The following is a 144179-nucleotide window of genomic DNA, read 5'->3' on the forward strand; positions in this document are numbered from 1 at the left end:
AATCTGCTAAGTGGTTTTAAGGAATGTTCACTTGCTGAGTCCCATAGAGTAGATGCGTAATCAATAACAGATTGAATATGAGCAATGAAGAATAACTTCCTGGTGTGGCAGTTCAGAAAGTGTTTAATTCTAGATAAGAGATACACTTTCTTTGACACCACTTTACTAATTGGCCAGATCTTACAGTTGATGTCGGATTGTCTATGGACAATCTCTACTCAATTGAGGTGTGTGTGTGTGTGTGTGTGTGTGTGTGTGTGTGTGTGTGTGTGTGTGTGTGGGTCTATCTGTCTCTCTCTCTGTCTCTCTCTCTGTCTCTGTCTCTGTCTCTCTCTCTCTCTCTTGTGAAGTGTTTTAATTCTTACGAGAGAGAGAGAGGGAGAGAGAAATGTTCTTCATGATTGTTAATATTCGCAAGGAAAGCATATTCTTCAGCAATGTCTTACAGTTTTCACTTTAATGTCGCAACACACGCAACATTCGTAATAAATTCGCGAGAGAGAGAGAGAGAGAGAGAGAGAGAGAGAGAGAGAGAGAGAGAGAGAGAGAGAGAGGGAGAGAGAGAGAAACACACATCAACTGTAAGATTTTGCCAATATTGACCAGCACATAATTTTTCTTTTGAAATCCTGTTCAGGGTTCGACACTAGCGGGGGCGGGGGGCGGAACGCCCCAGAGTTTTGTGTTCCGCCCCAAACATTGCCGAAGCTTGGGGCCCACTCCGCCCCAGGATAAATTCCAACTGACAATGACAAACCGAAAATTCCAATGCCAGAGCCAATCACTAAAAATCGCCAGTCAAAGTCGTCACTGAAATTTGCGTTACGATCAATGCCGCAGTCAAGAAAAACTTGAAACCCATTGAAATCGTCGAAGGACAATGCCGCAAGGGAAATAGCTCCCAGATTGTGCTCTTTAGCATGAGAGATAAGTATCGCCTTCAAATGCCAAACGCAAAATGTGGCGACACATCCCTGGTGTAAAAAGACATGGAAATGAAGATGAAGAACAGGGTGGAGAGAAACGAAAAAAGGAGACCGATGCAGCCAAAAGCGTGAAGCGCTGTCGTAATTTCAATGTCAAATGGTTGAAAGAATTTCCCTGGCTTCAGTACGATGAAGAAAAACAGACAATGCATTGGCGCACGTGAATACTGAGAGTGGGCCCCAGATTTTTGTTTTCCGCCCCAGCAATTTCCATTTCTGGGGCCAGTGTGGCCCCAGGCCAAATAAGTTAGTGTCGACCCCTGCTGTTGGTTCATGCTAGCATTGATCACCGTCACCCGTTCGGCAAAATGTATCCTCTAATGCTGCTCTTACACTGTGCTGAATTGCCCTTGCGATTAGAATTCGCCAATAATTCGTAATGATCGGGACATTGTCGCAAGGCATTCGTAAATGTTCTCAACCATTCGCCACCATTCGTCTATTGTTGCGAACATTAGCAACATGAGCAATATTCGCAAGGAAAGCGTATTCTTCATTTTGTTGCAACGTACTCGTAAGTATTTGCAAGCCATTCGTAATCATCACAATGTATTCCAAGCGATCGCAAGGCATTCGCAACCATTCGTTAGGTCTTGTCCATGCAAACATCTTGCAAATGGTTGTACTGTACGTTTCCCACGTACCATGCGAATTGCGTAATCGCTTTATTCATAAAGTGTTTGCAAGCACTCACAACATTCGTAATACATTCGCAAGACATTCAGATATGGATTCTTATGCATTCGCAATGATTGGTAGAGATTCGCAAGCACTCGCAACCATTTATAAGACATTCACAAGGATGTGTAAGGCTTCAAATATTCAATTTTTGTCCTGTCGATTCGTCTCTTTTTTTTGCCGAATACGTCAACATTTTCATAATCGCAAGGATATTCGGTACAGTGTAAGATTAATTAAGGGAAGCCACATGGATAATTATTTTCAACATCTGCTCTATAAATCTCGTAGTGCACTGTGGTTGGTTACAATAACAGTATTGTCAATGACTACAAGAGATTAGAACGTTTGACAAGGCACACTTTTTCTGCGGGCGAATGTATGACTGTGTAGACAGGTCGAGTTAGATCTACTTGTTTGTGTGTGCCGGGATTGCCATGCCTTGCAGGCTTCTCTCCAGAGTTGCACATTTCGGGGGTATTGACGGTTCAATTGCCGACCATGCATTTTACGATCTGATGACCCTCTGCACTGTTTTATCAATTAGCCACTAACAGTATGAGTTACAGTTATGCTTAATGTATTCGTAAGCATACAGTTTCACTTTTATATTCAGTTAATTATTGGTAGCGAGACATCTACCACACTCTCAATAATGGAACAACCCCAAGCAACTGAGTGACGTCCCCTGTTGTCAAAGTAACACGATCGTTCGCTCATTAGCAAAAAATAAAGTTGGCATGTTATTTCTCGTACTGTATCTGCATTCATCTGGGAGGCTGGTGCTATGATTGCATGGTAAGAATGTTTTGAAGGCTTCGCAGTTTCTATGTACATCGGTGTTGTCCTGAAATATGCAAATACCATTCATTTCAGTACTGAACTGACGCTGTCGTCTGATACAAGTACGTAGGTATGGCATTCCGTTTGTCAAATAAATATTTGGATACTTTTTCATGTTTTTTTTCACCAGTTTTAGCTGAATAATCATTATTTAGAAGTTCATGTGCTAAATAAGTAATTGTTTATAAACAATGTAAAAAAAAATTCTAAATAATTTTTTGTTTACGTAAACCATTCATTGTTTACCTAAACAATTCATTGTTTACGTAAATAATTCATTGTTTACGTAAACCATTCATTGTTTACCTAAACAATTCATTTTACACAAATAATCACTTATTTCACAAAATAATATTTTTTGGGTGGATAAAGTGAGCAGTTGCAAAATAAATCATTGTTTACCTATATAATGAATTATTTAGCAGATTCGCTAAATAATAAAAACTGCTTTCCCTAAACAATTCATTGTTTAAGGAAAGCAGTTTTCATTATTTAGGGGAATCAAGAATTGACTTCTAAGCTTCATTTTTTTTCTTTGTGTAATATACTATAATTCAGTACTGTAAGGTATCTCCAAACATTATTTATGAGAAAATGTTCGTAAATTTGTTTATTTAATAATTATTTGACAAATGGAATGCCATATGTTTGAGATCAGTTATTTTCGTACAGCAATTTCGGCTTGTAAAATAAACAAAATAATATCCAAACAACAGCTATTTTAAGATAAGAGTGTGTGGAAAGACCTTGTATTCAATTATAGTAATCACTGAAAGACATAAAACTTAGTTTAGAAGCGAATCCTAGAAACCCCTAAATAATGGAAAATGTGTTGGCTGAACAATTCATTGTTTACGTAAATAATTCATTGTTTACGTAAATAATGATTTATTTAGCAACATTGCTGATTGTTTATAAACAATGTAATATTAGTCTAAATAATATATTGTTTACGTATTGTTTGGACTTATATTACATTGTTTATAAACAATCAGCAATGTTGCTAAATAAATCAATATTTACGTAAACAATGAATTATTTACGTAAACAATTAATTGTTTAGGCAAATAATGAATGGTTTACGTAAACAAAAATTTATTTAGAATTGTTTTACATTGTTTATAAACAATTACTTATTTAGCACATGAGCTTCTAAATAATGATTATTTAGCTAAAACTGGTGAAAAAAACATGAACAAGTATCCAAATAATTATTTGACAAACGGAATGCCATAGATAAGCTACATGCCACTAACACAGCGGCTGAGAAGAATCTTCGCCAGTCGAAAGAAGAGGCCCAGACTCACTGTGGCACAGACGCATGAAATCTGTCAGTAAAAACACTTCTGCTTTTAGCCGCTGGACATTTAGGGTCAAGCATTATTTGGTAATGTGGAGAAGATAAGCTACATGTCACTAACACGGAGGATGAAAAGAATGTTCTCAAATCAAAAGAAAGGGCACAGGCGGATGAATACGCTCGGTGGAAAAGTTAGCCAAGAGTGCGCTAACAGTTTTAAGCGCATTGCCATTAGCCAATCAACTGTTTCACATCAGTCATTTGACACCAGTACTTACTGACAATTGTTTTTGTCTTGTGTGTAATCTGGAGTAGTTTCATCACTTTCATAAAGAAAGTTATGTCTCAATGATCATTGATGTATGTGAACAATAGGAGGACTATCGACTACATTGTTCCAGTACTTACTATTGAGTGTGTAGCCTGATGCCACCGCTCCTGCAACACTGGCTTCCATCATGTCCTGAGGGAACGACGCTTCCACGTCCATGGGCTGAGCCAGTTGTGTTGGCACGGTAGAGTGATGATAGTCATGGTGCTGCACCGTGCCTCGTGGAGTGTTGTGGTCAGAAGCCCGAGAGAGGTCGACTGGAGGCTGTGTAAAGTCCTCAGCACTGTTGGTGGGGCTGGCGATACCATCGGGAGGGTGTGGCACAGTGTGTGGAATGGTGTCGTGAGAAAAGGGGTCCTCCTCTCCGGGAGTTTCCATTTTGTCACCAGTGTCGGTGACAGACAAGCGAGGTTTGCTGCAACATTAAACATGATGTTTTGGATAGGCCTCTATTGAATAGAAGTGATGCTGATGGGTTTTAATTTGAACATTATTTCGTATACAAGAAATAGTCTCTTGTCAGTGTTGTGAACAAAATCTCGAGAGAAAAGAAAACCTGTTTCCCAGGAAATCCAAGAAAACAATGATAATACAAAAATCAAACTGACGAGGTGATATATGATTGAGGTGCATACACTGTTTAATAATGTTCGAAACGTTAGCGTTTTATGTTTGTTACCGAGTTCTGTATTGTGGCAATACGATTTGTTTCAATGCAGGAGGGTTTATTGTGAAGGAAACGATTATTTGCTCACCACTAACAGCCATTGAACTCGGGTATCAGGAACGGTTCTGATGTATGCAAGTCACTGAGTAAAGAATGCGTGAACAACGTAAAGAAAAAGAATAAACATGTAAAAGGACACAGACATAAAATCAGGCCATGCAGCAGTCACTAGAGGTTATTCTCCAACCTTTTCTGCATTACACAAGGCTGAGGAAAAAGTAGGTCAGTCTTTTGTTGACAATGCAGTAATTTCATAAACGTTGAGCAGGTTGTGAAAATAGTTCGGACAATGAAGGGCCTAGGCCGTTTTCCAACGCATACTTTTTAATTCTTCCCTGCTGCATTTTCATTTTCATTTCACACTAATTGGCAAGACTGAATCATTTGGTGTGTCTAAAGGTAAAACAAGGTTGTGAGAAAGTGAGCAGATGGAGTTCCAGATTGTATAAATATATAAACAACAGACTGCATGACAATGTCATCCTAAAAATATGGGTGGGTATGACGTAGGTTCTTCACTATCAATCGGACTGTGGCACTATGTAACACCTTGCGAATTGTAGAAACATTTCCTGCAGCAATACACACCCGAGTGAAGTTATTAGAAATGTGTTGACAGACACAGTTTTTAGAAATATCAAATAAAAAATGTTTAGAAATAAATTGCATAGCCATTGCATATATATATATTTTACAGCACTACCACAGTACAGTCTTACTTCTTATTGCGCGCAGTGAAAGACGATGAAGATTGTCATTGCCTCAAAGTCACACTTACCGCTTTTATGGTGCAAACACAGACATCTTGACAGAGGAGAAAATGATGTTGATGGGTGAAGATGGGCGACCTATCACTGTGATGCAGGGATCAGGAAACGACACCGTACACAAACATGGCGTCGTGTGTTTCTGTAAGCCTGGCGTATGAATACTGGGTGAAGATTCTGAGGAACAAACACTAGTGTTGTTGCCTAAAGATCGACCCTCATTTATTTCCAATGTCATAGCCGCGCATTTTTAGTCAAATGAAAAGAAACATTTCGGATTTTGTTTAGATTTGCGTAAGAAAACCACAAGCACTATTTTCTACTCGAACAAAGACTGGCAGCTTTACTTTCGGGGGATTCCCCTTGGCCTTGCCAATGTTGGGGTGGGAGGGAGGAAATGTGTCGGTGGTGGTTATTGGGTAATTGCACTGACATTGTTTGATCTTTTTTTAATTCCAAGATTTCCTTACTTCACATTATTATTTGTATTGTTTCTACGTCTTAAAAGCCTGGAACAAGTGTCAAACTAACTAAGTTTTACGCTGATTTAATTATGAGTAGAATGTGTGCCATTGGAAATTTCCGATTGAATCATGTGTCGGCTTTGGCATGGAACATTGATTTGCCTACACCAGAGACATAGATAGTATGTCTATGCCTACACTCTCCTTCAATTGATAGAAGCTGGTCATACATTATCTGCTGGTGTGTTCTCATTGGCTATGTGGTAGTGTGATATGAGAACTGTGGAAAGAATAATGAACACTTTAATAAATATCTAAAATCTATGCTGTAAACAATTCTTTTTATTTAAAAAGATAAAGATTCAACATTGTCGTGTACGTGCTTATATTGTGAAATACACTGTATTCCAGAACTGTGGTACCAGCCCTGTATGATGAAGAATGCATGTGACATTTGCAGTGTTCCAGAGTTGTTCCAGCCGTGTAAAAAGAAGTATACGTATATTTTATGTAAAGGATAAAGAATAATGAGTAATTTTTTCACTTGATGTTTTATAAAACCGTGGTTTGTATTTTCCAAACTACAAAATATGTCTAATGAATACCAACACGGCAATACATGATTCACACACACACACACACACACACACACACACACACACACACACACACACCCACCCACCCACACACACACACACACACACCGGCACACACACACGCACTCACTCACGCGCCCCCTCCCACACACACACACACACTCACACACACACACACACACACACACACACACTCACTCACTCGCCCCCTCCCACACACACACCATCGCCTCAGACATCACAACCTTTTTGTCAATTTTCTAACGAAATAACATTGCAGTATTTGTTGATCTGTTTATTCAGTGATTAATCAGAATATACAAATAATTTTAACATCGCAATGGAATAAAATCCTTGTGAATAACGACCATCTCTTTAAACCAGTTAACCATGAAAGAAATATATTATTGAAATGAAACACGGTGACAACCTCCATCGCCACATCCACAAACATCACAACCTTTTTATCAATCTACTAACGGAAGCGCATTGTTTGTATTTGTGTGCAGAGATTTATCCGAGAATACAAATTCATATAACATGTTCAGTTTAAGAACAATACCCTTGTGAATACAGGAAAGAAACAGGCCATCTACTCTTTCAAGAAATTAACTATGAAATAGATAACCGAATGATTACATAGAACTGTAAAACTCCAATGACTCTGTGCAAAGCCTCGAGTCATTCACAATGTGAACACGTGCAACAAGATAACAAAAACAACGCTTCTGAAAATGTACAAATTAAAGGCCAGCCTAAATATAGTAAAAGATGATGATGTTTAAAAAGTAAATAAAAGTAAAATATTTACCTTGCACAAACAGAGAATTCAATAAACAAAACACCAATATTGTCACGTGGTTTATGTATAATAAGCGCTTGTAGACTAAATGCGAGAACAGTCTACTCAACAACAAAACATCTTCCCCGAAACAAACAAATCAAAACAAAGCTGAATGAACAACATATAAGGACAAGGGGAGTAACCCCAGCAATTCTTATCACTTGTTCACGTGTAAATGTCTCCCCTTATTTGAACCACACACCAGAGTGTGCAGTTGTAACTCTTCGTTTGACCTTGACTTTGGTCACTTTTATCAGAGGCAAAATTGAAAACACACAAGGTTTTACAGAAACAATATAAAAACAATGAAATGTGATATACTGCAAAAACCTTCACCAGGTCAGATGTGTCAATGTAAGGTGGGAAAAGAAATGTGTGTACCCAGTCAATAAACATTGTGAAACGGAGGCAAAAAACGAAAGTAAACAGAGTAATCGTCCACCCTGCCTCCTCCCCCCTCCCTCTAACTTCCAACAATGCGTATGGAACTTCATAAAATATACACATGATACAGCTAATAATAATTGCACAGCATCCGCATCCGCCTAGGTTTTTTGGAGGAAAAGCTCAAACACACACACACACACACACACACACACACACACACACATACAATGTCATACACACATACAAACACATACACACACACACACACACACACACACACACGCGCGCGCGCAGGGTGATCAGTCTGTCTGCACGCACTATGTGTCAACAAACATAAAGCAGGCTGTCGTGAATTCAGCGTCTTTTCAAACAGTCCTGGGTTTATTGTGGTCACAAGTTTCCTGTTGAGATCCCTCCTCACTGTGCTGATAGTTGTAGTGACGGCTGCCGGAGAACACTGTCAGGATGACTGGGAGACATGAACCGCTGGAGCAGCTGCACGATTTCTTTGTGACCCTTCCTTTGTGCTGCATTCAGTGCAGTATACAACACACTCCCATTTCCTTGTTCATATCGGCGTTGTGCTGCAAGACGTATTGCACTATGTCTTGGTGACCGTGTGTACAGGCCTGCAACAGGAGGAGATGAACGACGTCACGATGACCATCCTTACGGGCCCAGTGCAGGGGTGTCAGACAAGTTGACAGAAGCTGAGCGATGTCTGTTATACCCAACATGCAGACCCATTGTAATGGGGACCAGCAGCCATCACCTGCTGCGTTGACATCGATGTCGTCCTGTTGCAGAAGTAGACGTACAGTCGCTGTGCGACCAGCTGCACACGCCCAGTGTAGAGCAGTCATACCTTTGTTGTCTTTAATGTTGATGTTAACCTGTGCCGGTGGTTCATACAGCACGGTGGAAGGGTTTTTACCTTCGTCATCACTCACGCTGACAGTGTCCTTGCATCCAAGCAGCAAACGTACGACGTCTGTATTACCACGCTGGCATGCACCGTGTAGAGCAGTCCCACCATCTTCGTTCTGAACGTTGACATCAGCCCCGTGGTTGAGGAGGAGTCGCACGATGTCTGAGTTATTCCCTCTGCATGCATAGTGTAGCGGCGTGTCGTTGTCAGTGTTTGTCACGTTGACGTCTGCTTTGTTGGCAACGAGTAGTCTCACAATGTCTGTGTTGCCCTGTGTGCATGCCAGGTGCAGGGGTGTGTCACCTTCTCCTGATGTTGTATTGATGTCAGCCCTGAACTGTAACAATAGTTGTGCGATGTCTTTCTGTCCTTTGTCACAAGCTAGGTGCAGAGGCGTCCAGCCGATAGAAGTCTTCGCATCAACATGTGCATTGTGCAGGATAAGAAGCTCAGCGATGTCTGTGTCACCCTGTTTACATACTGTGTGTAGAGGAGTAATTCCTTTACGGTCCACAGCATTCACAAGGCCTCCTCTCTCAACAAGTAGTTGCATTGTCTCCAGGCATTGTCCACGACAGGCATAGTGCAGTGGACTTTCTCCCGACTTGGCCGTGGCGTTAAGGTTCGTGTCCAGGTCCGCTAGAAGAGAAACGATATCAGCATGACCGTGTTTAGACGCAATGTGCAGCGGAGTCAAGCCATTCTCGTCTTTGCTGTCAACTGTGGCATGGTAACAGAGACATTCTTTGACAGTTGTGACGTCACCTACTTGGCAAGCAGCAATCATGGAACGTTCTCCTTTCTGCTGACATGCTGTGTCCTGGTTGTGTTGGTCAAGTAGTTGTTTTGCCAGCTGTGGCGGTGTCTTCCTTGCCTCGTTTTTCACCGTCAGTGAGGCTCCACTACTGACCGCCATTTTGATCGCCTCCAGGTGTCCTGCGTCTGCCGCCAGGTGGAGCAAGGTGTTTCCCTCTCTGTCTTGTTCGTCCACCTGTTGGTCTGTCAGGAGTCGATATGTCAGGTAGACATGTCGACGTGGGAAAGAGATGTGAATGATGTCACCCTTCAATTTAGCAGTGAGAAGGTGCTTTGGAATAAGGACACCAAGGTACCGGAAATGGCTTGCCCTAAGGCCCGATGGAATCTTGTCACAGACTGAGCGTAATTCCGCTGTGTGTCGTTGGTCTGTGGATGGCACAGGAAGGCGCATGTTCTCTGTGTAAGAATTGTCCGTAATCTTACTCAAAAGTTTACGAAACATGTGTGAACTACTGCTGATCTGGAGAGCTTTCAGCAGGGCAGTCCCGAAGGCTGCAGACTGGACGTGATCAGACATGATGTTGCTGTCCGTGTTCTGTTCTTTGGTCATCCTGATGCACCATTCAGACAGACGGTCAGACGGTCCCCACACTGACCAGTAAAGCAGAGGCAAGTTGTGGTCAGGATCCAGTGCACCAATGACAGCTTGCAGGCAGTTGTTCTCTCTGCAGAACGCCTCAAATCCACACAGAAACGGTGGGCTGTGAAGACAGGGATGCTGAATCATCTCAGGCAGACGTCCTCTAATCATTTCCTCGTACATTCTTCGCATTATCAGAGGGTCTTTCTCAACTGGGTGTTCTGTTCGCACAAACTGCACGAGATGCATGGTGTCACACACTTGTACTAGTACTGACTTCAGGTAAGTTTCAGCAAAGACCAGTCCCACAGCATCATAGACTTCTCTAGTGATGAACCCTCTTCCTCTGTGTGTCAGAATGAACCCTTTCAGGAGACTGGCATACTCCTCTAGCTGAACGTCCGAGTAGTCGCTGAAACCAAGACGTTGCAATAGCGGCTGCGCTTCACACGTGCTATCCGCCACGAAGTCTTGACCTTGCATTGTCAGGGCTAAAAGAGCTCCCAGTATCAGCCCATTGTTGGGGTCACGGAGCACGCGCTCCAAGAGGTCTGCGTAAGGCTCAACTGAAAGAAGAGGATCTTGACCTAGTTCTACAAGCTCCACGCTGTTCAGCAGAGGACGGACAGAGGCACGATCATACTGCTGAAGCTCAAGCAGCACGGGGGGATAGACAACAAAGACAAGCTTGGTGGTCAGACTATTGATGCTGTACAAACTGTGCTTATAGAACCTGTGGTACTGTTCCCTGTCAAGGCGGACATCCCCAAAGGCACAGTCAAAGATCACAAGACTCCCCCTCTCTACATGCCCCTTCTTATCCCAGTCACTGACACAGCTGAGATCATACACTGTGTAGCCCTTCTTACGGTAGTGACGGCGTAGAGCGGAGAGAAAAGACTGTCTGGTAAGACCTGGGTGTGCTGACAGTAACAGCAGACGTTCCCCTGTAGTCAGGATGTGCAGCGCCCTTCTGAAGCTGTCTGTGGTGACGATGTTGTCAACTGTCTCGTCGTCTAAACTGCTCAGAGCTCCATGGTCCAAGGCACCTTGTAACATTAAAGAGTACAGCAAATAACTTCTTGTGTGAAATGTATTTCTAGTGCACACGAAAAGATTACCATCAGGGTTACCATCTTGTTCAAAGCAGTTAAATTAATTAAAAATGATGTTTTTGTAACTCAGTCCGACAGGTGCGGGAAATCAAATTTCGTTTGTAAAACATCTACGCACTCATAGACCCATATTTCTAGGATAATGCTTTCATCTTCTTGATCGATTTTGTTAAGAGAGATAATTATAGCCTTTTACTTCCGTTAAGTAAATCAGGTATTTACTATTCACAAATGTTTTAAAGTCTGCAAACATAGAGATAAAAAAACCATATAATTATGTTGATCCACTTGCTGTCACCAGTTTTCAGTGAAACAGATGCGATATAACCGTACTGTGTTTGATGTTAGATGATGACATATGTCCTCAGTTACCTGTCAGGGCCAGCAAAGGGTTACGTTGTTCTGCAGCATTGACAGCGTTGATCACGTAAGTGATGCGAGGTCCTTGCTGATACACGTGATGCTCGTTGATCTGGTTGTGAACCCGGTTGTCATGGTGAACCCGGTTGTCATGGTGAACCTGGTTGTGAAAGTCCTTGATCTCGATGTGGTTGGAAATGGTATTAGCGATGTTGGTGGGGCCCTCTGAGTGATTGTGGATTTCCAGCTGTTGTTGATCTGAAAAGCAGAGCGTTAATGAGACACGAATGCGAACACTGAAATGTGCTGTACCTTGCGGCAGTGCAGGAGTTCAACAACCAGGATACTGGGCTTCTCGTTTCGAAATGTGACGGCAATTCATTAGTCTTTGACCAAGTTAGTGTTGTACACAGAGAGAGAGAGAGAGAGAGAGAGAGAGAGAGAGAGAGAGAGAGAGAGAGAGAGAGAGAGAGAGGGAGAGAGAGAGAGAGAGAGAGAGAGTTACACCAAGTATAAGGAGCACACACTCAAACAAAAGCAAAAAATACTCGTCAACTGTAAGATTTGACCGGTCTTGAACACGACATGACTCTTTCCCTTCTCAAACTCTATTGCTATGATCAACGTCGCCAGTCTCTCCAAGTGTATTTTCGCAGGTATAGTTGTAGTCTGGAATAGGTTGATAATTTGGTAATAAATCACAAAATAAAACTTTATATGAACATTTTATGTGAAGAAAATAAAGTATCAATATCGTACACGAACAATTAGAGGGCCACCCAGATAGTTGCTGTACTTACTGGAGTTGAATGAGTAGCCTGGTGCCACCGCTCCTGCAACACTGGCTTCCATCATGTCCTGAGGGAACGACGCTTCCACGTCCATGGGCTGAGCCAGTTGTGTTGGCACGGTAGAGGGATGATAGTCATGGTGCTGCACCGTGCCTCGTGGAGTGTTGTGGTCAGAAGCCTGAGAGAGGTCGACTGGAGGCTGTGTAAAGTCCTCAGCACTGTTGGTAGGGCTGGCGATATCATCGGGAGGGTGTGACACAGTGTGTGGAATGGTGTCATGAGAAGAGGGTTCCTCCTCTCCGGTAGTTTCCATTGCATCACCAGTGTCGGTGACAGACAAGCGAGGTTTACTGTAACAGTGAACATGACTTCATGTAGGACTCCCAAAACTGTAAATCCGTGCGTCCTATAAGCCGAAGGGGTACCGGCGACGCACTACATCTTCTTCTTCTTCTTCAGCGTTCCAGAATTTTCTGGTTACGTGTGAGCTCGTTTGCCCATTTGGGTTCCCCACACTATGCTCTGAGAGCATAGTCAGCTTCACTCCGCTTTCGTTGAGTAGGCATGCTGAGTATTTTCGTGTTTCCATAACCCACCGAACTCTGACATGGATTACAGGATCTTTTCCGTGCGCACTTGGTCTTGTGCTTGCGTGTACACACGAAGGGGGTTAAGTCACTAGCAGGTCTGCACATAAGTTGACCTGGGAGATCGGAAAAATCTCCACTCTTAATCCACCAGGCGGCAGCGACCGGGATTCGAACTCACGACCTCCCGATTAGGAGCCCGACGTCTTACCACCACGCCACTGCGCCCGTCGCACTACATCTAAACCATGGTTTCCAACGGACCCTCTACTTGGAAGGTCCCCTTAATTTTATTTTACAGGGTCCCAAGACCAGGAAAAGTTTTGAAAGTCCTGTGTCTGTGATTATAATTGATCGGTCAGATATCCCATTTAAATAACCGACCGTCATTTATCTGATTCTTAGCATGTCATAATATTCAAAAGTCTATATCATAAAGTCAGTCCTGTAGATTTCTCTAATATTGTTGACACTTGTTTCAACATAGACAAAACATGAGCAAAATATGAGTAAAGTCGATTTTTGGACAATCGCTATCGTATGTTTTTAAAACGTCAAGGGTCTACCTGAAATGTTCAACTTACATTGGCTAAGGTCAGCACCGCGAGTACCTAAAGTTTACGTAAAGCCTGTTTACAGTTTACTCAAGTTACTTCACTTTCAATCGTAATTATTGTACAGGTCCTGATACAATTGACACACCTGTCCCACTCAGTGTATTCAACGCACCATAACAGTGGACACATGTGTGTATACATACTTTCGGTGAAATTCGGGGTCTCGCTGAATTGGGGGTGGTTGATGTAGATAATGTGGAGTTTTAATGTGTTTATTTTGAAGTATATATCACACAAAATGAGAAAAGAGCTCGCCCTTCTACATTTCTGACATGATTTCGACCTCTTCCATGTTCTAACATGCGCTAGAATGACAAACGAAGACCAATCATTCTAAATCAAACACAGTTTGAAAATAAAATAAACGAGGTTTCTGTTGAAAATTGGTGGCAAGAAAAAGAACCCATTGTGTACTATGTTTTACTGGAGAGCATTTATGTCAACGTGACCGTCTAACACTTTTAGGCAGACGCTGAGACAAGTTGTGCACATTTATTTTGTATACCCCCCGCGGGTTAGGGGGAGTCCCATATTGGTTGGGACGAGAAAGAATTTACCCGATGCTACCCAGCATGTCGTAAGAGGCGACTAACGGTTCTGTTTCTCCTTTTACCCTTGTTAAGTGTTTCTTGTATAGAATATAGTCAATGTATGTAAAGATTTTAGTGAAGCAGTATGTAAGAAATGTTAAGTCCTTTGTACTGGAAACTTGCATTCTCCCAGTAAGGTCATATATTGTACTACGTTGCAAGCCCCTTGGAGCAATTTTTTGATTAGTGCTTTTGTGAACAAAATACAATTAACAAGTGGCTCTATCCCATCTCCCCCCTTTCCCCTATCCCATCTCCCCCCTTTCCCTGTCGCGATATAACCTTGAATGGTTGAAAACGACGTTAAACACCAAATAAATTATTTTGCATTGCTTTCTAAGGTTTCTGTGCAATTGAGCTGTGAACACACATTTGATAATAAAATCCCATTCAGGTGGCAGGCAATTAGTTCAAGCCACAGCCTGTCCAAAAGAAAGGGAAATAACCGAACTTGTGTTCTAAAAAAAAAATCCCGCTTCTGTTACCTGTAAGCAAAAGAATATCTTGCGACAAACTAAAGGGCGGAGATAAGGAAGGTTAGGGAGGGGTTGAAATAAAAACTATTCCTGTGACTCAGTCTCAAGGAAGGGGGGGGAAGGGGAGGGAAGGGAAGGGGAGGGGAAGTTAAGTTCGGCCCCTGTGCAACCACCCACCCCCCCCCCCCCCCCACACACACATGACCACCCGACCTTCTCCCTCCGCAAATATTATTATGTGTGTTCACATAGCGTAACATGCTTCGCCCAGCCTGTGATTCTAGTCATCGGAACTCACCACGCAGGTTTCGACAGTTCGAAGCTCCCCGTGAATGGTGCGCGTCACAAAGACAATCTCCGGTTGGAAGGGTAAAACCACAGGCACTAGACACAATCACGAGAGAGAGAAGCCAGTGCTCTTTGTGCAGAATGGGAATGGTTTTGCTGAACTGATTTCGTAGCTGATACGTATGTCGATGTGCTAAATTAATTCAAAACAAAAATTCCAACTATGCACCAGAAACAGCTATGTGGTTGATTGTTGGTATGAGTGCAAGTGTCAGGAAGCTTTTGCACCTGGACAGATGTGTGGCGTCTTACATGGGTCTTGACACTGAAGGAATATGTGTGTTCAAGGGGTGATTGTTGGTATGAGTGCAAGTGTCAGGAAGCTCTTGCCCCTGGACAGATGTGTGGTGTCTTACATGGGTCTTGACACTGAAGGAATATGTGTGTTCAAGGGGTGATTGTTGGTATGAGTGCAAGTGTCAGGAAGCTCTTGCCCCTGGACAGATGTGTGGTGTCTTACATGGGTCTTGACACTGAAGGAATATGTGTGTTCAAGGGGTGATTGTTAGTATGAGTGCAAGTGTCAGGAAGCTCTTGCACCTGGACAGATGTGTGGCGTCTTACATGGGTCTTGACACGCGAAGGACGCTACATATAATTATTTGGAACATCCAATCAACCTGTTCATGTGTATTGGTCACTTTCTTTACACCCCCGGTATAGGGGTGTGTATAGGATTCGCTCCATGTGTTTGTTTGTTTGTTTGGGTGTGTGTTTGTGTTCGCATATAGATCTCAAGAATGAACGGACCGATCGTCACTAAACTTGGTGAACAGGTTCTATACATTCCTGAGACGGTCCTTACAAAAATTGGGACCAGTCAAACACACGGTTAGGGATTTATTGGTGGATTAAGATTCTACAAGGACTTATAGAGGGACATCTTAACGGTCAAAGGGAAATAACCTTCTCAGTTGGTGGCAGTGAGAATGGTTATTTCCCTTTGACCAACGGGGGTGTTTTTTCCTACCTCGGAGGAATTTCTTGTTTCTTTCGTCTTTTCTTCAAAAGAATCCCCACAAAAATAGTTTGCCAACGTTCCATTTCTTCCCCATATTTGTTCTTCAATAGGAAAAACATTTATTACAACTTTATATACAAGTAACAAAAGAAAAAAAGTGGACGGAAAGGGGAAGATCTAGGCAGATCGCAGTGTTTGTGTGATTGTGTTCTCCAAATAAACTTAGCACAACATATTCATGCAACATATTCCTCCCCCTAACTAAAACATTCGTTACCATGTCATTTTATTCAAACTTGCTATGCCATTAAAGGCACTTCACTTGGCTTTCTCCCACAGTTTTCGTATCAATGATTTATTTCACTGGGGTCACGTGACCGCTGCTCATATAAGGATACCCCGCAAATCCACATCACATAAATATAAGGTACCAATTAAAAAATCAACGAACATTCAGCATTTATATGCACAACTTGGCAACTTACGTGAAGAAAGTCAAATCAACTATCTATCCAGAACAGGTTGTATTGTTAAGTTTTCTTGCGTAGTTCTTGCGTAGTGGCTTTTCTATTGTTGCAGGTGTCGATCTATTTATTTTTTGATTTTTAAACGAAGACTGCTAACACCCAATTTAAAGCAAATTAATTAGATACAAATAAATGTCATCTTCCACCGCCACTGAGAAGCGCTATTCAGTTGACTTCCTAGTGTTGAATGACTTGTAGTGCAATGACAGCAACAAGAAAGCAAGACAATTAGACTAATGTTGATTGATTACAATAACAGCAACAACAACAATGACAACAACAAAAACAACAACAACAACAACAACAACAACAACAACAAAGCACGACAATTAATGTAGATTGATTATAACAATAACAGCAACAACAACGACGACGACGAAAACAACACCAATAACAACGACACCAACAATGAGAAAGCACGACAATAACGTATCATGTAGATTGATTCAACAACAACAACAACAACAACAACAACAACAACAACAACAACAACAAAGCACAACTTATGTATCATGATTGAACAACAACAACAACAACAACAACAACAACAACAACAATAATAATAATAACAACAACAACAACAATAATAATAACAACAAAGCACGACAATTAATGTAGATTGATTCTAAGTTTGCATTGAACAAAGGCGAAAAAGCTTATCCCAACTCTCAACTATTACATTTTGAACTTTAAAATTGATACTCACTTTTACGGCATTGGTACAGGTTGACTGAACCAGCCTTGTCAGTGGTTTTTCACCAACTTGCAAGCTTCAGCACATCCCGAGACAACTCCAACTGGCAACATGGCGACTGTCCCAGTCGGGTGCGAGTCTGCCTGCACGGCGTAGTGATACTGATGACGTCATGGCTTTCATCTAGGGTTGTTAGCAGCAATCATCAACGCACATGCTTCGGTTTGTTTTGTGCATCCACAGATCCGGACTCGTGAAAATTTGATGGACTTAGATGCTTTCTGTCGCGTCCGAAATAAAGTAGAAAAAACAAAATATCATGAGACTGTTTGATAACGCGTAAGCGAAGGGCAGCTTACCCCGGAGGGTATTCCCCTTTCAACTGAACCATGTCCTTGAGATAAAAACTCATAATTTGAAGGCATTGTGCGTGGTTTTGAACATATATCTGTGTTATATTACATTGCCAAAAAGGGTTTTTGTGTTTGGTATCTACTAAAACAACACTGTGAATCCTGGTTTGAACGGGAAGCTAAATCAAAATCAGTCACGGAAGACAAGGAAGAAAAATGCACCCTTCAGGTTATTTGAGAAGGGTAGGAAGGTACTTATGTAAATATAATCGTTGTCAGCGGGTATTGCCGTTTCTAGATATATATCACTGTGGTGGAAACACGGTGGTATTGTTCTTCGGGTAGACTTGGCATGCTGTGGACAGTGTCATCTGATCATCCCGATCTCTAAGACCGAGGCCCTTGCACGGCGCTGACAGTATTTGGCTCATGTTGTCGTGTAGTCAAAGTAATGAGCAGGGTTCATCTGCATGGACGGAAAGGCGGCCGTGAACAAAACACGTTGAGGTTTTTCGCAGATGTTTTTGAAGCTACGGCTTTGAAAATGTACACACGTCAAGTGAAATTTCAAGGTCACACTTCATGGGGTCGAGTTCGGGTCATGGAATGAAAATGGTCAATTTCTTCAACTTTTTTGAAGCTACAGCTTTGAAACTTTACACACTTTTAGTGTTTAATGACATACACACATGACCCCAGTGTGGCATACCCTCCCTCGTCAAATGCCAAGGTCGTCAAACAAATAAAACCTATCATTTTCTTCATTTATTGATGCTAAATCTTTGAAAATTCATCGTCCTCCAGCGTTTGATGACTCAAAACATAAGTCGGGTTGATCCTGGCATATTTCAATAGCGCAAAGGGATCAAATTTGGGTCGATCACAATGAAAGTATTTTTTGAACGCTTAATACGATATTTTAAGCAGGTAACTTGGGTCTGATGCATATTACTATTGACGATGGTGAGTCATATGGACATGTGCTTTTTTTGTTAGTTGCACGATGTAAGGCTTCTGTATCAGCGGGTGTGGGATTGGGTGGTGTTGTGTGGGGTGGAGATTGGGTAAGCTTTTGCATGTGACATGAGCAGGGTTCTAAAGCTGTTGTGCCAGCCCTGTATGATGACGAAGAATGCATGTGACAGCTTCCAAAGCTGTTGTATGAGGACGAATGCAAGTGACATGTACAGGGATCCAGAGCTGTTGTACCAGCCCTGTATGATGAAGAATGCACGTGACGTGTGCAGGATCCCAGAGCTGTTGTACCAGCCCTGTATGATGAAGAATGCATGTGACATGTGCAGGGTTCCATAGCTGTTGTACCAGCCCTGTGTGATGAAGAATGCAAGTGACATGTGCAGGGTTCCATAGCTGTTGTACCAGCCCTGTATGATGATGGATGCAAGTGACATGTGCAGGGTTCCATAGCTGTTGTACCAGCCCTGTGTGATGAAGAATGCAAGTGACATGTGCAGGATCCCAGAGCTGTTGTACCAGCCCTGTATGATGAAGAATACATGTGACATGTGAGGTTTCCAGAGCGAATGTTCCGGCCCTGTATGGTTATGAAGAATGATTGTCACATGTGCAGGGTTCCAGAGCTGTTGTACCAGCCCTGTATGATGAAGAATGCATGTGACATGTGCAGGGTTCCTGTGCTGTTGTACCAGCCCCGTATGACGAAGAATGCATGTGACAAGTGCAGGGTTCCTGAGCTGTTGTACCAACCTGTATGACGAAGAATGCATGTGACATGTGCGAGGTTCCAGAGCTGTTGTACCAACCTGTATGATGAAGAAAACATGTGACATGTGCAGGTTTCCAGAGCGAATGTTCCAGCCCTGTATGGTTATGAAGAATGCATGTGACATGTGCAGGCTTTCAAAGCTGTTGTACCAGCCCTGTATGATGAAGAATGCATGTGACATGTGCAGGGTTCCATAGCTGTTGTACCAGCCCTGTATGATGAAGAATGCATGTGACATGTGCAGGGTTCCATAGCTGTTGTACCAGCCCTGTATGATGAAGAATGCATGTGACATGTGCAGGGTTCCATAGCTGTTGTACCAGCCCTGTATGATGAAGAATGCATGTGACATGTGCAGGGTTCCATAGCTGCTGTACCAGCCCTGTATGATGATGAATGCATGTGACATGTGCAGGGTTCCATAGCTGTTGTACCAGCCCTGTATGATGAAGAATGCATGTGACATGTGCAGGGTTCCATAGCTGTTGTACCAGCCCTGTATGATGAAGAATGCATGTGACATGTGCAGGGTTCCACAGCTGTTGTACCAGCCCTGTATGATGAAGAATGCATGTGACATGTGGAAGGTTCCATAGCTGTTGTACCAGCCCTGTATGATGATGGATGCATGTGACATGTGCAGGGTTCCATAGCTGTTGTACCAGCCCTGTATGAAGAAGTATGCACGTGACATGTGGAGGGTTTCATAGCTGCTGTACCAGCCCTGTATGATGATGGATGCATGCGACATGTGCAGGGTTCCATAGCTGTTGTACCAGCCCTGTATGATGAAGAATGCATGTGACATGTGCAGGATTCCATAGCTGTTGTACCAGCCCTGTATGATGAAGAATGCACGTGACGTGTGCAGGATCCCAGAGCTGTTGTACCAGCCCTGTATGATGAATAATGCATGTGACATGTGCAGGGTTCCATAGCTGCTGTACCAGCCCTGTATGATGATGAATGCATGTGACATGTGCAGGGTTCCACAGCTGTTGTACCAGCCCTGTATGATGAAGAATGCATGTGACATGTGCAGGGTTCCATAGCTGCTGTACCAGCCCTGTATGATGAAGAATGCATGTGACATGTGCAGGGTTCCATAGCTGTTGTACCAGCCCTGTATGATGATGGATGCATGTGACATGTGCAGGGTTCCATAGCTGTTGTACCAGCCCTGTATGATGATGGATGCATGTGACATGTGCAGGGTTCCATAGCTGTTGTACCAGCCCTGTATGATGAAGAATGCATGTGACATGTGCAGGGTTCCAGAGCTGTTGTACCAGCCCTGTATGATGAAGAATGCATGTGACATGTGCAGGGTTCCATAGCTGTTGTACCAGCCCTGTATGATGAAGAATGCATGTGACATGTGCAGGGTTCCATAGCTGTTGTTCCAGCCCTGTATGATGAAGAATGCATGTGACATGTACAGGGTTCCATAGCTGTTGTACCAGCCCTGTATGATGAAGAATGCATGTGACATGTACAGGGTTCCATAGCTGTTGTACCAGCCCTGTATGATGAAGAATGCATGTGACATGTGCAGGGTTCCATAGCTGTTGTACCAGCCCTGTATGATGAAGAATGCATGTGACATGTGCAGGGTTCCATAGCTGTTGTACCAGCCCTGTATGATGAAGAATGCATGTGACATGTGCAGGGTTCCATAGCTGTTGTACCAGCCCTGTATGATGAAGAATGCATGTGACATGTGCAGGGTTCCAGAGCTGTTGTACCAGCCCTGTATGATGAAGAATGCATGTGACATGTGCAAGGTTCCATAGCTGTTGTACCAGCCCTGTATGATGAAGAATGCATGTGACATGTGCAGGGTTCCATAGCTGTTGTACCAGCCCTGTATGATGAAGAATGCATGTGACATGTGCAGGGTTCCATAGCTGTTGTACCAGCCCTGTATGATGATGGATGCAAGTGACATGTGCATGATTCCATAGCCGTTGTACCAGCCCTGTTTTATGAGTACAAGTATCTGTAAAGAATAATGAATACTGAGTAATTCTTTCACTTCATGTTTTTTTAAATCCGTGCTCTGTGTTCCCAAACTACAAAACAAATTTCTAATGGATACCAACACACCAACACGGCAATGGATGATTAACACAGACACACACACACACACACACACACACACACACACACACACACACACACACACACACACACACACACACACACACACACACACACCCATGACAAGTAATACATCACCACAGACATCACAACCTTTTTGTCAATCGACTAACGAAATAACATCGCAGTATTTGTTGATCTGTTTATTCAGTGATAATCAGAATATACAAATAATCTTAACATGTTCGCACTTGGAATCACATCCTTGTGAATACCGAGAAGCAACAGGCTTTCAACCAATTAACCATGAGAGAAATATCCAAATGACACACGATGACAACCTCCATCGCCACATCCACCAACATCACAACCTTTTTAATCTACTTCTTATATATTTTTTTTTACCCGAGAATACAAATAATTATAACATGTTCACTTTAAAAACAATACCCTTGTGAATACAGGAAAGAAACAGGCCATCTTCTGTGTCAAGAAATCAACTATAACATTAATAACCGAATGATGAACTAGAACTTTGAAAGCCCAATGACTCTGTGCAAAGCCTCGAGTCATTCACAATGTGAACACGTGCAACAAGATAACAACATCGCGTCTGAAGATGTACACATTAAACGTCAGCCTAAATTATACACACAACAACGTGGATAGATAGTCAAAGATGCTGATATTTGAAAAGTAAATAAAAGAAAATAGTTACCTGGATCAAACACAGAATTCAATAAACAATACATCGATATTTTAAGTGTATGAATGATAAGAGCTTGTAGAATAAATACAAAAATAGCCTACAACTAACCCGAAACAAACAAAACAAAATAAAACTGAATGAAAAACGTAGACCACAAGGGGAGTAACCACAGCAATTCTCATCACTTGTTCATAGGTGAATATCGTCCCTTATTTGAACACACTCCAGAGTGTGCTGTTGTGACTCTTCTTTTGACCTTGACATTGGTCCCTTTTATCAGAGGCAAAGTTGAAAACACACAAGGTTTTACAGAAACAAAATATAAAAACAATGAAATGTGATATATTACAAAAACATGTACCAGTCCCGATGTGTCGATGAAAGGCGGGAAAAGAAATGTGTGCACACAGCCAATACACATCGTGAAACAGGGGCAACACACGAAAACAGAAAGCCGAAAGTAAAAAGAGTAATCGCCCCCCCCCCCCTCACTTCCAACAATGCGTGTGGAACTTCATGAAATGTACACACGATACAGCTAATGCTATTTGCACAGCATCAATGGCCTGTAGTTTTGGGAGAAGCAGCCCCCCCCCCCCCACACACACACACACATACGCACACCCACACACACACACTACACACACACACACCCACACACTCACACACACACACACACACACACACGCACACACGTGCGCGCGCAGGGTGATCAGTCTGCCTGCACGCACTATGTGTCAAAAAAGATAAAGCAGACTGTCGGTGAATTCAGCGTCTCTTCAAACAGTCCTGGGTTTATTCTGGTCACAAGTTTCCTGTTCAGATCCCTCCTGACTGTGCTGATAGTTGTAGTGACGGCTGCCGGGGAACACTGTCAGGATGACTGGGAGACATGAACTGCTGGAGCAGCTGCACAATTTCTCTGCGACCGTGTTGTTGGGCTCTCTTCAGTACATTATACAACACACGTGCTTCCTTGTTCATATCGGCGTTGTGCTGCAAGACGTATTGAACGATATCGCGGTGGCCGTGTGCACAGGCCTGCAACAATAAGAGTGTCTCGCCGTCCCCGTCCGACATGTTCACGTTCGCACCGTGCTGCAGCAGGAGATGAGCGATGTCATTGTGGTTTTGCAGACAGGCATAGTACAGGGCTGTCATACCAAGTGCGTCAGAAATGTTCACGTCTGCACCGTGCTGCAGGAGGAGATGAACGACGTCACGATAACCACACACACAAGCCCAGGTCAGGGGTGTCAGACCAAGTGCACCAGACATGTTGACATCAGCGTTGTGTAGCAGAAGAAGCTGAGCGATGTCTGTTTTACCAAGTATGCTGGTCACTTGTAATGGGGACCAGCAGCCATCACTTGCTGCGTTGACGTCGATGTTGTCCTGTTGCAAAAGTAGACGTACGGTCTCTGTATGACCAGCTAGACACGCCATGTACAGAGCAGTCCCACCCTGTTTGTCCGTCATGTTGATGTTAACCTTTGCCGGTGGTTCACACAGCACGGTGGAAGGGCGTTTACCTTCGTCATCACTCACGCTGACAGTGTTCTTGCATCCAAGCAGCAAACGTACGACGTCTGTATTACCACGCTGGCATGCAATGTGTAGAGCAGTGAAACCATCTGTGTTCTGAACGTTGACATCAGCCCCGTGGTCGAGTAGGAGTCGCACGTTGTTTGCTTTATTCCCATAACATGCACAGTGTAGCGGTGTGTTGTTGTTAGTGTTTGTCACGTTGACGTCTGCTCTGTTGGCGACGAGTAGTCTCACAATGTCTGTGTTGCTCTGAAAGCATGCCACGTGCAGGGGAGTGTTACCTTTACATGATGTGTTGATGTCGGCCCCGGACTGTATCAGAAGCTGTGCGATGTCTGTGTGTCCTGCCTCACAAGCGAGGTGCAGAGGCGTCCAACCGACTGAATTCTTCACATCAACATGTGCATTGTACAGGATCAGAAGCTCAGCGATGTCTTTGTCACCCTCTGCACATACTGTGTGCAGAGGAATAATTTCGTTATGGTCCGTAGCATTCACACGGCTTCCTCTCTCAACGAGTAGTTGCACTGTATCCAGGCATTGTTCACGATATGCATAGTGCAGTGGAGTTAATCCCGACTTGGTCGTGGCGTTAAGTTTCGCATCCAGGACCGCCAGAAGAGAAGCAATATTAGCATGACATTTGTAAGATGCTATGTGCAGTGGAGTCAAGCCATTCTGGTCTTTGCTGTTAACTGTGGCATGGTAACAGAGACATTCTTTGACAGTTGTGACGTCACCTACTTTACATGCAGCAAACATGAAACGTGTCCATTTCTCTTGGCATTGTGTGTCGTAGTTGTGTTGCTCAAGTCGTTGTTTTGCCAGCTGTGGCGGTGTCTTCCCTGCCTCGTTTTTCACCGTCAGTGAGGCTCCACTATTGACCGCCATTTTGATCGCCTCCAGGTGTCCCGCTTCTGCCGCCAGGTGGAGCAAGGTGTTTCCCTCTCTGTCTTGTTCGTCCACCTGTTGGTCTGTCAGAAGTCGATATGTCAGGTAGACATGTCGACGTGGGAAAGAGATGTGAATGATGTCATCTTTCATTTTTGCAGTGATGAGGTGTTTTGGAATAAGGACACCAAGGTACCTGAAGTGACTAGTCCTGAGGCCCGATGAAATCTTGTCACAGACTGCGCGTAATTCCGCTGTGTGTTGTTGACCTGTGCATGGCAGTGGAAGGCGCATGTTCCGTGTGTAAGGTTTGTCAGCAATCTTACTCAAGAGTTGACGAAACATGTGTGAACTATTGCTGATCTGGAGAGCTTTCAGCAGGGCAGTCCCGAAGGCTGCAGACTGGACGTGATCAGACATGATGTTGCTGTCCGTGTTCTGTTCTTTGGTCATCCTGATGCACCATTCAGACAGACGGTCAGACGGTCCCCACACTGACCAGTAAAGCAGAGGCAAGTTGTGGTCAGGATCCAGTGCACCAATGACTGCTTGCAGGCAGTTGTTCTCTCTGCAGAACGCCTCAAATCCACACAGAAATTGTTCGCTGTGAAGACAGGGATGCTGAATCATCTCAGGCAGACGTCCTCTAATCATTTCCTCGTACATTCTTCGCATTATCAGAGGGTCTTTCTCAACTGGGTATTCTGTTTCCACAAACTGCACGAGATGCATGGTGTCACAAACTTGCACCAGTACTGACTTCAGGTAAGTGTTAGCAAAGGCCAGTCCAACAGCATCATAGACTTCTCTGGTGATGAACCCTCTTCCTCTGTGTGCCAGAAGGAAACCTTTCAGGAGACTGGCATACTCCTCTAGCTGAGCGTCCGAGTAGTCGCTGAAACCAAGACGTTCCAATGGCGGTTGTGCTTGACTCGTGTTGTCCGAGAAGAAGCCTTGACCTTGCATGGTCAGAGCAAAAAGGGCTGCCAGTATCAGTCCATGATTGGGGTCACGGAGCATGCGCACCAGGAGGTCTGCGTAGGGCTCAACTGAAAGAAGAGGATCTTGACCTAGTTCTACAAGCTCCACGCTGTTCAGCAGAGGACGGACAGAGGCACGATCAAACTGCTGAAGCTCAAGCAACACGGGGGGATAGACAACAAAGACAAGCTTGGTGGTCAGACTATTGATGCTGTACAAACTGTGCTTATAGAACCTGTGGTACTGTTCCTTGTCAAGGCGGACATCCCCAAAGGCACAGTCAAAGATCACAAGACTCCCCCTCTCTACAGGCCCCTTCTTATCCCAGTCACTGACACAGCTGAGATCATACACTGTGTAGCCCTTCTTACGGTACTGACGGCGTAGAGCGGAGAGAAAAGACTGTCTGGTAAGACCTGGGTGTGCTGACAGTAACAGCTGACGTTCCCCTGTTGTCAGGATGTCCAGCGCCCTTCTGAAGCTGTCTGTGGTGACCATGTTGTCAACTGCCTCGTTGTCTTCACTGGACAGTGCTCCATGTTCCGTTGCACCTTAAAAACACATTTCACAATGAAAGCCAGCTGTATTGATAGTGCAATTAGAAAACAAATCAGTAAAATGGGTAATGATGGAAAAAGAAAACAGGTAGAATAATCTGACTTTAGTCGTTTTAAAATTGTACATTCCTGCGGAGTAGTACTGCAAGTAGTTACAAGTTTGACTGGATGGAAAAAACGGGGGATAGTTAGGGAGGGTGTGGGGGTGTGGGGAGGGGGTGTTTTACCTCTTTTTCTCCTCACTTCAACATGTAAACAACCATGACAATCTTATGAACTTTGCACAATGCTCAACTACAAAACCATCTGTAGACAAAATAAGTTATATCATGCCCCACCGTACCTGTGACAGCTTGGAAGGGAATCTCTTGATCTCCAGTTATATAAGCGTGAGATATGGTGTAGGTAATGTGGGGTTGGTGCACATGCTGCTCGATGTGAACCCTGTTGTGATTGTGAACCGCGTTGTGGACCTGGTTGATCTTGAAGGTGTTAGAGCTGTTGATGGTCTCAGCAATGTTGGTCTGACACTTGGACTGCTTGTAAATGTGTACCGGTGCTTCGTCTGAAAGGAATTAGCGAATGCCAATGCATTATGTTGTTGTGCGTTTGAGTTTGTTTCTACTTGGATAATGATGACCATGCTAAATTCACATTACGGTTGAGCTGAAAACGAAAGTTTTCAAAGAACGAAAGGAAGACGATGATATGTAGATGTTTTCAGCAAACATGCTTGGCTATTTTTTCACCAATAACCAACCCATCGACAACACCACCATCACCACTAACAAGAACAGCGACATAAGCATCAGCGTGTGTTTTTTTCGGAATGTAAGCAATGCAGGTTGATGAAACATTTATGTCCTCTAGACGGATGTACTGAGAGGCATCATAAGGCGCCTAGTACCTCAGAGTGTACGGTAGAGTGTTGCAGTACTTACTGGAGTTGGTTGTGTAGCCTGGTGCCACCGCTCCTGCAACACTGGCTTCCACCATGTCCTGAGGGAACGACGCTTCCACGTCCATGGGCTGAGCCAGTTGTGTTGGCACGGTAGAGTGATGATAGTCATGGTGCTGCACCGTGCCTCGTGGAGTGTTGTGGTCAGAAGCCTGAGAGAGGTCGACTGGAGGCTGTGTAAAGTCCTCAGCACTGTTGGTAGGGCTGGCGATACCATCGGGAGGGTGTGGCACAGTGTGTGGAATGGTGTCGTGAGAAGAGGGCTCCTCCTCTCCGGGAGTTTTCATTTTGTCACCAGTGTCGGTGACAGACAAGCGAGATTTGCTGCAACATTAAATATGACTTTCCTAAATTGAACTCGGGTATCCAGAACGATTCTGATGTGTGCAAGTCCCTGAGTAAAGAATGGGTGAACAACGTAAAGAAAAAGAATAAACATGTAAAAGGACACAGACATAAAATCAGGCCATGCAGCAGTCACTAGAGGTTATTCTCCAACCTTTTCTGCATTACACAAGACTGAGGAAAAAGTAGGTCAGTCTCTTGCCGACAATGCAGTAATTTTATAAACGTTGACAAGTTTCTGAAAATAGTTCTGTCAATGAAGGGCCTGGGCCGTTTCAGTTCCAACGCATACTTTTTAATTCTTTCGTGGTGCATTTTCATTTTCATTCCAAACGAATTGGCAAGACTGAATCATTTGGCATCTCTAAAGGTAAAACAAGGTTGTGAGAAAGTGAGCAGATGGAGTTCCAGATTGTATATATAAATAAACAACAGACTGCATGACAATATGTCATCCTAAAAATATGGGTGGGTATGACGTAGGTTCTTCACTATCGATCGGACTGTGGCACTATGTAACACCTTGCGAATTGTAGAAATGTTTCCTGCAGCAATACACATCCGAGTGAAATTATTAGAAATGTGTTGACAGACACAGTTTTTAGCAATATCAAATGAAAAATGTTTGTAAATAAATTGCTCAGCCATTGCATATTCTAGCCCACAGCACTTCCACAGTACAGGCTTACTTCTTACTGCGCGCAGTGAAAGACGATGAAGATTGCTATTGCCTCAAAGTCAAACTTACCGCTTTCATGGTGCAAACACAGACATCTTGACAGAACAGAAAATGATGTTGATGGGTGAAGATGGGCGATCTATCACTGTGATGCAGGGATCAGGACACGGCACCGTACACAAAAAATGGCGTCGTTTGTTGTTGGTTACCTGGCGTAGGAATACTGGGTGAAGAATTTAAGGAACAAACACTCGTGTTGTTGCATAAAGATCGACCCTCACTATGATTTATGTCCTATGTCATAGCCGCGCATTTTAAGTCAAATGGTAAGAAACATCATTGAATGTTTGAGATTTGCATAAGAAAAACCCACGCACTATTTTTGTACTCGGATAAAGACTGTCAGCTTTACACTCAGGGGGATTCCCCTTTACCTTGACCTTGCCTTACTAGTGAGGTGGGGGTAGGAGGGAGGAGAGGTGCCCGAGGTGGCTGACGGGTAATTGCACCTAAGTTTTATTTAAATGTTTTATTCCACGGTGATATTTCACATGATTTTTTAAAAATATTGTTTTTACTTTTCCAGAGCTTGGTCAACGTGTTAAGCGAACCAAATTTGACACTGTTTTAATGATGAGTAGAATGTGCGACTTCCCGATTGAGTCATGTGTCGGCATTGGTCCGCAGCATTGATTTGCTTGCACTTTCCTTTTTGTTGATTGAAGAACTGGTAGCTGATGCTGCATCATCTGCTGGTGTATTCTTACTGGCTGTGTTGAAGTGTGATATGAGAATTAACTGTGTGTTTGGAAAGAATAATCACGGCTCCCCACGGACGCGCCATGCCCACCTAGAGGGTTCCGGGACCCCCACTTTGATTATTTAGAGGGTCCATGGACCCCCTCAGCGGAGTTGTAGAGGGTCCCAAGTCCAGGGGCCCCAAAGCCATCGTGTACTGATAATACATTGTGATCCCGCATAGCGTGATATGAAGTGTCTATTTTCGTGGTTATATTCCAGGAGAAATTGTTTAACAATATCGCACTTTATTGCATTCAACATACACATACACACACACACACACACACACACACGCACACACACACACGTGTGTGTGTGTGTGTGTGTGTGTGTGTGTGTGTGTTAGCAAGTCCTCGTTTGTGACCATATGCACGTATGTGTGTGTGTGTGTGTGTGATTTTGTTTTCCATTGCGTTTGCCAACGCTGAATCTATCTGAGCACAGCGTTCGTTCACCGCTCAATTTGCCCGACAAGCCTTTGCGTCAGCAAGATCAAAACCTTCGCCGCGCGGGCACAGCATTATCTGCATCGGCTTCAGCCTTCTTCTCGATGTTGTTTCCGCATAAAATGGGCATTTGTGCTGGGTAAGTAAGCTAACAACTAGTCTGAAAACAGTACATAGGGTACTCGCGATAACGGATATTTAGTGCGTCCCGGGACCCGCTCTTTTTAGGTTCAGTGCGTCCCGGGACCCCCTCAACAAATGTCTTCTACGTGTTTTCGGCATCTAGTGAATAAAGAACGCAGGAACGCGGACTTTGTGCAGCCCTAATAATGTCTAGCTAAGATCCATGCTGCAGGAAATTGTATAACTTTTAATTTTATTTAACAAAATCAAAAATTCAACATTGTCGTGGACATGATCATTTGTGACATGTGCAGGATTCCATAGCTGTTGTACCAGCCCTGTAGGGTGAGAAAGAATGCATGTGACATGTACAGGGAACGAGAGCTGTTGTTCCAGCCCAGCATGATGAAGAATGCATGTGACATACAATTATGCAGGGTTCAAGAGCTGTGGTACCAGCCCTGTGTTATGAGTACACGTATCTGTAAAGAATAATGAATACTGAGCAATTCTTTCACTTCATGTTTTTTAAATCCGTGTTCTGTTTTCCCAAACTACAAAAGATGTGTAAAGAATACCAACACGAAAATGGATGATTAACTTCACACACACACACACACACACACACACACACACACACACACACACACACACACACACACACACACACACCCATGACAAGTAATACATCACCACAGACATCACAACCTTTTTGTCAATCTACTAACGAAATAACATCGCAGTATTTGTTGATCTGTTTATTCAGTGATAATCGGAATATACAAATAATCTTAACATGTTCGCACTTGGAATCACATCCTTGTGAATACCGTGAAGCAACAGGCTTAACGTACCATCTCCTGTTTCAACCAGTTAACCATGAGAGAAATATCCAAATGACACACGATGACAACCTCCATCGCCACATCCACCAACATCACAACCTTTTCATCAATCTACTTTGTTTATATTTTTTTTTTACCCGAGAATACAAATAATTATAGCATGTTCGCTTTAAAAACAATACCCTTGTGAATACAGGAAAGAAACAGGCCATCTTCTCTGGCAAGAAATTAACTGTTTAACATTAATAACCGAATGATCAACAAGAACTTTGAAAGCCCAATGACTCTGTGCAAAGCCTCGAGTCATTCACGATGTGAACACGTGCAACAAGATAACAACATCGCGTCTGAAGATGTACACATTAAACGTCAGCCTAAGTTATACACACAACAACGTGGATAGATAGTCAAAGATGCTGATATTTGAAAATAAATAAAAGAAAATAGTTACCTTGATCAAACACAGAGTTCAATAAACAATACATCGATATTTTAAGTGTATGAATGATAAGAGCTTGTAGAATAAATGCGAAAACAGCCTACAACTAACCCGAAACAAACAAAACAAAATAAAACTGAATGAAAAACGTAGACCACAAGGGGAGTAACCACAGCAATTCTCATCACTTGTTCATAGGTAAATATCGTCCCTTATTTGAACACACTCCAGAGTGTGCAGTTGTGACTCTTCTTTTTACCTTGACATTGGTCCTTTTTATCAGAGGCAAAGTTGAAAACACACAAGGTTTTACAAAAACAAAATATAAAAACAATGAAAATGTGATATATTGCAAAAACCTGTACCAGTCCCGATGTGTCGATGAAAGGCGGGAAAAGAAATGTGTGCACCCAGCCAATACACATCGTGAAACAGGGGCAACAAACGAAAAAAGAAAGCCGAAAGTAAAAAGAGTAATCGCCCCCCCCCCCCCCCCCCCCCCCCATCACTTCCAACAATGCGCGTGGAACTTCATGAAATGTACACACGATACAGCTAATGCTATTTGCACAGCATCAATAGCCTGTCGTTTTGGGAGAAGCAACCTCCCACACACCCACACAAACACCCACACCCACCCACACACCCATACCTCCCCCCTCACACACCCACACCCACACCCACACCCACTGCGCGCGCAGGGTGATCAGTCTGCCTGCACACACTATGTGTTCATAAAAACATAAAGCAGGCTGTCGTGAATGTAGCGTCTTTTCAAACAGGCCTGGGTTTATTTTGGTCACAAGTTTCCTGTTGAGATCCCTTCTCACTGTGCTGATAGTTGTAGTGACGGCTGCTGGGGAACACTGTCAGGATGACTGGGAGACATGAACTGCTGGAGCAGCTGCACGATTTCTCTGTCACCGTGTTGTTGGGCTCTCTTCAGTGCATTATACAACACACGTGCTTCCTTGTTCATATCGGCGTTGTGCTGCAAAACGTATTGAACGACATAGTGGTGGCCGTGTGTACAGGCCTCCAACAGGAGTGTCTCGCCGTCCCTGTCCGAAATGTTCACGTTCGCACCGTGCTGCAGCAGGAGAGGAACGATCTTTTTGTGGTAATGCACACAGGCACAGAAAAGGGGTGTTCTACCAAGTGCGTCAGAAATGTTCACGTCTGCACCGTGCCGCAGGAGGAGGCGAACGACGTCACGATGACCATACATACAGGCCAAGGTCAGGGGTGTCAGATCAAGTGCATCAGACATGTTGACATCAGCGTTGTGGAGCAGAAGAAGCTGAGCGATGTCTGTTTTACCAAGGTGGCTGGCCACTCGTAATGGGGACCAGCAGCCATCACTTGCTGCGTTGACATCAATGTCGTCCTGTTGCAAAAGTAGACGTACGGTCTCTGTGCGATCAGATACACACGCCCAGTACAGAGCAGTCTTACCCTCTTTGTCCGTCATGTTGATGTCAACCTGTGCCGGTGGTTCACACAGCACGGTGGAAGGGCTTTTACCTTCGTCATCACTCACGCTGACAGTGTCCTTGCATCAAAGCAGCAAACGTACAATGTCTGTTTCAGCACATTGGCATGCAACGTGTAGAGCAGAGAAACCATGTTTGTTCTGAACGTTGAGATCAGCCCCGTGGTTGAGGAGGAGTCGGACGATGTCTGCGTTATTCCCTCGGCATGCAAAGTGTAGCGGTGTGTCGTTGTTAGTGTTTGTCACGTTGACGTCTGCTCTGTTGGCAACGAGAAGTCTCACAATGTCTGTGTTGCCCTGTGTGCATGCCAGGTGCAGCGGAGTGTTACCTTTTCTTGATGTTGTATTGATGTCAGACATGAACTGTAACAATAGTTGTGCGAAGTCTGTGTGTCCTTGGCGACAAGCGAGGTGCATAGTCTTCGCATCAACATGTGCATTGTGCAGGATCAGAAGCTCAGCGATTTCTTTGTCACCCTGTTTACATGCTGTGTGTAGAGGAGTAATTCCTTCACGGTCCACAGCATTCACAAGGCCTCCTCTCTCAACGAGTAGTTGCACTGTATCCAAGCATTGTCCACGACAGGCATAGTGCAGTGGAGTTAATCCCGACTTGGCCGTGGCGTTAAGGTTCGCATCCAGGTCCACTAGAAGAGAAGCGATATCAGCATGACAGTTTTTAGATGCAATGTGCAGTGGAGTCAAGCCATTCTTGTCTTTGCTGTCAACTGTGGCATGGTAACAGAGACATTCTTTGACAGTTGTGACGTCACCGACTGTACAAGCAGCAAACATGGAACGTGTACATTTCTCTTGGCATTGTGTGTCGTAGTTGTGTTGGTCAAGTCGTTGTTTTGCCAGCTGTGGCGGTGTCTTCCCTGCCTCGTTTTTCACCGTCAGTGAGGATCCACTACTGACCGCCAATTTGATCGCCTCTAGGTGTCCTGCTTTTGCTGCCAGGTGGAGCAAGGTGTTTCCCTCTCTGTCTTGTTCGTCCACCTGTTGGTCTGTCAGGAGTCGATATGTCAGGTAGACATGTTGACTTGGGAAAGAGATGTGAATGATGTCATCCTTGATGTTTGCATTGATGAGGTGTTTTGGAATAAGGACACCAAGGTACCTGAAGTGACTAGTCCTGAGGTTCGATGAAATCTTGTCACAGACTGCGCGTATTTCCGCTGTGTGCTGTTGACCTGTGCATGGCAGTGGAAGGCGCATGTTCCGTGTGTAATGTTTGTCAGCAATCTTACTCAAGAGTTGACAAAACATGTGTGAACTATTGCTGATCTGGAGAGCTTTCAGCAGGGCAGTCCCGAAGGCTGCAGACTGGACGTGATCAGGCATAATGTTGTTGTCCATGTTCTGTTCGTTGACCATCCTGAGGCACCATTCAGTCAGACGGTCAGACGGTCCCCACACTGACCAGTAAAGCAGAGGCAATTTGTGGTCAGGATCCAGTGCACCAATGACAGCTTGCAGGCAGTTGTTCTCTCTGCAGAACGCCTCAAATCCACACAGAAACTGTTCGCTGTGAAGACAGGGGTGCTGAATCAGCTCAGGTAGACGTCCTCTAATCAGTTCCTCGTACATTCTTTGCATCAGCTGACGGTCTTTCTCAACTGGGTGTTCTGTTCGCACAAACTGCACGAGATGCATGGTGTCACAAACTTGCACCAGTACTGACTTCAGGTAAGTTTCAGCAAAGGCAGTAATTTCATAAACGTTGAGCAGGTTTCTGAAAATAGTTCGGACAATGAAGGGCCTAGGCCGTTTTCCAACGCATACTTTTTAATTCTTCCCTGCTGCATTTTCATTTTCATTTCACACTAACTGGCAAGACTGAATCATTTGGCATCTCTAAAGGTAAAACAAGGTTGTGAGAAAGTGAGCAGATGGAGTTTCAGATTGTATATATATATATAAACAACAGACTGCATGACAATATGTCATCCTAAAAATATGGGTGGGTATGACGTAGGTTCTTCCCTATCGATCGGACTGTGGCACTATGTAACACCTTGCGAATTGTAGAAACATTTCCTGCAGCGATACACATCCGAGTGAAGTTATTAGAAATGTGTTGACAGACACAGTTTTTAGCAATATCAAATGAAAAATGTTTAGAAATAAATTGCTCAGCCATTGCATATTCTACAGCACTTCCACAGTACAGTCTTACTTCTTACTGCGCGCAGTGAAAGACGATGAAGATTGGCGTTGCCTCAAAGTCACACTTACCGCTTTTATGGTGCAAACACAGACATCTTGACAGAGGAGAAAATGATGTTGATGGGTGAAGATGGGCGACCTATCACTGTGATGCAGGGATCAGGAAACGACACTGTACACAAATAATGGCGTCGTGTGTGTCTGTAAGCCTGGCGTATGAATACTGGTTGAAGATTCTGAGGAACAAACACTAGTGTTGTTGCCTGAAGATCGACCCTCATTTATTTCCAATGTCATAGCCGCGCATTTTTAGACAAATGGAAAGAAACATTTCGGATTTTTTTTAGATTTGCGTAAGAAAAACCCAAGCACTATTTTCTACTTGAACAAAGACTGCGAGCTTTACTTTCGGGGGATTCCCCTTGGCCTTGACCTTGCCAATGTTGCGGTGGGAGGGAGGAAATGTGTCTGTGGTGGTTATTGGGTAATTGCACTGACATTGTTTGATCTTTTTTAATTCCAAGATTTCCTTACTTTACATTATTATTTGTATTGTTTCTACTTCTTAAAAGCCTGGAAAAAGTGTCAAACTAACTAAATTTTACGCTGATTTAATGATGAGTAGAATGTGTGCCATTGGAAATTCCCGATTGAATCATGTGTCGGCTTTGGTATTGAACATTGATTTTCCTACACTTTCCTTTAGTATATATACTAAGGCTAGCTGGTAGCTGGTCATACATTATCTGCTGGTGTGTTCTCATATCATTGGCTATGTGGCAGTGTGTTATAAGAACTGTGAAAAGAATAATGAACACTTAATGAATATCTAAAATCCATGCTGTATAGAATTATTTTCATTTTTATGTACAAAAATAAAGATTAAGCATTGTCGTGGACGTGCTTATAATGTCACATTTACTGGTTTCCAGAGCTGTTGTACCAGCCCTGTATGATGAAGAATGCAAGTGACATGTGCAGGGTTCCAGAGCTGTTGTACCAGCCCTGTATGATGAAGAATGCATGTGACATGTGCAGGAAAGGAGAGCTGTTGTACCAGCCCTGTATGATGAAGAATGCATGTGACATGTGCACGGTTCCATAGCTGTTGTACCAGCCCTGTATGATGAAGAATGCATGTGACATGTGGAGGGTTCCATAGCTCTTGTACCAGCCCTGTATGATGAAGAATGCATGTGACATGTGGAGGGTTCTATAGCTGTTGTACCAGCCCTGTATGATGAAGAATGCATGTGACATGTGGAGGGTTCCACAGCTGTTGTACCAGCCCTGTATGATGAAGAATGCATGTGACATGTGCAGGGTTCCATAGCTGTTGTACCAGCCCTGTATGATGAAGAATGCATGTGACATGTGGAGGGTTCCATAGCTGTTGTACCAGCCCTGTATGATGAAGAATGCATGTGACATGTGGAGGGTTCCATAGCTGTTGTACCAGCCCTGTATGATGAAGAATGCATGTGACATGTGCAGGGTTCCAGAGCTGTTGTACCAGCCCTGTATGATGAAGAATGCATGGGACATGTGGAGGGTTCCATAGCTGCTGTACCAGCCCTGTATGATGAAGAATGCATGTGACATGTGCAGGGTTCCATAGCTGCTGTACCGGCCCTGTATGATGAAGAATGCATGTGACATGTGCAGGGTTCCATAGCTGTTGTACCAGCCCTGTATGATGAAGAATGCATGTGACATGTGCAGGGTTCCATAGCTGTTGTACCAGCCCTGTATGATGAAGAATGCATGTGACATGTCCAGGGTTCCATAGCTGTTGTACCAGCCCTGTATGATGAAGAATGCATGTGACATGTGGAGGGTTCCATAGCTGTTGTACCAGCCCTGTATGATAAAGAATGCATGTGACATGTGGACGGTTCCATAGCTGTTGTACCAGCCCTGTATGATGATGGATGCATGGGACATGTGGAGGGTTCCATAGCTGTTGTACCAGCCCTGTATGATGAAGAATGCATGTGACATGTGCAGGGTTCCATAGCTGTTGTACCAGCCCTGTATGATGAAGAATGCATGTGACATGTGGAGGGTTCCATAGCTGTTGTACCAGCCCTGTATGATGAAGAATGCATGTGACATGTGGAGGGTTCCATAGCTGTTGTACCAGCCCTGTATGATAAAGAATGCATGTGACATGTGCAGGGTTCCATAGCTGTTGTACCAGCCCTGTATGATAAAGAATGCATGTGACATGTGGAGGGTTCCATAGCTGTTGTACCAGCCCTGTATGATGATGGATGCATGTGACATGTGGAGAGTTCCATAGCTGTTGTACCAGCCCTGTATGATGAAGAATGCATGTGACATGTGGAGGGTTCCATAGCTGTTGTACCAGCCCTGTATGATAAAGAATGCATGTGACATGTGGAGGGTTCCATAGCTGTTGTACCAGCCCTGTATGATGAAGAATGCATGTGACATGTGGAGGGTTCCATAGCTGTTGTACCAGCCCTGTATGATGAAGAATGCATGTGACATGTGCAGGGTTCCATAGCTGTTGTACCAGCCCTGTATGATGAAGAATGCATGTGACATGTGCAGGATTCCATAGCTGTTGTACCAGCCCTGTATGATGAAGAATGCATGTAACGTGAGCAGGAGTCCAGAGCTGTTGTACCAGCCCTGTATGATGAAGAATGCATGTGACATGTGGAGGGTTCCAGAGCTGTTGTACCAGCCCTGTATGATGAAGAATGCATGTGACATGTGGAGGGTTCCATAGCTGTTGTACCAGCCCTGTATGATGAAGAATGCATGTGACATGTGCATGGTTCCATAGCCGTTGTACCAGCCCTGTATTATGAGTACAAGTATCTGTAAAGAATAATGAATACTGAGTAATTCTTTCACTTCATGTTTTTTTAAATCCGTGCTCTGTGTTCCCAAACTACAACAAAATGTCTAATGAATACTAACACGGCAATGGATGATTAACACACACACACACACACACACACACACACACACACACACACACACACACACACACACACACACACACACATGACAAGTAATACATCACCACAGACATCACAACCTTTTTGTCAATCTACTAACGAAATAATATCGCAGTATTTATTGATCTGTTGATTCAGTGATAATCGGAATATACAAATAATCTTAACATGTTCGCACTAATTGGAATCACATCCTTGTGAATACCGAGAAGCAACAGACTTAACGTACCATCTTCTGTTTCAACCAATTAACCACGAGAGAAATATCCAAATGACACACGATGACAACCTTCATCGCCACATCCATCAACATCACAACCTTTTTATCAATTGTGGGGAGGTTCACTAGCTCTTCTCTCAACTCAACAGACTGGATGGCGGGATTTCATCGTTTTATTTAAAACCCCACGTAGAACAACACGCAATGACAGTGAACTGATCAACTCTTTGCCGACATCAACACAAGTTGAACAGGCTACATGTGGAGCACAGTCTTTTGACTACATGATCAGTCTGATTGGGCAAAATGCCTCTTTTTCCTGGAGCTATCACGATACTCTGAAGCAAGGCTAGGTCTATCGCAGCGAGTGGTCAGCGGTCAGCGAAGTCGAGACACGAACTGAATACCTATGCTGGTACCGGAGGCTATTTATACTGTCTGCGCCGACTGCACAGAAAGCCGCACTCGAATATTCCCAGAACGGCTGTCTGGAACCGTATGCTAGCCAAATTTGTGTTTGTTTAGAAACTTTGACAGCTGATAACTTTACAAAGAACGCACACATTCGAAATCGGTTTGTTGCTATAAAACCAGCGTGAGAAATACTGTTAAACCATGTTATAAAATATAACTTTGGAAGTCCAGATCAAAAAGTAATTATGATTAATTAGCCAGAATGACTGACCGATCAACGATCAAAACCCAGCAAAATAAAGATTGCTCAAATACACCCCTCCCTGTACCAAATACAATTCGCTCCATTACAAAATGAACCCCTGAACTTTCCATACATGTATCATACTTGGGATAAAGTGGAACTTATGACAAGTTATGTGACGTAAAAGTTGATGCAGAAACACAGTTGCCAAAATGACGCGTGTGACGTCACGCGGTGAGACACCGGTCAAAACTGAGGAAACTTTGATTTGCTTGATCCAAACATTTATTAATGCACTCTAACTCAAAAAGTATCTTAAGGGAATAAGCAATGAAGTGCACTAAGTTAGATTTATGGAAAAGTTACAATTATGGAGATAATAGGGAAATTCCAGACGTCACCTACTGGGCGCTAACATTCAGATAGCGTGGGACGTTTGGGTCGGAGCTGATCGAACATTAGAGCAATTTAAGGAACAACAGGGCCTTAAAAAGTACTTAAGCACGAACATACAGCAACATAATGTCTATATCCATGCATTATTGACATCTAAAAGTAATATTTAGCCTTAGATTGCATAAAATACCACGTGCACTCAATCAATCTAAAAATAGATTTTATGCAAATAAAGATGGCCACCGCTCAGATGTAAACAAGCGGTGTAGAGCAAAAGTTTGTGTCGTCTGCAAAGGCGCAGAAAGTTCGTTAATGCACTTGCTGTAAAGGCAAAAGTCTAGGGTACTTGGCTGTAAGGGCACTAAAAGTGCACATTGTCACACATACCCCCGAGTTCTTTCACAATGTCCTCATTGTTCGAATACCTCAAGGCACAGTAAAAAAATAGTAATGTTCACATACTAATATACCCCCGAGTTCTTTCAGAATGCCCTCATTGTCCACATATCTCTAGGCACAGTCAAAAAAATAGTAATATTAACGTACTAATTCAAGCGGTTAGGGTGCTTGCCAGCAGTAGAGCGGGTGGATCTGCGACAAGGGGTCACGGGAGCTTGGAGATTCTGGGGAACAGGGGGATCGGGACGATGACGACGGGGAGGTGGGGTTGGACGGTCTGGGACAGGTTGGGGCCGGGGAGCTCTAACCGCTGGAACAAGTACCCACATGTCACTGTCACTTTCACTGTCTGAATCAGTGTCGTATCGAAGCCTTATAACGGGCTCTTCTGGCGGAGGTGGTGCTGGTTCTTCCTCTTCCTCCTCTGCTGGTGGCGCAGCCAAGATGTTAGCTGGCAATAGGTCAGCCCGATTCACTGTCTTCTCAGGCCCACCAAGGTATGGCCTGACTGTGAATACAGGAGATGGGGCGAAGGGCTGACCTGTTACCACGTGGAGATCGGGTTTCCAGTAATCCTGGATCTTGGATCGCCCGAGCTTCCGGTTCTTGAGGTAACAAAAGTCACCCACAGCCAGCGGGGCAACTTTCACAGCAGGTAGTCTGCTCTCTCTGCTGGCTGCGGCTTCTGTGAGATTGAAGTCGGCCCTTCGGTGTGCAGCTTGGAGTCGCTCGCGATGCTGTCGAACCCAGTCGGTTGGTCCTTCTGCTGTCTGCGCCGTCGTTCCTAGGAGGTTGTCGACAGGCAGTCTTGGCTCCTGGCCGAAGAGCAGGAAGTAGGGGCTGAAGCCGGTGCTAGCGTGTGGCGTGCAGTTGTACGCCTGCACCACTTCCTGAAGATGCTGAGGCCAGCGGGACTTCCTCTCAGCAGACAGGGTACGCAGCAGGTCGTGGAGCGTGCGGTTGAACCTCTCACACTGGCCGTTTCCTTGGGGGTGGTAAGGAGTGGTTCGGGACTTGCGGATGTCGTAGAGCTCGCACAGTTCCCCGACTAGAGCCGACTCAAAGTCGCGGCCCTGGTCGCTGTGGATGCGCTCCGGTACACCATAGCGCTGGAACCACTCCTTCACCAAGGTCTGCACCACTGTTGCTGCCGTCTGGTCCCTGGTGGTAGCTGCCACGGTGAACTTGGTGAACACGTCAGTCATGATCAAGACGTTGTCACGACCATCTGTGGCCATTTCCAACTTCGTGAAGTCTATCGCCAAGATCTGTAGGGGGCGACTGGCCAGCAGATGTCCGGTTCTGGGCGCAGGCTTCGGGCGTCGGTTGAGCAGGCAGCGTTGACAGCTCTTGATGTAGTGCTCAACGTCGGCCGTCATGCCTGGCCAGTAGACACGGGCTCGCATCAGCGTTAGGGTCCTCTCGACTGCTTGGTGACCCATATTGTCGTGCAGGTGGCGAAGGACGTCTGGCCGCAGGGTTGAGGGTAGGACGACTTGAGTGAGTTCGCCGGCCAGCTGGTCTTGTACAGTTCTGTATAGTACGCCATCCTTGATGGACAGGCGGCCATGTTGCTTGGTTAGCGTTACAACGCTCTTCTCCCGGCATCTAGATTTTGCCGGCCATGCAACGAGTACTGCACCAATGACTGGATCATCTTTCTGCAGCGTAGTGAGGTCAAGGGGAGGGAATTGGGGAAAGAGAGGGGTGACATTGCTGGTAGAGTTGTCAGCAAAGGGAGTTGGAGGGGGGAGGATGGTTGCTGTATCTGTCTCTTGGCGCTCACACCAAACCTCTTGGAGAGTAGCAACCTCCGCAGGGACCGGGGTAGATTTGGGAGGGGGAAGGTGGTGGGGCATGCGGGAGAGGGCATCAGCTCTGTTCTCACGGCCTGGCTTGTATCGCACTGTGAAGTTGAACATGCCGAGCTGTGCAGCCCAGCGCTGTTCAAGTGCGCCCAAGTTTGAAGTCTGGAAGTGGGCCAGGGGGTTGTTGTCGGTGAACACCTCGAAGGTGGAGCCAAGGAGGTAACCGCGGAACTTCTCTGTCACCGCCCATTTGAGTGCCAGCATCTCGAGTTTGAAGCTGCTGTAGTTGGCCTCATTCATCTCGGTGGGGCGTAGACGTCGACTGGCATAGGCGATCACTCTGGCTGTCCCATCTGTCTGCTTCTGGCTGAGAATAGCCCCTAAACCTTCGTGGCTGGCATCAGTTTCCAATACGAAAGGTTTAGAGAAGTCAGCAAACGCCAGGGTGTCAGCGCAGGTGAGTGCGTCCTTGAGTTGCCGAAACGCGGTTGAATGTTCATCTTTCCAGAGATGGGAAATGGGGGACGGCCTTTTGCTCTTCCCCGTGCTGTTGGAGTTGGCCAGCTGATGGAGGGGCCCTGCGACTCTGGCGTAGTTCTTGACGAACCGTCGGTAGTAGCCCGCAAACCCTAGGAAAGAACGGAGCTCCTTGGTGTTCTTGGGTTGCGGCCACTTCCGGACGGCCTCTGTCTTCTCTTCCTGGCAGCTGACGCCCTGGGCAGATATGGTGTGGCCCAGATATGTGACTTCCTTGCGCAGCAGCTGACATTTCTCCAGGTTGAGTTTCAGCCCGGTCTGGCTTAGCTTGGAGAGGACCTTCTCTAGATGCTGCAGGTGTCCCTCGAACGTCTTGGAGTAGATCAGGAGATCGTCGAGGTACACCAGCAGGAATTCAAAGAGAAAGTCTGACATCACGCCATTCATCAGCCGCTGAAAGGTTGCAGGGGCACCGGTGAGTCCGAATGGCATTCTTGTGAACTCGTAGAGTCCAAACGGTGTTGTGAAGGCCGTTTTGTGCTGGTCCTCTGGTGCCATGGCGATCTGATGGTAGCCGCTGGCCAGGTCAAGGGTAGAGAAGAACTTCCCGCCAACTAGAGAGTCAAAGCTTTCTTGGATGCGGGGAAGGGGGTACGAGTCTTTCGTCGTCTTAGAGTTGAGGCGCCTGTAGTCGACACACAGCCGGATCTGTCCATTCTTCTTCCTCACAACCACCACAGGGGCGGCGTAAGGACTGTGGCTGTGGACGACTACACCTTTCGCCAGCAGCTCGTTGATGTGCTGCCGCACTTCCTGGAAGTCTCGAGGGGGAATGGGGCGATAGGCCTGGGACTGGGGGGAGTGGTCTGTCATGGGGAGACGGTGAAGCTGAGCTGCTGTGTAGCCCATGTCCATGTCGTCCATGGCAACAGCTTCAGGGAACCGGGAGAGAAGTTCCAGCACTTTTCTGTTCTGCTGGGCCGTTCCTTGTAAGGGCTGCAGCATCTCCTGGAGTTTGGGGTTAATGTGGGACGTGGAAGGGGAAGGAGGGTTGTGGTCGACAACTACCTCCTGCGATGACACATGTAGGTGTATGTCACTGTCTGTTTGCACGGTGTCGACCGCATGCAGGGAGGCAATTGGCGTTTTGTTTGTCAACACCACCTGTTCTCCGGTTAGGTTGGCAATTCTCACGTAGGTGCTGCCCTCGCCGAGAAGAGTTGGCACCAGGAGGAGACCTGAGGGTAGTGGGTGGTGACAGGGCTCTGCCACCAAAGTTCTCTTCCCCACACCGCTCACTCGTATGGTTGTCAGGGAAAGTGCTGGCACAATCTGCTTCCCGGCCACTCTTGCTAGTCCTGTCAGAGTCTTGGTCTGTGCTTTGATCTCCCTGACAGTGGTTTGAAGAAGGGAGGAGAGACCATCAGTGGGGTCCAGTGCTGGTACTACCTGCTGTAGTACGTTCATTCCCAGCAGCACCGGGATCTCTTCCTGACGAGCTGCTGTCGAGGGGCAGGCAGAGTCCTTGACGACGAGGAAGGCGGCACTGCAGTCCCGGCCGAACACCTTCACCTTGCCATCCAGCAGCCCGACATATGGGATGTCAAGCCCATTGGCCGCCTTGAGGCGCAACCAATGCAGCTGCTGGAGTGGCCTCCCTTGAAGATGCCGCCGGTACCATGCCTCTGTGACGGTGGACACTTCGCTTCCTGTGTCGATGAGCGCTTCCACCGTCCTTCCTTCTACCTCCATCGTCGTTGTCGGACACTTGCCCCTTATAGCCGGCGTCGTCGCCCCCGCTGTGTGGCTTCTGACAGCAGGAGCTAAGCGTTTCCCCCTCTCTGCTGGTTCTGGCCGCGCTGATGTCCTCGCTGTTGCTGGTTGGGGCAGTTGCGGGCGATGTGGTTTGGTTGTCCACAACTGTAGCACACAAATGCTCGTCTCCCCTGTCCCTCAATCTTGGCCTTACTTGCCATGTCTTCCACCTTGCCCATCATCGTTTGCATGGCTGCAGTGAGGGCGGCGACAGTCTCCTTCAGAGCCTTCACGTCAGCAGACTCTGTCGTCGCCTGCTGTCTCACTACGGCCTCTTCTGGTTCCTCTTCCCGTGTCCAGCGGATTGCCTCCTCCCGGACAGCGGCAAGGGTAGTTTCTGGAGCCTTGCGAACCATGGTCCGCAGTTCCCGACGCAGGGTGTCGCCATTCAGCCCCGTGATAAAACGGTCGCGGGCCATGCTGGGGCTGATCTCGTCGGCACCCTTCGCTTTGATGAGGGCCTGCAGACCATGGAGGGCGTGAGAGTAGGCGAGTATGGACTCGCCCGTTCTTTGGGTGCGGCCGTGGAAGGTCAGGGTCAGCTGGGTCAGAGGTCGCCTGTCCCCGAAGATCTTCTCCAGGATGTCGAAGACCTGTTCAGGCGTCTTCCTGGCATCAGCAGGCTGGGCCAGGACCTCCTTCCTCGCCAACGTATCTAGGTGTTTCAGCAGCCACTCCACCGCTATCGGATCGGGGATGTCGTAGGCCGCCAAGATGCGACGGGCTTCCTCCATGAAGTCCTCCACGGGGCCATCTGCGGGGTCTCCGGCATAGCGTGGCAGCTTGGGAGGACTGAGCCACTGCGCCTTGATGGCCTGGTCCGCAACAACTCCATCTCCTTCATCTGCCATTGCGTGCTGTTCTGTTGTCTGTATCCTGTCGGCGACGCCAAATTGTGTGGGGAGATTCACTCTCTCTCTCAACTCAACAGACTGGATGGCGGGATTTCATCGTTTTATTTAAAACCCCACGTAGAACAACACGCAATGACAGTGAACTGATCAACTCTTTGCCGACATCAACACAAGTTGAACAGGCTACATGTGGAGCACAGTCTTTTGACTACATGATCAGTCTGATTGGGCAAAATGCCTCTTTTTCCTGGAGCTATCACGATACTCTGAAGCAAGGCTAGGTCTATCGCAGCGAGTGGTCAGCGGTCAGCGAAGTCGAGACACGAACTGAATACCTATGCTGGTACCGGAGGCTATTTATACTGTCTGCGCCGACTGCACAGAAAGCCGCACTCGAATATTCCCAGAACGGCTGTCTGGAACCGTATGCTAGCCAAATTTGTGTTTGTTTAGAAACTTTGACAGCTGATAACTTTACAAAGAACGCACACATTCGAAATCGGTTTGTTGCTATAAAACCAGCGTGAGAAATACTGTTAAACCATGTTATAAAATATAACTTTGGAAGTCCAGATCAAAAAGTAATTATGATTAATTAGCCAGAATGACTGACCGATCAACGATCAAAACCCAGCAAAATAAAGATTGCTCAACTCGATCACTTCCTGCACCAAATACAATTCGCTCCATTACAAAATGAACCCCTGAACTTTCCATACATGTATCATACTTGGGATAAAGTGGAACTTATGACAAGTTATGTGACGTAAAAGTTGATGCAGAAACACAGTTGCCAAAATGACGCGTGTGACGTCACGCGGTGAGACACCGGTCAAAACTGAGGAAACTTTGATTTGCTTGATCCAAACATTTATTAATGCACTCTAACTCAAAAAGTATCTTAAGGGAATAAGCAATGAAGTGCACTAAGTTAGATTTATGGAAAAGTTACAATTATGGAGATAATAGGGAAATTCCAGACGTCACCTACTGGGCGCTAACATTCAGATAGCGTGGGACGTTTGGGTCGGAGCTGATCGAACATTAGAGCAATTTAAGGAACAACAGGGCCTTAAAAAGTACTTAAGCACGAACATACAGCAACATAATGTCTATATCCATGCATTATTGACATCTAAAAGTAATATTTAGCCTTAGATTGCATAAAATACCACGTGCACTCAATCAATCTAAAAATAGATTTTATGCAAATAAAGATGGCCACCGCTCAGATGTAAACAAGCGGTGTAGAGCAAAAGTTTGTGTCGTCTGCAAAGGCGCAGAAAGTTCGTTAATGCACTTGCTGTAAAGGCAAAAGTCTAGGGTACTTGGCTGTAAGGGCACTAAAAGTGCACATTGTCACACAATCTACTTTGTTTATATATTTTTTTTACCCGAGAATACAAAAAAGTATAACATGTTCGCTTTAAAAACAATACCCTTGTGAATACAGGAAAGAAACAGGCCATCTTCTGTGTCAAGAAATTAACTATAACATTAATAACCGAATGATCAACTAGAACTTTGAAAGCCCAATGACTATGCAAAGCCTCGAGTCATTCACGATGTGAACACGTGCAACAAGATAACAACATCGCGTCAGAAAATGTACACATTAAACGTCAGCCTAAGTTATACACACAACAACGTGGATAGATAGTAAAAGATGCTGATATTTGAAAAGTAAATAAGGGGAGTAACCACAGCAATTCTCATCACTTGTTCATAGGTGAATATCGTCCCTTATTTGAACACACTCCAGAGTGTGCTGTTGTGACTCTTCTTTTGACCTTGACATTAGTCCTTTTTATCAGAGGCAAAGTTGAAAACACACAAGGTTTTACAAAAACAAAATATAAAAACAATGAAAATGTGATATATTGCAAAAACCTGTATCAGTCCCGATGTGTCGATGAAAGGCGGGAAAAGAAATGTGTGCACCCAGTCAATACACATCGTGAAACAGGGGCAACAAACGAAAAAAGAAAGCCGAAAGTAAAAAAATAGTAATCGCCCCCCCCCCATCATCACGTCCAACAATGCGTGTGGAACTTCATGAAATATACACACGATACAGCTAATGCTATTTGCACAGCATAGCCTGTAGTTTTGGGAGAAGCAGCCCCCCCCCCACACACACACCCACACCCACCCACACACACACACACCCAAACACCCATACCCATACCCACACCCACCCACACACACACACACCCACACACACACACACACACACATACACACACACGTGCGCGGCGCAGGGTGATCAGTCTGCCTGCCCACACTATATGTCAAAAAACACAACGCAGGCTGTAGTGAATTTAGCGTCTTGGGTTTATTGTGGTCACAAGTTTCCTGTTGAGATCCCTCCTCACTGTGCTGATAGTTGTAGTGACGGCTGCTGGGGAACACTGTCAGGATGACTGGGAGACAGGTACTGCTGGAGCAGCTGCACGATTTCTGTGTGACCGTGACTTTGTGCTGTTTGCAGTGCATCATACAACACACATGCTTCCTTGTTCATATCGGCGTTGTGCTGCAAGACGTATTGAACGATGTCCTGGTGGCCGTGTGTGCAGGCCATCAACAGGACTGTCTCGCCTTCCATGTCAGAAATGTTCACGTTCGCACCGTGCTGTAGCAGGAGACGAACGATCTTATGGTGGTTTTCCACACAGGCAGTGTTCAGGGCTGTCACACCACATACGCCAGAAATGTTCACGTCTGCACCGTGCCGCAGGAGGAGATGGACGACGTCAAGATGACCACACATACAGGCAAAGTGCAGGGGTGTCTTACCACCTGAGTCAGACATGTTGACATCAGCGTCGTGGAGCAGAAGAAGCTGAGCGATGTCTGTTAAACCCAATATGCAGACCATTAGTAATGGGGAGAGACAGTCATCACATGCTGCGTTGACATCGATGTCGTCCTGTTGCAGAAGTAGACGTACAGTCGCTGTGCGACCAGCTGCACACGCCCTGTACAGAGCAGTCTTACCCTTGTTGTCCTTCATGTTGATGTCAACCTTTGCCGATGGTTCACACATCACGGTGGAAGGGCTTTTACCTTCGTCATCACTCACGCTGACAGCGTCCTTGCATCAAAGCAGCAAACGTACAATGTCTGTTTCAGCACATTGGCATGCAACGTGTAGAGCAGAGAAACCATCTTTGTTCTGATTGTTGACATCGGCCCCGTGGTTGAGGAGGAGTCGGACGATGTCTGTGTTATTCCCTCTGCATGCAAAGCGTAGCGGTGTGTCGTTGTCAGTGTTTGTCACGTTGACGTCTGCTCTGTTGGCAACGAGAAGTCTCACAATGTCTGTGTTGCCCTGTGTGCATGCCAGGTGCAGCGGAGTGTTACCTTTTCTTGATGTTGTATTGATGTCAGACATGAACTGTAACAATAGTTGTGCGAAGTCTGTGTGTCCTTGGCGACAAGCGAGGTGCATAGTCTTCGCATCAACATGTGCATTGTGCAGGATCAGAAGCTCAGCGATTTCTTTGTCACCCTGTTTACATGCTGTGTGTAGAGGAGTAATTCCTTCACGGTCCACAGCATTCACACGGCTTCCTCTCTCAACGAGTAGTTGCACTGTATCCAGGCATTGTTCACGATATGCATAGTGCAGTGGAGTTAATCCCGACTTGGTCGTGGCGTTAAGTTTCGCATCCAGGTCCACTAGAAGAGAAGCGATATCAGCATGACAGTTTTTAGATGCAATGTGCAGTGGAGTCAAGCCGTTCTCGTCTTTGCTGTCAACGGTGACATGGTAACAGAGACATTCTTTGACAGTTGTGACGTCACCTACTTTACAAGCAGCAAACATGGAACGTGTACATTTCTCTTGGCATTGTGTGTCGTAGTTGTGTTGGTCAAGTCGTTGTTTTGCCAGCTGTGGCGGTGTCTTCCCTGCCTCGTTTTTCACCGTCAGTGAGGATCCACTACTGACCGCCAATTTGATCGCCTCTAGGTGTCCTGCTTCTGCTGCCAGGTGGAGCAAGGTGTTTCCCTCTCTGTCTTGTTCGTCCACCTGTTGGTCTGTCAGGAGTCGATATGTCAGGTAGACATGTTGACTTGGGAAAGAGATGTGAATGATGTCATCCTTGATGTTTGCATTGATGAGGTGTTTTGGAATAAGGACACCAAGGTACCTGAAGTGACTAGTCCTGAGGTTCGATGAAATCTTGTCACAGACTGCGCGTATTTCCGCTGTGTGCTGTTGACCTGTGCATGGCAGTGGAAGGCGCATGTTCCGTGTGTAATGTTTGTCAGCAATCTTACTCAAGAGTTGACAAAACATATGTGAACTATTGCTGATCTGGAGAGCTTTCAGCAGGGCAGTCCCGAAGGCTGCAGACTGGACGTGATCAGGCATAATGTTGTTGTCCATGTTCTGTTTGTTGACCATCCTGAGGCACCATTCAGTCAGACGGTCAGACGGTCCCCACACTGACCAGTAAAGCAGAGGCAATTTGTGGTCAGGATCCAGTGCACCAATGACAGCTTGCAGGCAGTTGTTCTCTCTGCAGAACGCCTCAAATCCACACAGAAACTGTTCGCTGTGAAGACAGGGGTGCTGAATCATCTCAGGTAGACGTCCTCTAACCATTTCCTCGTACATTCTTCGCATTAGCAGAGGGTCTTTCTCAACTGGGTGTTCTGTTCGCACAAACTGCACGAGGTGCATGGTGTCACAAACTTGCACCAGTACTGACTTCAGGTAAGTGTCAGCAAAGGCCAGTCCAACAGCATCATAGACTTCTCTGGTGATGAACCCTCTTCCTCTGTGTGCCAGAAGGAACCCTTTCAGGAGACTGGCATACTCCTGTAGCTGAGCGTCCGAGTAGTCGCTGAAACCAAGACGTTGCAATAGCGGCTGCGCTTCACACGTGATATCCGCCACGAAGTCTTGACCTTGCATTGTCAGGGCTAAAAGAGCTCCCAGTATCAGCCCATTGTTGGGGTCACGGAGCACGCGCACCAAGAGATCTGCGTAAGGCTCAACTGAAAGAAGAGGATCTTGACCTAGTTCTACAAGCTCCACGCTGTTCAGCAGAGGACGGACAGAGGCACGATCAAACTGCTGAAGCTCAAGCAGCACGGGGGGATAGACAACAAAGACAAGCTTGGTGGTCAGACTATTGATGCTGTGCAAACTGTGCTTATAGAACCTGTGATACTGTTCCCTGTCAAGGCGGACATCCCCAAAAGCACAGTCAAAGATCACAAGACTCCCCCTCTCTACAGGCCCCTTCTTATCCCAGTCACTGACACAGCTGAGATCAGACACTGTGTAGCCCTGCTTACGGTAGTGACGGCGTAGAGCGGAGAGAAAAGTCTTTCTGGTAAGACCTGGGTGTGCTGACAGTAACAGCAGACGTTCCCCTGTTGTCAGGATGTCCAGCGCCCTTCTGAAGCTGTCTGTGATGACCATGTTGTCAACTGTCTCGTCGTCTTCACTGGACAGTGCTCCATGTTCCGTTGCACCTTAAAAACACATTTCACAATGAAAGCCAGCTGCATTGATAGTGCAATTAGAAAACACATCAGTAAAATGGGTGATGATGGAAAGAGAAAACAGGTAGAATAATCTGACTTTAGTCGTTTTAAAATTGTATATTAATGCGGATTTGTACTTCAAGTAGTTACAAGTTTGACTGGATGGGAAAAAACGGGGGATAGGGAGGGAAGGGGGTTGGTTTGAGTAGGTCGAATATGTTTTACCTCTTTTTCTCCTAACTTCAACATGTAAACAACCATGAACGTTGCACAATGCTCAACTATAAAACCATCTGTAGACAAAATGAGTTCTATCATACCCCACCGTACCTGTGACAGCTTGGAAGGGAATCTCTTGATCTCCAGTTATATAAGCGCGAGATATGTTGTAGGTAATGTGGGGTTGGTGCACATGCTGCTCGTTGTGAACCCGGTTGTGGTTGTGGACCTCGTTGTGGACCTTGTTGTGGCTGTGGACTTCGTTGTGGACCAGGTTGTGGTTGTGGACCTGGTTGTGGACCTGGTTGTGGACCTGGTCGATCTTGAAGGTGTTCGAGCTGTTGATGGTCTCAGCAATGTTGGTCTGACACTTGGACTGCTTGTAAATGTGTACCGGTGCTTCGTCTGAAAGAAATTAGCGAATGCCAATGCATTATGTTGTTGTACGTTTGAGTTTGTTTCTACTTGGATAATGATGACCATGCTAAATTAACATTACGGTTGAGCTGAAAACGACAGTTTCCAAAGAACGAAAGGAAGACGATGATATGTAGATGTTTTCAGCAAACATGCTTGGCTATTTTCTCACCAATAACCAACCCATCTACAACACCATCACCACTAACAAGAACAGCGACATAAGCATCAACGTGGTGTTTTTTCGGAAAGTAAACAATGCAGGTTGATGAAACATTTATGTCTTCTAGACGGATGTATTGAGAGGCATCATAGGGCGCCTAGTACCTCAGAGTGTACGGTAGAGTGTTGCAGTACTTACTGGAGTTGGTTGTGTAGCCTGGTGCCACCGCTCCTGCAACACTGGCTTCCATCATGTTCTGAGGGAACGACGCTTCCATGTCCATGGGCTGAGCCAGTTGTTTTGGCACGGTAGAGTGATGATAGCCATGGTGCTGCACCGTGCCTCGTGGAGTGTTGTGGTCAGAAGCCTGAGAGAGGTCGACTGGAGGCTGTGTAAAGTCCCCAGCACTGTTGGTAGGGCTGGCGATACCATCGGGAGGGTGTGGCACAGTGTGTGGAATGGTGTCGTGAGAAGAGGGTTCCTCCTCTCCAGGAGTTTCCATTTTGTCACCAGTGTCGGTGACAGACAAGCGAGGTTTGCTGCAACATTAAACATGACGTTTTGGATAGGCCTCTATTGAATAAAAGTGATGGGTTTTAATTTGAACATTATTCTGTATACAAGAGATAGTCTCTTATCAGTCTTGTGAGCAAAATCTCGAGAGAAAAGAAAACCTGTTGCCCAGGAAATCCAAGAAAACATTGATAATACAAAAATCAAACTGATGAGGTGATGATATGATTGAGGTGCACACACTGGTTAATCATGTTCGAAACGTTAGCGTTTTATGTTTTTTATTGAGTTCTGTATTGTGGCAATACGATTTGTTTCAATGCAGGAGGGTTTATTGTGAAGGAAACGATTATTTGCTCACCACTAACAGCCATTGAACTCGGGTATCATGAACGATTCTGATGTATGCAAGTCACTGAGTAAAGAATGCGAACAACGTAAAGAAAAAGAATAAACATGTAAAAGGACACAGACATAAAATCAGGCCATGCAGCAGTCACTGGAGGTTATTCTCCAACCTTTTCTGCATTACACAAGGCTGAGGAAAAAGTAGGTCAGTCTTTTGTTGACAATGCAGTAATTTCATAAACGTTGAACAGGTTGTGAAAATAGTTCGGACAATGAAGGGCCTAGGCCGTTTTCCAACGCATACTTTTTAATTCTTCCCCGCTGCATTTTCATTTTCATTTCACACTAACTGGCAAGACTGAATCATTTGGTGTGTCTAAAGGTAAAACAAGGTTGTGAGAAAGTGAGCAGATGGAGTTCCAGATCGATTGTATATATATAAATAAACAACAGACTGCATGACAATGTCATCATGCCTAAAATATGGGTGGGTATGACGTAGGTTCTTCCCTATTGATCGGACTGTGGCACTATGTAACACCTTGCGAATTGTAGAAACAGTTCCTGCAGCGATACACATCCGAGTGAAGTTATTAGAAATGTGTTGACAGACACAGTTTTTAGCAATATCAAATGAAAAATGTTTATTTATTTATTTATTTACGAGAATTTATATCGCGCACGTATCTCACCACACAAGGCGACTCAAGGCGCATGTCTACCTTTTAATGCCGTGTGAGATGGAATTTTGTAGGGCCTACACAATATATCACGCATTCACATCGGCCAGTATAGAAATAAATTGCTCAGCCATTGCATATTCTACAGCACTTCCATTGTACAGTCTTACTTCAAGTCTTACTGCGCGCAGTGAAAGACGATGAAGATTGTCATTGCCTGAAAGTCAAACTTACCGCTTTCATGGTGCAAACACAGACATCTTGACAAAGGAGAAAAGGATGTTGATGGGTGAAGATGGGCGATCTATCACTGTGATGCAGGGATCAGGAAACGACACCGTTCATAAACATGGCGTCGTGTGTTTCTGCAAGCCTGGCGTATGAATACTGGGTGAAGATTCTAAGGAACAAACACTAGTGTTGTTGCCTACAGATCGACCCTCATTTATTTCCAATGTCATAGCCGCGCATGTTTAGTGAAATGGAAAGAAACATTTTGGATTATTTTTTAGATTTGCGTAAGAAAAACCCAAGCACTATTTTCTACTCGAATAAAGACTGCGAGCTTTACTTTCGGGGGATTCCCCTTGGCCTTGGCCTTGCCAATGTTAGGGTGAGAGGGAGGAAATGTGCCTGTGGTGGCTATTGGGTAATTGCACTGACATTGTTTGGTACAGGGAACCAAATTTGACTCTGATTTAATGATGAGTAGAATTCGTGCCATTGGAAATTCCCGATTGAATCATTTGTTGGCCTTGATTTGCCTACACTTTCCTTTAATTGGTAGTATGGCGCGTAGTTGGTCATTCATTAGGGGACGGTGGGGATCAGTGTAAACAGGGGCAGGGTGCAACAGACCCGTTTTAACGATGACGTATTGCGTTTTTCGCTACTGTGGGTTTCCGGCTCAACAGAGATTCCCCGGATGTACATTTGGCGCCAATTATTGTCCGCTACACACGTGCAGTTTTTCTGCTGCAGACATTCCTGCCAAGAGTTCAACCGTAAGTAAATGTTCGGCCCTCTAGAAAAGTTTATCTGTCAGCCTGTCTTATAATGTGTTCTAGTCGACTTTCTAACTGCTGTGTAGAAGAATGTCTCAAGAATAAGATGGATCACTCGCTGTGTGTGTTATTTCAGCCATTTCTGGTAAATTTCGATTTGTTGCCATTTACTTAGTATGGGGCAGGGTGTAACGGGGCAGGGTGCAACAGTTTCATCCTGCCCCGTTCATGTTACACCCTGCCCCATTAATGTTATGCCCTGCCCCAAGGTTGTTACACCCTACCCCGTTATAATAAACCAGTGTTGTATTATCCCTCCTCATCCATGTGGAGGTCCTACACGCTTTATTGCGTGTGGATGTGTATGTGTGTGTGTGTGTGTGGATGTGTGTGTGTGGATGTGTGTGTGTGTGTGTGTGGATGTACCACTGTGCTGGTTTTTTGACAGCTTATTACTCGGCATCAACTGAACCGATTTAGAGAGGTGCTGTACCCTTTTTACTTTCCAGGAATATTCAGAACAGTGCTTTGTTTCGGTTCATTACTTTGAATTTTCGATATTTTCAGATGGTCCGAAATTACAAACGGAAAACCAACCTCACAGAACGACCACTGTAGCCACATCAAAGGGCAGTGGAAGCTGTCAAACAAGGGAAGAGTTTAAGAAAAGCTGCAGATGAGTTTGGGGTAACGACAACAAGGATCTGGCGTACTCTGAAAAGATTGTCCAAGGGGAAAACGCAGCTTAACCACAGTCAGCTCTGTCGGACACGACAAGTATTTTCTGACGCAGAGGAAACTATACTCGTCGCCTATCTCATAAAAGCGTCCAGGATTGGCTTCCCATTAGACACAGTAACTCTGAGGTCCCATGCATATGACTAGCTGGCTGAAAGGAACAACAAAAACATGCCTGCCAGTTGGAGCAAAAGAAAACGTGCAGGGAAAGACTGGGTCATGAGCTTCAGGAAGCGCCACACCGAGCTCACGATCAGAGTTCCTGAAGCCACAAGTATTGCGAGAGCAGCGGCTTTCAACACGGCTAATGTGAACACTTTCTTTGAGAAGCTGAAGCAACTTTATATGAAACATTCATTCACACCGGAACGTGTGTTCAACGTGGATGAGACAGCATTGTCAACATGCCACAAGCCCCAGAAAGTCAATTGCATTGGGTATTTGTCACCTTTTCTTGTTTATAAAAACCTGTATTCTGTGAATTAAGGTACCAAATATTTGTGTGTTCAGTCACAGAGGAGCCAGAGACACGAGAAGACCGACAAGTGTATTGTTTGCACCGAGCCATTCAGCCAATCTCGCCCTGGGGAAGAATGGATACAGTGTGGAAAATGCATGAATTGGTGTCACGAAGAGTGTGCAGATGTGGGAACAACCGCCTTTTTCACTTGTGACCTGTGCAAATAACTGTATTTCTGACTGTTTTGTTTTCATTTCTAGTCAACTATAGTCACTTCACTGCAGGATCATTCATTCATTGTTGATTTTTTCTTTGTGGAATGACATATCCACTTTTTTTTTTTACATGTGGATTCTTGTGTTGACCAATTTTCATTTGTTCGGTATTTGTTTCTAGTTCTAGTTTAGTTCTAGTTGTGTCTGCATTTTTGCACAATCATTTTTACTTTCTTTTGCGATGACATAATAACCGCTTTTTTCACTTGTGGCCTGTGCAAATAACTGTATTTCTGACCGTTTTGTTTTCATTTCTAGTCAACTAGTCACTTCACTGCAGGATCATTCATTCATTGTTGATTTTTTCTTTGTGGAATGACATATCCACATTTTTTTTACATGTGGATTCTTGTATTGACCAATTTTCGTTTGTTCCGCATTTTTTCTAGTTCTAGTCGTATTTCAGTTATCAGTATTTGCCACTATATGCCCAGATCTGGGGAGATTTTTGTCTGCATTTTCATAGAATCATTTTTGTGAGAGGAGTGTGTAGCTTTGAATTGCTCTCCTTTTACCCATTTTCACTTTGTACACTTTGTATAGTGTGAATTAATGCCATGTCCTCGTTTGGGAGACAGTTTCAGTATAATTTTGGCCAGTCATGTTTCCCCATCACGTAATTTTACTGTCTCAAGGCTTTGTTTCTTAACAGCTGAAAGTCTGTCGGCATAACCTAATGAATACTCATAATTTCTAGCATCTTTGTGAAATTTTTATGATACAACACTGGTTTATTATAACGGGGTAGGATGTAACAACATTGGGGCAGGGTGTAACATCATTGTTTCACCCTGCCCCAGAAGATGTTACACCCTGCCCCCAAATCGTTTCACCCTGCCCCATGCGTTTAAACGTCTATATTTTAACCAAATTTGAATAAATTTCTTGTATGTCACTTTAGCACGGCTACATGTTCTATAAATTTCATTATGATACCAAGTTTGTGTTTGTATCTTTAAAACTGCGTGAGAAAATGCAAAAAATGCTTCTGCTGTTACACCCTGCCCCACCGTCACCTATCTGCTGGTGTGTTCTTGGATTTGTGGTAGTGTTATAGGAGAACTGTGGAAAGAATAATGAAAACTTAAGTGAATATACAAACTCCTTGCTGTAGAAAATTCTCAACTCAACATTGTTGTGGACGTGCTTATAATGTGACATGTCACATGCAGGGTTCCAGAGCTGTTGTTCCAGCCTTGTATGATGAAGAATGCATGTGACATGTGCAGGGTTCCATAGCTGCTGTACCAGCCCTGTATGATGAAGAATGCATGTGACATGTGCAGGGTTCCATAGCTGCTGTACCAGCCCTGTATGATGAAGAATGCATGTGACATGTGTAGGGTTCCAGAGCTGTTGTACCCGCCCTGTATGATGAAGAACGCATGTGACATGTGCAGGATTCCATAGCTGTTGTACCAGCCCTGTATGATGAAGAATGCATGTGACATGTGGAGGGTTCCATAGCTGTTGTACCAGACCTGTATGATGAAGAATGCATGTGACATGTGCAGGGTTCCATAGCTGCTGTACCAGCCCTGTATGATGAAGAATGCATGTGACATGTGCAGGGTTCTATAGCTGCTGTACCAGCCCTGTATGATGAAGAATGCATGTGACATGTGCAGGGTTCTATAGCTGTTGTACCAGCCCTGTATGATGAAGAATGCATGTGACATGTGCAGGGTTCTATAGCTGTTGTACCAGCCCTGTATGATGAAGAATGCATGTGACATGTGCAGGGTTCCATAGCTGCTGTACCAGCCCTGTATGATGAAGAATGCATGTGACATGTGCAGGGTTCCATAGCTGTTGTACCAGCCCTGTATGATGATGAATGATGCACAGTGTGACATATGTAGGGTACCAGAGCTGTTGTTTCAGCCGTGTATACAGAAGTATACGTATATGTAAAGAATAAAGAATAACGAGCAATTCTTTCACTTGATGTTTTATAATCCTTGTACTGTATTTCCCAAACTACGAAATATGTCCAAAGAATACCAACACAGCAATGGAAGATTTACACACACACACACACACACACACACACACACACACACACACACACACACACACACACACACACACACACACACACACACACACACACACACACACACACGCCGCAGGAATTACAACCTTTTTTCAATCTAGTAACGAAAAAACAACTCAGTATTTGTTGATCTGTTTATTCAGCGATTAATCGGATTATACAAATAATCTTAACATGTTGGAATCAAATCAATCTTAACATGTTGGAATCAAATCTGCGTGAATACCGGGAAGAAACAGGCGTAACGTACCATATTTTGTTTCAACCAGTTAACCATGAAAGAAATATCCCAATGACACACGATGACAAACTCCATTGCTAAATCCACAAACATCACAAACTTTTTATCAATCTACTAACGGAAGCGCATAGTTTGTATTTGTGTGTAGAGATTTATCCGAGAATACAAATTCATATAACATGTTCACTTTAAGAACAATACCCTTGTGAATACAGGAAAGAAACAAGTCATCTACTCTTTCAAAAAATTAACTATGAAATAGATAACCGAATGATCACATAGAACTGTAAAAGTCCAATGACTCTGTGCAAAGCCTCGAGTCATTCACAATGTGAACACGTGCAACAACATAACAACATCGCGTCTGAAAATGTACAAATTTTCAGCCAGCCAATTTAAAGTATACAAAAAATAACGTGGATACATTGTAAAAGATGATGATGTTTGAAAAGTAAATGAAAGTTAAATATTTACCTTGATCAAACACAGAACTCAATAAACAATACACCGATATTTTCATGTCACGTGGTATATGAATGATACGCGTTTGCAGACTAAAAAACAGCCTACTCAACAACAAAACAACTTCCCCGAAACAAACAAATCTAAACAAAGCTGAATGAACAACATATAAGGACAAGGGGAGTAACCCCAGCAATTCTTATCACTTGTTCACGTGTAAATGTCTCCCCTTATTTGAACCACACACCAGAGTGTGCAGTTGTAACTCTTCGTTTGACCTTGACTTTGGTCACTTTTATCAGAGGCAAAATTGAAAACACACAAGGTTTTACAGAAACAATATAAAAACCATGAAATGTGATACACTGCAAAAACCTTCACCAGGTCAGATGTGTCAATGTAAGGTGGGAAAAGAAATGTGTGTACCCAGTCAATAAACATCGTGTAACAGAGGCAACAAAAACAAAAACAAACTGAAAGTAAGTAGAGGTTACACGCCGAGTCTCAGTGATTATCAAAAATAATGGTCGAAGTTAGCGGATCATGAAAAATGCGAGCTTTAGCGAGCTTTTTCATGACCGCGAACTGAGACTATTATTATTGATAATCACTGAGACGAGGTGTGTAACCTCTTTATTCCTCCTTTCTTCTGTTATTCAAAGAAAAGAGGAGGTTTTTTGCGAAAGTTTGATCGAATCCTATTCACTCAACCAGTCAACCTGCGCAGGCGATCGATTAATGCGCGGTTGTATAGTTCCGTGCAAATCATTCCATTCTGTTAACACTTCTTGTCAGTTTTCCTATTTTGGACTAAAATCAAGTACACAGATGTGCTGTTATTCTGCTGTGGCGGCAAAGGCAGATATTGTGTGTTCTGTATATGTTTTGGTATCGCTTAGGATAATGACTGTTCTTTCGTCAAATGGGACTAGCAGACGAACTTTTGCACCCGTGTTCCAACGTTAAAAACTGTATAAAGTTCAGTTTTCTGGGGAAAATAGTGTATGAAACCGCTTTATGTTGTTTAAATTGATGAGATGTGTGCATTTGGTTGCGTGTGATCTGTTTATTAAATGAAATATTGTTGAAAACTGACCGTCGGATTGCAGTCTGTTGTCGAAGAAACTGAGTGAAAAGAAGGGGAACTACTCTTGTCGCTAGACAAAGTATGAGCCTTGCGGGAAATTGCTTGTGATGAACGTTTGAGCACGGCAAATCTAGATTCAGAAAACAACCGAACTCATGGATTTTATATGAAGATTCATGTGTTCAGGCCTGTAGTTGTTAATTTAAATGCGGTATGTTTGTATTGTTTGCTCCAGAGATGTATACTTCGTACGTTAGAGCGTTCGGAACTTTTCAGTCGCAAAAAGTAGTACCGAAACAGAACAACTTCCCAACCCATTGCACTATCGAGGATTCAGGCTGTTGCTGGGTCGTTATTTGTTTGGTTGCTGGGTCATTATCGAAAAATAACTACCCCTACAAGTTTACAGAGGTAAAGAAGCAGAGGGGGGAATAAAACGGGTTATCGCCCGCCCTGCAAACCCCCCCCTCCCCACTTCCTACAATGCGTATGGAACTTAATGAAATATACACATGATACAGCTATTAATATTTGCACAGCATCAATATCCTGTGTTTATGGGAGGGGAAGCTCAAACACACACACACACACACACACACACACACACACACACACACACACACACACACACACACGCACACACACACACACACACACACACACACACGTGCGCGCGCAGGGTGATCAGTCTGCCTGCACCCACTATGTGTCAAAAACCATAAAGCAGGCTGTCGTGAATGTAGCGTCTTTTCAAACAGTCCTGGGTTTATTGTGGTCACAAGTTTCCTGTTGAGATCCCTCCTGACTGTACTGATAGTTGTAGTGACGGCTGCCGGGGAACACTGTCAGGATGACTGAGAGACATGAACTGCTGGAGCAGCTGCACGATTTCTCTGTGATCCTCTATTTGTGCAAAAGCCAGTGCCTGATTCAACACACTCCTTTCCTTGTTCATATCGGCGTTGTGCTGCAAGACGTATTGAACGATGTCCTGGTGACCGTGTGTACAGGCCCGCAACAGGAGTGTCTCGCCGTCCCCGTCCGAAATGTTCACGTTCGCACCGTGCTGCAGCAGGAGATGGACGATGTCATTGGGGTATTGCAGACAGGCATAGTACAGGGCTGTCATACCAAGTGTGCCAGAATTGTTGACGTCTGCACCGTGCCGCAGGAGGAGATGAACGACGTCACGATGACCACACTGTGACACACAAGCCCAGTGCAGGGGTGTCAGATCAAGTGCGCCAGACATGTTGACATCAGCCCCGTGGTTGAGTAGCAGTCGCACGATGTCTGTGTTATTCCCAAAACATGCATCGTGTAGCGGTGTGTTGTTGTCATTGTTTGTCACGTTGACGTCTGCTCTGTTGGCGACGAGTAGTCTCACAATGTCTGTGTTGCCCTGTGTGCATGCCAGGTGCAGGGGTGTGTCACCTTCTCCTGATGTTGTATTGATGTCAGCCCTGAACTGTAACAATAGTTGTGCGATGTCTTTCTGTCCTTTGTGACAAGCTAGGTGCAGAGGCGTCCAGCCGATAGAAGTCTTCGCATCAACATGTGCATTGTGCAGGATCAGAAGCTCAGCGATTTCTTTGTCACCCTGTTTACATACTGTGTGTAGAGGAGTAGTTCCATCAATGTTCACAGCATTCACAAGGCTTCCTCTTTCTACGAGCAGTTGCACTGTCTCCAGGCATTGTCCATGACATGCATAGTGCAGCGGAGTTAATCCGGACTTGTCCGTGGCGTTAAGGTTCGCGTCCAGGTCCACTAGAAGAGAAGCGATATCAGCATGACAGTTGTTAGATGCAATTTGCAGTGGAGTCAAGCCATTCTTGTCTTTACTGTGAACTGTGGTATGGTAACAGAGACATTCCTTGACAGTTGTGACGTCACCTACTTTGCATGCAGCAAACAAGGAACGTGTCCATTTCTTTTGGCATTGTGTGTCGTTGTTGTGTTGGTCAAGTCGTTGTTTTGCCAGCTGTGGTGGTGTCTTCCCTGCCTTGTTTTTCCCCGTCAGTGAGGCACCACTACTGACCGCCATTTTGATCGCCTCCAGGTGTCCTGCTTCTGCCGCCAGGTGGAGCAAGGTGTTTCCCTCTCTGTCTTGTTCGTCCACCTGTTGGTCTGTCAGGACTCGATATGTCAGGTAGACATGTTGACGTGGGAAAGAGATGTGCATGATCATGTCATCTTTCATGTTTGCATTGATGAGGTGTTTTGGAATAAGAACACCAAGGTACCTGAAGTGACTAGTCCTGAGGCCCGATGAAATCTTGTCACAGACTGCGCGTAATTTCGCTGTGTGTTGTTGACCTGTGCATGGCAGTGGAAGGCGCATGTTCCGTGTGTAAGGTTTGTCAGCAATCTTACTCAAGAGTTGACGAAACATGTGTGAACTATTGCTGATCTGGAGAGCTTTCAGCAGGGCAGTCCCGAAGGCTGCAGAATGGACGTGGTCAGACATGATGTTGCTGTCCGTGTTCTGTTCTTTGGTCATCCTGAGGCACCATTCAGTCAGACGGTCAGACGGTCCCCACACTGACCAGTAAAGCAGAGGCAATTTGTGGTCAGGATCCAGTGCACCAATGACAGCTTGCAGGCAGTTGTTCTCTCTGCAGAACGCCTCAAATCCACACAGAAACTGTTCGCTGTGAAGACAGGGGTGCTGAATCAGCTCAGGTAGACGTCCTCTAATCAGTTCCTCGTACATTCTTTGCATCAGCTGACGGTCTTTCTCAACTGGGTGTTCTGTTCGCACAAACTGCACGAGATGCATGGTGTCACACACTTGTACTAGTACTGACTTCAGGTAAGTTTCAGCAAAGACCAGTCCCACAGCATCATAGACTTCTCTAGTGATGAACCCTCTTCCTCTGTGTGTCAGAAGGAAACCTTTCAGGAGACTGGCATACTCCTCTAGCTGAGCGTCCGAGTAGTCGCTGAAACCAAGACGTTCCAATGGTGGTTGTGCTTGACCCGTGTTGTCCGAGAAGAAGCCTTGACCTTGCATGGTCAGAGCAAAAAGAGCTCCCAGTATCAGTCCATGATTGGGGTCACGGAGCATGCGCACCAAGAGGTCTGCGTAGGGCTCAACTGAAAGAAGAGGATCTTGACCTAGTTCTACAAGCTCCACGCTGTTGAGCAGAGGACGGACAGAGGCACGATCAAACTGCTGAAGCTCAAGCAGCACGGGAGGATAGACAACAAAGACAAGCTTGGTGGTCAGACTATTGATGCTGTACAAACTGTGTTTATTGAACCTGTGGTACTGTTCCCTGTCAAGGCGGACATCCCCAAAGGCACAGTCAAAGATCACAAGACTCCCCCTCTCTACAGGCCCCTTCTTATCCCAGTCACTGACACAGCTGAGATCATACACTGTGTAGCCCTTCTTACGGTACTGACGGCGTAGAGCGGAGAGAAAAGACTGTCTGGTAAGACCTGGGTGTGCTGACAGTAACAGCAGACGTTCCCCTGTTGTCAGGATGTCCAGCGCCCTTCTGAAGCTGTCTGTGGTGACCATGTTGTCAACGGCCTCGTCGTCTTCACTGGACAGTGCTCCATGTTCCGTTGCACCTTAAAAACACATTTCACAATGAAAGCCAGCTGTATTGATAGTGCAATTAGAAAACAAATCAGTAAAATGGGTAATGATGGAAAAAGAAAACAGGTAGAAGAATCTCACTTTAGTCGTTTTAAAATTGTATATTCCTGTGGATTAGTACTGCAAGTAGTTACAAGTTTGACTGGATGGAAAAAACGTGGGATAGGGAAGGAGGGGGGTGGGCGGATGAGTAGGTCGAATATGTTTTACTTTTTTTCTCCTCACTTCAACATGTAAACAACCATGACAATCTTATGAACTTTGCACAATGCTCAACTACAAAACCATCTGTAGACAAAATAAGTTCTATCGTACCCCACAGTACCTGTGACAGCTTGGAAGGGAATCTCTTGATCTCCAGTTATATAAGCGTGAGATATGTTGAAGGTAATGTGGGGTTGGTGCACATGCTGCTCGTTGTGAACCCGGTTGTGGTTGTGGACCTGGTTGTGGACCTGGTTGTGGACCTGGTTGTGGACCTGGTTGTGGACCTGGTCGATCTTGAAGGTGTTCGAGCTGTTGATGGTCTCAGCAATGTTGGTCTGACACTTGGACTGCTTGTAAATGTGTACCGGTGCTTCGTCTGAAAGAAATTAGCGAATGCCAATGCATTATGTTGTTGTGCGTTTGAGTTTGTTTCTACTTGGATAATGATGACCATGCTAAATTCACATTACGGGTGAGCTGAAAACGACAGTTTCCAAAGAACGAAAGGAAGACGATGATATGTAGATGTTTTCAGCAAACATGCTTGGCTTTTTTCTCACCAATAACCAACCCATCTACAACACCACCATCACTACTAACAAGAACAGCGACATAAGCATCAGCGTGGTGTTTTTTCGGAATGTAAACAATGCAGGTTGATGAAACATTTATGTCTTCTAGACGGATGTATTGAGAGGCATCATAAGGCGCTTAGTACCTCAGAGTGAACGGTAGAGTGTATCAGTACTTACTGGAGTTGGTTGTGTAGCCTGGTGCCACCGCTCCTGCAACACTGGCTTCCATCATGTCCTGAGGGAACGACGCTTCCACGTCCATGGGCTGAGCCAGTTGTGTTGGCACGGTAGAGTGATGATAGTCATGGTGCTGCACCGTGCCTCGTGGAGTGTTGTGGTCAGAAGCCTGAGAGAGGTCGACTGGAGGCTGTGTAAAGTCCTCAGCAGTGTTGGTAGGGCTGGCGATACCATCGGGAGGGTGTGGCACAGTGTGTGGAATGGTGTCGTGAGAAGAGGGAGGGTGTGGCACAGTGTGTGGAATGGTGTCGTGAGAAGAGGGGTCCTCCTCTCCGGGAGTTTCCATTTTGTCACCAGTGTCGGTGACAGACAAGCGAGGTTTGCTGCAACATTAAACATGACGTTTTGGATAGGCCTCTATTGAATAGAAGTGATGCTGATGGGTTTTAATTTGAACATTATTTCGTATACAAGAAATAGTCTCTTGTCAGTGTTGTGAACAAAATCTCGAGAGAAAAGAAAACCTGTTTCCCAGGAAATCCAAGAAAACAATGATAATACAAAAATCAAACTGACGAGGTGATATATGATTGAGGTGCACACACTGGTTAATCATGTTCGATTGTGTAGTTATGTGTTTTATCTTTTATGTTTTTACCGAGTTCTGTATTGTGGCAATACGATTTGTTTCAATGCAGGAGGGTTTATTGTGAAGGAAACGATTATTTGCTCACCACTAACAGCCATTGAACTCGGGTATCAGGAACGGTTCTGATGTATGCAAGTCACTGAGTAAAGAATGCGTGAACAACGTAAAGAAAAAGAATAAACATGTAAAAGGACACAGACATCAAATCAGGCCATGCAGCAGTCACTAGAGGTTATTATCCAACCTTTTCTGCATTATAAAAGGCTAAGGAAAAAGTAGGTCAGTCTCTTGCTGACAATATTGTCACACACGTTGACAAGTTTCTAAAAATAGTTCTGACAATGAAAAGCCTAGGCCGTTTTCCAACGCATACTTTTTAATTCTTCCTTGCTGCATTTTCATTTTCATTTCACACTAACTGGCAAGACTGAATCATTTGGTGTGTCTAAAGGTAAAACAAGGTTGTGAGAAAGTGAGCAGATGGAGTTCCAGATTGTATATATAAATAAACAACAGACTGCATGACAATGTGTCATCCTGAAAATATGGGTGGGTATGACGTAGGTTCCTCCCTATCGATCGGACTGTGGCACTATGTAACACCTTGCGAATTGTAGAAATGTTTCCTGCAGCGATACACACCCGAGTGAAGTTATTAGAAATGTGTTGACAGACACGGTTCTTAGAAATATCAAATGAAAAATGTTTAGAAATAAATTGCTCAGCCATTGCATATTCTACAGCACTTCCATAGTACAGTTTTACTTCTCACTGCGCGCAGGGAAAGACGATGAAGATTGGCGTTGCCTGAAAGTCAAACTTACCGCTTTCATGGTGCAAACACAGACATCTTGACAGAAGAGACAATGATGTTGATGGGTGAAGATGGGCGACCTATCACTGTGATGCAGGGATCAGGAAACGACACCGTACACAAACATGGCGTCGTGTGTTTCTGTAAGCCTGGCGTATGAATACTGGGTGAAGATTCTAAGGAACAAACACTAGTGTTGTTGCCTACAGATCGAACCTCAATTATTTTCAATTTATTCCCCCCTCTGCTTCTTTACCTCTGTAAACTTGTAGAGCTAGTTATTTTTCGATAATGACCCAGCAACCAAACAAATAACGAGCCAGCAACAGCCTGAATCCTCGATAGTGCAATGGGTTGAGAAGCTGTTCTGTTTCGGTACTACTTTTGCGACTGAAAAGTTCCGAACGCTCTATACGTACGAAGTATACATCTCTGGAGCAAACAATACAAACATACCGCATTTAAATTAACAACTACAGGCCTGAACACATGAATCTCCATATAAAATCCATGAGTTCGGTTGTTTTCTGAATCTAGATCTGCAGTGCACAAACCGTTCATCACAAGCAAATTCCCAAGGCAAGTAACTCATATTCTGGCGACAAGAGTAGTTCCCCTTCTTTTAACGCAGTTTCTTCGACAACACTGACTGCAGTCCGACGGTCAGTTTTCAACAATATTTCATTTTATAAACAGATCACACGCAACCAAATGCACACATCTCATCAATTTAAACAACATAAAGCGGTTTCATACACTATTTTCCCAAGAAAACTGAACTTCATACAGTAATTAACGTTGGAACACGGGTGCAAAAGTTCGTCTGCTAGTCCCATTTGACGAAAGAACATTTACTAAGCGATACTAAAACATAAACAGAACACACAATATCTGCCTTTACCGCCACAGCAGAATAACAGCATATCTGTGTACTTGATTTTAGTCCAAAACAGGGAAACTGAAAAGAAGTGTTAACAGAATGGAATGATTTGCACGGAACTATACAACCGCGCATTAATCGATCGCCTGCGCAGGTTGACTGGTTGAGTGATTCGGATTCGATCAAACTTTCGCACAAAAACTCCTGTTTTTTTGGAATAACTGAAGAAAGGAGGAATAAAGAGGTTACACACCTCGTCTCAGTGATTATTAAAAATAATGGTCTCAGTTCGCGGTCATGAAAAAGCTCGCTGAAGCTCGCATTTTTCATGATCCGCTAACTTCGACCATTATTTTTAATAATCACTGAGACTCGGCATGTAACCTCTACGTCATAGCCGCGCATTTTTAGTCAAATAGAAAGAAACATTTAGGATATTTTTTAAATTTGCGTAAGAAAAACCCAAGCACTATTTTCTACTCGAACAAAGACTGGCAGCTTTACTTTCGGGGGATTCCCTTTGGCCTTGGCCTTGCCAATGTTGGGGTGGGAGGGAGGAAATGTGTCTGTGGTGGCTATCGGGTAATTGCACTGACATTGTTTGAACTCTTTTTAATTCCAAGATTTGATTACTTCACATTATTATTTGTATTGTTTCTACTTCTTAAAAGCTTGGAAAAAGTCTCAAACGAACCAAATTTGACATTGATTTAATGATGAGTAGAATTTGTGCCATTGGAAATTCCCGATTAAATCATGCGTCAGCTTTAGTATTGAACATTGATTTTCGTACACTTTCCTTTACTTTAGTTGATACTGAGGCTAGCTGGTAGCTGGTCAAACACTATCTGCTGGTGTGTTCTCATATCATTGGCTATGTGGTAGTGTGTTACAAGAACTGTGAAAAGAATAATGAACACTTAAAGCCATATGTACTCGATGACTATACACGCTAATTGCTTTACCAACAGCTGGAGACATGCTAAATTAAGTTCCCTGCAAAATATTGTGGTCTAGGACCCCTTCAATGTTGAGATATGTTAATTTTCATTTTGATCTGGATCGTCCTATTTATAGATTTGCCAACAGAGGTAGCGTTGACGCAAGGGAAATAACTCCGCGTCTTTGTTTACATCCAAAGTTTTTGAGACTCTAAAACAAGCTGTAATGCATGTATATGGTCCGCGCATGGCGACATATCGTCATTACATGGTCTTATGGTGCGTTTGACATCGATTATGGGCAAACTACACTTTGTAAACACGGGAGCGCGTACATATGCCTTTAAATGAAACTCTAAAATCCAAGCTGTAGAAAATTGCTTTTTTTCTGTACAAAAATAAAGATTATGCATTGTCGTGAACGTGCTTATAATGTGACATTTACTGGTTTCCAGAACTGTTGTACAATCCCTGTATGATCATGATTGATGAAGAATGCATGTGACATGTCAATCAATCAATCAATATGAGGCTTATCGCGCGTATTTCGTGGGTACAGTTCTAAGCGCAGGGATTTTTTATTTTTTATTTTTATTTTATGCAATTTATATCGCGCACATATTCAAGGCGCAGGGATTTATTTATGCCGTGTGAGATGGAATTTTTTTTACACAATACATCACGCATTCACATCGGCCAGCAGATCGCAGCCATTTCGGCGCATATCCTACTTTTCACGGCCTATTATTCCAAGTCACACGGGTATTTTGGTGGACATTTTTATCTATGCCTATACAATTTTGCCAGGAAACACCCTTTTGTCAATCGTGGGATCTTTAACGTACACACCCCAATGTAGTGTACACGAAGGGACCTCGATTTTTCGTCTCTTCCGAAAGACTAGCACTTGAACCCACCACCAAGGTTAGGAAAGGGAGGAGAAAATTGCTAACGCTCTGACCGAGGGTCGAACTCGCAACCTCTCGCTTCCGAGCGCAAGTGCGTTACCACTCGGCCACCCAGTCCATGTGCAGGGTTCAAGAGCTGTTCAGTGTACCAGCCCTGTATGTTGAAGAATGCATGTGATATGTGCAGGGTTCAAGAGCTGTTGTACCCGCCTTGTTTAATGAAGAATGCATGTGATATGTGCAGGGTTCAAGAGCTGTTGTACCAGCCCTGTATGATGAAGAATGCATGTGATATGTGCAGGGTGCAAGAGCTGTTGTACCAGCCCTGTATGATGAAGAATGCATGTGACATGTGCAGGATTCCAGAGCTGTTGTACCAGCCCTGTATGATGAAGAAAGCATGTGACATGTGCAGGGTTCCATAGCTGTTGTACCATGCCTGTGTGATGAAGAATGCATGAGACATGTGCAGGGTTCAAGAGCTGTTGTACCAGCCCTGTATGTTGAAGAATGCATGTGACATGTGCAGGGTTCCATAGCTGTTGTACCATGCCTGTGTGATGAAGAATGCATGAGACATGTGCAGGGTTCAAGAGCTGTTGTACCAGCCCTGTATGTTGAAGAATGCATGTGACATGTGCAGGGTTCCATAGCTGTTGTACCATGCCTGTATGATGAAGAATGCATGTGATATGTGCAGGGTTCAAGAGCTGTTGTACCATGCCTGTGTGATGAAGAATGCATGAGACATGTGCAGGGTTCAAGAGCTGTTGTACCAGCCCTGTGTGATGAAGAATGCATGTGACATGTGCAGGGTTCCATAGCTGTTGTACCATGCCTGTATGATGAAGAATGCATGTGACATGTGCAGGGTTCAAGAGCTGTTGTATCATGCCTGTGTGATGAAGAATGCATGAGACATGTGCAGGGTTCAAGAGCTGTTGTACCATGCCTGTGTGATGAAGAATGCATGTGATATGTGCAGGGTTCAAGAGCTGTTGTACCATGCCTGTATGATGAAGCATGCATGAGACATGTGCAGGGTTCAAGAGCTGTTGTACCATGCCTGTGTGATGAAGAATGCATGTGACATGTGCAGGGTTCAAGAGCTGTTGTACCATGCCTGTTTGAAGAAGAATGCATATGACATGTGCAGGATTCCATAGCTGTTGTACCAGCCCTCTAGGATGATGAAGAATGCATGTGACATGTGCAGGGTTCCCGAGCTGTTGTACCAGCCCTGTATGACAAAGAATGCATATGCCACGTGCAAGGTTCAAGAGCTGTTGTACCAGCCCTCTAGGATGATGAAGAATGCATGTGACATGTGCAGGGTTCCATAGCTGTTGTACCAGCCCTCTAGGATGATGAAGAATGCATGTGACATGTGCAGGGTTCCCGAGCTGTTGTACCAGCCCTGTATGACGAAGAATGCATATGCCACGTGCAAGGTTCCAGAGCTGTTGTACCAGCCCTGTATGATGATGAAGAATGCATGTGACATGTGCAGGGTTCCATAGCTGTTGTACCAGCCCTGTATGATGATGAAGAATGCATGTGACATGTGCAGGGTTCCAGAGCTGTTGTACCAGCCCTGTATGACGAAGAATGCATGTGACATGTGCAGGAACCCAGAGCTGTTGTACCAGCACTGTATGATGAAGAATGCATGTGACATGTGCAGGATTCCATAGCTGTTGTACCAGCCCTGTATGATGAAGAATGCATATGACATGTGCAGGGTTCCATAGCTGTTGTACCAGCCCTGTATGATGAAGAATGCATGTGACATGTGGAGGGTTCTATAGCTGTTATACCAGCCCTGTATGATGAAGAATGCATGTGACATGTGCAGGGTTCCAGAGCTGTTATACCAGCCCTGTATGATGAAGAATGCATGTGACATGTGCAGGGTTCCAGAGCTGTTATACCAGCCCTGTATGATAAAGAATGCATGTGACATGTGCAGGGTTCCAGAGCTGTTATACCAGCCCTGTATGATGAAGAATGCATGTGACATGTGCAAGGTTCCATAGCTGTTGTACCAGCCCTGTATGATGAAGAATGCAAGTGACATGTGCAAGGTTCCATAGCTGTTGTACCAGCCCTGTATGATGAAGAATGCATGTGACATGTGCAGGGTTCCAGAGCTGTTATACCAGCCCTGTATGATGAAGAATGCATGTGACATGTGCAAGGTTCCATAGCTGTTGTACCAGCCCTGTATGATGAAGAATGCATGTGACATGTGCATGGTTCCAGAAATGTTGTTCCAGCCCTGTATGATGAAGAATGCATGTAACATGATCAGGATTCCAGAGCTGAGTGATGAAGTATACGTATCTATAAAGAATAATTCATAATGAGCAGTTCTATCACGTTTATTTTATTTTATTAAATCCGTAAACTGTATTTCCTAAACTACGATATAATATATGTCCAATGAATACCAACACCGCAATGGATGATTTAAACACACCGCACACACACACACACACACACACACACACACACACACACACACTCTCTCACACACACACACACACACACACACACACACACACACACACCATGCCAAGAACCATCACCACATACATCACAACCTTTTAGCCAAACTACTAACGAAATAACATCGCAGTATTTGTTGATCTGTTTATTCAGTGATAATCGGAATATACAAATAATCTTAACATGTTTGCACTTGGAATCACATCCTTGTGAATACCGTGAAGCAACAGGCTTAACGTACCATCTCCTGTTTCAACCAGTTAACCATGAGAGAAATATCCAAATGACACACGATGACAACCTCCATCGCCACATCCACCAACATCACAACCTTTTTAATCTACTTCTTATATATTTTTTTTTACCCGAGAATACAAATAATTATAACATGTTCACTTTAAAAACAATACCCTTGTGAATACAGGAAAGAAACAGGCCATCTTCTCTGTCAAGAAATTAACTGTAAGATTAATAACCGAATGATTAATTGGAACTTTGAAAGCCCAATGACTCCGTGCAAAGCCTCGAGTCATTCACGATGGGAACACGTGCAACAAGATAACAACATCGCGTCTGAAGATGTACACATTAACGTCAGCCTAAATTATACACACAACACTACTAAACTATAAAACTATAAAACTATGCATTTTTTTGTATGTCTGATGTTATTTGATGTTGCTGTCTGATGGTTTTTTTTCTTTAATATTTTTTTTCCTGTTTTTTTTTTACAACACATTATACATTACATCACAATTCACATCGCCACATTCATACCTACAACATGCATAAAAAGAGTGATCTAGAACAGAGAGAGAAGTAGAGAGAGAGAGAGAAAGTTAAAGAGGCACTGTATAGGACCGTTTGACTGCAGCAACTACTAGACCTTTAAACAATATTGATTGCTACAAGATTCAAGTTTACAACAGAATATATATCAAGATACTGTTAACAAATTAGGGAGGAGGAGTAGAGCCTAGTACTGGACAATTTTCATGAAACCAGGTTAGAATATGGTTGCCAGAGGCGGTCAAACTTATCTTCTGCTAATCCCCCCTTGTACTTGTCCAATAAATATCTACTTTTCAAAAATTTCAAGAATATCGGAAGCATCGGTCTTTCAGAGTTCCATTTACATTTGTAAATATAAAATTTGGCCAATAAAATAATGAAATCTAAGGCTTTATCAGTGAACATATTTTCCTGAACTCCAAACAATACCAACGCTTCCGAAAACCGGAAATTAGTAACATGATAACAACTATTATTTGCTGTCTGATGTTGATGTCGTGTACCAAAAAGAATTTAAAAACGTGTAAAAAAAAAAAAAGAAAAAAAAATTAACACACAACAACGTGGATAGATAGTCAAAGATGCTGATATTTGAAAATAAATAAAAGAAAATAGTTACCTTGATCAAACACAGAATTCAATAAACAATACATCGATATATTAAGTGTATGAATGATAAGAGCTTGTAGAATAAATGCAAAAACAGCCTACAACTAACCCGAAACAAACAAAACAAGATAAAACTGAATGAAAAACGTAGACCACAAGGGGAGTAACCCCAGCAATTCTCATCACTTGTTCATAGGTAAATATCGTCCCTTATTTGAACACAGACCAGAGTGTGCAGTTGTGACTCTTCTTTTGACCTTGACATTGGTCCCTTTTATCAGAGGCAAAGTTGAAAACACACAAGGGTTTACAAAAACAAAATATAAAAACAATGAAAATGTGATATATTGTACCAGTCCCGATGTGTCGATGAAAGGCGGGAAACGAAATGTGTGCACACAGCCAATACACATCGTGAAACAGGGGCAACAAACGAAAAAAGAAAGCCAAAAGTAAAAACAATGCGTGTGGAACTTCATGAAATGTACACACGATACAGCTAATGTTATTTGCACAGCATCAATAGCCTGTAGTTTTGGAAGAAGCAGCCCCCCCCCACACACACCCACCCACACACACCCACACCCAAACACACATACCCACACCCACACACACACACACACATGTGCGCGCGCAGGGTGATCAGTCTGTCTGCACGCACTATGTGTCAACAAACATAAAGCAGGCTGTCGTGAATGTAACGTCTTTTCAAACAGTCCGGGGTTTATTCTGGTCACAAGTTTCCTGTTGAGATCCCTCCTCACTGTGCTGATAGTTGTAGTGACGGCTGCTGGGGAACACTGTCAGGATGACTGGGAGACAGGTACTGCTGGAGCAGCTGCACGATTTCTGTGTGACCGTGACTTTGTGCTGTTTGCAGTGCATCATACAACACACATGCTTCCTTGTTCATATCGGCGTTGTCCTCCAAGACGTATTGAACGATGTCTTGGTGACCGTGTGCACAGGCCCGCAACAAGAGTGTCTTGCCGTCCCCGTCCGACATGTTCACGTTCGCACCGTGCTGCAGCAGGAGATAAACGATGTTATGGTGGCCACCGTAATTCTTACAGGCATAGAGCAGGGCTGTCATATCAAATGCGTCAGAAATGTTCACGTCTGCACCGTGCTGCAGGAGGAGATGAACGACGTCACGATGACCAGACTGACAGGCCCAGTGCAGGGGTGTCAGACCAAGTGCACCAGAAATGTTGACATCAGCGTCGTGGAGCAGAAAAAGCTGAGCGATGTCTGTTTTACCCATCATGCAGACCCCTACTAATGGGGACCAACAGTCATCACTTGCGTTAACGTCGATGTTGTCCTGTTGCAAAAGAAGACGTACGGTCTCTGTGTGACCAGCTCCACACGCCCTGTAGAGAGCAGTATCACCCTCGTTGTCCGTCATGTTGATGTTAATCTTTGCCGGTGGTTCACACATCACGGTGGAAGGGCTTTTACCTTCGTCATCACTCACGCTGACAGTGTCATTGCATCCAAGCAGCAAACGTACAACGTCTGTATAACCACGCTGGCATGCACTGTGTAGAGCAGAGAAACCATGTTTGTTCTGAACGTTGAGATCAGCCCCGTGGTTGAGGAGGAGTCGGACGATGTCTGCGTTATTCCCTCGGCATGCAAAGTGTAGCGGTGTGTCGTTGTTAGTGTTTGTCACGTTGACGTCTGCTCTGTTGGCGACGAGTAGTCTCACAATGTCTGTGTTGCTCTGAAAGCATGCCACGTGCAGGGGAGTGTTACCTTCACCTAATGTCGTATATGTACTGATGTCAGCCCCGATCTTTATTAGAAGTTGGGCGATGTCTGTGTGTCCTTGGAAACAAGCGTGATGCAGAGGCGTCCAGCCGACAGAAGTCTTCGCATCAACATGTGCATTGTGCAGGATCAGAAGCTCAGCGATGTCTTTGTCACCCTGTCTACATACTGTGTGTAGAGCAGTAATTCCTCCATAGTCCATAGCATTCACAAAGCTTCCTCTCTTAACAAGTAGTTGCACTTTCTCCAGGCATTGTCTACGACAGGCATAGTGCAGTGGAGTTAATCCCGACTTGGCCGTGGCGTTAAGGTTCGCATCCAGGTCCACTAGAAGAGAAGCGATATCAGCATGACAGTTGTTAGATGCAATGTGCAGTGGAGTCAAGCCATTCTTGCCTTTGCTGTTAACTGTAGCATCGTAACAGAGAAATTCCTTGACAGTTGTGAAGCCACCTACTTTGCATGCAGCAAACATGGAACGTGTCCATTTCTCTTGGCATTGTGTGTCGTAGTTGTGTTGGTGAAGTCGTTGTTTTGCCAGCTGTGGCGGCGTCTTACCTGCCTCGTTATTCACCGTCAGTGAGGCTCCACTACTGACCGCCATTTTGATCACCTCCAAGTGTCCTGCTTCTGCCGCCAGGTGGAGCAAGGTGTTTCCCTCTCTGTCTTGTTCGTCCACCTGTTGGTCTGTCAGGAGTCGATATGTCAGGTAGACATGTTGACGTGGGAAAGAGATGTGAATGATGTCATCTTTCATTTTTGCAGTGATGAGGTGTTTTGGAATAAGGACACCAAGGTACCTGAAGTGACTAGTCCTGAGACCCGATGAAATCTTGTCACAGACTGCGCGTAATTCCGCTGTGTGTTGTTGACCTGTGCATGGCAGTGGAAGGCGCATGTTCCGTGTGTAAGGTTTGTCAGCAATCTTACTCAAGAGTTGACGAAACATGTGTGAACTATTGCTGATCTGGAGAGCTTTCAGCAGGGCAGTCCCGAAGGCTGCAGACTGGACGTGATCAGACATGATGTTGTTGTCCGTGTTCTGTTCGTTGACCATCCTAAGGCACCATTCAGTCAGACGGTCAGACGGTCCCCACACTGACCAGTAAAGCAGAGGCAATTTGTGGTCAGGATCCAGTGCACCAATGACAGCTTGCAGGCAGTTGTTCTCTCTGCAGAACGCCTCAAATCCACACAGAAACTGTTCGCTGTGAAAACAGGGGTGCTGAATCATCTCAGGCAGACGTCCTCTAACCATTTCCTCGTACATTCTTCGCATTAGTAGAGGGTCTTTCTCAACTGGGTGTTCTGTTCGCACAAACTGCACGAGATGCATGGTGTCACAAACTTGCACCAGTACTGACTTCAGGTAAGTTTCAGCAAAGGCCAGTCCAACAGCATCATAGACTTCTCTGGTGATGAACCCTCTTCCTCTGTGTACCAGAAGGAAACCTTTCAGGAGACTGGCATACTCCTCTAGCTGAGCGTCCGAGTAGTCGCTGAAACCAAGACGTTCCAATGGTGGTTGTGCTTGACCCGTGTTGTCCGAGAAGAAGCCTTGACCTTGCATGGTCAGAGCAAAAAGAGCTCCCAGTATCAGTCCATGATTGGGGTCACGGAGCATGCGCACCAAGAGGTCTGCGTAGGGCTCAACTGAAAGAAGAGGATCTTGACCTAGTTCTACAAGCTCCACGCTGTTGAGCAGAGGACGGACAGAGGCACGATCATACTGCTGAAGCTCAAGCAACACGGGGGGATAGACAACAAAGACAAGCTTGGGGGTCAGACTATTGATGCTGTACAAACTGTGCTTATAGAACCTGTGGTACTGTTCCCTGTCAAAACGGACATCCCCAAAGGCACATTCAAAGATCACAAGACTCCCCCTCTCTACAGGCCCCTTCTTTTCCCAGTCACTGACACAGCTGAGATCATACACTGTGTAGCCCTCTTTACGGTACTGACGGTGTAGAGCGGAGAGAAAAGACTGTCTGGTAAGACCTGGGTGTGCTGACAGTAACAGCAGACGTTCCCCTGCTGTCAGGATGTGCAGCGCCCTTCTGAAGCTGTCTGTGGTGACCATGTTGTCAACTGCCTCGTCGTCTTCAATGGACAGTGCTCCATGTTCCGTGACACCTTGAAAGATTGAAGAGCACAGGGAATTACCTCTTTCGTGATTTGCTTTTGTGGTATAGACTTCCTTCAACGCTAGATGAATGAGAGAAAAAATAGTGTTACTATCTCGTTTTTTTAAAGCAGATAAGCTTATGGTAAAAGGGTATTCTTTTAACTCCGTCGTAGAAGTGCGTTCATTCCAGTGATATGAAATTTGTATGAAGATAATCTCAAGCATATTAAAAAGCAAATCGGGAGCTTACGAAGAAAGTAAGATTAATCTGCAAGTCAATTTGGGATAATACTCTTATCTTTATAGTCAATTTCGATAATAGAAATAGTATAGCGTTTCGGTACTGTTGATCATCGGGGTATTACATAATTTACAAATTAAAAATCGGTAAACCATGTGAACTTTTATCCTCCAGTCCAGAGCAATGCACTGTTTGTTGTGTGTTACTGTATGATGCCAGAAGTTTTAAAGTTTTGAAGAACATTTCGAGTGGGGAAGAGAAGTCGACGGCCTTGTTCCCCAAGCTACGACAAACAGACGGAACATCATGATCTGTGATTATTTATCGTGTGGTGGGTTTGAGATCCATACAGAAAGCAATACGAACTCTCAGAAGTATGCTGAAACACTTGAGAAGCAGTACCCAGCTACTGTTTGTTGACCTTTTGGTGCGCAGCATTGGACACTACAAAAAGAAAGTGCGTCAGTTCACAAGTCGTTTTTTTCAAACACTGAAGGAGACAGCACTCAGTTTCTATTTCACCCCGGCCTACTGCAGTCACCGGTCCTTGGCCTCATGTGAAAATAATAATATGGTCAATGCTCAAGAACACTGTGAAAAAAACCTGCATGTTTTGAATCAGTACTACAGAAGACATCGAGGAAGAATTACTGGTTGCATGTCTTGACCTGCCGCTGTGGTAATAAAACAACTGTTTAATTTCGTTTCAGGATGTCTGTGTGTAGTGTGGAGAGAGAAGAGCCATATCACTTGTCACAATATTGAAGATGTTGACAGTGAGATAACGGTAAGTTTGATACTAGATTTTATTTGAACCGAGCATACCTCTTGACGACATTCTGAAAAAAGTCACAACAGGACAGCACATCGAAGCACGTGAAGAAAGAACATTAGGCCAAAAAAAAAAAATTGTCTGTTTCTGGTCACCTGACCGACCCTAAATTTCGGCGCCGACCCTAAACTTTTTTTTTTCCAAACTCAAAAAGTTTTTGGGGTTTTTTTGGTGGTAAAGGACAGGGTGAGAAAATGAACAACAAAAACGTGTGAAAACGAAAGTCCGCTGACGATTTGTAAATGTGTTGAGTGTCTTGTCTCTATATATAGTGAATCCAGTCTCTTTGCGCGATTTTTAAAGTTAGTTTTATTGGTCTACATTTGGGGTTAAAAAATAAAAAATAAAAAAATAAAAAAAAAATCCCGACCTACCGACCCTATTTTTTTTAGCCATGTTACCAGAAACAGACAATTTTTTTTTTTTGGCCTTAACAAAACAAACGCACGCACACAATATAAAACCCCATTGAAAATCGAACATATTGAATCATCAGTTGCGTTATATAGCTTTTAGTTGAATGGATGTGATATGACCGCACTGTATTTAATATTAAAAATCAAATATGTTTTCAGTTACCTGTCACGGCCAGCAAATGATTACGTTGTTCTCCAGCAGTGACAGCGTTGATCACGTAAGTGATGCGAGCTTTGTGCTGATGCACGTGTAGGTTGTTATTGTGAACCCGGTTGTCATTGTGAACCGGGTTGTGAAAGTCCTTGATCTTGATGTAGTTTGAACTGTTGATGGTTTCCGCAATGTTGGTGGGGCCCTCTGAGTGATTGTGTATTTCCAGCTGTTGCTGATCTGGAAAACAGAGCGTTAATGAGACACACATGAGAACACTGACATCTGCTGTACAGGCAGAGTAAAGTCCTAAAACCGTATGTGAGAAATTAGTTAACTTGAGAGTATCAGTACTTACTGTTGGTTGTGTAGCCTGGGGCCATCGCTCCTGCAACACTGGCTTCCATCCTGTCCCGAGGGAACGACGCGTCCACGTCCATGGGCTGAGCCAGTTGTGTTGGCACGGTAGAGTGATCATAGTCATGGTGCTGCACCGTGCCTCGTGGAGTGTTGTGGTCAGAAGCCTGAGAGAGGTCGACTGGAGGCTGTGTAAAGTCCTCAGCACTGTTGGTAGGGCTGGCGATACCATCGGGTGGGTGTGGCACAGTGTGTGGAATGGTGTCGTGAAAAGAGGTTTCCTTCTCTCCGGGAGTTTCCATTTTGTCACCAGTGTCGGTGACAGACAAGCGAGGTTTACTGTAACATTAAACATGACTTTTTGGATAGTCCTCTATTGAATAGAAGTGATGGGTTTTAATTTGAAAATTATTTCGTATAGTAGAGATAGTCTCTTGCCGGTGTTGTGAACAAAATCTCGAGAGAAAAGAAAACCGGTTTCCAAGAAATTCAAGAAAACAATGATAATACAAAAATCAAACTGACGAAGTGATATATGATTGAGGTGCACAGACTGGTTAATAACGTTCGATTGTTCAGTTAAGTGTTTTATCTTTAATGGTTTTTTTTTTTTACTGAGTTCTGTATAGTGGCATTAAGTTGTTTTAATGCAAGAGGGTTCATTTTCAAGGAAATGATTATTTGCTCATCACTAAAAGCCATTGAACTCGGGTATCATGAACGATTCTGATGTATGCAGGTGAATGAATAAAGAAAGCGTGAACTACGTAAAGAAAAATAATAAACATGTAAAAGTATACACACATAAAATCAGGCTATGCTGCATAAACTAGAGGTTATTATCCAACCGTTTCTGCATTATAAAAGGCTAAGGAAAAAGTAGGTCAGTCTCTTGCTGACAATATTGTCACACACGTTGACAAGTTTCTAAAAATAGTTCTGACAATGAAAAGCCTAGGCCGTTTTCCAACGCATACTTTTTAATTCTTCCCTGCTGCATTTTCATTTTCACTCCACACGAATTGGCAATACCTAATCATTTGGCGTCTCTAAAGGTAAAACAAGGTTGTGAGAAAGTGAGCAGATGGAGTTCCAGATTGTATAAATATATAAACAACAGACTGCATGACAATATGTCATCCTAAAGATATAGGTGGGTATGACGTAGGTTCTTCACTATCGATCGCCGGGACTGTGGCACTATGTAACATCTTGCGAATTGTAGAAATGTTTCCTGCAGCAATACACATCCGAGTAAAGTGATGAGAAATGTGTTGACAGACACAGTGTTTAGCAATATCAAATGAAAAACGTTTAGAAATAAATTGCTCAGCCATTGCATATTCTACAGCACTTCCACAGTGCAGTCTTACTTTTTACTACACGCAGTGACAGACGGTGAAGATTGGCGTTGCCTGAAAGTCCCACTTACCGCTTTCATGGTGCAAACACAGAGATCTTGACAGAACAGAAAATGATGTTGATGGGTGAAGATGGGCGATCTATCACTGTGATGCAGGGATCAGGACACGGCACCGTACACAAAAAATGGCGTCGTTTGTTGTTGGTTACCTGGCTTAGGAATACTGGGTGAAGAATCTAAGGAACAAACACTAGTGTTGTTGCCTACAGATCGACCCTCTTTTATGTCCTATGTCATAGCCGCGCATTTTAAGTCAAATGGTAAGAAACATCATTGAATGTTTGAGATTTGCATAAGAAAAACCCACGCACTATTTTTGTACTCGGATAAAGACTGTCAGCTTTACACTCAGGGGGATTCCCCTTTACCTTGACCTTGCCTTACTAGTGAGGTGGGGGTAGGAGGGAGGAGAGGTGCCCGAGGTGGCTGACGGGTAATTGCACCTAAGTTTTTGTTAAATGTTTTATTCCACGGTGATATTAAGACCGTATTTCACATGATTATTTTTATTGTTTTTACTTTTCCAGAGCTTGGTCAACGTGTTAAGCGAACCAAATTTGACACTGTTTTAATGATGAGTAGAATGTGCGACTTCCCGATTGAGTCATGTGTCGGCATTGGTACACAGCATTGATTTGCTTGCACTTTCCTTTTTGTTGATTGAAGAACTGGTAGCTGATGCTGCATCATCTGCTGGTGTATTCTTACCGGCTGTGTTGAAGTGTGATATGAAAATTAACTGTGTGTTTTGAAAGAATAATCACGGCTCCCCACGGACGCGCCATGCCCACCTAGAGGGTTCCGGGACCACCACTTTCATTATTTAGAGGGTCCATGGACCCCCTCAGCGGAGTTGTAGAGGGTCCCAAGTCCAGGGGCCCCAAAGCCATCGTGTACTGATAATACATTGTGATCCCGCATAGCGTGATATGAAGTGTCTATTTTCGTGGGTATATTCCAGGAGAACATTTTAACAATATCGCACTATTGCATTAAACATACACATATATACACACACACGCACACACACACACACACAAACACACACACACACACACACACACACACACACACACACACACACACGTATGTGTGTGTGTGTGTGTGTGTGTGTGTGTGTGTGTGTGATTTTGTTTTCCATTGTGTTTGCCAACGCTGAATCTATCTGAGCACAGCGTTCGTTCACCGCTCAATTTGCCCGACAAGCCTTTGCGCCAGCAAGATGAAAACCTTCGCCGCGCGGGCACAGCATTATCTGCATCGGCTTCAGCCTTCTTCTCGATGTTGTTTCCGCATAAAATGGGCATTTGTGCTGGGTAAGTAAGCTAACAACTAGTCTGAAAACAGTACATAGGGTACTCGCGATAACGGATATTTAGTGCGTCCCGGGACCCGCTCTTTTTAGGTTCAGTGCGTCCCGGGACCCCCTCAACAAATGTCTTCTACGTGTTTTCGGCATCTAGTGAATAAAGAACGCAGGAACGCGGACTTTGTGCAGCCCTAATAATGTCCAGCTAAGATCGATCCATGCTGCAGGAAATTGTATAACTTTTAATTTTATTTAACAAAATCAAAAATTCAACATTGTCGTGGACATGATCATATGTGACATGTGCAGGATTCCATAGCTGTTGTACCAGCCCTGTAGGGTGAGAAAGAATGCACGTGACATGTACAGGGAACGACAGCTGTTGTTCCAGCCCTGCATGATGAAGAATGCATGTAACATACAATTATGCAGGATTCCATAGCTGTTGTACCAGCCCTGTATGTTAAAGAAGGTTCAAGAGCTGTGGTACCAGCCCTGTGTTATGAGTCCATGTATCTGTAAAGAATAATGAATACTGAGCAATTCTTTCACTTCATGTTGATTGAATCCGTGTTCTGTTTTCCCAAACTACAAAACATGTTCAATGAATACCAACACGGCAATTGATGATTAACACACACACACTCACACACTCACACTCACACACACACACACACACACACACACACACACACACACACACACACACACACACATGACAAGTAATACATCACCACAGACATCACAACCTTTTTGTCAATCTACTAACGAAATAACATCGCAGTATTTGTTGATCTGTTTATTCAGTGATAATCGGAATATACAAATAATCTTAACATGTTTGCACTTGGAATCACATCCTTGTGAATACCGAGAAGCAACAGGCGTAACGTACCATCTCCTGTTTCAACCAATTAACCATGAGAGAAATATCCAAATGGCACACGATGACAACCTCCATCGCCACATCCACCAACATCACAACCTTTTTATCAATCTACTTTGTTTATATATTTTTTTTACCCGAGAATACAAAAAAGTATAACATGTTCGCTTTAAAAACAATACCCTTGTGAATACAGGAAAGAAACAGGCCATCTTCTGTGTCAAGAAATTAACTATAACATTAATAACCGAATGATCAACTAGAACTTTGAAAGCCCAATGAATCTATGCACAGCCTCGAGTCATTCATGATGTGAACACGTGCAACAAGATAACAACATCGCGTCTGAAAATGTACACATTAAACGTCAGCCTAAGTTATACACACAACAACGTGGATAGATAGTAAAAGATGCTGATATTTGAAAAGTAAATAAAAAAAAATAGTTACCTTGATCAAACACAGAATTCAATAAACAATACATCGATATTTTAAGTGTATGAATGATAAGAGCATGTAGAATAAATGCAAAAACAGCCTACAACTACCCCGAAACAAACAAAACAAAATAAAACTGAATGAAAAACGTAGACCACAAGGGGAGTAACCACAGCAATTCTCATCACTTGTTCATAGGTAAATATCGTCCCTTATTTGAACACACTCCAGAGTGTGCAGTTGTGACTCTTCTTTTTACCTTGACATTGGTCCTTTTTATCAGAGGCAAAGTTGAAAACACACAAGGTTTTACAAAAACAAAATATAAAAACAATGAAATGTTATACACTGCAAAAACCTGCACCAGTCCCGATGTGTCGATGAAAGGCGGGATAAGAAATGTGTGCACACAGCCAATACACATCGTGAAACAGGGGCAACAAACAAAAAAAGAAAGCCGAAAGTAAAAAGAGTAATCGCCCCCCCCCCCCCCCCCATCACTTCCAACAATGCGTGTGGAACTTCATGAAATGTACACACGATACAGCTAATGCTATTTGCACAGCATCAATAGCCTGTAGTTTTGGGAGAAGCAGCCCCCCCACACACACACACCCACACCCACCCACACACACACACACCTAAACACCCATACCCATACCCACACACACACACACACACACCCACACCCACCCACACACACATGCACACACCTAAACACCCATACCCACACACACACACACACACACACACACATATACACACACACACACACACACACACACACACACACACACACACACACGTGCGCGCGCAGGGTGATCAGTCTGCCTGCACCCACTATGTGTCAAAAACCATAAAGCAGGCTGTCGTGAATGTAGCGTCTTTTCAAACAGTCCTGGGTTTATTGTGGTCACAAGTTTCCTGTTGAGATCCCTCCTGACTGTACTGATAGTTGTAGTGACGGCTGCCGGGGAACACTGTCAGGATGACTGAGAGACATGAACTGCAGTAGCAGCTGCTCGATTTCTCTGTGACCCTCTATTTGTGCTGCTTGCAGTGCATCATACAACACACTCCTTTCCTTGTTCATATCGGCGTTGTGCTGCAAGACGTATTGAACGATTTCCTGTTGGCCGTGTGTGCAGGCCATCAACAGGACTGTCTCACTTTCCTTGTCAGAGATGTTCACGTTCGCACCGCAATGCAGCAGGTGATGAACGATGTCATGGCGTTGATTCCCACCGACATACAACAGGGGTCTTGTACAAAGTTTGCCAGGGATGTTCACGTCTGTACCGTGCTGCAGGAGGAGATGGACGACGTCAAGATGACTAGGCAGACAGGCAAAGTGCAGGGGTGTCAGACCAAGTGCACCAGACATGTTGACATCAGCGTTGTGTAGCAGAAGAGGCTGAGCGATGTCTATTTTACCCAACATGCAGGCCAATTGTAATGGGGAGAGACAGTCATCACATGCTGCGTTGACATCGATGTCGTCCTGTTGCAGAAGTAGACGTACAGTCGCTGTGTTACGAGCTTCACACGCCTTGTATAGAGCAGTCTCACCCTCCTTGTTCTTCATGTTGATGTTAACCTTTGCCGGTGGTCCACACAGCACGGTGGAAGGGCTTTTAACTTCGTCATCACTCACGCTGACAGTGTCCTTGTCTCCAAGCAGCAAACGTACGACGTCTGTATTACCACGCTGGCATGCAACATGTAGAGCAGTTTCACCATGTTTGTTCTGAACGTTGACATCAGCCCCGTGGTTGAGTAGCAGTCGCACGATGTCTGTGTTATTCTCAAGACATGCAAAGTGTAGCGGCGTGTCGTTGTCACTTTTTGTCACGTTGACGTCTGCTCTGTTGGCAACGAGTAGTCTCACAATGTCTGTGTTGCCCCGTGCGCATGCCGTGTGCAGCGGAGTTTCGCCTTCGCTTGATGTTGTATTAATGTCAGCCCTGAACTGTAACAATAGTTGTGCGATGTCTTTCTGTCCTTTGTCACAAGCTAGGTGCAGAGGCGTCCAGCCGATAGAAGTCTTCGCATCAACATGTGCATTGTGCAGGATCAGAAGCTCAGCGACTTCTTTGACACCATGTCTACATACTGTGTGTAGAGGAGTAGTTCCTTTACGGTCCACAGCATTCACAAGGCCTCCTCTCTCAACGAGTAGTTGCACTGTCTCCAAGCATTGTCCACGACAGGCATAGTGCAGTGGAGTTAATCCCGACTTGTCCGTGGCGTTAAGGTTCGCATCCAGGTCCGCTAGAAGAGAAGCGATATCAGCATGATCGTGTTTAGACGCAATGTGCAGCGGAGTCAAGCCCTTCTCGTCTTTGCTGTCAACGGTGGCATGGTAACAGAGACATTCTTTGACAGTTGTGTCGTCACATACTTTGCATGCAGCAAACATGGAACGTGTCCATTTCTCTTGGCATTGTGTGTCCTGGTTGTGTTGGTCAAGTAGTTGTTTTGCCAGCTGTGGCGGTGTCTTCCTTGCCTCGTTTTTCACCGTCAGTGAGGCTCCACTACTGACCGCCATTTTGATCGCCTCCAGGTGTCCTGCGTCTGCCGCCAGGTGGAGCAAGGTGTTTCCCTCTCTGTCTTGTTCGTCCACCTGTTGGTCTGTCAGGAGTCGATATGTCAGGTAGACATGTTGACGTGGGAAAGAAATGTGAATGATGTCATCTTTCATTTTTGAGGTGATGAGGTGTTTTGGAATAAGGACACCAAGGTACCTGAAGTGACTAGTCCTGAGGCCCGATGAAATCTTGTCACAGACTGCGCGTAATTCCGCTGTGTGTTGTTGACCTGTGCATGGCAGTGGAAGGCGCATGTTCCGTGTGTAAGGTTTGTCAGCAATCTTACTCAAAAGTTGACGAAACATGTGTGAACTATTGCTGATCTGGAGAGCTTTCAGCAGGGCGGTCCCGAAGGCTGCAGACTGGACGTGGTCAGACATGATGTTGCTGTCCGTGTTCTGTTCGTTGACCATCCCGAGGCACCATTCAGTCAGACGGTCAGACGATCCCCACACTGACCAGTAAAGCAGAGGCAAGTTGTGGTCAGGATCCAGTGCACCAATGACAGCTTGCAGGCAGTTGTTCTCTCTGCAGAACGCCTCAAATCCACACAGAAACTGTTCGCTGTGAAGACAAGGGTGCTGAATCAGCTCAGGTAGACGTCCTCTAACCATTTCCTCGTACATTCTTCGCATTAGCAGAGGGTCTTTCTCAACTGGGTGTTCTGTTCGCACAAACTGTACGAGATGCATGGTGTCACAAACTTGCACCAGTACTGACTTCAGGTAGGTGTCAGCAAAGGCCAGTCCAACAGCATCATAGACTTCCCTGTTGATGAACCCTCTTCCTCTGTGCGCCAGAAGGAAACCTTTCAGGAGACTGGCATACTCCTCTAGCTGAGCGTCCGAGTAGTCGCTGAAACCAAGACGTTCCAATGGTGGTTGTGCTTGACCCGTGTTGTCCGAGAAGAAGCCTTGACCTTGCATGGTCAGAGCAAAAAGAGCTCCCAGTATCAGTCCATGATTGGGGTCACGGAGCATGCGCACCAAGAGGTCTTTGTAGGGCTCAACTGAAAGAAGAGGATCTTGACCTAGCTCTACAAGCTCCACGCTGTTGAGCAGAGGACGGACAGAGGCACGATCATACTGCTGAAGCTCAAGCAACACGGGGGGATAGACAACAAAGACAAGCTTGGTGGTCAAACTATTGATGCTGTACAAACTGTGCTTATAGAACCTGTGGTACTGTTCCCTGTCAAGGCGGACATCCCCAAAGGCACAGTCCAAGATCACAAGACTCCCCCTCTCTACAGGCCCCTTCTTATCCCAGTCACTGACACAGCTGAGATCATACACTGTGTAGCCCTTCTTACGGTACTGACGGCGTAGAGCGGAGAGAAAAGACTGTCTGGTAAGACCTGGGTGTGCTGACAGTAACAGCAGACGTTCCCCTGTTGTCAGGATGTCCAGCGCCCTTCTGAAGCTGTCTGTGGTGACCATGTTGTCAACTGCCTCGTTGTCTTCACTGGACAGTGCTCCATGTTCCGTTGCACCTTAAAAACACAATGAAAGCCAGCTGTATTGATAGTGCAATTAGAAAACACATCAGTAAAATGGGTCTAAAATTGTATATTCCTGCGGATAAGGGGGGGGGGGGGGGGTGGGGGTGGATTAGTAGGTCGAATATGTTTTACCTCTTTTTCTCATCACTTCAACATGTAAGCAACCATGACAATCTTATGAACTTGGCATAATGCTCGACTACACAACCATTTGTAGACAAAATTAGTTCTATCCCCACCGTACCTGTGACAGCTTGGAAGGGAATCTCTTGATCTCCAGTTATATAAGCGCGAGATATGTTGAAGGTAATGTGGGGTTGGTGCACATGCTGCTCGTTGTGGACCAGGTTGTGGTTGTGGACCTGGTTGTGGACCTGGTTGTGGACCTGGTCGATCTTGAAGGTGTTCGAGCTGTTGATGGTCTCAGCAATGTTGGTCTGACACTTGGACTGCTTGTAAATGTGTACCGGTGCTTCGTCTGAAAGAAATTAGCGAATGCCAATGCATTATGTTGTTGTACGTTTGAGTTTGTTTCTACTTGGATAATGATGACCATGCTAAATTAACATTACGGTTGAGCTGAAAACGACAGTTTCCAAAGAACGAAAGGAAGACGATGATATGTAGATGTTTTCAGCAAACATGCTTGGCTATTTTCTCACCAATAACCAACCCATCGACAACACCACCATCACCACAAACAAGAACAGCTGCATAAGCATCAGCGTGTTTTTTTTCGGAAAGTAAACAATGCAGGTTGATGAAACATTTATGTCTTCTAGACGGATGTATTGAGAGGCATCATAGGGCGCCTAGTACCTCAGAGTGTACGGTAGAGTGTTGCAGTACTTACTGGAGTTGGTTGTGTAGCCTGGTGCCACCGCTCCTGCAACACTGGCTTCCATCCTGTTCTGAGGGAACGACGCTTCCACGTCCATGGGCTGAGCCAGTTGTGTTGGCTCGGTAGAGTGATGATAGTCATGGTGCTGTACCGTGCCTCGGGGAGTGTTGTGGTCAGAAGCCTGAGAGAGGTCGACTGGAGGCTGTGTAAAGTCCTCAGCACTGTTGGTAGGGCTGGCGATACCATCGGGAGGGTGTGGCACAGTGTGTGGAATGGTGTCGTGAGAAGAGGGCTCCTCCTCTCCGGGAGTTTTCATTTTGTCACCAGTGTCGGTGACAGACCAGGAAGGTTTACTGCAACAGTGAACATGGCTTTCAGGTTTGCTGGAGGATCGACTCTTTCTTTTCGTTGATGGTTACAGTGTAGAACTGATACATAATTATCTCGGCTGTTCAAAGGGATTTATTTCTGCTACTCTAGCTGCAGGCTATTTTTAGCACCCATCCTTTCCCCACAGCAGATAACACAGCAGCTAGTAGCTCTCTCAGTGCTATGCACTGAGAAGGCCAATCTCCCAGTGTAGCGCGGAAGCAGTTGGGTATAACTGACAAGCGAGCTTAACAGTGTGCTGGCTGCAACTGTTGGTAGCCAAACTATTCCCTCTGCTGGGCTATTTTTAACTCACACTAAAACACAAGTTGAGAACAGTCGTGATCACAGGAGCTTGTATCAAATCGCCGGTCGATCATTATCTACAGTCCACTACTACGACATACTACTACTATATACTACAAGGAATATAACGCAGAGTGCTCCGCACTGCCGACTCGCTCCGTTTCAAGCTTTCTACATCACTTTCTGCACCCCCTTCCCGAACGCACGAACCTCACACACAAACAAAAATGATTAAGCTTTCACTTCATGCAACAAACTCGAAATAACCATTCACCAACTTCGAGAAGTTTGTCAAGAACGGGGTCGGTGTCCACACCACTCCATGAGAGGAACCTGGAGCCTCGACGAATCGAAAGTGGAACTCGCGCTGATGTTTTCCGCTTTTCGTACGCTCTCAAGGGTGTACAACATTCTAGCGGCCTGCAATTAGTCCAATATAACTGATGAGGGACACAGGAGCCCCCAAACACGTGAAATGATAGACAAAACATTCTCTTTGCGCTTAATATTTTGACTCAGCCGTTTCCTTCGGACGAATACAGAAGGTCATTTCCGCCTGCAATCGGCAGTCAAAAAGCGCGTGACGTTTCGATTGGTTAAAAAGAATAATAGAAAGCTTTTTTTTGATTGGTTGTAAATAAATCGAAAGGAAAAATTATTAACAAGTTATCATCGAAGCAAGGATGAAGTTATTAACATGGTAAGTACTTATGTTAATGATTATGATGTGAGTGTGTGTGTGAGTGTGTGTGTGTGTGTGTGACAGAGACAGCCTAACAAAATTAATGTGCTGTTTTGGACCCCTCCCCTTTTTTTGACCAGCAATGGGAAAAACTGCCATCTTCAGAAGGTGTAAATGTACAGTTATTGTAATATGTGAGTGTATGTTTGAGTGGGGTGGGGGGTCTTTTTCAGAATGGCTGTTCTGATTTATTATCAAAGTACAAGGAGTGTTTTTCTTCACATTCTGACTGAATGTGCAGTAGAGAGAATCATGAAGGACTGAAAGAATAGATATATATACAAACAAGTACACACACAAAAATCAGGTATTTTTACATTTAGTAAAGTTTTGATTTTTATTGTTATGAGTTATCTTTTTAATATAAGTCTCCGTTTGGATTAAATAATCTTAATTTGTGATGTTTCATTTTTTAATTATATGAAGATATGTTGAGGCGTGTGCTAAGTTACAACATCTAGGCTATTTCATTTTTCAAATAATGAAGATTTCTATGTCTAAGTGTTTTATAATTACACATTAACATGCTTCCATTTGAAACTTAGAGGTCGTCATCGTGGATTGACGCCCGACCAAAGCTAATTGAAGCCTGACAGAGGGATTATGTTGTAATTCAATCTGACGACGATCTCTTTCCTGCTTTAATGCGATGGTAAACAGACAGAATTGGTTCTGTTCTGTTCACACACTACTTTCAGTCCACCTACCTGCAACTGCAAGGGTCAAGTCCCAAGAAATATGTCTCTGTATTCCTATCTTATCACTTTGCTCCTGTTTTGTTTTCTTTCACATACATTTTCCCTTATTTTTTGACGGGTTTCTGGACAGCTAACTCAAAACAAATTCTTTTCATCACAAAAGCGATGTTTGGAATTGACTGACGTAGTCAGGAAGAATTCATGCATCAACTTACATCACTTTGCATACCTTATGGTCTCGGTATTTCGCTGGCCTTCATATTTCCTTGTAAAATGACCCTCAAAGCTAACCGAGACAATAGTTGAGACTGTATCAATGCGCCTTGCCAGCAGGTAGCTAATGGCTTTTTGGCTCACGTAAGTGTAGCCTATGCGATGGTAAACTTTGTCTGTCTGTGCGTGCGTGCGTATGTATGTATGTGTGTATGTCTGTGGTAGAAACTTTAACATTTTTGGCTAAACACCGAAATACTCATTTCACGTGGTTAATTTTCAAGCACCATCTTCAAATTATTGAAGCAATGATCAACATTGTGTCGGCATGTGTGTAGTTAAAGCGTGTATCCAAAGAAAACGGGTGGTGGGGGGTTTTGAAGGGGTACAAGCAGTTGACTGATTTGTGTCGTGTTTGGCATGTAGACGGCAGGTCAGGTGTCAAGATCAGGTCAGGGGTCGCGCGAAGGATTATGGTCCAGTTCTCACCTCGCCGATTCGCCGGGGAAGACGATTTCATGTTGTTCGGTTTCTAAGCTCCAGAAAAGTAAATAAAGAAGATACCAAAGGGAGATTTCCTACAATTTGATCTGCACAGCGTGTTTCCAATGTCCACGCGAGGAAGAGCTGTCGAAAGCGCGGCAGTCAGTGTCGATCTTGCAGCCTTATCCCGGTAAGTTCAGAGACAGATCTAGTGTCTCCCACTCTGATAACGTGTCACCTACTGTTAATCCGTTTTGTTTTAATTTCTTTTTATTTCAGCAGACACGGATGTCAAACACAGTGCTAGGCAGTCACCTCTAGTGAAATGAGTTGATCTAAAGTGCCTGTAATGTTTGGATGTCTTTGCTCGTGGTTCGATTTATGTGAATTTCAAGACTTGCAGTAGAGTCTCAAGTTAAGTTTACTCTGCCCGAAAAAAACTGTCCACCATTTACTTGAACATGCAGATATAAGGAAACGGAATGAATCTGTTCTCAAAGTCAAAATGATCACGATTTTTTCCTCAGATTCAAAACATGCACTGTCATGGTTTTGTCTGTACAATTTAGTAAGTCTTAAGTACTTTGCAACAACTTCCTTGAACGTGAAAGACAGTTTTTGAATGCTAGATCTGTATCGCGTTTCATTCCAGACTCGATCCTCTCTTTGATTGTAGATCTACTGTTTGCTGTTTACGCACTATCATATGATTCGCTATGTAACGTTTGGTAAGCTTACCTTGCCACAGCTTTCTTGTCTTTGTTGGCATTTCTGGCTGTGTTGACCGTCAGAATTATTTTAAGAACCAGGCTGCTGCAGTCGACATGTTTCACATATTGTAGGGTTACCATGCTGCATAGGTAAAGTGGCTTGTATAACCTGACTATTCTGTTTCAAAACACTGTTTATATTTGTGTAGGTTGTAGTCATCATAACTAATCGCATTTTGCCATTTGTTTCAGAAAGGAGGTTAACCTACAACAAGATCGACGCTATGTCAGATATATGCCTCAGCCACATGAAGACTTCCGAATTTAGATCTACTCGGCATGGTGACAAGTCTTGATGAAAAGGATAGGACTGAGGACAGCAGTGGAAAAAGTGCCCACATGGCAGGTACCTAACCTATTACCCTAGTCATTTTATCTGTTTGCCTTCTTTTGAAAATTATACATGGAGTTGATATGATGCGTTAGTTTTAACTGTGTGTGTGTGTGTGCGTGTGTGTGTGTGTGTGCGTGTGTGTGTGTGTGTGTGTGTGTGTGTGTGTTTGTGTGTGTGTGTTACGGAGTGAGTGAGTTTTTGTTATGTTACTGTTTGTTGATTTCTTACGGGAGCCTTGAAGGCTTCGCCTCTTGTTTAGCAAGTGGTTATCGACAATTAGTGACAGGTAATTTTGAATTAGTTGGAGCATTCTGACCAATCACAGTATCTGTTTCATTAAAATGCCAACTTGATTGAATTACAATCTTTTTCAATACTTTACCACAGAGTTAATTATATTTTTTTCCAATTAAAACACAAAACACAATTCGTCCAACCATCTATTAAGACAAGACACATGTAATGTTGTTTCTGTAGCTGAATTTAATTTTTGCTTCAGCAAAGGAAATGAATTTAAGAATATTTCGAATAACAAACTAACAAAATAAAACATTTATTGTCAAAGCAAGGCAGATAATCCTTTCACACAATGTAACTTTACCACTTACTACTTGCATATTTCCTAACATTCTAGACGATTCATTACATTTTGCTGTTTGCACTGTCAATTACCATGAAGGCATAACAACATCCAGGTAACATTTAACATTCTTGAAATAAGCACATTACTTGTATGGTACTAATTAAATTCATGCTTGCAAAAGTAACCATCAGAAATCATAAGGACATTAATGAAATTACAGACCATAAAATAATGCAGCATAGTCCCCACACTGTAGAGACCTTATAATGTTATTTCAACATAACAATAACAATAACAATAAAAACACTTTATTGTCCATAGAGGCTCAAATGTCCAATTCACATTGCCGCATGGCGGTCACATGTCCTATCGTTTTGAACTGAGCGCTGACATTGTCCATAAGAACTCAATTCCTTCGGACAGCGCGATATTCGTTAATGTTCCTTTCAAGATACACATTTTCAAAAAGCGACCAAGCACTCTTTCTTTCTTTATTTGGTGTTTAACGTCATTTTCAACCATTCAAGGTTATATCGCGACAGGGAAAGAGGGGAGATGGGATAGAGCCACTTGTCAATTGTTTCTTGTTCACAAAAGCACTAATAAAAAATTTGCTCCAGGGGCTTGCAACGTAGTACAATATATTACCTTACTGGGAGAATGCAAGTTTCCAGTACAAAGGACTTAACATTTCTTACATACTGCTTGACTAAAATCTTTACAAACATTGACTATATTCTATACAAGAAACACTTAACAAGGGTAAAAGGAGAAACAGAATCCCTTAGTCGCCTCTTACGACATGCTGGGGTGCATCAGGTAAATTCTTCCTCGTCCCAACCAATATGGGACTCCCCCTAACCCGCGGGTAGGGGGGGGGGGGGGGGGGGGGGGGGGGGCCCAAGCACTCTTGCATAAGGTGCACTAAAGTTGTGCAATGCAGATCTTGCGTTTGGGTGACACTTTTCTGCAGCACATTAAAGTTAGGAGTATGGGAGACAACTCCAACTGACTTAGTCTTGCGTCTGCTTTTGCTTTCAGTTCAAGACATTTTGACGAAGCGCACTTAGTTATGCCACCAAATAATAAAACTAAAGCCTGCCAAAGTTCAACAAAAGCTGAACACGTTTGGCTATTCAACGTTTGGCTATTCAACGTGCTACATTAGTGTCAAAAACAGGGGGTAACACGACGAGCGTCATTCTTGAAAATGAAACAATTCTGATGTCCTATTGAAATGTCTGAAAGCGGTCAAATGTCCTATTGATGCTGAAGAGCTAGGACATTTGTATCCTTAGCGGATTATGACTTTATTCAGTTATTCTGCAGAAAAACAGAAATGCTGGAGAAAAACTGTTTGTTTCTGCTGCATTTCTGCATAATGTCATCTTTTACGAGAGCAACGTAAAATTGAAATCAAGAATGCTGCAGTAAAACAGTGCTGTTGTTTTACTGCAGAAAACCTGTTTACACTTTTTCTGCAGCATTTTGTACTGCAAGAACTGCCTTGAACTCCAGTGGAGTGCAGTCCAGATCAACATCTGGGTCGTCGTCTAGGGGTTGACCTGATCAGACTCCATCCTTTCCAGTGGAAGTCTTCTTCACATAGCTCATTGGTTGTGTCCTCAGCATATGTAGTTTGGAACCTGAAAGACACGAGAAAAATATATACTCGACCTGATAAAGCCTTTTTGAATACTCAGATTTAATATCCACTTCAATAAACCCTTCATTTTGCCAAAGTTACATGCTTTTCCTATGACATTTCACATGCCTTTTTTGCCTTTTCCAATGTTAAAAGTTAAGTTTTCTGGGGCAAATTAGTGTATGAAACCGCTTTATGTTCTTTAAATTGATGGAATGTGTGCATTTGGTTGCGTGTGATCTGTTTATAAAATGAAATATTGTTAAAAACTGACCATGGGATTGCAGTTTTTGTCGAAGAAACTGAGTGAAAAGAAATTTGAAAGGGGAACGACTCTTGTCGCTAGACAAAGTATGAGAGTTATAGTTGCGTTGGGAATTAGCTTGTGTTGAACGTTTGTGCACGGCAGATTTAGATTCAGAAAACAACCGCACTCATGGATTTTATACGATTCATGTGTTCAAGCCTGCAGTTGTTAATTTAAATGCGGTATGTTTGTATTGTTTGCTACAATCGCAAAAGTAGATCCCACAAAGTCTAGCTCCTAAACCTGTGTGCTGTCGAGGATTCAGGCATGTTGGGTAAGTGATTTTGGTTGCTGGGTAAGTTACCGAAAAATAACTAGCCATACAAGTGTACAGAGAGAAAGAAACAGAGGGGGGAATGAATAGAGAATAATACATGGCTTGCTGTGTCGTACCAGATTTACAGGAGTTGTTTTTTAAAATATTGAACTGCAAGCGAAAGCACAAATTTGTTGTTGACCATGCCGTTAAAAAAAGCAATTGCAGAAAATAACCTAGTCATGTGTTTGTTGAGATCATGGGAGTTTGGGAAACATAGGTGCTCAGTTTTAACTGGTCGACCACATATTATTCTTGTTTGGCTCTCTGGAACCGGACATCACTAAAGCGGGGCGCAACTCTCAAACACTTGCAAATCCTGGTAGAGTTATTTTCAAACATTGTCAATTGCAAGCTACCTTTCAAGTGTCAGTCCTTGAGCTTTGTGGATGGTCAGTGCGAAGCTAGGAAGTACTGGAAACTGATGCCTCACAGCAATGTCCTTTTGTCGAGGATCAGGCATGGACTACAAACAAAATGAAAGTCACAATCTTATTAATACATGTATACATATCATTATCAGGGATGGCCAAATCTTGAAATTTTAACTCGCCAACAAGAAAGTTACTAGCCCGCCAGAAATGCATGTAGTACAGAAAGCTATAAGGCTATTTTCTCAGATTCTTTTTCTCATAACCTCTCACAATTCACATCTATTTTAAGACTCCCTCCTGTTCCAATACCTGTTTTTCTGAGAATGTTGAAGATCTTAGAAGTCAGGTTCCACTTTGAAGATAAAATCAGAGTACATTGTGTAATAATTGACGATATCAAATATTCCATCCATATAAACAATGCGAGATGAATGGTGGTTTCTTGTCCGACCAGCCTGTTTGAGGGAAGCATATTGTTGTTTGTTTCATCTTTATGAACCAAGATGTTTATTTTTTTAATTGTACCCAGTTTATTTTACAGTGGAACCCCCCTTTTTAGACCCCTCAATTTAAAACTTATTCCTCCCTTTTAAGACCAAGATTTCTCTGTTAGTTCATAATCTGTCTATATTTACCCTCCCTTTTAAGACCAAGATTTCTCTGTTAGTTCATAATCTCTCTATATTTACCCTCCCTCTTTTTTTAAGAGCTTAATGTGTCAGATTTTGAATTGTCTCAAAAAAGCGGGGTGGGGGTGCCCACTGTAAATCTTTCTTTACTTTCTTTATTTGGTGTTTAACGTCGTTTTCAACCATTCAAGGTTATATCGCGACGGCCCACTGTAAATGAAAACTCATGAAAATGATGCCTTTTGATGACAAAATAAAATGTCAACTCAGTAAAAATTGAGGTAAACAAAAAAACACAGGCATACCTGAGAAAGCAGTACGGCTCAACTCCACTGTCATGTTGGTCTTCTCAAAGTGGACAACCACTTTGTCATGGTGGAGGTCCACAACATGGCCAAGACTGCCGTTGACTAACCGGTCGCTTATGTTGCGGATCAGCATAACTGGACAATCTTTTTTGAGCCACAGGATCTTTGGGGCACGGGTGTTCTTCAAAGAACTTACATCTCCTTCATCAGTCGCGTGGAATTCCTGCAGCTGGCCAGACATACCCAGAGGCTTCTGCCTGTTGTATCTAAAAACACAATTATATAACAAAACTCAGATTTTTTAAAAGTAAATAAAAAAAAAACACTGCCTAGCAGACAACTATCATTACTTTATATAGCTATTCTGATGGACACGTGGGGGAATATGGGGGCTGTGATTGGATGGTCTCACACATCCCTTTTCCGATCATCAAAGCATAACGCTAAGGAAGTTGGCCATTTTTGCCAATATCCAAAAGCATATCGGCAATAACAAAGACGCATGGTTCCGGTTTCCTCCACGTGTATAAAGTACACGCATACCTCGCCAGGTTTGTTTCTGTGACTAGTTGACAGACGATGCCATTTGCTTTGTGTGTGTTTTTGTTGTTGCTTACTGTACATGATACACATTACGTGTAAAATCCAGTTCTTTAACAGGCAACAAACCTTGCAAATTTCCAGAAGCTGCAATCTGAAGCGACCTATCTCTGATTCTAGCAGACGATCTCTCCAATGAACACAAAATCAGCAAACTCTCCTGTCACATTTAACGTCCATTGTATAGTGCTATGTTGAAATGAAGTTACCGGTCTGAAACATTTAGGCGTTTCTTCTGAGACTATCCTTGTTCTCTTATCATCTACAGATTTACCGCAGTCTTCGATCACCACGCGAATTCCCAACAGAAGTCAGACTTTCGAAAACACATAAGCAAGCATGATACGTCATGACGTCATATGATTCCTAGCATATTGACGAAATGCTAAACATCCGGTTATCTTGAGTTGTCTCCGTAATACATGTCCGCGGGTTTTTCAATGTTCGGTTATTTCCGTGACTTCATGCATTCTGGTAATTGTTGCTGACAAAAACATGATTTTAACACAGAATTTAATGTCAGAATAGCTATATAAACGCTATTGTGTTTTCATCGTAGCAATAGGGTCCGATATTTAGACGAGACAAGTATAATGCTGACGAGTTATAATCAAAATTGATATACATGTTAAAACTGTGATACATACATGTATGTAATAAATATGTTTAAAAACAAAGAATTTACTCTTTCCTGAGTGTGTGATTTTTGTCGCGTGTTTCTTTCAGGCGAGATATTCTTTCGGCTAGCCACTCGTGAAAATAGGAGGCGAGATTGTCTATGAAACGGTTTGGTGGCTAGCTACACAAGAATTAAACTGCACTGGTCGGTAAAAAAACAAGTCGTGGACAGCTAGTTGGATGGGCAGCTGAGTGGCCGCCATGTTTTCTCGCCAAGCGAGCAAGCCTAAAGCTACCTAGCGTTTGAGGCGAGAATTCTAGCGTCACTCGCGGCGAGATGTGCCCAAGAAATGGTACTTCCTCGCCCTACTCGCCAATCTCGCCTTTCCTCGCCTGTAAGAAACAGACGACTGGTGAGGTCAGTCTAAATTTGAAGTTAATTCATGACTGTTTGAATGTTTTAGAGAAAAAATCACTTGTACTTGAACTCAACCACAGAAATAAACTTTTTTTCTCTGGGCAAATTAATTTTGCATTTACATTGCACACATAATTTAGTTGACTTAAAAAGCTACAACTTTCAGCTTCCAGCACAGCTAGTTTATAAAAACAAGCAAACAACAATAAAACGCATTAAAACAAATTCTTCCATGTAACAGTCTTCAATATAATTAAAAAAATTAAATAACAAGCAAACAAACAAACAAAAACAAGTGACTGCAGATGTAACCCCAAAACTAGCCATTACTAGCTGACATGTCTTGATTCTGGAACTAACCACCACTGCAACCCTCCAGTCAGAATCGTATGCTTGTCCATGAAAGTAGGTCAACTAAGCAGGGGGCTGCTAGCCATCTTGAATCTTGATTCTCAAAGAGACGGAGAGGCGGGGCTAACAGTGGGAGGAGCCATAATCATAACGACCGCGTTTTACAAAGTGAAACGATCACTGCAGACGAACATTACGTACGTTTGGAAACCTATTGTGGTTCTTGAGTTTACCTGGGGGCATTATAAACCAGGAATGAACTTTATTTTAAGTTAAAGCTTGCTGTTTCTTCAACAACAACAGCCAACATTTCTTTTAGACTAGAGTCATGTTACGAACACTGGTAAATCGTCTAAGTTCTCTTTTAATCTAAACTTCGGGTAAGTTTAAAGCCTGTTCATCAACAAAAGTAAAGTTAAGAAGTGTACATACCTGCTTGTCTAAGAATAATGACGTTGTGTCCAAGCTCGACTAATTCCCGTGCTTCTTCCATCGGACAAGTCGAACGGGCGGTCAAAGAACGCCCATTGCCGGAGCAGACGGTTTTCTGAGCATGCGCTGTAAAACTTTTACTGCGGAACGCTCCGGATGTAACCTTTTGTGGCCTTTGAACCTGGTTAACTGCCGGTAGGTTTCGATCTTCGCAATGTTAAGCTCAAAGAGAATGTTTTGTGTATCATTTCACGGGGTTTGAGGCTGCTGTGTCCCTCATCAGTTATATTGGACTAATTGCAGGCCGCTAGAATGCTGTACACCCTTGAGAGCGTACGAAAAGCGGAAAACATCAGCGCGAGTTCCACTTTCGATTCGTCGAGGCTCGAGGTTCCTCTCATGGAGTGGTGTGGACACCGACCCCGTTCTTGACAAACTTCTCGAAGTTGGTGAATGGTTATTTCGAGTTTGTTGCATGAAGTGAAAGCTTAATCATTTTTGTTTGTGTGTGAGGTTCGTGCGTTCGGGAAGGGGGTGCAGAAAGTGATGTAGAAAGCTTGAAACGGAGCGAGTCGGCAGTGCGGAGCACTCTGCGTTATATTCCTTGTAGTATATAGTAGTAGTATGTCGTAGTAGTGGACTGTAGATAATGATCGACCGGCGATTTGATACAAGCTCCTGTGGTCGTGATATATAAGCTTATATGCTGTTTTTGCCTTTATTGAATTGACGTGAAGGGTTTCAAACTGACCATTGTTTCGTATAATGGACATAGTTTCTTGTCAGTGCTGTTAACAAATACTCAAGAGAAAAAAAATAAATCTTGTTTGCCAGGATATCCAAGAAAAATTTGATAATACAAAAATAAAGCTGAAAATGGTGATAGGTGTGAAGAGCACACACTGTTTACTAGTGTTCGGTAAAGTAAGCTTTTTGGGGGGCTGTGTTTGATGTTTTAAGTATTAGCTGAATTCTGTATTTTGGCGTTATGTGTAAACTGGCAAAAGGGTTTATTCTGAAGGAAAATATTATTTGCTTACCACTAAAATAAAGTGTATTCGGGTATTTTATGAGGTTCTGATGTATGCAAGTCACTGAGTAAAGAAAGCGTGAACTACAAATGAAAAAGAATAAACACGTAAAAGGACGCACAAATCAAATCAGGCTACTGCATTTTTCCACACGTTTGCTGAAACATCCAACATTTTCTTCATCACAAAGGCAAAGCAAAAGGTAGGTAAGTCTTGTGCCAACAATGCAGTATTTTCACAAGCGTAGAAACGTTTCTAGAAACAATTCTGACCATGAAAGGGCCTAGGCCGTTTACCAGCGCATACCCTTTATTTCTTCTGGTTAAATTTTCAGATGAATTGGTAAGAATAATCCGTTTGATGTCTCTTTGGGTACAAAAAAGGTTGTGAGAAAGGGAGATGGGTTTGCAGATACAAATCCAGATTGTACATATAAATAACGGACTACATGAAAATATGTCATCCTAAAAATAAGGGCAGGTAGGCCTACGACGTAGGTCAAGTTCTTTGCTATAGGACCGTGACACTGTTTGACACCTTCCCAGTTGTGGAAACATTTCCCGCAACAAGTCTCCGCTGGAGTTTCCGAAAATATCTATTTCATTTTACACATAATATTTGACAAAGTTTTTGGTAAAATCCAGTGAATAAGCTTCGCCCAAAAAGTGAAGAAACGTTAAAGCCAAGCTAGCCTAATTTTCTACAACGCTTGCACAATGCAGTCTTACTGTGAGCAATGGAAGACGATGAAGATTGTCGTTGCCTGAAAGTCACACTTACCGCCTTCATGGTGCAAACACAGACATCTTGACAGAAGAGAAAATGTTGATGGGTGAAGATGGGCGATCTATCACTGTGATGCAGTGATCAGGAAACGACACCGTACACAAACATGGCGTCGTTTGTTGTTGGTTACCTGGCGTAGGAATACTGGGTGAAGATTCGAATGCACAAACATTGGGTTCTTTGATGCTTATGTTTGATGATAGCCATGCAGTAAATTGCTATATTAAAAGCAACAGTATTTAGAGTTAGAGATCCGCGTGAGAAATGTAATGCACTCGTTTCTTCCGCGATAAGGGACTGCTAGCTCTTCTTTCTAGGGGATTCCCCTTGGGTGTGGCGTCCCAGTGAAGTGGGGGAAGGGAGGGAGGAGAAGTGCTAGTGGTGGCTGATGGGTAATTACACTGAAGTTTAGTTTTTTTTATTCCAACTTGAGGTAAAGAACGAATTGTAAAAAACTATTTTCCGTGTCATAAAAGCTTGGTCAAAGCGTCAACCGAGCCAAATGTTACACTGATTGCTGTATGTTATGTAATGTATATATTGTGTGTGATACGTGGAAAATGTGATATTATTTATTTGCATGTGTGATACAGGGACAATGTGATATCTGTATGCCTAGGCCTATACTAGTGATTACTGTGTGTGATACATGAAATGTGATATGAATGCTTTATATGTTATACTCTTACTTTCTGCCTATGTCTTAATCCCAAGCGCAAGACAAATTCTTCTATGTAAAAATTGAAGCCAATAAAATTTGAGTTGAGTTGAGTTGAGTTGATTGAATGTTGAGTAGATTGTGTGCCACTGGAAATTCCCGATTGAATCATTGGTCGGCTTGGGTATAGAGTATTGATATGATTGCACTGTCCTTGTTTTGATTGAAGGGCTGGTGGCATGGTGCTGCATGATCTGCTGGCGTGTGCTCACTGGTTTGTAACGTGATAATTATGAACAGAGCGGGTTTGGAAAGAAAAGTGACAACACACATACGAACAGACGCAGACACACTAACGCACGTACACTAGCACACACACACACACACACACACACACACACACAAACACACACACACACACACACACACACACACACACACACACACCGGATGACAACCCCCGTCGCCACATCCACAGACATCACAATCTTTTTGTAAATCTACACGTACCAACAAAACCACTTCGCAGATATTAATGATCTTTTTATTCAGTGATTAAACTCACTATACAAATAAGCATAATATGTTCGCTTCAAGTTTTGGCTCCGCTGAGTAATCAGGAGTCTTAGGAAAGAGTAGTGTCCGGCCGTCCGGCTAGGTCACACTTTGTTCTTATGTGTAGTATGAAATTAATTGATGGCTTAAACAAAACTTTATACAATTATGATTTCGTTTTGTATGTGTACACCATTTTGCATTAAGGATCCATACTCGAACATAATGCTTGAATTGGCGAGTCCTGACAGAACATGACCGAAATAAGCACGATGTTCGGCATATTCGAAAGACAAAGTTAAAAAGGGATACACACAAGTAGACGTGCTCCGGTTTAAGGCTGATTTGTTAGTTTATTCTTTTTAACTTCTAAACAACAAGCCTATGGTGAAGGGTTAAGACATGATTCTAGTGTTGGTCAGTATCTTAATGAACGGATTATATGTTCTGAATGTAACGGGGCAGGGAGGTTTGCATATTTTCGAAGATTTAATATGAAAAAAGGGGCATGGTTTTTACAGGTTCACTACAAACCAATATTAGATTAATTTTTTTATTCGGAGAAGAAAAAGGAATAAGACTGAAGTTTCGTGTTGTCAATTTGAGCGAAGAGCATTGAAAACGATCAGCCCAAAGCAACCATGCGGTAACATGAACAAAGTTGCTCATTTCAAAGCTTGATTTTATCATAACGATCTCCTTATCATTGGACACATTGTAAAATAAAAGTGAGTACCTAAATATGAACAAGAACAGCGCCAACGACAACGACAACGACAACGCGTCTAAATGTGTACACGAATAAGAAGTCTGTATTAAACATACGGTAACGTCACCACATTTTGTAAAAAATGATACACGAGAGGAGAGGAATTTGCAAATGTTTTGATGCAGAGAATGGAAAACCCGTTTTGGACCGATGTTTTTAAACATTATAAGAAACTACTTGGAAAATGTGACCCTACAACCTTTAACGATTTTGTATCAGAATGTTTACATTATAATGTTAATATTCGGAGAGATAAAAAGACAGTGTACATTCAAAACTGGATCGACAATGGAATAGCTCAGATTGGTCATATTTTGGGACAAAATGGATACTTATCCTTTAATGCGTTTAAAATTAAATATCCAAATGTGCGAGGCGATTTTGTATCGTATCAAGGTGTAATCCAGGCTGTTAAGAAATATCAGAGAAAAATCGGCTTAGAATTTGATAAACATGTTATTATGACAGAGCCCATTGTGTGGACATGTATTTGTAAAGGTAAGACACAACTTATTTACAAAAAACTTATTGAACATGCTACGGTCCCAAAATGTATCGAAAAATGGTCTGAATCTTTAGACTGTTTGTTAGATAGGAAGGCTATTTTTCAACATGTCTTTAAAACAACAAAAGACACTTGTCTGAGATGGTTCCAGTACCGATTATTGTACAGAATTTTGCCCACAGAAAGGTTTCTATTTTTGCGAAAAATTGTGGATACGTCATTGTGTACATTTTGCGGTAGAAATGAAGAAACCCTTTTACATATGTTTTGGGAGTGTGATAAAGTGCAGACCTTTTGGATAGAATTTGTAAATTGGCTAAAGGCGAACTGCACCCATTGTGACAATTTAAAACTGTCTAAAGAACTGGTTTTTCTTGAAGTGGCGAACAATGTAGTCACCGATAAAGCTTTTGATGTGTTAGTAATCTGTGCCAAACACCACGTATAGTATTATTTCCAAAATGAACAAAAAGACCCCTCATTTTCAGACATTTAGTAGAAACTTTAAGCAAAGATTTATTTGTGAAAAGTATAACGCAGTTGTGAATAATACAGTAGATACATTTTACAAGGATTGGCGCCTGTATATGCATGTTTTGATGTAACTCTTAGGTTTTTTCTTTGATAATGCGACCACCAAGCCCTGAACATCCCCCCCTCCCCATTCCATCCTCCCATCCCATGTATGTGTGTTTTTCTGATATATGATTCTGTCCCTTTGGTTAGGTGATGTCCTGTAATGTACAGCATATACATGTTAAAAAAACTTCACAAAAAGAGAATAAAATTTTTTTTAAAAATGCTGAAGTGATGTTTGCATGATTGTTTGATTAAGGTGCTGGTTAATCTTCAAAAGTATCTTTAGTGATTTCTATCCAATATTTTGTAATATCACTTTGGAAGCATTGTCATTGCGTGTGTGTAATCTGTGTATAGCTCTTTTGTTCAACTGTGTTATTGATATTCTAAAAGACTACACTTTTTGTTTTGACGAATTGATTGTAGAAATACACATGTATTGTTGAAAACCTATCTTGGAGTGACTGATACAATAAAATAAACAAATGATAAAAAAAAAGAAAAAAAAAGATACATCTTGATAATGAAAAAAAACACAAAAAAATAATCAAACACAGAATCAGATAAGCATGACAGTGATATTTTCAATTCACGTTTTAAAAATAGGACAATAAGAATGGCAGTATTCAAGACTAACCACCAACATTCAACTGTCAACTATATTCGTTTATATTTTCCAGTCTCTAGCAGTGCCTTATCATGTTTTACATCAAATTAATTCCATTTTGTTCAGGTTTATTTGGAAGAAAAAATATTCAAATACACGGGCGTTTGAAAAAGTAAAACAAACAATTATGTGTAAATTAAATGATAATGGTAGATTAAATATGATGAATGTTGTGGATATGCACAACTCATTTATGATGTCCTGTGCTATTGGTCTGCAGAACTCTACAGACAATTACTGGTCTGTCATTCCTAGATATGTTTTTTCAAGTTTTGGTAATGGGTTGTCCTGTTTTGACTCTAATGCATCCTCCAAGAAGCTGGTTGGCGTTGTTGACTGCAGATCGGTCTTTTGGAGACAAGTATTGTTAACCTGGCTAGACAACAAACACATTTTGTATGAAAAGTATGATGCCACACCTGTTCCATTGACGAATCAATGTATATGGAAGAACATGAATATACAATATAAACATAAATGCCTCTTTTTCAAAGATTTTATTAAATGTCATATTTATCATGTAAAGGATGTCATGAATGAAATCGGTGACATGATTTCATTTGAAGAATTATGTCAAAAGGTTGGTTATAAGCCAGCCAGACAATTTGAGTATAATGCGTTATGTACAGCACTTAAAACAAAACTGATTAACGCATTGCCATACCGATATGTTCTGTTGCAGGGTTTGACTCGTATTGGTAATATTACACCAAGGGAAATAAGAACTGTTCTGGTTAATTTCGAGGTACGAACTCCGAGCGCCTGTTCTTTTTGGCAAAGAAAGCATAATGTTGTTCTGGAATCAAGACACTGGCTGTTAGCTGTTAATTGTACAAAAGAAGAACGACTGCGTCTGCTTCATTGGAAAATTTTACACAAAATTTACCCAACGAATATTTTACTAAACAAGATGGGTTTATGTCAAACTAATAATTGTGAAGTTTGTAATGAACTGGATACACTTGAGCACTTCTTTTTTCCTTGTCAAGAGGTGTGGAACGTTTGGAAACTATGTAAAGACTTTATATATTAGCAAATTTATTATAATATGACTTTGAATGAAACAGATATATTATTTGGTTTTTGGAATGAAAATTTAAAAAACGATCAAATTTATTTGATAAATTATTGTATTTTGATAAAAAAAAAATGACCATAGGAAAATTTAAGTATGCGAAGAAGTTAGACTTACGCATTTTATTGGAATTAGAGTTAAACATTAGACAGAAGTTATATTTTGTATAATATAAGGTTGGTTATGTTATACAGAAAAAGACCAAGGAAGAAGGATGCTCCCCGCCTAGATTAAAAAAAAATTCAGACAACAAATATGGGTTTGAAGCATCCTGCATGCAACTGAGGTCAAAAAAACAAAACAAAACAAAACATGTCAATTAAAAAAAAAAAGAAGTAAAAACAAGTTGAAAAAAACACACACACAAATATGTCAACTTTTCTCACAAACAGTCTTCATCCACTTTAACATCGTGCTGTCTGTAAAGTATTTAACTGCGCTGGTAATGACGGAGAGGAGAGGGATCGTTGCTGGGAGATACCTGTAATTTCTCTCACAGTACGGCTGATCAAACCCAAAGAGAGTAGCACAGTGCGTCTCCCTCTCACACCGATATATCAACACTTTATCTAAACTTGCCAGTGCTCATAAACAATGAACAATATAAGAGCACAAGGGGAGTAACCACAGCAATTCTCATCACTTGTTCATTCGTAAACGTCTTTCTTTGAGGGCCCCAAAGGGGGGGTATCATCACGATCACGGGAAGGGAAATTTTCGCTTTCACGATCACAGTTACCTTGATTTTTGTTTTCACGATCACGAACACCAGTGGCAAATCACGGTCACGGTAAAAGTTGCATGTACAGAAAGCACGTGTCAAAGTAAACACAACCACACAGTAATTCGCTCCTCTGGATCTATTGTTTATTCAACACAAAGTGACAACTGTTGCACTTTTTTATAATTATTTTTTGAATTCTCTTTCATACACACATAGAAATACATATCATGATTTGTAATCAGTAACAAGAATGTTGTTTTCATTGGGTTTTTCTCTCTCTCTCTCTCTCTCTCTCTCTCTCTCTCTCTCTCTCTCTCTCTCTCTCTCTTTCTCTCTCTCTCTCTCTCTCTCTCTCGTTCTCTCTCTCTCTCTCTCTCTCTACACTCATACACATTCAACCCCCACACCCTCACTCACACACATGAATATATACTTGCACAATTTCACATTTCCAGAGCTAAATCTTGTAAACCCATTTTCTCAAAAACTATTGGGTGGATTGAAATTAAAGTACATGTATGTGTGATGGGTTCTTTATTTTCAACTTTGCCGTACAATTTGAGGTACACCATCGCCTGGTTCCATGGCCTTGAATAAAAAAAACAGGAATGCTACAGGCCAAAAACGGTTTTACCTGAAAGAAGCGCGCAGTACCAGTAGCGAAGCCACAAGCCTGAGCCTGCGAAGCAGGCGAGCCAACTAGGGGGGTCCGGGGGCATGCCCCCCCGGACATTTTTTCAAAAAACGGTTAAAATCTGTGCAATCTGGTGCATTCTGGGCATCATTTTAGGGGTTGTAATAGTGTTGTGATCTTGTTAAAAATCCCATTTTAGCCTCCCCCCACCACCATTCAACACACCTCCAAACTGGTGAAAACAACACTACTGTGCGCTGGCTTCATTGAGACCGGCGCCCGGTCGCGTTGCGCGATATTCACACGGATCGTTTTTGCGGAAATTTTTCAACTTCACCGGAAAAAATTTGACTTTACCGGATTTTGAAAACGGCTTTATCGGATTTCCGGCAATTACCGGAAAAGTAGCATGCCTGACAAAATCCCCAACGAACATGACTTTGATCGTCTTTGACATGAGGATCAAGTGACCCAAACTGGCGCGTCTCCCCGCCATTGTTTCTGAATTTAACCCATTGTTGATATTAAAGTTTACAGGCGCTAAAATAAATCCAAGCTTAATGCAAAGAAGCGACAATTAGAATCTATGCCAAGCGTGTCCACGTTGCTGGGATGAAAAACACATTTCTAGTTTCGGTTTTGGCTAAACGCAGACTCGATCTCGAGCCAGTCGAGGTCACACTGAGCGAGTGACAGCCGGACGTGGCAATGTCGACAATGTCAATGATCTCACTCAAACTCAAAGATCTTGAACAAATTTCAAGATATTTGCCTACATTCAGAACAGTCATAGAGCAACATAGATCAACATACCTTGATATTTCGTCTTCAGAAAGACCGACCCGTAGCCTGACCTTTCCACCAAGGAAGGCATTCTCGCCGCCTGCTTTGGTCTGGCTTGAATCCACAAAATATAACAGAAGTTCGATGACAGTACCGCTGCACGCCATTTTTGATCTTCGAATTCGAATTGCACTCAAAACTTTTGCACGAAGCCCTTCCATTGGATGAAGTTTGGCAGACTTTTGCAATTTGCCTTCTGATTGGATCTCTTTTTGTCAGTGTGTAATTGGTTCTTTTAAAGGGAAGCAATCGCTCTCAAAATCATATTTCTGAATGTGTTGTTGCTTCCCTTCAATCGGGGTTGGCTCCTTACAGAATAGACTAGAGGATCATTGAGTGTAATACAGCTGTGAAAAATGTACGTTGAAAATAAAATGCTTTGCAATAATGCCCATCACGATCACGAAAACAAATGACGATCACGATCACGAGACTTGATTTTTTTGTCATCACGGATCACGGACAAAGTCCCATCACGATCACAGAAATGGAAATTTTGGCAATCACGGTCACAGAAAGGTCAAAAAACGCCAATCACGATCACGGTTTTAAACCCTTTGGGGCCCTCTTCTTTATTTTAACACAACCAAGAGTGTGCAGTTATCACTCTTCTCTTGACCTTGACTTTGGTCACTTTTATCGGAGGCAAAGTTGAAAGCACACAAGGTTTTACAGAAACAATATCAAATGTGATATACTGCAAAAACCTTCACTAGTTTAGATGTGACAATGAAAGGCGGGAAAATAAACGTGTGTACCCAGCCAATAAACATCGTGAAACAGAGGCAACAAACGAAAAAAGAAAGCCGAAAGTAAAAAATTGTGATCCTACACCTCGAAATGAGTCGCATGTCACCTCACGCAGTTCTGCGCTAGGCTTAATATAAGTCCGGGGGGTGTCTAGTAACAGTGTGAGGGTCACCATAGTCACAGGTTTATAACTCGAAAAGTGTTCACTCTTTTCTAAAACGGTTTTCACCACTGGATAGAGAATATAAAACTCTTTAAGAAAATGTAAAAAATATGAAAATCATGAAAAGGTGACATGCGACTCAATCTGTGGTGGAGGGTCACAACTAGTAATCCCCCCCCCCTCACTTCCTGCGAATGGAACTTCATGAAATATACACATGATACAGCTAATTATATAAATGTGGTGGAGCGCATGCGGGTGGTGGCAATTACAAGCGAGAGAGGGAGAGAATACACAAACAATAAAAGTTCGATGAATGCATTGAATAATGTTCTCTGTCCTCTTTCATTGAAGGCCCCAAAGGGGGGGTATCATCACGATCACGGGAAGGGAAATATTAGCTTTCACGATCACACTTACCTTGATTTTTGTTTTCACGATCACGAACACCAGTGGCAAATCACTGTCATGGTAAAAGTTGCATGTACAGAAAGCACGTGTCAAAGTAAACACAACCACACAGTAATTCGCTCCTCTGGATCTATTGTTTATTCAACACAAAGTGAGAACTGTTGCACTTTTTTATTATCATTTTTTTAATTCTCTTTCATACACACATAGAAATACATATCATGATTTGTAATCAGTAACAAGAATGTTGTTTTCATTGTTTTCTCTCTCTCTCTCTCTCTCTCTCTCTCTCTCTCCCTCTCTCTCATTCTCTCTCTCTCTATATATATATATATATATATATCTCTCTCTCTCTCTCTCCTACGGACCTAATGCTATCTTTCCTGTAATAAAGTTCAAAAGTTCAAAGTTCAAAGTTTTCTCTCTCTTTCTCTCTCTCTCTCTCTCTCTCTCTCTTTCTCTCTCTCTCTCTCTCTCTCCACTCATACACATTCAACACCCACACCCTCACTCACACACATGAATATATACTTGCACAATTTCACATTTCCAGAGCTAAATCTTGTAAACCCATTTTCTCAAAAACTATTGGGTGGATTGAAATTAAAGTACATGTATGGGTTCTTTATTTTCAACTTTGCCATACAATTTGAGGGTCACCATCGCCTGGTTTCATGGCCTTGAAAAACAAACAGGAATGCTACAGGCCAAAAATGGTTTTACCTGAAAGAAGCGCGCAGTGCCAGTGGCGAAGCCACAAGCCTGAGCCTGCGAAGCAGGCGAGCCAACTAGGGGGGTCCGGGGGCATGCCCCCCCGGAATTTTTTTCAAAAAACGGTTAAAATCTGTGCAATCTGGTGCATTCTGGGCATCATTTTCAGGGCTGTAATAGTGTTGTGATCTTGTTAAAAATCCCATTTTAGCCTCCCCCCACCACCATTCAACACACCTCCAAACTGGTGAAAACAACACTACTGTGCGCTGGCTTCATTGAGACCGGCGCCCGGTCGCGTTGCGCGACATTCACACGGATCGTTTTTGCGGAAAATTTTCAACTTCACCGGAATAAATTTGACTTTACCGGATTTTGAAAACGGCTTTATCGGATTTCCGGCAATTACCGGAAAAGTAGCATGCCTGACAAAATCCCCAACGAACATGACTTTGATCGTCTTTGACATGAGGATCAAGTGACCCAAACTGGCACGTCTCCCCGCCATTGTTTCTGAATTTAACCCATTGTTGATATTAAAGTTTACAGGCGCTAAAATAAATCCAAGCCCAATGCAAAGAAGCGACAATTAGAATCTATGCCAAGCGTGTCCGCGTTGCTGGGATGAAAAACACATTTCTAGTTTCGGTTTTGGCTACACGCAGACTCGATCTCGAGCCAGTCGAGGTCACACTGAGCGAGTGACAGCCGGACGTGGCAATGTCGACAATGTCAATGATCTCACTCAAACTCAAAGATCTTGAACAAATGTCAAGATCTTTGCCTACATTCAGAACAGTCATAGGGCAACATAGATCAACATACCTTGATAGTTCGCCTTCGGAAAGACCGACCCGTAGCCTGACCTTTCCACCAAGGAAGGCATTCTCGCCGCCTGCTTTGGTCTGGCTTGAATCCACAAAATATAACAGAAGTTCGATGACAGTACCGCTGCACGCCATTTTTGATCTTCAAATTCGAATTTGACTGAATGCACTCAAAACTTTTGCACGAAGCCCTTCCATTGGATGAAGTTTGGCAGCCTTTTGCAATTTGCCTTCTGATTGGATCTCTTTTTTTGTGTGATTGGTTCTCTTAAAGGGAAGCAATCGCTGTCAAAATCATATTTCTGAATGTGTTGTTGCTTTCCTTCAATCAGGATTGGCTCCTGGACGAATAGAGGATAATAGAGTGATACAGCTGTGAAAAATGTACGTTGAAAATAAAATGCTTTGCAATAATGCCCATCACGATCACGAAAACAAATGACGATCACGATCACGAGACTTGATTTTTTTATCATCACGGATCACGGGCAAAGTCCCATCACGATCACAGAAATGGAAATTTCGGCAATCACGGTCACAGAAAGGTCAAAAAACGCCAATCACGATCACGATTTTAAACCCTTTGGGGCCCTCTTCATTGCATAACACTCACGCACACAATCACCAAGCATTTAAAATAAAAGTTAAAAATAGGTTCGTCAGACTAATGCTACTTTTCCAATAAACACTTTCAACACTTAGTCTGAAAAAGGTGGAAACACATACTCCGCACTCAAATCAAAAGTAGCTTGAGGCAAATCTCTACTACGAAAAAGTTCTGTTGCCACAACACTATAAAGTCACTAGTGTGTGCTCTACCAACACACAACACGCTAATAAACACGCTATAATAAACACGCTATCAACCACGCTATAATAAACACGCTATAATAAACACGCTATCCCACCAAGAGTCCGCTCGGCTGGGAAAACAAAAAGTAAAAGCAAAGTCAGTAATTACCGAAACGTCAACGACAATTCATATCAAAGTATCATCTCACACAGTCATCATAACCACAATTACAATCATTCAAGTTCCAGTATTAAAATACATCATGCATGTTTGGTTTTCTCAATCTTCTCATTGGCCTTCTCTTCTGTTGTTAGTTACACATCATTTTATTACAGCTGTCAATTTCCAGACAAAACAATATACCACAACAGGCCATTTAGCCAAATCCAATATTGGTCCGAGAGGGGACCAACTTCCTGTGCTTGCTGAGATCTAATTCCAACACATTTACATTATGAAAGAAAAATCAAATCATTGTGCCAATTCCAAAGAAAGTGTACCGATAACAAAAGGTCTATTCTCACCTGGTCTACATCATCTCTGTACACGAAACACTCCCTGGTTCACAACAGCATTCAAAATCCAGGACATCCAGCCATCACACACTCCATCACTGGATCAGTCCAGTTGGTACACACCAACATTACACAGACAGTTTCACTTCCCAAATGCACAAAATCCACAATGCATAATTCAATCAAATTCCGGCAAAGCTTGACATGCTTTTCTCTGCCAGTAGCAGGTCACAAGTGCGCGTTTGTTTCAACGTTGGGCGAGTTCATTACAACTTTTACTCATTTTAGTCGGGAAAAGGGGAAGGGGGGAGAGGGTCCTATATGACGCTGCTTGATTATGCGTCGCCACCCCAACCATTCTTTTATCAATACGATCTAAACTAATTTAACTTATTAAGAACAAAACAAGTCGCGTAAGGCGAAAATACAACATTTAGTCAAGTAGCTGTCGAACTCACAGAATGAAACTGAACGCAATGCAACGCAGCAAGACCGTATACTCGTAGCATCGTCAGTCCACCGCTCACGGCAAAGGCAGTGAAATTGACAAGAAGAGCGGGGTAGTAGTTGCGCTAAGAAGGATAGCACGCTTTTCTGTACCTCTCTTCGTTTTAACTTTCTGAGCGTGTTTTTAATCCAAACATATCATATCTATATGTTTTTGGAATCAGGAACCGACAAGAAATAAGATGAAAGTGTTTTTAAATTGATTTCGAAAATTTAATTTTGATAATAATTTTTTTATATTTAATTTTCAGAGCTTGTTTTTAATCCAAATATAACATATTTATATGTTTTTGGAATCAGAAAATGATGGAGAATAAGATGAAAGTAAAAATAAAAATAAAAATAAAATTTTCAGATGACCAAAGTTATTAATTAATTTTTAAAGGCACAGTAAGCCTCCCGTAAACCATCACAGAGCTCCCCGAGCGTCTACATACAGTACAAGCATACTTCCATTTGAACGCTCACCGAACGGGAACATCCTGGCTGCTTTCTGTCGAGCGTAAGACATTTTCCAAGAATTTATTTTCGTGGACTTGGCCCTGAAGAACAATGGCGCCTCGTTTTTGCGCTAGACCTAACTTTTAAAATCTAAATAATAAATTGACAGCTTGTTACACAAACATTCTTTAATCATAAAAGAATTCGTTTTTCATCAAGACAAGATCAGAACAATTCAAAGTTGTGAAAGTTTAAAAAAAGAAAAGCCCGGAAGCAGGGTCACGCAAGGGTCGTAGCAGACGACGGCCCGGTTTATCAGTGCAAATCGCCGTTCCTCTCAACAGTCAAAAGCCATCGCTAGAGTTCTTGTGAACCACAGCCGTTGTTTCGTGCATAAAAAAACGTGCTATTGTAGATAAGCTCACGTCGAGTCGCATTCAAATGACTAACTATGACGACTGCATTGTGAAAAGGGGGAAAACTGGATCACACGGGTTCACGATGGCTCAGGGGTAAGATAAACCACGCAAAAATAAATTCTTTGAAAATTGTTCGCTCTTTACGGAGGGCACCTAGGATGTTCTCAATTGGTGAGTGTTTAAATGAAAGGGTGTTTGTACTGTGTGTAAAAGCCTGACCGTATCTGTGATGGTTTACGGGAGGCTTACTCTGCCTTTAAGCCACCAAGCTGAAATGCAATACCGAAGTCCGGTCTTTGTCGAAGACTACTTGACCAAAATTTCAACCAATTTGGTTGAAAAATGAGAGCGTGACAGTGCCGCCTCAACTTTCACGAAAAGCCGGATATGACGTCATCAAAGACATTTATCAAAAAAATGAAAAATACATTCGGGGATATCATACCCAGGAACTTTCATGTCAAATTTCATAAAGATCGGTCCAGTAGTTTAGTCTGAATCGCTCTACACACACACACGCACAGACAGACAGACACACATACACCACGACCCTCGTCTCGATTCCCCCCTCTACGTTAAAACATTTAGTCAAAACTTGACTAAATGTAACTAAGCATTCCCCATTCAGGAATATTCAAACAAATGCATAGTCTGTGTGTTTTCATTCAAATCGAACACGCAGACGTAACCAATAGACACAAGCTGACACCCCTGTCTATGAAATGACGAAACCCTGAAACCTACGTCATACCTACGTCATACCTATGATAACAGCCTACGACGCAATACAGGCGCTAGAAATTATAATTCTATTGACACAGTCACACAATGTCAATACAGATTTCTCTCACTCACCACATATATACAGCATCAATAGCCTGTGTTTTGGGCAGGGGAAGCACACACACACACACACACACACACACACACGCACGCACGCACGCACGCACACGCGCTCTCACAGGGTGATCAATTTACCCACACTCGTTATATGTCAAAAAACATAAAGCAGGCTGTCGTGAATTCAGCGTCTCTTCAAACAGTCCTGGGTTTATTCTGGTCACAAGTTTCCTGTTGAGATCCCTCCTCACTGTGCTGATAGTTGTAGTGACGGCTGCCGGGGAACACCGTCAGGATGACTGGGAGACATGAACTGCTGGAGCAGCTGCACGATTTCTCTGTGATCCTCTATTTGTGCAAAAGCCAGTGCCTGATTCAACACACTCCTTTCCTTGTTCATATCGGCGTTGTGCTGCAAGACGTATTGAACGATTTCCTGTTGGCCGTGTGTGCAGGCCATCAACAGGACTGTCTCACTTTCCTTGTAAGGGCGGGGATGTAGCTCAGTCGGTAGCGCGCTGGATTTGTATCCAGTTGGCCGCTGTCAGCATGAGATCGTCCCCACGTTCGGCGAGAGATTTATTTCTCAGTCAACTTTGTGTGCAGACTCTCCTCGGTGTCCGAACACCCCCCGTGTGTACACGCAAGCACAAGACCAAGTGCGCACGAAAAAGATCCTGTAATCCATGTCAGAGTTCAGTGGGTTATAGAAACACGAAAATACCCAGCATGCTTCCTCCGAAAGCGGCGTATGGCTGCCTAAATGGCGGGGTAAAAGCCGTGGGAGTTTCAGCCCATGAACGAACAAACAAACCTTCCTTGTCAATATGAGGCTTATATCGCGCGTATTTATTTTTATATTTAGTCAAGTTTTGACTAAATATTTTAACATCGAGGGGGAATCGAAACGAGGGTCGTGGTGTATGTGCGTGTGTGCGTGCGTGTGTGTGTGCGTGTGTGTGTGTAGAGCGATTCAGACTAAACTACTGGACCGATCTTTATGAAATTTGACATGAGAGTTCCTGGGTATGAAATCCCCGAACGTTTTCTTCATTTTTTTGATAAATGTCTTTGATGACGTAATATCCGGCTTTTCGTGAAAGTTGAGGCGGCACTGTCACGCCCTCATTTTTCAACCAAATTGGTTGAAATTTTGGTCAAGTAATCTTCGACGAAGCCCAGACTTCGGTATTGCATTTCAGCGTGGTGGCTTAAAAATTAATTAATGACTTTGGTCATTAAAAATCGGAAAATTGTAAAAAAAAAAAAAATTTTTATAAAACGATCCAAATTTACGTTTAACTTATTCTCCATCATTTGCTGATTCCAAAAACATATAAATATGTTATATTCGGATTAAAAACAAGCTCTGAAAATTAAATATATAAAAATTATTATCAAAATTAAATTGTCCAAATCAATTTAAAAACACTTTCATCTTATTCCTTGTCGGTTCCTGATTCCAAAAACATATAGATATGATATGTTTGGATTAAAAACATGCTCAGAAAGTTAAAACAAAGAGAGGTACAGAAAAGCGTGCTATCCTTCTTAGCGCAACTACTACCCCGCTCTTCTTGTCAATTTCACTGCCTTTGCCATGAGCGGTGGCCTGACGATGCTACGAGTAAAATGGCATTGCGTTTCATTCTGTGAGTTCGACAGCTACTTGACTAAATATTGTATTTTCGCCTTACGCGACTTGTTTAATTTTTTGTAATTGAAAAAAAAAATTATGCAATTTATATCGCGCACATATTCAAGGCGCAGGGATTTATTTATGCCGTGTGAGATGGAATTTTTTGCACAATACATCACGCATTCACATCGACCATTCTGCGACACATCGCAGCCATTTCGGCGCATATCCTACTTTTCACGGCCTATTATTCCAAGTCACACGGGTATTTTGGTGGACATTTTTATCTATGCCTATACAATTTTGCCAGGAAAGACCCTTTTGTCAATCGTGGGATCTTTAACGTGCACACCCCAATGTAGTGTACACGAAGGGACCTCGGTTTTTCGTCTCATCCGAAAGACTAGCACTTGAACCCACCACCTAGGTTAGGAAAGGGGGGAGAAAATTGCAACCTCTCGCTTCCGAGCGCAAGTGCGTTACCACTCGGCCACCCACTCCCCGCTGTTAGAGATGTTCACGTTCGCACCGCAATGCAGCAGGTGATGAACGATGTCATGGCGTTGATTCCCACCGACATACAACAGGGGTCTTGTACAAAGTTTGCCAGGGATGTTCACGTCTGTACCGTGCTGCAGGAGGAGATGGACGACGTCAAGATGACTAGGCAGACAGGCAAAGTGCAGGGGTGTCAGACCAAGTGCACCAGACATGTTGACATCAGCGTTGTGTAGCAGAAGAGGCTGAGCGATGTCTATTTTACCCAACATGCAGGCCAATTGTAATGGGGAGAGACAGTCATCACATGCTGCGTTGACATCGATGTCGTCCTGTTGCAGAAGTAGACGTACAGTCGCTGTGCGACCAGCTGCACACGCCCAGTGTAGAGCAGTCATACCTTTGTTGTCTTTAATGTTGATGTTAACCTGTGCCGGTGGTTCATACAGCACGGTGGAAGGGTTTTTACCTTCGTCATCACTCAAGCTGACAGTGTCCTTGTATCCAAGCAGCAAACGTACGACGTCTGTATCACCACGCAGGCATGCACTGTGTAGAGCAGTGACACCATTGCTCTGAACATTGACATCAGCCCCGTGGTTGATGAGGAGTCGCACGATGTCTGCGTTATTCCCATTACATGCACAGTGTAGCGGTGTTTCGTTGTAAACGTTTATCACGTTGATGTGTGCTCTGTTGGCGACGAGTAGTCTCACAATGTCTGTGTTGCTCTGTGTGCGTGCTATGTGCAGCGGAGTGTTACCTTTTCTTGATGTTGTATTGATGTCAGCCCTGAACTGTAACAATAGCTGTGCGATGTCTTTCTGTCCTTTGTAACAAGCTAGGTGCAGAGGCGTCCAGCCGATAGAAGTCTTCGCATCAACATGTGCATTGTGCAGGATCAGAAGCTCAGCGATGTCTGTGTCACCCTCTATACATACTGTGTGTAGAGGAGTAGTTCCTTCATAGTCCACAGCATTCACAAGGCCTCCTCTCTCAACGAGTAGTTGCACTGTCTCCAAGCATTGTCTATGACATGCATAGTGCAGTGGAGCTAATCCCGACTTGTCCGTGGCGTTAAGGTTCGCATCCAGGTCCGCTAGAAGAGAAGCGATATCAACATGACAGTTGTAAGATGCAATGTGCAGTGGAGTCAAGCCATTCTTGTCTTTGCTGTCAACTGTGGCATGGTAACAGAGACATTCTTTGACAGTTGTGACGTCACCGACTGTACAAGCAGCAAACATGGAACGTGTACATTTCTCTTGGCATTGTGTGTCGTAGTTGTGTTGGTCAAGTCGTTGTTTTGCCAGCTGTGGCGGTGTCTTACCTGCCTCGTTTTTCACCGTCAGTGAGGCTCCACTACTGACCGCCATTTTGATCGCCTCCAGGTGTCCTGCTTCTGCCGCCAGGTGGAGCAAGTTTCCCTCTCTGTCTTGTTCGTCCACCTGTTGGTCTGCCAGGAGTCGATATGTCAGGTACACATGTTGACGTGGGAAAGAGATGTGAATGATTTCATCTTTCATTTTTGCAGTGATGAGGTGTTTTGGAATAGGGACACCAAGGTACCTGAAGTGACTAGTCCTGAGGCCCGATGAAATCTTGTCACAGACTGCGCGTAATTCCGCGGTGTGTTGTTGACCTGTGCATGGCAGTGGAAGTCTCATGTTCCGTGTGTACGGTTTGTCAGCAATCTTACTCAAAAGTTGACGAAACATGTGTGAACTATTGCTGATCTGGAGAGCTTTCAGCAGGGCAGTCCCGAAGGCTGCAGAATGGACGTGGTCAGACATGATGTTGCTGTCCGCGTTCTGTTCGTTGACCATGCCGAGGCACCATTCAGTCAGACGGTCAGACGGTCCCCACACTGACCAGTAAAGCAGAGGCAAGTTGTGGTCAGGATCCAGTGCACCAATGACAGCTTGCAGGCAGTTGTTCTCTCTGCAGAACGCCTCAAATCCACACAGAAACTGTTCGCTGTGAAGACAGGGGTGCTGAATCAGCTCAGGTAGACGTCCTCTAATCAGTTCCTCGTACATTCTTTGCATCAGCTGACGGTCTTTCTCAACTGGGTGTTCTGTTCGCACAAACTGCACGAGATGCATGGTGTCACAAACTTGCACCAGTACTGACTTCAGGTAAGTTTCAGCAAAGGCCAGTCCAACAGCATCATAGACTTCTCTGGTGATGAACCCTCTTCCTCTGTGTACCAGAAGGAAACCTTTCAGGAGACTGGCATACTCCTCTAGCTGAGCGTCCGAGTAGTCGCTGAAACCAAGACGTTCCAATGGTGGTTGTGCTTGACCCGTGTTGTCCGAGAAGAAGCCTTGACCTTGCATGGTCAGAGCAAAAAGAGCTCCCAGTATCAGTCCATGATTGGGGTCACGGAGCATGCGCACCAAGAGGTCTGCGTAGGGCTCAACTGAAAGAAGAGGATCTTGACCTAGTTCTACAAGCTCCACGCTGTTCAGCAGAGGACGGACAGAGGCACGATCAAACTGCTGAAGCTCAAGCAGCACGGGGGGATAGACAACAAAGACAAGCTTGGTGGTCAGACTATTGATGTTGTACAAACTGTGCTTATAGAACCTGTGGTACTGTTCCCTGTCAAAGCGGACATCCCCAAAGGCACAGTCAAAGATTACAAGACTCCCCCTCTCTACAGGCCCCTTCTTATCCCAGTCACTGACACAGCTGAGATCATACACTGTGTAGCCCTTCTTACGGTAGTGACGGCGTAGAGCGGAGAGAAAAGACTGTCTGGTAAGACCTGGGTGTGCTGACAGTAACAGCTGACGTTCCCCTGTTGTCAGGATGTCCAGCGCCCTTCTGAAGCTGTCTGTGGTGACGATGTTGTCAACTGCCTCTACGTCTTCACTGGACAGTGCTCCATGTTCCGTGACACCTTGAAAGATTGAAGAGCACAGGGAATTACCTCTTTTGTGAATTGCTTTTGTGGTGTAGTCAATTTGGGATAATACTCTTATCTTTATAGTCAATTTCGATAATAGAAATAGTATAGCGTTTCGGTTCTGTTGATCATCGGGGTATTACATAATTTACAAATTAAAAATCGGTAAACCATGTGAACTTTTATCCTCCAGTCCAGAGCAATGCACTGTTTGTGGTGTATTACTTTATGATGCCAGAAGTTTTTAAGTTTTGAAGAACATTTCGAGTGGGGAAGAAAAGTCGACGGCCTTGTTCCCCAGGCTACGACATACAGACGGAAAATCGTGATCTGTGATTATTTATCGTGTGGTGGGTTTGAGATCCATACAGAAGGCAATACGAACTCTCAGAGGTATACTGAAACACTTGAGAAGTAGTACGAAGCTACTGTTTGTTGACTGTTTGGTGCGCAGCATTGGACACTACAAAACGAAAGTGCGTCAGTTCACAAGTCGGTTTTTTTCAAACACTGAAGGAGACAGCACACAGTTTCTATTTCACCCTGGCCTACTCATTCACCCTTGAAAATAAATATGTGGTCAATGTTCAAGAACACTGTGAAAAAAACCTGCATGTTTTGAATCAGTACTACAGAAGACATCGAGGAAGAATTACTGGTTGCATGTCTTGACCTGCCGCTGTGGTAATAAAACAACTGTTTAATTTCGTTTCAGGATGTCTGTGTGTGGTGTGGAGAGAGAGGAGCCATATCACCTGTCACAATATTGAAGATTTTGACAGTGAGATAACGGTAAGTTTAATACTAGATTTTATTTGAACCGAAAGTTCGGCCCCTGTGCTCAGTTTCACCCCCCACCCCCCCCACAACCACCCGACCTTCTCCCTCCTCAAATGTTATTATGTGTGTTCACTTAGCGTAACATGTTTCGCCCAGCCTGTGATTCTAGTCATCGGAACACACCACACAGGGTTCGACAGTTCGAGGCTCCCCGTGAATGGTGCGCGCCACAAAGACAATCTCCGGTTGCAAGGGTAAAACCACAGGCACTAGACACAATCACGAGAGAGAGAGAGAAGCCAGTGCTCTTTGTGCAGAATGGGAATGGTTTTGCTGAACTGATTTCGTAGCTGATACTTATGTCGATCTGCTAAATTAATTCAAAACAAAAACTCCAACTATGCACCAGAAACAGCCATGTGGTGGATTGTTGGTATGAGTGCAAGTGTCAGGAAGCTCTTGCACCTGGACAGATGTGTGGCGTCTTACATGGGTCTTGACACGCGAAGGACGCTACATATAATTATTTGGAACATCCAATCAACCCGTTCATGTGTATTGGTCAGTTTCTTTTCTTTCGTCTTTTCTTTCAAAAGAATCCTTACAAAAATAGTTTGCCAACGTTCCATTTCTTCCCCATATTTGTTCTTCAATAGGAAAAACATTTATTACAACTTTATATACAAGTAACAACAGAAAACAGTGGACAGAAAGGGGAAGATCTAGGCAGATCGCAGTGTTTGTGTGATTGTGTTCTCCAAATAAACTTAGCACAACATATTTATGCAACATATTCCTCCCCCCAAACTAAAACATTCGTTACCATGTCATTTTATTCAAACTTGCTATGCCATTAAAGGCATTTCACTTGGCTTTCTCCCACAGTTTTCGTATCAATGATTTATTTCACTGGGGTCACGTGACCGCTGCTCATATAAGGATACCCCACAAATCCACATCACATAAATATAAGGTACCAATTAAAATATCAACGAACATTCAGCATATGCACAACTTGGCAACTTACGTGAAGAAAGTCAAATCAACTATCTATCCAGAACAGGTTGTATTGTTAAGTTCTCTTGCGTAGTTCTTGCGTAGTGGCTTTTCTATTGTTGCAGGTGTCGATCTATTTATTTTTCGATTTTTAAACGAACACTGGACTCTTAACACCCAATTTAAAGCAAATTAATTAGATACAAATAAATGTCATCTTCCACCGCCACTGAGAAGCGCTATTCAGTTGACTTAGCTAGTGTTGAATGACTTGTAGTGCAATGACAAACAACAAGAAAGCAAGACAATTAACGTAGATTGATTACAATAACAGCAACAACAACAACAACAAGAAAGTACGACAATTAACGTAGATTGATTACAATAACAGCAACAACAACAACATCAACAACAACAACAACAACAACAACAACAAAGTACGACAATTAAAATAGATTGATTACAATAACAGCAACAACAATGACGACAACAACAAAAACGACAAATACAAAAACAACAACAACAACAAGAAAGGACGACAAATAATGTAGATTGATTATAACAACAACAGCAACAACAACGACGACGACAACAACACCAACAACAATGAGAAAGCACGACAATAATGTATCATGTAGATTGCTTCAACAACAACAACAACAACAACAACAACAACAACAACAACAACAACAAAGCACGACAATTAATGTAGATTGATTCAAAGTTTGCATTGAACAAAGGCGAAAAAGTTTATCCCAACTCTCAATTATTACATTTTGAACTTTAAAATTTATACTCACTTTTACGGCATTGATACAGGATGACTGAACCATCCGTGTCAGTGGTTTTTCACCAACTTGCAAGCTTCAGCACATCCCCAGACAACTCCAACATGGCGACTGTCCCCGTCGGGTGCGAGTGTGCCTGCACGGCGTATTGATACTGATGACGTCATGGCCTTCATCCAGGGTTGTTAGCAGCAATCATCAACGCACATGCTTTGGTTTGTTTTGTGCATCCACAGATCCGGACTCCGAAAATGTGATGGACTTAGATACTTTCTGTCGCGTCCGAAATAAAGTAGAAAAAAACTAAATCTCATGAGACTGTTTGATAACGTGTAAGCGAAGGGCAGCTTACCTTGGAGGGTATTCCCCTTTCAACTGAACCATGTCCTTGAGATAAAAACTCATAATTTGAAGGCATTGTTCGAGGTTTTGAACATATATCTGTGTTATATTACATTGCGTTCGGTGAAAGTATTTTTTGAACGCTTAATACGATATTTTAAGCATGTAACTTGGGTCTGATGCATATAACTATTGACGATGGTGAGTCATATGAACATGTGCTTTTCTTGTTACTTGCACGATGTAAAGCTTCTGTGTCAGCGGGTGTGGGATTGGGTGGTGTTGTGTGGGGTGGGGAGAGGGTAAGTTTTGCATGTGACATGAGCAGGGTTCTAAAACTGTTGTTCCAGCCCTATATGATTATGAAAACTACATGTGACATGAGCAGGGTTCTAAAACTGTTGTTCCAGCCCTATATGATTATGAAAACTACATGTGACATGAGCAGGGTTCTAAAACTGTTGTTCCAGCCCTATATGATTATGAAAACTACATGTGACATGAGCAGGGTTCTAAAACTGTTGTTCCAGCCCTATATGATTATGAAAACTACATGTGACATGAGCAGGGTTCCAAAGCTGCTGTTTCAGCCATGATTGATTATGAAGAATGCATGTGATATGTGCAGGGTGCAAGAGCTGTTGTACCAGCCCTGTATGATGAAGAATGCATGTGACATGTGCAGGATTCCAGAGCTGTTGTACCAGCCCTGTATGATGAAGAAAGCATGTGACATTTGCATGATTCCATTGCTGTTGTACCCGCCCTGTAAGAAGAAGTATGCACGTGACATGTGTGGGAATGTCGGGTGTAAGGACAAGGATATATAGCACAGGCAGAGGAGCATACAATTAAGACACCGAAGACAGAGGTTGCTTTAACTTATCTTTTATTGAAGGAATTGTAACTAAAAATAACCACTCAGTTAGCTTATCTAAATCATAAATATTCCAAAACAGTTTAGCTAAATTTGGTTGCAACTAGAAACAATGCTATAAGTTATAAAATAGAAACAATAAACAGAACTCTAATACAAGAAATAGCAATGCTTACATCTAACCAGAAATACCAATTATGAATTCTGATATCTACCAGTACCAGAATCAGCTAGAAACAATATATGTATTTCTGGTGCAATTAAACCAGAAACAATATTTGCCAGAAAGCAGGGAAAAAAGGATTATTCTTATTCTGGTAGCAAACCAGAAATATAAACTACTAGCAGTTAAGCCCGGCTTCGCCCGGGAGTAAGCGGAGCCCTGTAGCAATTTAAGACGCTCGCTATCCCATTATCATTAGCTTTACCTCCTTTGTTTGGATACAAAAAAAGAGTTATCTCCCTTACCTTCTAGAAATTTCCGGAACTGTCCAGTTAATTTTTCTTTCTTCATTTCTTCCCCTCATAGGAGCAATAGCGAGTCTCTAATATCACTGGCATAATGTGCTTGCTACAGGTGAACAGAAGGCACTGAACTGGTCTTGCACCATATAGGCTGTATTCAATAAATGGGAGGTCCATAATCTGAGAAAGGAAACAATGAATCAAGAAACTAAAACCCAGGTGCACATCTGCGGCACCTAGGGAGTGTACGTGCACACTATCTTGTTCCTGCCTCTTGCCATCTCAGAGGTATGGCGACCACAGACAAAAAAGAGTTATCTCCCTTACCTTCTAGAAATTTCCGGAACTGTCCAGTTAATTTTTCATTCTTCATTTCTTCCCCTCATAGGAGCAACAGCGAGTCTCTAATATCACTGGCATGATGTGCTTGCTACAGGTGAACAGTAGGCACTGAACTGGTCTTGCACCATATAGGCTGTATTCAATAAATGGGAGGTCCATAATCTGAGAAAGGAAACAATGAATCAAGAAACTAAAACCCAGGTGCACATCTGCGGCACCTAGGGAGTGTACGTGCACACTATCTTGTTCCTGCCTCTTGCCATCTCAGAGGTATGGCGACCACAGACAAAAAAGAGTTATCTCCCTTACCTTCTAGAAATTTCCGGAACTGTCCAGTTAATTTTTCATTCTTCATTTCTTCCCCTCATAGGAGCAATAGCAAGTCTCTAATATCACTGGCATGATGTGCTTGCTACAGGTGAACAGTTATCTCCCTTACCTTCTAGAAATTTCCGGAACTGTCCAGTTAATTTTTCATTCTTCATTTCTTCCCCTCATAGGAGCAACAGCGAGTCTCTAATATCACTGGCATGATGTGCTTGCTACAGGTGAACAGTAGGCACTGAACTGGTCTTGCACCATATAGGCTGTATTCAATAAATGGGAGGTCCATATTCTGAGAAAGGAAACAGTGAATCAAGAAACTAAAACCCAGGTGCACATCTGCGGCACCTAGGGAGTGTACGTGCACACTATCTTGTTCCTGCCTCTTGCCATCTCAGAGGTATTGCGACCACAGACAGACAGACACACAGACAGACAGACAGACAGACAGACAGACACTCTCTTTTATTATATGTATAGATAGATGTGTATATAAATGTGTATATAAATGACCCAGAAACAATATATGTATTTCTGGTGCAAACCAGAAATATAAACTATGAATATGAAACCAGAATTTCTGGTGTAAACCAGAAATGAGTGTAATTAAAAGGCAAGGTTATTCTGGTAGCAACCAGAAATATAACTATGAGTTCTGGTATCAACCAGAAAGCAGTGTAAAGAAGAAGGCACTAAAAAGAAAAGAAAATACAATTATAAACAACATGCCTTCTAAGTCACACATGGCATAATACAAAGCATAACCCACTGAATGTGTCATTTGTCAAAATAATCATGACAAATATAGACAAGTAACAATACAGCCAAAATCCTGCAGACACAGCATTCTCTGAAAGAGAATCCACAGTGAGTTAAACAACTCCACAACAGCTAATGTCAAGGGAAGTAACCAACATCTTCCCTTAGGCCTAAGCCTTGCATAGGAAAATGCTCTACATAAATTAAACAACTGCATGAACCGCAACTGCAAAATAATAGTTATTATTAAGCATGTTCATTGCCATGAAGACACATCTTCATCGAGTTGAATAATAACGACTAGAATATGGGGTAAGCGCAAGCTCCCATGCTTCAAAATGAAGCGTTAGACAACAGCCTATTACTTTACAGGGAAACGTGACTAAATCAAAGCGCGACTGCACAAAATGTTAGGTTTTTATCAGTCGCTAAGCTCTTCTGTAGGCAAACACATTTTAAGTGCAAGCGCGACTGTACACAATGTTCAGTTTTATCAGTCGCAAAGTTCTTCTGCAAGCAAGTGCCTTTAAAGTGCAACATGAGAATTAACAGTCAAAATTGTGCATCCTGTAGACAGTATCTTCCTATTGTCTGAGATTTTAACTCAGAAGATCACTATCATTATCATGCCTGAATTCGCCAAAGGAATGATAATCAAAACTCATAAGATTATGTACAGGTAAAAGGGTAATACAAATGAAGACTAGCAAACTATCAGAGTATGAAACTGCATGTGACAAACAAAGTAGAAACAGTAGAGTGACACAGGACAGAATACATAACATGACTGGCTCACACAAAGCCAGACAAAAGACAGGGAAGGTAAGCCATGTACCTGTGTATCAGGGGCGGACCTAGGGGAATGGGGGCGCTCTGACATCATTACACGGGGGACGCCGGTCAAAAATGGCGGACACTACAATCTTACATCAGCCAATTAACCGTCAACGACATACGGCTTGAAATGCAGCAACATGATCAAACACATGAAACGTAACGCATCACAAAACTTCATAAAGCATGTCATTTTGTTGTACACTTCGCCTACAAAGTTACAGTTACAGTACTGGAAACAAAGAGCGATCCTCAGCGAAGCGAAAACTGAGAACTTCTTTGTTCCTCAACAAACTGGCTACGAAGCGGAATTCCGTCCAGCAAAGTATTCAAATCCCTTCTCATCGAAAACCGAAATCTGAGAAAGGTTCGACTTACCTTACCGGACTTCATCGTTATTAAACTGTCCTTGTACAAAGGAGATCTAACATAGGTAACAGGCGTTTCTCATCGAGTTCACTACCCAAAATATATGTGTCAATCATATTTCCCGTTCATCAATTGTAGGGGTTTCTGCGCCTAAATCGTAAATAGGTAGCTTTACGGGCCAATGGCACGGATGGCTTAACTTTGGACTTTTAACCGACTACTACTCAGACTTTACTGATCTCCAGAAATAATATGTGGTGAAAATGGGGAAAATGGCAACGATACACATGGGTCTTCTCGACATAAAATATTGCGAGACAGGCTTTTTCTCAGCGAAAACGAAACGTATGAGAACGAGTCTGCCTTACTTGATTCTTACGAGTCTTTAATTTACAAGACTCTAAAACAACTTTAGAATAACTGGTCATCAAATATTAGAAGTTATTAACGCTCAATTTCAGCGCCAAATCATAAAAGTAATTAGAAACTGATATAGAAAACACATCTCTCTGATAGATCAAAATGGCGTCATCAACTCTGACGCGAGACCGGTCGGACATCGCCCGGGACCAAATCAGAGGCAAAATGTACATATATATGCAAACATCATAGCATCTAATGAACATAAGAATGAAGCAAAAGGAATGAATAAAGCATTTAGTTACTTACAGATTCTCCTCAGTGAGCACACTTGAAAGAAACACAAACTCTGCTGCTGACGCCTAGTCGCGAAACACAAAGACTGAAAGAGACAGGTCTCGGAATGAAAACCACAAGTCGACCGCTTACTAACTTCGCGCCAAACTACACTAGACCGGTTCACGACAAATTAGAGCAGAGCTTCGACACGTTCACGGCTACCGACATCACACATAGAGCACCCAGCTCGCAGTGTCACAAATCGCGTTTTTTGCTCTACTCTAAATGTTTGTTCTTTTAAAGACAGGTCACTTCCGATCCCCTGTGGTGATAAGCCAATGGGGAGGATACCTTGTGTAAGCCAACGGGCGGCGTTCTACTTAAAATGCCTGCCCAATGAAAGGGATCGTTACCGAGGCATGAAGCCGTGTCGGTGTCACGCACCGGAAATATTACGCACACCGGATAAGGCTCATTAGATTACAAGCAGTGTCAAAGCTGATACACAGAAGGGGGGGGGGGGGGGGGGGTAAGAGACTAAAACCTCCAAGCCACCTGGCATCTTCTATGATGTACCCTGTCAAAAGAAATGACACCCACTTGACAAAACGCCGAGTCCAACGATACCCAGACAGTCTGGCGGCACATTACATAACGACCACCTAAATCTGAGATAAGAGATTAGAAATGCATCCGGTCGGGGTCTACCCTACGATAGTAAACACACAATAAAGTACAATGCACAAAGACAACCAGGTATTATTTAGTCACTCCTTAGGCACTGATGGTTAGAGGTTACGCTGCTGCTTCTCATCATTTCAAGTTAGGGATTTAGCACAAAGGGCATTTTTTAAAGGTAAACCCAATGTGACTAGCACACACACACAGGGAATAGCTATAGACAGGGGAGGCAACTGGGTCGGGCAGGAGATAATCACACACAGAGAGACGGGGTACGCCACTTGGCTACATCCCCCCCAGCTCTATACCAACCTGCGCCCTCGCAGGGAGCAAGTACAACAGGAGCCTAAGATACAACCTGGAGCTGACTTAAACAGATCATCCAAGGTGACATCTAACAACTCAAACAACAATAATACAGGAAACACAACCTCCCTTGCCAACATATTAGTGAAGGCACGCCCAACTCAGGGATATGACACAAGACAACAAGATGCATTGCAGAAAAGGCAGTCAGGAACCCGCTATTAAGCCAAGAGAACCTGAAATACCATAAAGCTTGTCGTCAGGATCATGGATGCCGCTGACCACTGCTAATCCTGAAATATCCTTAACAACGCCGGAGAACATAACGGCCTGAAACCACAAGCACCCTGGTGTGACAACAACAATCTTATACATACAAACAAACACATATGTTAATACTAAGTGCTCAAAGAGGGAACCGAAGCAAAAAGTAAAATGCAAAACCATAAAACATTTTATGCAAAATTAATTAATTTCACAAAATACCCAAGGTAATAGAAAAATAAGTTGAAGTAAATATCAATACTGATGATCCAGGAATGCAGTTTGTAAGGCGAATTAATATGGTGAGTCTCTGTCTCACGAATGGCACATGGCCCACATGACAGCAGCACATTGTTTTCCTGACTGTTCACAATAGACGCATGGCGGGGTTATGACAGCGGCACACTTAATATCTACACAAGTCCGACTGTTCAAAAATAAATGAAATCAAGTGAACCCCATGATTGCCTAGAATGAGGACAATCTCTGCCGTATACGCTGTGAGCGGCGTACAGGCACAGCAGCTGGAGGAGGGACCAGAGGTTCTGGGTCTCTAGCCAGAGGCTGGTCTGGGACACGTGCTACCTCTGGAACACGAAGCGCTGGGGCTGGAACTGGAGGTGCCTGGGGCTGAGGAACTGGTGCAGGGGCTGCTGGCTGCACCGGAGGAGGCTGGAAGGGTGGGGGAAAGACTGGGCGTGCCAGGCAGACAGTGCCTCTGTCAGGGAATGTTGGGGTAGCTGGGACAGGGGCAGGTGGGGAAAGGGGTGTCGCAGGGGGTGCGATGGGGACAGCAGCAGGCATGATGTCGTCTCGGCTGAGGGTCTTCTCACCACCCCCAGCAACAGGACGAACGACATACACCTGGGAGCCTGGGTAGGGTCGAGCTGTTACCACATACAGCTCAGACCGCCACTGGTCCTGGATCTTGCTCCTGCCCAGGGTCCGGTTCTTGATGTAGGTGTAGTCACCTACATGGAGGGGGTGATCTGCCGCTTTCTTGTCTGTCTGCTGGCGCCTCTCTTCTGCTGACTTCTTCAAGTGCTGTTTGGCGCGTGCATGGGCTTCCTGGAGTCGCAAGCGGTGCTGCCGAACCCAGTCAGTGGCTCCAGCAGTTGCTTCTCCAGCATGGCCAAGGAGATGGTCGATGGGCAGACGGGGCTCCTGTCCAAAGAGCAGGAAGTGGGGGAAGAAACCAGTGGAGGCGTGCGGCGTCGAGTTGTAGGCCTGGAGCAGCTCAGGCAGGTGTATTGGCCATCGTCCCTTCTTTTCAACAGACAGTGTGCGCAGAAGGTCGTGAAGAGTTCTGTTGAAGCGCTCACACTGTCCGTTTCCTCGCGGGTGATATGGTGTTGTCCGGGACTTGTTGATACCATACATCTCACAGAGGGCCTGGACTACCTTGCCCTCAAAGTCTCTGCCTTGGTCGCTGTGGAGCCTCTCTGGAACACCATATCGCTGAAACCACTCCTGGACCAGCACCTTAGCAACAGTTCCTGCCTCTTGGTTGCGTGTTGGAACCGCGAGGGAGAATTTGGTGAACACGTCCGTGATCACTAGGACGTTTTCCCTGCCGTCTGTGGCAGTCTCCAGCTTGGTGAAGTCCATCGCCACCACTTCAAGGGGGTGACTAGCGAGGAGGTGGCCAGACGTGGTGTGGAGAAGGGGCTTCCGGCCTAGGACGCAGCGTTGGCAGTTTGTGACGTAGCCCTTGACGTCGCTGAACATCCCAGGCCAGTAGACGCGTTGTCTGAGGAGTTCCATGGTCCGGTCGTAACCTTGGTGGCCCATGTTGTCGTGCAGGGCGACCAGAACGTCCTGTCGCAGGGAGCTTGGCAGCACCAGCTGCTCGAAGTGGCCGCCTTTGGAGTCTGCCACTCGACGGTAGAGGACCCCTTTCTCCATAAACAGCTTTTTATGTTGCTGAAGGAGCGTCCGCAGCGGGGGGTCTTTGGTAACTGGGGGTCTGGCAGGCCAAGACCTGAGGACTGGGCCGATGGTGGCGTCCTCGTCCTGCAATCGCCTGAGGTAATCGGGGGAGTGATGGGGAAGGGTGTCCGTGGTTGGCTCTGCTGCCTTGAAGCTGACATCAAGGGGCAGTGGTGGCTGTCCATGCACCTCTGGCACTGGATCGAGAGCAGCCCTCTCGCACCACATCTCTTGCTCTGTGGCCAATTCTGGGGGGACAGGGGTAGAGGACTGGTCAGGGAGGGAATCAGGGGGTAGACGGGACAGGGCATCAGCCGGGTTGATTTTCCCTGGGCGGTAGCGCAGAGTGAAGTTGAACTGGGCCAGTTGAGAGGCCCAGCGTTGCTCCAGCGCCCCAAGTTTTGCCGTCTTCAGGTAGGTGAGGGGGTTGTTATCCGTTATCACCTCAAACTCAGCGCCGAGGAGGTAGTGGCGGAACTTCTCGCACGCGGATGTAATATTGTTCCACCACGATTGGTTCTGGTGTATCACGTGGTTCATGAATATTAAATCAGTTGGAGACTAATGGCGGAATCCGTGTGCATGTTGGAAGGCTGCGAGCGAAGGCACATAGCAATAGTTCCACTCATACATACACTCTAGCATTCAAAGACACTACATTTTGGCGACGAGGATTCCGAGCATCACGCGCACATAATGGCAAAGGCCATTTCGGTGACACAGGTCAGTAATTTTGACATTCACGGCGACGTGTCAAGCCTCTCGATTCGTTGGGAAGATTGGGTAGATTCATTCGAGATCTATGCCGCCGCTTCCGGCGTTGATTCAGGTGTGCAAAAACGCGCGCTTCTACTTCACTGTGCCGGGAAAGAGGTGCAAGAGTTATTCAAGACATTCGGTGATACAGGCACTACCTATAACGCTGCCAGAGAAAAACTTGACGCGCATTTCAAGCCGAAAAAGAACATCTCATACCAGCGGCATTTGTTCAGAAAGGAATGTCAAAAAGATGACGAAACCGTGACCCAATTTGTTGTGCGATTGCGTAAGCTTGCCCAGACCTGTGCATTTCCTGAAGACGAAGTTGATAACTTTATTCGCGATCAGGTCATTGACAAGTGCAAGTCAAGGAAATTGCGAGAAAAGCTTTTGTCCGAGCCCGAACTGACGCTCAAGAAAGTAATCGAAATCTCGCAGGCCAAAGAAGCTAGTCAGTTGCAAGCTGCACAAATGGCCGAGTCAGACCAAGCGTTCTCAGTCAGTCGCTCACGCAGACAAACGCGGCATGCACCGTCGGGTAGCAGATCTAACGCAAAGCAGGATTCCGCCAACTCCAACTCGCCGCCGAGAAAAATCAAACAATGTGGTCGGAAGAGTGCAGATGCACTCGCGGGAAACGTTGTTTTGCATGCGATGGCCTCAATCACTTTGCATCCGCGTGCCGAAGTTCAAATCAAAACAAGCAACGTTCGTCACAAAACAAGAATGATTCTGCTCGTCGTTCGGTACGCGCACTCGATCCCGACATTGCACAATCAGATTTTGAGTCCTCCGACACTGACGAGGACGCAGTACAAGCATTGTTTTCACTTGATGATGACGCGTCGACAACAGCGGTGATTATCTCTGGTACAGAAACTCGTTTGTTGATTGATTCTGGTGCGTCTTGCAACGTTCTGAACACAGCTGATTCAAAGAAATTGATTGACAGAGGTATCAAAATACACAAGTGTAACAGGCGTGTGCGACCATACAGATCAGACCCCATACATGTCACTGAATACATCACCGCAGATGTTCAATTTGCAGACACTGTAGTCAGAACAAAGTTTCTGATAATCCCGGGCACACATGTGTCACTACTCGGTAGACAAACTGCAGAGAAGCTTAAAATCTTGTTCATTGTAAATGCAGTGAACATCCCGAACCCCACAACACCGACATCTCCGTCATCCCCACTGGACAGATTCCCGGGAATTGACCAAGGAATAGGCAAGCTCAAAAGCCACACAGTCACAGTTCACGTTGACAAAAGTGTTCCACCTGTTGCCAGAAAACACAACCGTGTCCCGTTCCATTTACGTGATAAAGTGGAAAAAGAGCTGAACAAACTGCAAGAACAGGATATCATTGAAAAGGTCACAGGACCTACAGAGTGGGTCTCACGCATTGTCACACCGCCAAAGCCCAAAAACCCGTCAGAAATACGCGTTTGCTGCGACATGCGTGACGTAAACAAGGCCGTACTTCGCACAAGACACATCACACCCACTATTGAAGAGCTAGTGTCAGACTTAAATGGTGCAAAGGTTTTCAGCAAGATCGATCTGCGTTCAGGCTATCACCAACTTGAGCTTGACCCAGCATCTAGACAGTTCACCACATTTTCCACACACTTGGGCCTGTACAGGTACAAAAGACTCCCATTTGGCCTAAACTCAGCTGCGGAAATTTTCCAGCACACTATTCAAGAAGTGATCTCTGGCGTTTCCGGTGCCAGAAATGTCTCTGATGACATCATTGTCTTCGGGTCAGATCAAGCAGATCACGATCGGGCCCTCGATGAGACTTTGAAACGGCTCCATCAGGCTGGGCTAACCGTTCACAGACAGAAATGTGAATTCAACAAGGACGAGATCGAATTCTTCGGTTTCATCTTCTCCGCTGCAGGCCTCCGCCCAGATCCCAAAAAAGTGCAAGCACTTCATGACATGCCCAGGCCGCAAAATGCATCCGAGGTCCGCTCGTTTCTTGGCATGGTCCAATACAGCTCGCGTTTCATCAACAACTTTGCGACCATCACCGAGCCACTTCGCTCTCTTACAAAACAAAACACGCCATGGGCGTGGACCGAAACGCACGAGACCGCATTTGATACGATCAAACAAGCTCTGTCAGCGACAACCACTCTCGCATACGTCGACCCAAAGAAACACACAGAAATATACGTCGACGCCAGTCCCGTTGGCGTCGCAGGCCTTCTGTGTCAGGAAGGTCGCACGATTGCTTACGCGAGCCGTGTTCTCACCGCAGTGGAGCAGAGGTACTCTCAGACCGAACGCGAGGCCCTTGCTGTCGTTTGGGCATGCGAGCACTTCGACATTTATGTCAGTGGTGCGCCGTTCACAGTCATAACCGACCACCGCCCTCTACTCAACATCTGGCAGAAGCCATCACCTCCCACTCGGATCGCACGATGGTCGTTGCGCCTTCAACCGTACTTACTTACGATGAAGTACAAGCCGGGAAAAGAAAACCCCGCTGACTACATGTCCAGACACCCAACGCATGCAGTCGCTGCATCAAAACATGAAAAGATGGCAGAAGCATACATCAGTTTTCTCGCTGACACTGACACACTCTCTGCGGTCACGCTTGATGAGATTAAAGCAGAAACCGTACAAGACGCCACACTGCAAACAGTCATGAAAATCATCAGCACAGGCAAATGGCATGCACTCAAAGAACTCGCAGATCCTGAGGCAAACTTGGAAGACTTGATACGTTTTCGCAACGTTAAAGATGATCTCTGCGTCAATGCCGAACACAATGTCATTCTAAAAGGTACGCAGCTCGTGATTCCCGCCTCTTTGCGAAAACGGGTCGTTCAAGTGGCCCATGAAGGGCACCAGGGTATAACGAAAACGAAATCGTTCATACGCAGCAAAGTCTGGTTCCCAGGCATGGACAAAGCAGTAGAACTGGAAGTCGAGAGTTGCATTCCGTGTCAGGCCAACACAAATCGTAGTCAGAAAGAACCCATGAACATGTCCGACCTTCCAAGTGGCCCTTGGCTTGAATTGTCTCTTGATTTCTGTGGCCCTCTGCCAAGCGGCGATTACATACTTGTGCTGGTCGATGAATACTCACGTTATCCAATCGCAGAAATCATTCGCAGCACTTCAGCGGATTGCGTGATTCCAATTGTTGACAAAGCCTTTGCCATGTTCGGGTACCCGGAGGTGATCAAAACGGACAACGGGCCCCCATTCCAAAGCCACCAATGGAGGTCATTTATGAAAAGATCGGGCGTCAAACACCGCAGAGTCACGCCACTTTGGCCACAGGCTAATGCTCAAGCAGAAGCTTTTAACAAGCCACTAGAGAAAGCCATCCGTGCGGCACACGCACAACACAAAAATTGGCGATTAGAGCTCACTTCGTTTATTCGCACATACAGGGCGACACCGCACCCTTCGACACTGTTTACACCCTTCAGGCTCTTACTGGGACGCGACCCGAAAACCAAACTTCCAGAGCCACCAATATATGCACATCCCCAAAACAGAGCAACTGAAGAGCTTGCCCGAAAGCATGACGCTTGCGCAAAACAAAAAATGAAGCTATATGCAGACAAACGAAATCACGCCAAACGTGCTGAAATCGCCAGTGGTGATTTTGTTCTAGCAAAGCAAAGGAAAAGGAACAAACTCACACCGCCGTTCAACCCGACTCCCATGGTGGTCACTGCCACAAACGGTTCCATGATAACCGCTCAGTCCTCGCAGGGACAGCCAGTCACACTCACCCGCAACAGCTCATATTTCAAAAAGCTAAAGCATGCGCCACCAGATCGCCATCAGTCTGCTGATGACGTAGATGAACCTCCCTTAGACGTTCAAGAAAGTATTGTCCCTCAGAACACTGTCCCAGATACTGGCGTGAAAGAGGCATGCGGTCAAGCAACATCGTCAACACAACCATGTTCTCTCACGCAATCACAGACACAAACAGCATGCGGTCCATCAGCATCGTCAACACAACCATGTTCTCTCACGCAACCACAGACACAAACATCTCCTATCACCTCACAGACTGTCAGTATTGCCCCCTCTATGACCTCATATCCAAGGCGGTCAACCCGTCAAAAGAAATCCCCAACTCGTTTCAAAGACTATGTGACTGATTTTTGAGATTCAAACGCTATCACATCAGAAGTTAACTAAATTTTTTCTTCCCCCATTTTTTTTCTTTTTAGCTGATTATGCATTAAGTAATGCACTCAGATGTGCGTGCACAATATTTGTTTTTGTTTTATTGTCAACAAACAGCGTTGCCGTGGTACTGTATTAGCGCATTATCAATGCCAGATTATTGATTTTCTATCTTCCATGCCAACTGTTGTTTTGGTTTTGGTTTTCTTATAATGTTTTTTGCCTACAAAGATTGTCGACTCAGTATTGCATTGGTAGCCTACATTATTAGCGTTTTGGTTGTATTTGTTTCTCTTGTTCCTACAAACTGTTGTACTTCTGTGCGCTTGGGGAGAGAAAATGAGAGTAAATTGATAAGCGATGCGAAAATGTTTTAATCATCGATTTGACTTTGTGCTTCAGAAGTTTTTGTTTATTTCTTCGGAATGTTATGTTTTGTTCTGATGTTCTTGTTTTATTCCTGGAAGAAAGGAAGAGATGTAATATTGTTCCACCACGATTGGTTCTGGTGTATCACGTGGTTCATGAATATTAAATCAGTTGGAGACTAATGGCGGAATCCGTGTGCATGTTGGAAGGCTGCGAGCGAAGGCACATAGCAATAGTTCCACTCATACATACACTCTAGCATTCAAAGACACTACAGCGGCCAACTTAAAAGCAAGCAGCTCCAGCTTGAAGCTGCTGTAGTTGGCGCAGTTCTTCTCGGTGGGCTTGAGTCTCCTGCTGGCGTAGGCAATGACGCGTTGCTTCCCATCTTGGACTTGGGAGATGATAGCACTGAGTCCATCATGACTGGCATCAGTTTCCAGGATGAACGGCTTCTCATAGTCGGCGTAGCCCAAGACGGGAGCTGTTGTCAGGGCCGACTTCAGGGACTCAAAGGATGTCTGGTGTCGTTCAGTCCACAGGTGGTGGATGGCTGCCTTCTTCTTCTTGCTTCCTTTGCCGCCTTCTGTCACGAAGTCGTGAAGTGGTCCGGCCAGCTTGGAGAATCCACTGATGAAGCGTCGGTAGTAGCTGGCGAAACCAAGGAAGCTGCGCAGGTCTGTGGTGGTCTTGGGCAGTGGCCAGTTCTGAACAGCCTCAATCTTCCCGGCTTCGCAGCTAATACCGTCCGCTGAAATGGTGTGCCCTAAGTAGACTACCTCTCTTCGCAGGAACTGGCACTTCTCTGGCTTCAGCTTAAGGCCCGTCTCGGTGATGCGCTGGAGGAGGCGCTCAATTAAGGTGCTGCAGGTGCTCGTCGAACGTCTTCGAGTACACTAGTAGGTCGTCCAGGTACACCAACAGAAACTGGAACTGAAAGTCAGACATGGTTGCCTGCATCAGTCTCTGGAAGGTGGCTGGAGCGGAGATAAGACCCATGGGCATCCTAGTGTACTCAAAGAGGCCGAACGGAGTGCAGAAGGCCGTCTTGTGCTGGTCTCGGGGTTCCATGGCAATCTGGTGGTACCCACTCGCCAGATCCAGAGTGGAGAAGTACTGGGCACCGACCAGTGAGTCGAGCGATTCCTGGATGCGGGGAAGCGGATAAGCATCAGGAACTGTCTTCGCGTTGAGACGTCTGTAGTCCACACAGAGCCGGAGACTGCTATCCTTCTTCCTCACCAGCACTACAGGAGCTGCATAAGGGCTGTAGCTCTCTTGGATCACGTTCTGAGCCAACAAGCCCTTAAGGTGATCTTTCACCTCCTGTAGGTGGCAAGGTGGGATGCTGCGGTATGGCTGGGCGACAGGGGCATCGTCAGTGGTGGGGATGCGATGGGTCACCCTGTCAGCGTATCCCAGGTCAGTCTCGCTCTGCACAAACCCGTGCACAAACTTGTTCAGCAGTTCCTGAAGCTTCTCCCTCTGTCTCCTGGTGCCGTCAAAGTTGGGAGTGGGGACTGGGGGCGGTGAAGGGGAAGTCGTGGTCTCCTGCGTGCTAACAGTGATGTTCTGCGATGACACGTCAAACTTGAGTTCCTCATCGCTCTCCACTGTCTCAATCCTCTCCAAAACCGCTACAGCTGTCCTTTGTCTAAGGGTGCAGTCCACTGCAGAGAGGTTGGCTACTCTCACAAACCTGGCTGAGCCTTGACTGACAAGAGTGGGGACCAGCAGCAAACCACCAGGGAGGGGCGTAGACAGTGGGGACGCAATCAGTAGACTTGACTGCTGTGGTCCAGTGATCCGCACCGTAGCAACCGAGCCTGCTGGGATCAATGTTGGTCCAGCAACCTTAGCCAGACCTCCTGTGTGCCGTTGTTGGAGCCTGGCTTCCTGGACCGCTACCTGCAGACTAGCCGGCAAGGAGGAAGCAGCCACGGCAGGTGCCAATCGCTGAAGAATGTTCATCCCAATGAGCGCAGGCACTTCCCTCTTCTTGCTTCTGGTGCCAGGGTCAGGGGAATTCTTCACCACTAGGAATGGAACGTTCTTGAAGCTGTCGCCAAAGATGGTGACCTCCACCAAGGCCACGCCGGCGTGTGGAATCTCCAGTCCATTCGCAGCTCTGAGGGTGAGGAAATCACAGCTGCAAATGGACGTGTTGCGAAGATTAGCTGTCAGCCACTCCTCAGTGATGGTCGACACCTCGCTCCCAGTGTCGATAAGTGCAGCAACAGTCTTTCCCTGCAGGCTTACTTCTGTCGTGGGACACTTCCCAGTAAGTCCCTGCAGGAAACCCTCGCCCCCCGTTGTCTGGTTATGGACAACGGGGGAAATTAGTTTCCCTGTCGCTGCTGGTGGGAGGGGGCATGGGAGTCGGGGTGGGACTGTGCGTTCAGGATCTGCCGTTTCAGCGGGCAGCGGGCCTGAAGATGGCCTTGCTTGTTGCACAGCCAGCAGCGAGGTCGGGGCGCGGACTGTTGGTGGGAGGGGTTGCTCAGGTGGGAGTGTGAAGGGTGGTTCTGGGAGGGCTCTGGATAGGCGGGGCGCTGGTTCAGCTCCGTCCGGAGTGCGGCGGTCTGCTTCACCAGCTCTTCCACTTGGTGACGGAGCTCGTCGACCTCTGAGCTCCGGGCTGGTGTAGCAGTCACCTGCTCCGAGCGGACGTCGCAGTCGGCGTCCTCCCTCATCCACCGCAAAGCCTCTGCGCGGACGGCGGCGAAGCCTGCATCCTCCCTCTCCCGGATGAACCGACGGATGTCTCGCCTGAGTGCTGGAGGCTGCAGCCCATCCACGAACCTGTCGCGGAGTGCCTCATCTGTCACTGTGTCGACTGCAAGGTTGTTGAGCCGCGCCTGCAGGGCATGGAGGGTCTGGGCGTAATTGAGGACCCCCTCATTGTTGCCCTGCCGCCGACTGTGGAAGGTGGACAGCATCGTCGGCTTGGTCCGGTGGTCTCCAAAGCTCTCCTGCAGGGCAGCGAGCACCAGATCTGCCGTCGCGGTGTCAGCAGGTGGACGACCGGTGACCTCCCTCCGCGCGGCGCCTTCGAGGGACTGGATCATCCATTCTGCCGACTCTCCTCCCAGGTTCTCCAAGGCGTAGTGGTGGATGATGCGCCACGCTTCCCTGGTGAAGTCCTCTAGCTCACAGCCCTCGCTGTCGCCGGTGAAGAGGGGGAGCTTGGGTGGGCGCACAGCCTGCCAGCGTTGTCGCGCAGCATCGCGGGCAGCTTGGTCAGCCATCTTGTTGTCTACCTTTACACTGCTTTCTGGTATTATTAAGATTTTAAAGTTACTGGTGCCTATGCTCCTCTAATCCTGCTCCGCAAGCGCCAGATGTGGGAATGTCGGGTGTAAGGACAAGGATATATAGCACAGGCAGAGGAGCATACAATTAAGACACCGAAGACAGAGGTTGCTTTAACTTATCTTTTATTGAAGGAAATGTAACTAAAAATAACCACTCAGTTAGCTTATCTAAATCATAAATATTCCAAAACAGTTTAGCTAAATTTGGTTGCAACTAGAAACAATGCTATAAGTTATAAAATAGAAACAATAAACAGAACTCTAATACAAGAAATAGCAATGCTTACATCTAACCAGAAATACCAATTATGAATTCTGATATCTACCAGTACCAGAATCAGCTAGAAACAATATATGTATTTCTGGTGCAATTAAACCAGAAACAATATTTGCCAGAAAGCAGGGAAAAAAGGATTATTCTTATTCTGGTAGCAAACCAGAAATATAAACTATGTGTATATAAATGTGTATATAAATGACCCAGAAACAATATATGTATTTCTGGTGCAAACCAGAAATATAAACTATGAATATGAAACCAGAATTTCTGGTGTAAACCAGAAATGAGTGTAATGAAAAGGCAAGGTTATTCTGGTAGCAACCAGAAATATAACTATGAGTTCTGGTATCAACCAGAAAGCAGTGTAAAGAAGAAGGCACTAAAAAGAAAAGAAAATACAGTTATAAACAACATGCCTTCTAAGTCACACATGACATAATACAAAGCATAACCCACTGAATGTGTCATTTGTCAAAATAATCATGACAAATATAGACAAGTAACAATACAGCCAAAATCCTGCAGACACAGCATTCTCTGAAAGAGAATCCACAGTGAGTTAAACAACTCCACAACAGCTAATGTCAAGGGAAGTAACCAACATCTTCCCTTAGGCCTAAGCCTTGCATAGGAAAATGCTCTACATAAATTAAACAACTGCATGAACCGCAACTGCAAAATAATAGTTATTATTAAGCATGTTCATTGCCATGAAGACACATCTTCATCGAGTTGAATAATAACGACAAGAATATGGGGTAAGCGCAAGCTCCCATGCTTCAAAATGAAGCGTTAGACAACAGCCTATTACTCTACAGGGAAACGCGACTAAATCAAAGCGCGACTGCACAAAATGTTAGGTTTTTATCAGTCGCTAAGCTCTTCTGTAGGCAAACACATTTTAAGTGCAAGCGCGACTGCACACAATGTTCAGTTTTATCAGTCGCAAAGTTCTTCTGCAGGCAAGTGCCTTTAAAGTGCAACATGAGAATTAACAGTCAAAATTGTGCATCCTGTAGACAGTATATTCCTATTGTCTGAGATCTTAACTCAGAAGATCTCTATCATTATCATGCCTGAATTAGTCAAAGGAATGATAATCAAAACTCATAAGATTATGTACAGGTAAAAGGGTAATACAAATGAAGACTAGCAAACTATCAGAGTATGAAACTGCATGTGACAAACAAAGTAGAAACAGTAGAGTGACACAGGACAGAATACATAACATGACTGGCTCACACAAAGCCAGACAAAAGACAGGGAAGGTAAGCCATGTATCAGGGGCGGACCTAGGGGAATGGGGGCGCTCTGACATCATTACACGGGGGACGCCGGTCAAAAATGGCGGACACTACTCTTACATCAGCCAATCAACCGTCAACGACATACGGCTTGAAATGCAGCAACATGATCAAACACATGAAACGTAACGCATCACAAAACTTCATAAAGCATGTCATTTTGTTGTACACTTCGCCTACAAAGTTACAGTTACAGTACTGGAAACAAAGAGCGATCCTCAGCGAAGCGAAAACTGAGAACTTCTTTGTTCCTCAACAAACTGGCTACGAAGCGGAATTCCGTCCAGCAAAGTATTCAAATCCCTTCTCATCGAAAACCGAAATCTGAGAAAGGTTCGACTTACCTTACCGGACTTCATCGTTATTAAACTGTCCTTGTAAAAAGGAGATCTAACATGGGTAACAGGCTTTTCTCATCGAGTTCATTACCCAAAATATATATGTGTCAACCATAATTCCCGTTCATCAATTGTAGGGGTTTCTGCGCCTAAATCGTAAATAGGTAGCTTTACGGGCCAATGGCACGGAGGGCTTAACTTTGGACTTTTAACCGACTACTACTCAGACTTTACTGATCTCCAGAAATAATATGTGATGAAAATGGGAAAAAGATCGCAACGATACACATGGGTCTTCTCGACATAAAATATTGCGAGACAGGCTTTTTCTCAGCGAAAACGAAACGTATGAGAACGAGTCTGCCTTACTTGATTCTTACGAGTCTTTAATTTACAAGACTCTAAGACAACTTTAGAATAACTGGTCATCAAATATTAGAAGTTATTAACGCTCAATTTCAGCACCAAATCATAAAAGTAATTAGAAACTGATCTAGAACACACATCTCTCTGATAGATCAAAATGGCGTCATCAACTCTGACGCGAGACCGGTCGGACATCGCCCGGGACCAAATCAGAGGCAAAATGTACATATATATGCAAACATCATAGCATCTAATGAACATAAGAATAAAGCATAAGGAATGAATAAAGCATTTAGTTACTTACAGATTCTCCTCAGTGAGCACACTTGAAAGAAACACAAACTCTGCTGCTGACGCCTTGTCGCGAAACACAAAGACTGAAAGAGACATGTCTCGGAATGAAAACCACAAGTCGACCGCTTACTAACTTCGCGCCAAACTACACTAGACCGGTTCACGACAAATTAGAGCAGAGCTTCGACACGTTCACGGCTACCGACAACACACATGGAGCACCCAGCTCGCAGTGTCACAAATCGCGTTTTTTGCTCTACTCTAAATGTTTGCTCTTTAAAGACAGGTCACTTCCGATCCCCTGTGGTGATAAGCCAATGGGGAGGCTACCTTGTGTCAGACAACGGGGGGCGTTCTACTTAAAATGCCTGCCCAATGAAAGGGATCGTTACCGAGGCATGAAGCCGTGTCGGTGTCACGCACCGGAAATATTACGCACACCGGATAAGGCTCATTAGATTACAAGCAGTGTCAAAGCTGATACACAGAAGGGGGGGGGGGGGGGGGGTAAGAGACTAAAACCTCCAAGCCACCTGGCATCTTCTATGATGTACCCTGTCAAAAGAAATGACACCCACTTGACAAAACGCCGAGTCCAACGATACCCAGACAGTCTGGCGGCACATTACATAACGACCACCTAAATCTGAGATAAGAGATTAGAAATGCATCCGGTCGGGGTCTACCCTACGATAGTAAACACACAATAAAGTACAATGCACAAAGACAACCAGGTATTATTTAGTCACTCCTTAGGCACTGATGGTTAGAGGTTACGCTGCTGCTTCTCATCATTTCAAGTTAGGGATTTAGCACAAAGGGCATTTTTTAAAGGTAACCCCAATGTGATTAGCACACACACACAGGGAATAGCTATAGACAGGGGAGGCAACTGGGTCGGGCAGGAGATAATCACACACAGAGAGACGGGGTACGCCACTTGGCTACACATGTGTAGGATTCCATAGCTGTTGTACCAGCCCTCTATGATGAAGAATGCATGTGACATGTGCAGGGTTGCATAGCTGTTGTACCAGCTCTGTATGAAGAAGTATGCACGTGACATGTGTAGGATTCCATAGCTGTTGTACCAGCCCTGTATGATGAAGAATGCATGTGACATGTGCAGGGTTCCATAGCTGCTGTACCAGCCCTGTATGATGATGGATGCATGTGACATGTGCAGGGTTCCATAGCTGTTGTACCAGCCCTCTATGATGAAGAATGCATGTGACATGTGCAGGGTTCCATAGCTGCTGTACCAGCCCTGTATGATGATGGATGCATGTGACATGTGGAGGGTTCCATAGCTGTTGTACCTGCCCTGTATGATGATGAATGCATGTGACATGTGCAGGGTTCCATAGCTGCTGTACCAGCCCTGTATGATGATGGATGCATGTGACATGTGGAAGGTTCCATAGCTGCTGTACCAGCCCTGTATGATGATGAATGCATGTGACATGTGCAGGGTTCCATAGCTGCTGTACCAGCCCTTTATGATGATGGATGCATGTGACATGTGGAGGGTTCCATAGCCGTTGTACCAGCCCTGTATTATGAGTACAAGTATCTGTAAAGAATAATGAATACTGAGTAATTCTTTCACTTCACGTTTTTTTAAATCCGTGCTCTGTGTTCCCAAACTACAAAAAAAAATTCTAATGAATACCAACACACCAACACGGCAATGGATGATTTAACACACACACACACACACACACACACACACACACACACACACACACACACACACACACACACACACACACACCATGACAAGAACCATCACCACATACATCACAACCTTTTAGTCAAACTACGAACGAAATAACATCGCAGTATTTGTTGATCTGTTTATTCAGAGAATAATCGTAACATACAAATAATCTTAACATGTTCGCACTTGGAATCAAATCTGTGTGAATACAGGGAAGGAACAGGCGTAACGTACCATCTTCTGTTTCAACCAGTTAACCATGAAAGACATATCCCAATGACACACGATGACAACCTCCATAGCCACATCCACAAACATCACAACCTTTTTATCAATCTACTAACGGAACCGCATTGTTTGTATTTTTGTGCAGAGATTTATCCCGAGAATACAAATTCATATAACATGTTCACTTTAAGAACAATACCCTTGTGAATACAGGAAAGAAACAGGCCATCTACTCTTTCAAGAAATTAACTATGAAATAGATAACCGAATGATCACATAGAACTGTAAAAGTCCAATGACTCTGTGCAAAGCCTCGAGTCATTCACAATGTGAACACGTGCAACAACATAACAAAAACAACGCGACTGAAAATGTACAAATTAAAAGTTAGCCTAAATTAGACACAAAATAACGTGGATACATAGAAAAAGATGATGATGTTTAAAAAGTAAATAAAAGTAAAATATTTACCTTGCACAAACAGAGAATTCAATAAACAATACACCAATATTGTTACGTGGTATACGTATAATAAGCGCCTGTAGACTAAATGCGAGAACAGCCTACTCAACAACAAAACAACTTCCCCGAAACAAACAAATCAAAACAAAGCTGAATGAACAACATATTATGAGGACAAGGGGAGTAACCCCAGCAATTCTCATCACTTGTTCACGTGTAAATGTCTCCCCTTGTTTGAACACACACCAGAGTGTGCAGTTTTAACTCTTCGTTTGACCTTGACTTTGGTCACTTTTACTGAAGGCAAAGTTGTAAACACACACGGTTTTACAGAAACACATGATACAGCTAACAAGGAACTTAGTCGATAAATATCGACAGGGGGCCGACAAATGGTTTAAATGGGAAATGTGTGTATATGGGTGTGGGTTTGAAACAAACAAACAAACCAACCCATGTGAACCCCGGGCCGCAGGCCTTCGATGTAGTGATTGAAAAAAAAGGATGTTCTCAAATGGTTCAATTCTCATTTGGTCTGATTCTCAAATGGTACCGGTATACTCCCCCCCCCCCCCCCCTGGCCGCAGGCCTAGGAGTAAAATTTTATAGACACTGACCTTCTTCCCAGGGGTCATTGACCCAGTTTTAGCTATGAGAGGTGGTTCGCCCAGAGGCTGTAGAGTATACTGGGGCGGTCTCTTTGATGTCTTGAGAGGAAACTTGGCCAGGGTAGTACATGCACCAGAACTGGTGGACACCAAGGACAAACATGAAATCGAAGCAGTTTGCTTTCAGAGGGAACGGTCGTCAGCAACTCAAACTTCTCTGTTTTCTTTTTTTTTTAAATCTGACTTTCTTTGTGGCCCCCTGACTCCGCCCCCCTCCCTCTGTAAGGACCCCCCTCCACAAGGACCGATTTTTGTCAACATTTTAAAGGTCGCTAGAGAGGGGTTCCACTGTATGACCTAACCGCTACTGGCAGACGGCCTCAATCTTCACGCGCAAAGACGAGATTAATAGGTGCTCGGTTTTGGTATTTTGAATTACATTACATTAAACCTTTGTTGGGTTTCATGGTCATGGCAACAGCCATAATAATATTACATGATGTATAATATCATATTTCAGCATATGTGAATTACATGTCATCATACTAAACTGTCATACATTTTTATTCCTACATTATTCTGATTGATCACAACCAAACCTACTATCATTGGACACATCCAAATGCAAGCGCCTGTTCTTGACAATTTAGATCAGTGCAATTTCCTGGGTCGGGCTTTGCCACAGACACTCACGGTTTGGCCTGTAGGTAAAATGTACAATGTATTTTCTGATTTGTGCACAAAAGCTTTTTTTCTTTTTTCTTTTTTTTAACATAACAATGTTTAATGTCACTGTATGTTTAAAAGACCATGGTCATATTTGTAAAAAAAAATGTTAAATTAGAAAATAAATAACATTTTGGTTCATGATTTTTCCTACACCTGTGCTAAAAATAAGAAATAAAAATGTCGGGTATATAAGTCACTCAAATACAGCTAGGTATGAATGGCTCGGTTTGAGTTTGTTGCAGTTGACCCTGCACAAAGCGACATATCATGTTTTTGTTGAACAATTTTGACGTCACCCCTCCCATAGGGTGACGTATTTCACAACTTCCTGTGTTACACAAACTCTGTGATGACCAATTTTGACGTCACCCCTCCCATAGGGTGACGGATTTCACAACTTTCTACAGATGAACAATTTTGACGTCACCCCTCCCATAGGGTGACGGATGTCACAACTTCCTGTGTACACAAACTGATGACGTATTTCACAACAAAATGGCGCTGCCCATGGTCAACCTCGAAACTATCCGTATAGAATGGGGGCGTCCTCGCCCCCATAATAATACGTGCACAGCATCAATAGTCTGTTTGTTGGGAATGGGAACCACACGCACACATACACACACACACACACGCACACACACACACACACACACACACACACACACACACACACACACATATATATATATATATAAATATATATTATCTATATATACACACACAAACACACACACATACACACACACACACATACACACACACACACACACACACACACGTGCGCGCGCATGGTGATCAGTCTGCCTGCACGCACTATGTGTCAAAAAAACATAAAGCAGGCTGTCGTGAATTTAGCGTCTTTTCAAACAGTCCTGGGTTTATTTTGGTCACAAGTTTCCTGTTGAGATCCCTCCTCACTGTGCTGATAGTTGTAGTGACGGCTGCCGGGGAACACTGTCAGGATGACTGGGAGACTTGTACTGCTGGAGCAGCTGCACGATTTCTCTGTGACCGTGTTTTTGGGCTCTCTTCAGTGCATTATACAACACACGTGCTTCCTTGTTCATATCGGCGTTGTGCTGCAAGGCGTATTGAACGATATCGTGGTTGCCGTGTGTACAGGCCTGCAATAGGAGTTTCTTACCGACCTTGTCAGTAATGTTCACGTTCGCACCGTGCTGCAGCAGGAGATGAGCGATGTTGTGGCGGTTATCCTCACAAGCAAAATGCAGGGCTGTCCTATCAAGTGCGTCAGAAATGTTCACGTCTGCACCGTGCCGCAGGAGGAGGCGAACGACGTCACGATGACCATACATACAGGCCAAGGTCAGGGGTGTCAGATCAAGTGCATCAGACATGTTGACATCAGCGTTGTGGAGCAGAAGAAGCTGAGCGATGTCTGTTTTACCAAGTATGCTGGCCACTCGTAATGGGGACCAGCAGCCATCACTTGCTGCGTTGACGTCGATGTCGTCCCGTTGCAAAAGTAGACGTACGGTCTCTGTGTGACCAGCTTCACACGCCCTGTTCAGAGCAGTCACACCCTGGTTGTCCTTCATGTTGATGTCAACCTTTGCCGGTGGTTCACACAGCACAGTGGAAGGGCGTTTACCTTCGTCATCACTCACGCTGACAGTGTCCTTGCATCCAAGCAGCAAACGTACGACGTCTGTATTACCACGCTGGCATGCACCGTGTAGAGCAGTTTCACTGCATGACGTGTTCTGATTGTTGACATCAGCCCCGTGGTTGATGAGGAGTCGCACGATGTCTGCGTTATTCCCATTACATGCACAGTGTAGCGGTGTTTCGTTGTAAACGTTTATCACGTTGATGTGTGCTCTGTTGGCGACGAGTAGTCTCACAATGTCTGTGTTGTGACGTGCGCATGCCAAGTAGAGTGGAGTTTGACCTTTACATGATGTGTTGATGTCGGCCCCGGACTGT

The 144179-nt window shown here is 44.0% G+C and overlaps 9 protein-coding genes and 1 long non-coding RNA gene across 10 annotated transcripts in view; all 10 read right to left on the reverse strand.

Moving 5' to 3' along the window:
• The window catches only part of LOC138948513 (uncharacterized), a 68583-nt gene extending 40244 nt beyond the window's left edge, over nt 1-28339 (reverse strand). Inside the window, exons 1-10 of the mRNA XM_070320065.1 lie at nt 28254-28339; nt 27144-27484; nt 26546-26767; nt 23051-26196; nt 19454-21415; nt 18879-19168; nt 12526-12866; nt 11738-11983; nt 8458-11299; nt 4216-4553 (exon numbers count right to left, since the gene is read on the reverse strand). Of these exons, the coding sequence (XP_070176166.1) occupies nt 4216-4553; nt 8458-11299; nt 11738-11983; nt 12526-12866; nt 18879-19168; nt 19454-21415; nt 23051-26196; nt 26546-26767; nt 27144-27447 (9691 nt within the window). The 5' untranslated portion in view covers nt 27448-27484; nt 28254-28339. The remainder of the gene's footprint in view (nt 1-4215; nt 4554-8457; nt 11300-11737; nt 11984-12525; nt 12867-18878; nt 19169-19453; nt 21416-23050; nt 26197-26545; nt 26768-27143; nt 27485-28253) is intronic.
• Nucleotides 28340-31664: 3325 nt separating this feature from the next.
• On the reverse strand, nt 31665-32309 carry LOC138948514 (ankyrin repeat and SAM domain-containing protein 3-like). The gene has a single exon (XM_070320066.1). The coding sequence runs from the start codon at nt 32307-32309 to the stop codon at nt 31665-31667; it is 645 nt and encodes a 214-aa protein (XP_070176167.1).
• Nucleotides 32271-34029, reverse strand: LOC138948540 (ankyrin-1-like). The gene has a single exon (XM_070320098.1). It carries the CDS (start codon nt 33984-33986, stop codon nt 32397-32399), a length of 1590 nt encoding a protein of 529 aa, XP_070176199.1. The 5' UTR covers nt 33987-34029; the 3' UTR covers nt 32271-32396.
• A 9244-nt stretch (nt 34030-43273) lies between these two features.
• LOC138948518 (uncharacterized) lies at nt 43274-44116 on the reverse strand. Its single transcript, XM_070320069.1, has one exon. It carries the CDS (start codon nt 44114-44116, stop codon nt 43274-43276), a length of 843 nt encoding a protein of 280 aa, XP_070176170.1.
• A 2208-nt stretch (nt 44117-46324) lies between these two features.
• LOC138948519 (uncharacterized) lies at nt 46325-77162 on the reverse strand. Its single transcript, XM_070320070.1, has 12 exons — nt 76857-77162; nt 76511-76738; nt 71722-74866; nt 68341-69369; nt 62857-63239; nt 62223-62480; nt 59066-61869; nt 55690-56264; nt 50622-50962; nt 49955-50248; nt 47233-49612; nt 46325-47100 (listed from the first exon to the last, which is right to left on the reverse strand). Exons 1-12 carry the CDS (start codon nt 77155-77157, stop codon nt 46491-46493), a joined length of 12348 nt encoding a protein of 4115 aa, XP_070176171.1. The 5' UTR covers nt 77158-77162; the 3' UTR covers nt 46325-46490.
• A 4487-nt stretch (nt 77163-81649) lies between these two features.
• LOC138948521 (uncharacterized) lies at nt 81650-86186 on the reverse strand. The gene is made up of 3 exons (XM_070320073.1): nt 85854-86186; nt 85245-85478; nt 81650-84991 (listed from the first exon to the last, which is right to left on the reverse strand). Exons 1-3 carry the CDS (start codon nt 86155-86157, stop codon nt 81825-81827), a joined length of 3705 nt encoding a protein of 1234 aa, XP_070176174.1. The 5' UTR covers nt 86158-86186; the 3' UTR covers nt 81650-81824.
• Nucleotides 86187-91884: 5698 nt separating this feature from the next.
• Nucleotides 91885-96688, reverse strand: LOC138948548 (uncharacterized). Its single transcript, XR_011450007.1, has 4 exons — nt 96338-96688; nt 93916-94184; nt 92967-93073; nt 91885-91985 (listed from the first exon to the last, which is right to left on the reverse strand). It is a non-coding gene; the product is annotated as an uncharacterized lncRNA (long non-coding RNA).
• A 16970-nt stretch (nt 96689-113658) lies between these two features.
• LOC138948523 (uncharacterized) lies at nt 113659-127823 on the reverse strand. Its single transcript, XM_070320074.1, has 3 exons — nt 125868-127823; nt 125336-125420; nt 113659-116582 (listed from the first exon to the last, which is right to left on the reverse strand). Exons 1-3 carry the CDS (start codon nt 127821-127823, stop codon nt 113659-113661), a joined length of 4965 nt encoding a protein of 1654 aa, XP_070176175.1.
• Nucleotides 127824-140324: 12501 nt separating this feature from the next.
• Nucleotides 140325-144179, reverse strand: part of LOC138948525 (uncharacterized) — an 82238-nt gene continuing 78383 nt past the window's right edge. Inside the window, exon 9 of the mRNA XM_070320076.1 lies at nt 140325-141169. The gene's annotated coding sequence lies outside the window, so the exon portion shown is untranslated. The remainder of the gene's footprint in view (nt 141170-144179) is intronic.
• LOC138948524 (uncharacterized) overlaps nt 143147-144179 on the reverse strand; it is a 6691-nt gene continuing 5658 nt past the window's right edge. The window contains exon 3 of the mRNA XM_070320075.1: nt 143147-144179. This exon is cut by the window's right edge and continues 2107 nt beyond it. Coding sequence (XP_070176176.1) covers nt 143147-144179 — 1033 coding nt within the window.

The sequence above is a fragment of the Littorina saxatilis genome, linkage group LG15 (assembly GCF_037325665.1).
Source record: "Littorina saxatilis isolate snail1 linkage group LG15, US_GU_Lsax_2.0, whole genome shotgun sequence".
In the NCBI taxonomy this organism is placed as follows: domain Eukaryota; kingdom Metazoa; phylum Mollusca; class Gastropoda; order Littorinimorpha; family Littorinidae; genus Littorina; species Littorina saxatilis.

What these genes read in the sequence shown, in the direction of transcription:
- LOC138948514 (XM_070320066.1), bottom strand. Translation starts at nt 32,309, where the DNA reads ATGACGGACAAAGAGGGTAAGACTGCTCTGTACTGGGCGTGTGTATCT.
- LOC138948540 (XM_070320098.1), bottom strand. Translation starts at nt 33,986, where the DNA reads ATGCATCTCGTGCAGTTTGTGCGAACAGAACACCCAGTTGAGAAAGAC.
- LOC138948518 (XM_070320069.1), bottom strand. Translation starts at nt 44,116, where the DNA reads ATGGCAGATGAAGGAGATGGAGTTGTTGCGGACCAGGCCATCAAGGCG.
- LOC138948519 (XM_070320070.1), bottom strand. Translation starts at nt 77,157, where the DNA reads ATGGAAACTCCCGGAGAGAAGGAAACCTCTTTTCACGACACCATTCCA. An exon ending in TTCATCATCCTAGAGGGCTG is followed by an intron (nt 63,240 to 68,340) that starts GTACAACAGCTC and finishes TTAATGTTGCAG; the next exon opens with CAAACCTCGCTTGTCTGTCA. An exon ending in TTCTTCATCATACAGGGCTG is followed by an intron (nt 50,963 to 55,689) that starts GTACAGCAGCTA and finishes TTAATGTTGCAG; the next exon opens with CAAACCTCGCTTGTCTGTCA.
- LOC138948521 (XM_070320073.1), bottom strand. Translation starts at nt 86,157, where the DNA reads ATGAAAACTCCCGGAGAGGAGGAGCCCTCTTCTCACGACACCATTCCA. An exon ending in AGGCTACACAACCAACTCCA is followed by an intron (nt 85,479 to 85,853) that starts GTAAGTACTGCA and finishes AATTTCTTTCAG; the next exon opens with ACGAAGCACCGGTACACATT. An exon ending in TCCCTTCCAAGCTGTCACAG is followed by an intron (nt 84,992 to 85,244) that starts GTACGGTGGGGA and finishes TGTGTTTTTAAG; the next exon opens with GTGCAACGGAACATGGAGCA.
- LOC138948523 (XM_070320074.1), bottom strand. Translation starts at nt 127,823, where the DNA reads ATGAACCACGTGATACACCAGAACCAATCGTGGTGGAACAATATTACA. An exon ending in CTCCTCCAGCTGCTGTGCCT is followed by an intron (nt 125,421 to 125,867) that starts GTACGCCGCTCA and finishes TTGTGGTTTCAG; the next exon opens with GCCGTTATGTTCTCCGGCGT. An exon ending in TCCTGACGACAAGCTTTATG is followed by an intron (nt 116,583 to 125,335) that starts GTATTTCAGGTT and finishes CAATCTTTCAAG; the next exon opens with GTGTCACGGAACATGGAGCA.